The sequence below is a fragment of the Diadema setosum genome, chromosome 13, assembly GCF_964275005.1.
Source record: "Diadema setosum chromosome 13, eeDiaSeto1, whole genome shotgun sequence".
Taxonomy (NCBI): domain Eukaryota; kingdom Metazoa; phylum Echinodermata; class Echinoidea; order Diadematoida; family Diadematidae; genus Diadema; species Diadema setosum.
In genome coordinates this window covers 15865596-16008221 of record NC_092697.1, presented here as the reverse complement: position 1 = coordinate 16008221, position 142626 = coordinate 15865596, and the positions used below count along the sequence as shown (strand labels likewise).

The following is a 142626-nucleotide window of genomic DNA, read 5'->3' as shown; positions in this document are numbered from 1 at the left end:
CAGATGGCTGAATTGCAGAATTTTGTACATTTGTATTAGCTAATAAAATACATTATCATACAATCATACTTCGATTAAAATGTAAAACCATACAATCATAAAAACAACAACTACAGAATAACATATGATGAACGAAATTTCACAATCAATTCACACTTACACATATGCACTAAAAAAAAATGCTATAAAGCACCGGTGATAAGCAAATTAAACAATTTTTTCATTTCACAATTATATACATACAGTCCGACCTCTCCTATCGGGCCTCCCTTCATACGGATCTCTCAAACTCACATGAATTACATATCATTCCCATAATATATTATATATATTCACATCTAATTTTCTTATACCGCAGGAACATGGACAGAAAACTTTTCATCAAATCAGAGCATGGTATACACGTGATCGTTCATTGAGCAAATTATCAGAAAATTCTGAACGTAGATCAGCTGACGAGGACGTGACTGATGTTCACGCAAACTTGTAGCTACCATTGGGTAGGCAGCTGCGTGTATCGATAGACATTGTGTCCCCCATATCCGGCTAAATCCTTTATTCGGATGAGCGCCGGTGCCCACAAGTCCGGATAGGAGAGGTCGGACTATACATATATATATATATATATATATATATATATATATATATATATATATATATATATATATATATATATATATATATATATATACATATATACATACATATATATATATATATATATATATATATATATATATATATATATATATATATATATACTAGCAGCACCCGTGGAAATCCACGGGTCTGAGGGTTTCATTTTTTTCTCATAGATTGGAATTTGCACTTTTTTATTGATGAAATAAAAAGAAAATTTTTCTCATTCTTTCGTTACTTTTAATTGTGCTCGATCTCTTCTACCCATGACCACCCCACACACACACACATTTCCACCCCCGCAGAAAAAACAAACAAACAAACAAAAAACAAAACAAAACCCAAGAACAAACATTCAGGGAAAAATCACCAAAAACGCTTATGAGATTCACCGGAAGTTCTGCCCACAGATTCTTCCCGTCGGAATGGGGAGATACTATTGACACTATGACTTTGATACTAATTATACCACCTGCTCTTGCATCCATGCAGGCACCCGAGGGATTCCACGGCTGGTCTCAAGGCCTAGCATTTTTTTTTCATTCTTATTTCTTTTCCCACGTTATGAGAGAAAAATGTAATATTTTTGATCGTCTTCAATGGCTCCCTCCTTTTTGTTTTTAATCACCAAAACTTAGTTTGATATATCATAGAACCATCCATTTATCTGCTTCAGACTAAACATCATCATTATTATCATATTATAATTCTGATTAGGCCCCTATTGTTATATTGCTATTATAATTATTATTGTTATTTGGGGAGGGGGATCATAGTCATTAGGTTTTATAAGTATTAGGCACCCGTGGGAATCCACGGGTATCAGGGCTTCGTATTTTTCCTTTAATATTTCTTAAACCACGTTATGAGAGAAGAAATACACAAAGAAAATAATCTTCATTTGCTCCCTCATTTCTGTTTTCATAATCAAAACTTGGTTTGATGGATCTTGAACCACCCGTTTATCTCATTGATACTGTTCGGTTTTTTTTATTATCTTAATAATTAGCATTACTATTATTATTGTTATTGTTATTGTTATTGTTATTGTTATCGTTATTGTTATTATTATTATTATTTTGTGGGAGGGGAGGTCATAGTCATTCGGTTTTATTATTATTTTACATTATTCACTGACATGAGGATGAATTAAGGGAATTAAGGAAAAAAGTGTATCGGTCAAGGAGAGTGAATATCTTTTTTTCCGTCATGTCAAGGTAACTCTACGACTGATAGACGTTTCAAATAGCTTCATTATCATTGTTTTTTCATTTTAAACATCAAAAAAATCCAGTACCTGTTTGTGTCTCTTCCGCCCACTCTTTAAGTTATGGATCATAGCACCCCCTCCCCATTCATTTGCATTGGCCTATTGTATTATTATCATTATTTCAATGTATTATTGTTATTGTTATTATCATTATTATTATAATTAATATTATTATTATTATTATTTAGGGGAGAGGAGAGAGTAGAGTCATAATATAGGGATGATCAACCAAGGGAGGCGGAAATATTAATTTGTTAAGAATTATAAAAATCTGTTTCCCCCATTTTTCTGCTCTTGATAAAAAGCTTTTCTGAAGACAGTCCTGCGCAAACTGTCCAAAACTGCTTCACTGCACTAACATACGTAATCTTGTGCTGAGTAGGACTACTTCATATATAGACCCCTAGTGTTTTTGTTACTATTGTGCTGAGAGAAATGAAATATTTTCGTCTTCATTTGCTCTTTTCTTTTTGTTTTTATCACTAATCCTTGGTTTGATGGATCACAGAACCACCCGTTTATCATTATTATTATTATTATCATTATTATTATTATTATCATTATTATTATTATTATTTAGGGGAAAGGAGAGAGTAGAGTCGTAATATAGGGATGATCAACCAAGGGAGGCGGAAATGTTAATTTGTTAAGAATTGTAAAAATCTGTTCCCCCATTTTTCTGCTCTTAATAAAAAGCTTTTCTGAAGACAATCCTGCGCAAACTGTCCAAAACTGCTTCACTGCACTAACATACGTAATCTTGTGCTGAGTAGGACTACTTCATATAGACCCCTAGTGTTTTTGTTACTATTGTGCTGAGAGAAATAAAATATTTTCGTCTTCGTTTGCTCTCTTCTTTTTGTTTTTATCACCAAACCTTGGTTTAATGGATCATAGAATCACCCGTTTATCTGCTTCAGACTGTACATTTTTATTATCATTATTATCGTCGTTATTGTTGTTATTAGTATATAACTATCACTATTATTATTATTATTATTATTATTATCATTATTATCATTATCATTATTATATTATTTAATTATCATTATAATCATTATTGTTATATTTGGGGAGGGGGAGATCATAGTCATTAGGTTTAATAAGCAGGCACCCGTGGGAATCCATGGGTCTCAGGGCCTCGTATTTTTTCTGTATTTCTTTTCCCACGTTATGGGAGAAAGAAGAATATTTTTGTCGTCATTTGCTCCCTCTTTTTTATTTTTATCACTAAAACTTGGTTTGATGCACCATAGAACCACACATCTGATGTCCCCTTGTATTTGTAACTTCAAAAATTGGCGGTCAGCAAAGCGAGGGTTTCCCCCGCGTCCGCTCGTCGTATGAATATTCATGTTTACAGCAGCCATGCAGTAAACGAATGAACAGCGGCGCGTGTACTCTGATATGGAAGGGTACGATCGGCGAGGACAAAATTTAAGTGGATATTTAGCCGTCCTGAACAGTCTGAGTACAATGATACCCGACTTGAGAGTAAACTAAATAACGTACCTGAGCTGCATAGTATCCTGCAGTTGTGCAAAATACAATAAAATAACAGCATTCGTTGTTTTCATTTGGGCACGCCAACGGCGAACGTCGCTGTACGTAAGTGCCCTTGTACTAACAATGACCGCGCCGTGTATTGTTCCATATAATAATGAGTGTCCATATCACGCGCACGCAGATAGTGTTTCGTGTAACCATCGTCAATACATACACAGGCGCAGGCCACACACTGGCATACCGTACCCGAGAGTACATTGTGTGCATGCGTGCGTGTCCGCCGGAATATGACAGAGATTTCGCTGCACGCCATCATCTTTTTGACTTTAGTATCCCCACTGTCTCTGCAAGCTAAAAGATGGACGATCGAGAAAGGCAGGAGTCCAGCGCAGGATCGGTGAATATTAAAACGCTCGGCTCTGACGTCACGCACAAAAATGCATTATGCATCTATCTAATTAATTTCTCTTTGTCGTCCTCGACGTCGACACGGAGGAGGAGCGCGGACGAAACCCGGTCCAAGGCACGTAGGAGACCCTCCCGCTGCCGACGGCACCGGTCTCGGGGGCCCGTAGCCGACGGCTCGGGAGGAGATAGACAAACCAGCAACGCCGGAATAAAACAGGAAATACATATGGCCCCGATAACAACAACAACTTCGCCTTTTACTGTTATAGATATATATATATATATATATATATATATATATATATATATACATATATATATATATATACATATATATATATATATATACATATATATATATATACATATATATATATATATAATACAAACTTAAAAATGTATTAGATATAGGTAAATCATTATGCTTCCCAGGCAAACCATTCATATTACGTTTAAACTGAAAAATAAAGAGAAAAAAGATCCAGACAGTAACCACATGGGAGATATTATACATTTGTGTATAGAGACGGAGAGAGAAGAAGACAGAAATAGTAGGGAAGAGATAACAAAAGAGATAAAAAGAGATAGAAGAGAAAATTGAGAATGAGATATAAACAGATATGATAAAATGAATATATCTTTGCCATCTTATATTTATAATCAAATGTAAAGAAAAGTACATCGCTTCAATCCATTATAATCATATCATATTATTATCTCTATATTTCACCATATCATATCATCATTAATATCAAAATTATGCCCAGACGGAAGTGCATAATTATTATCCCATATACATATATATTAAAGGACTTACGTGTACATCGTACCGGAAAATTCCTTCCTCGTGGCTTTAATAGTCGACGATACATTCTGAAGATTGCTGTAAGATAATTGCAAGAGAGACTGTGTGAGAACTTTCAAAACCCTATCGATCATCTTTTCCATGATGATCAAACATGGAGGGATGGTTTGGTGTGCGTAGGCTGCCGAAATATGCACGCATATAGACCAATTCGGTTTGGGTATAGCGGGTTTTTGTTTTTTTTTTATTGTAATTTTATAACTGGGGACTTCAAGTATGCCTAACAAAAGATAATTCATGCACTGACATATCAACGCTCCTGGCTCAGTGCATAACCCATTGAAAGTGCTTTTGTTCTTCTTTCGAAGCCCCCCAGTTATGGCCGCCATAAGTTACAGTGCTCTGTAGTCGGATTCAGCCACAGACAACCGATTGGGGAAAAATTGCAAGAGGAAGTGATCTGCAGGTAATTGTTGCAATCTACCCATTGGTGTGGTCTTTTCATAGGCTGGAATTCATTCAGAGGTCATGGTACAAATTAATATATATATATACATATATATATATATATATATATATATATATATACATATATATATATATATATATACATTTTATATATATATATAATTATATATATATATTATATATTATATATATATACATATATATATACATATATATATATATACACTCAGCAAAAAAAGAAAGTAAACACTTTTTCGAGATCATGTTTTTTTATAGAAGATTTTTATGAAAATCAATGTATTATATAGCATGTTAAAGGTAATTTAATTGGCTATTAAGCTAATTAGTTTATTAGAAAGAAAGCTTTACGCATGAGTGAGTACATTCGTTTTTGTCCTCCAAGGCACATTAAAAGCTGCAAAAATTGACATGTTCTGTTTCATTTGCAAGTGCCCTTCATGAGAACATTGACAACAAAAGACCAGTTTAACACAATGACAGACATGAATGAAATATGAGAAATAAGTTTTTGTTCTCTTTATCTCTTTATAACCTCTAAGAAAAACAAAAATGGGAAACTAAAGGGGAAAATAAGAATTTTCTATCAAGTCATACTTGAAATGACATAAGGAATAATAAGCATAAAAGATGATTAAATGGGCAGAATTTCTGCATTTATTTCTTTTAATCTAGTGATTTAAGAGTCCATGTGACAATTTCAAGACCAAAAAATATTTACAATTTCCTAATTTGAAAAAAAAGCTCCTCACATTCCTACCATTTTTGTTAACTTTTACTTCTTCTCTTTTTTTAATTTGAATTTAGATTTGACATAAGATGCTTTATTTTCCTCCATTATTTTTAGCCTTCATTGATCTTTTGGGTTTAAAGATATCATAGAGATCAAAGGTTTATTTTTGCAAGTTAATTCATGTCTCTTTTGTGTGAAATTTGTTGCTTGTTCTTCACTGCTCTATGGAAAAGCACATACGCATGAATGGCAACTTGTTCAGTTTTGCAATTTTTACTTTTGTGCCCTGGAAGAGAAAAACAATAGTGTTCACTCATGCATAAAGTGTCCCTTTTTGTTGACCTACCAGGTTGATAGCCATTTAAATTACCTTTAATATGGTATATAATACATTAGCTTTCAGCCAAATATTCTATGAGAAATCCAAAATTGAAAAAGCGTTTAATTTCTTTTTTTGCTGTATATATATATATATATATATATAAGTAGATATACACACACATACACACGCACACACACACACATATAATTATATATGTATATATATTTCCCCACTATACTTCTATTAGTTCAATTTGAGTTAAGATATAGTAATTTTCGTTGAAAGGGGCATAATGATTGATCGCAAGGAAGTAGAGAAAATCACAAAAGTTAATAACACAAATAAACGCGCGCGCGCAATCGTTTTCCGCTGTTTTTGGAGAAGGTGCTAATTTTTTGTTGCTTTTCAATAAGCCAGTTCGTAGTTCCGCTTTGCGCAGTTCCACTTCGCGCATGAGCAGAAAAAAAGGGTCATTCGTACCAACAAGCATGTTGGTTTTTAAATTCACTGGGATAAGCATCTGTGATGTAATGATTATTCAAGAAATCCTTATAAATGCTGCTTGCCAGCACATCCACCTGAGAGCGAAAGTGGTAATTGGCAAAATCAATAGAAAGATATTGTTAAAATAATTAAAAGAATGCTTTCCCAAGTGTTAATCGACGGATCATTTTGGTCATCTGGTCCACACAAGTTCATTCTTTGTTTGGGATTGACAGTTGATTGATGAATCCCATGCAGATTGTTACGTACAGCTTATGCATTATGTCGCTCTGAAAACGAGTGAAGTGTCCCTCGACTTAGAGAAAAAGAAAGGTCATTCGTACCAATGTGCCTGTAAAAACTCCGAACTGGCTTATAGACGCAACAGACATAATATATACTGTTTATTTATTTTTTTTTGGTTGGAATAAAAGTCAATGAATGGCGTAGAAGTGCCAGAGTCTTCACCTTATATTGTATAATTACAATTGAATAATATCTCGTAATGGAAAGTAATGAAATGAAATAACATAATCATCTATTGCAACTGACTGACAAATTGCCCTTCATTGATGTAAATATAAGCACCAATTATTCAGTGTTTTAGTAGTTGTCATGATAACAAATCATGTGCATATATTATGTACATACTCAAGTCGGACTCAAACCAGCGATCTCCTGATTCTCAAACAGGGTCGTATCCACTAGACCACCGGTCTTTTTGCCCCACAGCCATTGATGGCTCTATTCCTTATACCACCCAGCGTGGCAGCGAGTACTTTGTATTTTTGTCAAGTTACCGTTTTTGTTGCAACTGATTGACAAGTTGGCCTTCATCGAAACAATGAAGAACAACTATTTAGTGTTTTAGTAGTCGCCATTATCAATGAGAATAATAATGATAATAATAATAATAATAATAATTATTATTATTATTATTATTATTATTATCATCATTATTACTATTATTATTATTATTATTACTATTATTATTATTATTATTATTATTATCATTATTATTATTATTATTATTATTATTATTATTATCATTATTATCATCATTATTATGACAATAAATATAATGAACAGAAGAGATCTCCCGATTACTAGACAGTCGCCGTATCCACTAAACTACCGAGCCTCCGCCCGACAGTCAGCTGTGCTGGTTCTTTTCACATAATATAGCACCGGGATACTGCGTATTAGATTTTATTCGTATTGAGTAATTCAGTCAGTTGCAATTAAAAAAACTTGAAGCAAGAGCATATCAATTTGAATATCTTATCTTTTTTGATATGTGGTGGACTTCTTTTGAAGACAGTCATTGCTTCCAGAATCAAATCAGGAAAGTATATATCATGTTCAAATAGATAATTATAGTATTCAAGTACATCAAACTATACGTTCAAATCACACGTGCAAAAAGTATGCTACAATCGCTTTCTTATAGTTGCAGTTCATTCATTTATTTATGTATTCCGTTTCATTTACACAGGGTATAGCGCTTCCAGTAAGGAACTGATTTACAAAGGGGTGGTGCATATAAAAAGATACAAAATACATGTGAATTTGTACACAAAATAGCGTATACTATAATAACAATTATGATTATCAATAGTAACTTCCAAAAGAATTAGCATGGCCCCTTTTGTCTAACAATAAACCATCAGTCTTTATATCATTTTCACTATGCGGATGTGTAGTTCAACAATCCACGAAATTCGTTTTACAAATATTCACAAATAATTTGTTGTATTTATGAATATGACAATAACAAGGTTTTTGTGAGACTTGTTTTGTAACTTTATCTATTGACTGTACGTTTGCAAAATCGGCCGATCGGTATTTCCTAAAACCAAACTGAGATTGAACAAGGGCGTCGTTAACTGTCAAAAAAAAAAACAACGAAGTTAATCTTTTATATACAATCTGTTTTCAAGACTTTTGAAATAGAGTTCAGGACTCAAATAAGGCAATATTTGTTACCTGCGTTGTATCCTCTTTTTATGTATTGGTATCACGTTTGCCATCTAAAGCAAGTACGGTCATATTCCATAATGGTCCTGAAGGCATATGGAAGATATTTTTTTTCTATATGGAGATGCAAATGAATACGTTATTTTTCTGTCTGAGTAACGTCATACTAACTCCGTAATACACAGATGAGGTCTTCGGCTGATATTAGTGAACAATATTTGCAATTTCAGTTTGAGCGGCGGCATTAAAACCATTGTTTTAGCTGTTGGACATGACAGACATTCAGAAAAATAATGATCATCACAGTGTATCTATGAAGCTAAATTAAAAAAAGAAAAAATAAATACGTTTATTTGCAGTAATAGGAATCTTTTAATTTTTGATATTTGTATCATGATAAATTTCATTTTGTGGTTTTATCATTCATTTTTAGAATATTACTTCATATCAATGTCAGCTTTTTGCAGTTTTGTCAATGATACATAACGTTAGATTGACGAATTAAGTAAGCTTATTTCAATATTGTTCGAAATTATATTTCAATATATTTGGGTTCAGAACCTATTACAGGTCTTATTGAATTTGATATTGCATAATCAAGGGGCTATCTTACGGATATCTTTAACGGCTTAGGATTTACTGAATTTATATTCTTATCACAATATTGTTTTGATTTGTTATCTTTTCACAAGCGTTGTTAACATTAATTCTTCATAAACATCAAACCATTGCTTATTCCCTAAATATCATTTAAGGCTGCTACATTTTCAATACTTTCCTTCATATTGACCATTACACTTCGTTTAATATTAGTGGTATTTTGAAATAATCGTGAAGATCTAAGAAATACTGGCAAATGATCGAATCAACAATTATGCAAAATATTACTATAATTATCTTTATCAAAAGTTTTAGTAAATGTGTTGTGAACATGTGATGAAATATATATGATGTGGCTATTCTGGTTATTGTACTGTATTGTATTCAACTGTATTGAAAAAAAAGTATAATCATAGATTATGGTGCATTCAACAAACTTTCTGTTCAAATTCATGAAATTCTTCCGTCGAGATGCTTTCATTGCAACTCATTGACAAATTACCCTGCATCGACGTATATAAGCACTGAGTTGATCAGTGTTTTAGTAGTAGCCATGATAAAAAACCATGGGCGTACATACTCGAACGGGATTCGAACCCACGACCTCCTGATCACCGGACAGGCGTCATCTCCACTAGACCACGGAGCTTTCGCCCGACAGCACAGCAAGTGTTGCTTCTAATCCTTATAGCATGCAGCGGGTACTGCGTAATTATTCAAATTCATGAAATTCTTCCGTCGAGATGCTTTCATTGCAACTGATTGACAAATTGCCCTGCATCGACGTATATAAGCACTGAATTGATCAGTGTTTTAGTAGTAGTAGTAGGTTCGAATCCCGTTCGAGTATGTACGCCCATGATTTTTTTATCATGGCTACTACTAAAACACTGATCAATTCACTGATGAACCCCTTCAGTGCCAATAACTCAAATTTTATGAGCAAATTTCGCATACATACCTACGGACAGGATATAATGTGCCACACTTAAGGTTAACCAATAGATGAGATACATTTATAAATTAATAAAGGGCCAGTGGCGTATCTGGGGAAAACGGCGCCCGGGGCAAGCACGAAAATTGCGCCCCTAATTTCTGAAAAAGTGTTCAACCCCATCCCCATCCCGGTAGGGACTTTAAGTCCACATGATGCTTTTTCAAGCACTTAAAAGGGATCTTTTGAGGGTGATTTAAATGTAATGAATTTTGATAGATTTTGGCGAGCGAGCGCAGCGAGCAAGCCGAAAATTGTTGTATTTCAGCTTACAAATATGGAATTCTTGTAATTTTTGCTTACCAAATCTTACAATTCTAATCAAGATATAGTGACGGCCTTATAGATAACGATTTATACCCAAAAACTGAGGACTTTAAAAAATACTCTAAATTAGTGCGCGCGAGTGAGCTGAAATTTGTATATGTCCTCGTCATCATCACGTGTTGTTCTTATCTTTTTTTTTTTAATAAATTTTGGCGAGCGAGCGCAGCGAGCGAGCCGAAAATTTTTGTATTTCAGCTTACAAATATGGAATTCCTGTAATTTTTTGCTTACCAAATCTTACAATTCTAATCAAGATATAGTGACGGCCTTATAGATAACGATTTATACCCAAAAACTGAGGACTTTAAAAAATACTCTAAATTAGTGCGCGCGACTGAGCTGAAATTTGTATATGTCCTCGTCATCATCACGTGTTGTTCTTCTGTTTTTAAAAAAAAATTTTGGCGAGCGAGCGCAGCGAGCGAGCCGAAAATTTTTGTATTTCAGCTTACAAAACATGGAATTCTTGTAATTTTTTTGCTTATTAAATCTCACAATTATAGTGACGACCTTATAGATAACGATTTATACCAACAGACTGAGGACTTGAAAAAATACTCTAAATTAGTACGAGCGAGTGAGCCGAAATTTGTATGTTTCTGCGTCATTATTACGTTTTTTTCTTATCTTTTTTTATTTTTTTTGCGCCCCCCTCCCACGTATGTTCGAAATCGTTGGCGTCCTCTTTTGATCCAATCGGCGATCGTTTCAGAACGAATGAAATTGCAGTCGCTGCTCCGTGTAACATTTTTCCTGCTAAATATAAAATGACATGAGTGAAAACAATAGACATTATCATTTTGTCCGCGTCATCGTCACGTTTTGTTCTTATCTTCTTCTCTTTTTTTATACAAATTTAGGCGAGCGAGCTCAGCGAGCGAGCCGAAAATTGTTGTATTTCAGCTTACAAATCATGAAACTCTTGTCATTTTTTGCTTATTAATTCTTACAATTCTAATCAAGATATAGTGTCGGCCTTATAGATAACGATTTATACCAACAAACTGAGGACTTGAAAAAAAATAATCTAAATTAGTACGAGCGAGTGAGCCGAAATTTGTATATTTCCGCGTCATCATTACGTTTTGTTATTATCTTGTTTGATTTGGGGGGGTTTTTTGCGCCCCCCCCCCTCCTGTTGGCGCCTTCTTTTGATCCAATTGGCGATCGCTTCAGAACGAAAGAAATTGTAGCCGCTGCTCCGTGAAACATTTTGCCTGCTAGATATAAAATGACATGTGTGAACACAATAGACACTGTCATTTTGTCATCATCACGTTTTGATCAACCTTCTTTTTTATATAAATTTTGGCGAGCGAGCGCTGCGAGCGAGCCGAAAATTTTTGTATTTCAGCTCACAGAACATGGAATTTTGTGTGAACACAATAAACATTGTCATTTTGTCCGCGTCATCATCATGTTTGTTTTTATCCTGTTTGATTTGGTTTTCTGCCCCCCCCCCCCCCCCACATACACACACACCATTCTCCCTCCCCCCTTCCGGGCGAGTTTTTTTTTTTTTTTTCAGTTCTTCTTCTTCTTCTTCTTCTTCTTTTTCTTCTTCTTCGTTTTTTTTTTCCTTTTTTCTTCTTCTTCTTCCTTTTTTTTTCTTTTTTTTTGCGCCCCCAAGGAGTGGCGCCCGGGGCACGTGCCCCCCTTGCCCCCCCCCCTAGATACGCCACTGTAAAGGGCTCGACCGGCGTTTAAATTTCGCTTTTCTGTCATGATCATATATGGCAGTGCATCATACGACCCAACGCAAATGAGGTTCAATCGCACAAATCACTGTACTATACAAATGAGAAAGCTTGACAATCAGAATTTGACAGCATTAGCACAGATTCCAGGTGTGTGGAGTTGTCTTAATATAATATCTAACGTTCATCGATATAGACGCTTCCCATCAAGCACATATACGGTTATACTTTTGTCGGTCCCCCTCCCCTTATAATAAGGTTTCGATCATCTCGTGAATACACAAAGATGCAGATGCCCAAATATATAGTTGATCTAAAACTTTTGTTAAAATCCGAAGCAATTTTACTCACGTTTCATTGTATGGACAGTATGGTTCTTCCTGCGCCGTCGTCCCAGCCGCGTAAAACATAACGAGGAGAAGGGAGAATCCTAAAGACATCATTGCAGAGGGCATCAAACTGTGCAGGGAAATGTGTAATCAGACAGTATGCTACTGAACTGTAACACAGCATAGCAGATGTCTGTAAGTCATAGCGAGTTTTATACACACCATAGGTAGAGATAAAATGTATTCAATGCGCACTGGTACATTATCAAAGACTGCTATGTGAACAACTGAAAGAAATCAGGTACCCTGGAGGAGATTTCTGATCACAAATTGGCGAGTTATCGCTTTGTAAACATGGCGTTGAAATGTGGTCTTATTGATTTCCTGTTGATCCATGAATTCAACCACTAAACCTTCTGTGGTGTATTTCCAGGCAATCGTATGTACCCATGCAATATCATGAATATTGCAGCGTCTGGTGATAATTAAGATGTGAACATCCGTATATCAATACTGTGTACCATTTTCAAGACTTTTAGCCGTGTTTAGTGAGATGTTTAAACATTAACAAATTGGTGCTACTGAATCACGTTCAAAGGCTTAAATTAAAAGATATTATTTGTTGTTTACTTTTAAATCGCTACCTCTTAACTCTAAACGTTTGATGCAGACTATTGGGATATCACTTTAAAGAGGGATAATTCGCTTTTAAACCAATAAGGATCTGAATAGATGGCCGCTCGCCACAATATTCTTGTTCATGTATGACCGTCAGCTTTATATAACAGCCTACTGTCATGGGGTGTATCCATTTCAAGACTCGAGACGCGCATCCCTGAATAGAAAAGACAACTGAAGTTTATTAGGAAGAATGAAAGAATGCTCTCTAAAAAACCAAAGAGCCAAAAGATTTATTCCTTACAATTACTATCGTCGAACAGTTCCGTGATACCACATAGTGACAACTTTAGATTAATTGGTACAAAATTTACGAAGATTTCAAACGCCAAACGGAACGGAAAAGCCGCTGAAACTTCGATTCGTTATAATAGTACTATATTTTGGGTGCGTATCAACCAGGTGTGTGTAACCACACAAAATAATGTGCAATGCAGCCGGTTTTTAGCTCTTAAAACGGAGGGGGAGAAAATGCTCGGAATTTAGTGCAGCATCCGTGGTGGATCAGGCTCAGGTGATGAAGCTTACCTTGTGCCATGAAAATCGCGCCATACATGTGAACATCGTCTGCACATGGTCCAGTCAAGCGGGTTTACTGCTCTCTGAGGAGAGCGGAGCTTGTTTAGCCAAGTTGCGTTCCGATGTATAATATCAAGCCGAACTTCCACCGCCTGTCAACACTTGCACGCCCGCAGCTTACGCCTTGTTCTGTTTAGAACACGGGGGAAAACAGGTAAGAAAAAAAAAACCCTGGAGTCATGTCATATTATATTCACCTGGTAAGAATGCAGTCACTGCTCATGGCACCGTAGCGGGGGCATGAAACCTGCGACTATTTGCTGTGGTAGCTTGCATGGCTTCAGTCTAATGAATCCCCAAAATAGGACGATGCTTCCTGTTTGACAATAATACGAGTATCATGTTTGGGAGAAGCTAGCGACAAATCAATCGTGACGCCAGACGAGCATTTAGGTGCCTACAGTACTTGACTTCCCAAGTCAGACTTGGGCAGTCAAAACATCGAAAAAAAAAGATTTCTCACTGTTTCTTTAATCAATTAACATTAGCGATCCTCACGATCACTCCAATCTTATTTAAAACTCGTATAGCAAGTTGTTTAAACTGCTTTACAGGACTGTTTGTGGTGTCAATTTGTGCAAGGAGCCTTTAGATCTAATCGTGTAAGATGATTTGTGTCATTTATAGTTATTATAATTACTAATCATAACCCTCCTCATTATTAACATCATGTGCTATCACAAAGTTGCAACATCAAATAAAAACATAAAACTTACGAACTACGAAGGGAGCTATAAGCAAAATGCAACGAATAAGTTTTGCGGAAACCCTGTTCGATCGTTCAGATACAACTGCTCTATGACATAATCAGGTATATTGTGACAACACGTCTATTATCTCTGACCGTATACACCCTAAAATCATGACAAACATCATTATGTACCCTGAATGAATACACATATCTGTATGTTCCAGGAGTAATGTGGCGATACAAGAGCATACATTATGATTCATATCAGTGTTAAGAGTAGGCCCCATGTGTGTTTAGTACCTTTTGTAAATGGACGCATTTATAAGAATTATTAAAGATGTGCTTACCACAAGCACATGGATAATGTGTGTGGGTTTTTAAACAATTCACTCTGCTAATTACCGCCAACAAAAGATATGTTCTTCTGAACTTCATAATCGATACAGGCGTCAGTGATCTCTTCTCCAGTCAAATTAGTTTAATTCATAAGCTACGCGAAATAATCCTTGGGCGTCCATGGATAGAAGCGTGTCGGACTAAATGGAGTGCAACGAGATCTCATATCAGATAAGACGGAAAAAGATAAATAATGCGAAAATGCCTTTTAGGCTTGAATAAATCATACGCGTAATGATAATGACGCGTTAAAGAAATGCACGCCAAAAAAGTGATATCCAGGGCAGTATCTTTTAGTGCTGTTGCTACTCAGTGTTCCGGCAGAGGAAAATGCCATCATTATTATCCCTGCATTGTCAGGAAGAGAGAATTATGCATTTAAATGGAGAGGGGCATTATGAGTTAAAAACACAACAACAAACATATCCTAGTGGGACTGGAATTCGGAAATTACATTTGAAAGTCAAGGGTATTAAAGGGATAATAATGGTTTTGGCTGATTGAGGTGGGCCTTCGGGTTTTTGAGCATTTTTTGTGAGATGATGAGAAACCTCTAGTGAAATACTTAAGAGAATACAAATAAGAGGAATTAAAAGTTCATTTGATGAAAATAGATTTTGAAATTGCCGAGGTATAAAAAAAAGAGTTCCTAATAAAAGGCGGTTGTTATAGGATCACTCTACTTTACTTTGTTTTTGGATATCGAAGTCATTTCAAAAAACAATTTTCATCTAATAAACTTTGAATTCCTCTTAGAAATGTATATGCTCTTTTATATTTCATAAGGGGTTTCTAATTATCTCGCAAAAAGTTAAAATCGGAATCCCCCATCTCAACTAAAACTATATACCATCCCTTTAAGAGGAATTCATCCCAAATTGATCTTCTGATTCAGTGAATGAAGAAATATGGGTAGAACACATCAGTGGAGTTGAGAAAATCGAACGAGTTGAAATTTGTCGAATAGTTGGAAAATAAACTAGAATGGTGCAACGTTTGCCCTAAACGTTGGATTGAGGGTCTGCAAACTTTTTGTAAGACACAGAATTCGACAAGCTTTCAATGACAAAGATAATTCCAGATATTTTTTTTCAAGAAAAATACACGTTCCCTCGTCTTGTGGTGTGCTGTTCGTTATTCCCAAGGTTCGCTATTCCGAAGATTCGTTATTCCGAAGGTTCGTTAATCCGAAACATACTAATTCCCTATACCTAGAGGTTCGTTAATCCGAACATGAAAAAGGGTTCGTTAATCCGAACATTTGTGGCGTTATTCCGAAGGTTCGTTATTCCGTAGATTTGTTAATCCGAAAATGAAATTCGGAATAACGAACCTTCGGATTAACGAATCTTCGGACTGAAGAGCCTTCGGAATAACGAACCTTCGGAATAATGAGCTGTAACCGTCTTGTGAGTTAAGTGTAACATCATTTTTTCTGCCTTCCAAAGGAGATAAGTCAAGTGCCCCTTTATTACAGATTTTCCCGGTCAATTTCATACTTTTGTCATTAAAGTTCCTATTCCGAGCATTTAGTTTCACGCATTCCACTCCTCGCAGCACTGAATCAGCAATCAAATTCAAAGTGCGGTCATTCGAATTTACTATCGGAGCATTCAAATTTAAGAGAGGAGCACGCATTTCAGCAATGAGCATTCGAATTCATGTCAAGCTGGCGACGGAATCTCGTCGGTCATTCAGATTTGTGAATAGGCAACCAAGTTCCAAATAACTGCATCAAATTTAAAAGAAGTCCTGAATTTAGTTAGTTTGGGGCCGTGTATGTTTGTCTTTTTCATTTAGCCTTGAATACACTGGGATTTATGATGAAGATTATTTTTGCAGTATAGGTCCACCTGTTCATTCTAAAATTTGAACTTGGGCTTCTCGAGAAGGAATACAGGCACTTTAGGCACTGGATAGGCCTACAGACGAACATAATAGGGAAGGTTGATTGACACCTTCGGAAAAAGCAAACAATTTCGACTACATTGAAACTGATAACATGAACATTGTACACGTAATGTTTGTTGTTTATTGCTATCTTATTGGTTTACTTTTGTGGGACTACGTGAGATCACTGTGTGTCAGACTGTCTTTTATTGATGCATTGTCATTGTGTGGTTAGTGTTTGGGGCGTTGTCAGCACGCAGTATCATCAAGGAATATGATTAGACTGTCGTTGTGTTGTTTGGATGCACTGCTGATTGGACTTTACAATTTAAAATTCTTTGAGATGAAAAAGAAAGAATACATGAACACATATCAATGTAGAACCTTTATACAGTCTCAATTACACTGCATGCAAGCCTTCATGCGTTGTGTATGCCCTTTCTTCATTCTTAAAAAAGTCTACTCCACTTTCCTCGTTAAATTGATTGCACAAAGTAGGAACTTGATGGCTTGAAGCAGGAACTTGATAGCCCGAATTTCATATATATGCAATAATTTCATATGTATATAATGTTCACGTTATCAGTTTCAATGTAGTCGAAATTGGTTTTTTTTTTCGGAAGGTGTCAATCAATTTTCCCTATCATGCTCGTCTGTAGGCCTATACCACGTGTATACAGTGCCTAATGTGCCTGTATATTCCTTTTCGTGAAGCCCGAGTTCAAATTGTAGAATGAACAGGCGGCCCAGGACCTATACTGCAAAATAAATATAGGTTTTCCCGTCCATTTTCGCACTTTTAGAATTCAATTTCAAAGATTTTTTATTCAAATTCGTCCCGAGAAACTCACAGAATGCAAATCCTAACTTCAATTTAGTCAATTGTCATTGTAATTCGTTTTTCGTCAACCATTTTCAAAGACTTCGCATTCAAAATCGTCAATTGTCATTGAAATTCGTCCCCGCCGCCCATCGACTGGAGAAGGCAAGAATCAAATTCGTCTTTGTTCGCACAATTTCATGAATTTTTCAAACAAATTCGTCGGATAACATTGGTCTTTTAGTGTGAGAGTGAACTAATTCTAGGCCTGCATTACCTCACTTTCTCCCAGTATTGCGATCATATTATTCCTCAACCGTTTGCTTGACAATAGATCTATACACACACGGGAGATTGAAGAATAAACGGCAGTCAGAGAACATTATAAACAGCAAAGACAATCTTTGATCATGTCGTGGCAACTTTTGGACTTGAGCTCTTTTACTTCCTAATTTTATGTTATTGCATGAAACAAACTTTATTAAAAATGATAAACGCAAAAAAAAAATGACGTCTTTTTTCATAATTTAAATATAGGCCCTACATCAAAATGGGCTTAAACTCTACACACAGAAATAAAATAGTCTGTAAATCGTGGATCACTGTTTTCGTTTGTTTGACAGTACATTATTATGTTTGTCTCCGTGTGTTCTGTGAGAAGGGTGTGTTTGTATATATGTGTGTGTGTGTGTGTGTGTGTGTGTGTGCATGTTTGTCTGTGTTTATTGTGTGTGGGGGTAAGGCACGTGTGTGTACGTTACTCCTAAATGTGGAAAAAGTGAACGGTTGCAGGAAAAATGAAACAACCACGAAATCACAATAGAAAAGATTTGAGACGAATTTGAAGAAAAATTTGACGAACATGATCGCTATGAAAGACGAAATTGCTTTTGCTGTTATGTGTGCAGTGAGTGTGACGGACGAATTTGAATTGTAAATGACGAAAGTGTGTCACAAATGACTAAATTGAATAGACTTTGTTCGAAAATGATCAACAGAAGACGAATTTGAAACTAGGACTGACATATTCCAGATCTCTCGGGACGAAATTGAACCACATATCTATAGGTTTTCCCATTCATTTTCAAACTTTTTTCATTCAATTTCATTAATTTTTACTTCAATTTCGTCGCGGGATGTCGGGAATAGGATAATCTTACTTTCAAACTCGTCTTTCGTCGTTCATTTTCAAATAAAGTCCATTCAATTTAGTCATTTGGCATACATTTTCATAATTTTAGTTCAAATTCGTCAGTCTCACTCGCAGCACTCAAAACAGCAGGATCGATTTCGTCTTTTGTCAATCATTTTCGTTAAATTTTCATTCATATTCTCATATCTCTATCCGGTGTGATTTCCCAGTCATTCATGTTTTTTTTTTTTCTGTAACCGTTCACATTTTACATTCAGGAGTTAACATACACACAAGTCCCCCCCCCCCATATACACACACAGAACCACAGATACAGACACACACACAAGCAATCCGAGTACACATTGATACAAACAGACGTACCGTCTCGCATACGACATTATCTCGCTAATTTGAATGAAAAATTCATGAAATTGTGTGAACAAAAACGAATTTGATCTTCACATTCTGCGATCCGTCAGCGGGAGGGATAAATTTAAATGACAATGCGATTTTGAATGCTATGTCTTCGAAAATGTTTGACGAAAAACGAATTACAATGACAATTGACGAAATTGAAGTTAGGATTTGCGTTCCACGTGCTTCTCGGGACGAAATTGAATAATAAATCTTTTAAATTGAATGACAAAAGTGCGAAAATGGATGGGAAAACCTATATTGAATTGAATGAAAAAAGTTTGAAAATGAACGGGAAAACCTATAATCTTCATCATAAATCCCAATGCATTCAAAGCTGAATGAAAAAGACAAACGTACACGGCCCCAAACTAACTAAATTCAGGAACTCTTTTAAATTCAATGCAGTTATTTGGAACTTGGTCGCCAGCTTGACATGAATTTGAATGCTCATTGATGAAATGCGTGCTCCTCTCTTAAATTTGAATGCTCCGATAGTGAATTTGAATGCTCCGATTTGCCGATGGTAAATTCGAATGACCGGATTTTGAATATGATTGCTGATTCAGTGCTGCGAGCGTGGAATGCGTGAAACTGAATGCTCGGAATAGGAACTTGAATGACATAAGTATGAAATTGACCGGGAAAACCTATAACAATATATCAAAATTAACACCGAGTATATATCTATTTAAAAAACGTAGTTTATTTCATTTTGGTTGAACGCTCTTTAATAGCTTTTACCCCTTAATATCCACAGACTATTAAGTTCATTACCCCATTTCCAAAAAGCTCTTTCGACCATTTGCGATCTTAGTTTGCAAAGAACGATTGGAAATTATGTCTGTTGCTCGGTTTCTTTCTTGCGTTGATTTGCATAATAATTTATACACATTCGTACTCATGATAGCTTAAATCCTTTGTGAATGTATATGTATGTATATATATATATATATATATATATATATATATATATATATATTATATAATGTGTATATATATATATATATATATATATATATATATATATTATATAATGTATATATATATATATATATATATATATATATATATATACATATTTCATATGTTTGTTTTCACTCTAAATGTAATATGCACTGTGCACAGGGCTTTCTTGAAAAACACGTCTGCATGGATATCAGAACTTAACGGAATGTCCCCTGTTAAGACACGTTTTATATAAATATATATATATATATATATATATATATATATGTGTGTGTGTGTGTGTGTGTGTGTGTGTGTGTGTGTGTGACTTATACATTAATAGATGAATAAGTTATGGTACAAAACTGGGGGAAAAAAAAGCTTCATTCTCCTTTACACTTTGTTAAACATTATTATCCTACTCGGAGATAAGGAGTTGTTGTGTTATTCGTCCATCCAACAACGGCACATGGATTTGACCGAAGCTTTAAAACAAAAACAAAAAAAAATCATGAGTTTTAAACCGTTCGTCCGATTTTCTTCAAATTTCCCTGATGCGTTCCGCTAGTATTTTTGCATCCACTGAGTCCACATGCATTTTATAGGTAAACTTTTCTTTAACCACTATACCATAGTGCCCCCCACCCCCCCCCCCCCCCACCATATCCTAAAGGTAGTTTTCCCCTGGATATATCAACATGCAAGGTAAGATGCGAGCCAAGATTTCCTGTTTATACAGTGTAGATGGGTTTTTTTTTTCAGATATTTACCTATGATATTTACGGAAATCAGCATTGAGAGTATCGGAAGCTGGTCAAGCAGTTGGTTCTTGCACTGAGGTACTGCCACTGAGTTTATGTTTTAAAAAAAAATAGAACAAACTTCAATAAATGAATGGCTAAAATTGACTAAACCGAAGAACTATTGTTTTAGCATCAATTGCTGATTCATGACGAGCAATAATCTTTACTCATGTAATGTGAATTACCCGATCTCTATACGCTGTTGCATTGCGCAGCTTAAAACAACGCTACACAGATCCAGAAGATACTTCGAAATGATTGAAATGAAAATCACGCTAAAAGCATACACATAAAAAGTACTCTAATGGAAGGATTTTTCTAACCCACACACGCACTCGTATATACACAATTATTATACGAGTGTGTGCAGGTGTGCGCGTATGAGTGTGTGTGCAGGAGAGAAGTGAAACATTCAGGGACCTTTCTTTTTTTCTTTTTCTTTTTTTTTAAAGATGCTCAAAATCAATGAAAGCTCTCATAAGTATGTTTACCTTTGTGACAAAGTCAATGCTCACATTCCGATTGGGTTGTTAATAGTACTTTTGCTGTTTCCATATAATAGCAGCTTCAAGTATGGGAAATTCAAAAGAAGAAAGAAAAGAAAAGTCGTCCCAAACTTCCAGAGCACATTTTGCATCTGTGCTGGTAAGAGATGATAATTATTAGTATCTAATACAACGTGGCAAAGTTTGGAGAATTATTAGGCCTACACCTGTGTTTATTTTTCACGTATCATTATCATTATTATTATTATCATTATTATTATTATTATTATTATTATTATTATTATTATTATTATTATTATTATTATCATTATTATTATTATCATTATTATTATTATTATTATCATCATCATTATTTTGGTTCATTTTCTTATAAAGCCCCCTCAAAAGTCAAACTAAATGTATTAAAATGAAGTTTAAAATCATCCCTATCTTTAGATATTAAAAAGTATTTTCGCTGCATATGTACAAAATGTTTGAGTACATAAATTGTAAATGTGTCATATTATGTATTTCAAGGGTGTGCGTGTTTGCGTGCGGTGGTGTGTGTTTTTTCGTTTGTTTGTTTGTGGTACGTTGCATTTGAAAGTTTATACCTGTGAAAATAACTTGTGTGCCTTGCAATAGGATTACTAAAGATGACAAGAATGTGTTCATGGAAAACTTTACCAAATTAGCATGATTAGACCATGACAAATGTTTCACATTGGACCGTCCGTGTATACTAGGTGCTGCGAATCCAACCAATAATCGTGCGTTTACATACCTTATCGCGAAGAAAATTTAAGCACAAGACAAGTGTCAAAATCACTATGGGAATTTCTATGGAGCAAATGGCTCCATTCCTTCTTGCTGAGTGCAACCCTGAGCAAGATACCCATGACCGGCTATGATTTAGAGCCGTAGTCAAGGTCGAAATGTTAAAGGTAGGTGATACCTTTTACAGAACTCCCAAAATGCAGCAAAACATTAAATAATATGAACCTCAGGGGACTTGTTTAGGCCACTGCTTAGAAATTTGGAAGTCAACAGTTATCTACAATTTTAATAATGCACAAAACTCAACTACTCAGTAGTTCTGTGTGTCAGCCACACTTAGGCCTTTTTGTTGCAGTCTTCTGTATTTTTTATTTATAAACACAAATCTTAAAGTATAAGAGCTGATGTAATAACATATAGAGTGTGTGGCAAGAATGTATATAGAAATGTTTGTAAGTTTTGATGAACTTTATTCACAAAATATACATGATGGACACACATGCGGTGCATGGGTCTGCAAAGGTAACCTAGTAATGTACTGGAATTTACGGTGAGCCCCGAAAAGAATTCAATGCAAAATCTAACGGTCAATAAAAATGTACTAAATGTTACCTTCCATTTTCAATACTTTATGGGAGTTTCTAAAATGATACTCTCTTCAACATACCACTGTGTTTATACAACTCTTCATTTAAGGCATGCAAATGGGATTCCCTAAATACCTTTAAGATATATCTCTGTAAGCGGTAAGATTGCCGAACATATAAACTTATTGATAATAACATAGTTTGGGGAGATTCTGAGATATGCATTTTGCTCTTTCGTAACGATATCTTGCGACTTATACAATGAATTAGCATCACCAGGTGTTGTCTGCTTTTTTTTTTTCAGTGTCAATGCCAAGGTTGAATTGCATACTTCGGCATGCGCCAGTTCCTTTCAATGTGATAGCGTGCTGCGTCTGTTGGTTTTCATTATAGGTGCCTTGAATGGTCCTCTCTCTCTCTCTCTCTCTCTCTCTCTTCATTCTGCACGACCTTGACTACAAAAGCCCCATTTTAGGATGCTTTTAGTTTACTGTCTGCTTTTGAGTCGCTTTTATTTGCACTTCTGTTACCTCATTTTAGGTGGTTGCCGATTCATTATTCCCCGCGTTTATCCCCTCGATTGAATTAAATAAAAAGATGGTATCTATATTGCTTTGTTAGGATTTCCGCAATTCATGCCTCCTCTCTAAACTTTTCGATTGTTAAGTGTTTATCTGAGCGAATAAAGCAATCAATAACCATCAAGCAACGACGGAATATCATGCATTCTGTTCGAAGTAGTATTATCTCTCGAAATGGAATGATTATGCTGATAAAAGGTATCCCATGCCCACCCTCATGTTCGGTGTATATAATAAGGCATTACAGCTTAAAACAATGACGCATCCGGAAATGAAGTTGTGTGGGGTTTTTTTTTCAGTATAATAACAAGAACAATGTGTATGTAATATATATATATATATATATATATATATATATATATATATATATATATATATATATATTTATATATATATATATATATATATGTATATATATATATATGTATATATATATATATATATATATATATATATATGTATATATATATATATGTATATATATATATATATATATATATATATATATATATAACACGAAATGATAGTTTAGAGCAAGCATTCTGTATCTCTCATGTACTTGCTGTAAGTGCGTCTCGCTGGTCACGAGAAAGAGGGACTATACATCCTGCGTTAACCACAAATAATCGGGTTCATTAAAAGTGGACGGTGGCTTTCTCGGCTCTCCCACAAGCTGAACTTTTATTGCAACTGATTGACAAATTGCCCTACATTGACGTAAAAAGACACCGAAATGATTGTTTGTTTGTTTGTTTGTTTGTTTTATTTATTTCAATACGGTTTAAAAAAAAACCCACTATCAGCCTCAGGGCTGTTTTTCAGTGAGTCCGTATATATCAACATACATGGTATAAAACAACAAAAGGAAAATACAAAACAAAAATTGCATTCACAAACACGACAAGAAACATTGACAAAACAAAAATACAGTAACAAAGTTTGATAAGGGAAAAAATGTAGATACAAAAAACAAAGGGAAAAAGTAATCTAGACAAAAAAAAAATCATACAAATCTGAAAATTACCATATTAAAACGGAGTTTGGAAAATGGTACAATTAATGTTTGACACAAATCTATTCAACTGGGTTTCACATCTGAGATTAATCGGGAGGCCGTTATAAACTTTTGACGCTACATACAATGCGCTGTTTCTCTTGAAATTTGTGTTTGGCTTTGGGAGGGAAACTTTGGATACGTTATTTCTCAGTTGGTAATGTGACAATTTTGTTGTTAATTTAGCAGAAATCTCCCTAGGAACAAGTTTGTGTAGTAGTTTGAAAACCAATATACCCAGATCTTTTTCTAACTTCACATTCAGACAGTCTATATGTAAGGTTTCATATTTTCATTAGTATCTTAGTAATAGCAATGATAAAGCATAATGCGCAAAGATACTCAGGCTAGATTCGAACCAACCAAAGAGCTATAATCAATAATAGCTCCTTGAACCAACCAATGCAATAAGGTTATAACCAGTTCCCTGGCTGTCGGGCTGAGGATCAGTGGTCCAGTGGATAAGACGCCTGTCCGGTGATCAGGAGGTCGTTGGTTCGAATCCATCCTGTGCATGTATGCCAATGATATTTCACATGGCTTTTACTAAAAACACTAATCAATTCGATGCTTATATCATATATATCGATGTAGAGCAATTTGTCAATAATCATTATTGCAATAAATACACGTCAACACAAGAATTTTTATCAATATGAATAAGCTATGACGCAAGGAAGAGAGTCGGAATTTATTGTCTAAAACATGCCTTTTTAATAATTTAACCTTACAACACATGAAGCTGATAGACAAACAAATCAATTTCTTTTTGATGAATCATTTTTAGAATATTTTCATTTAAAGCAACAAAGAAGAATCACAAAGACTTCACTGAAAATATTCGGTCTGGTTAACCGCAAAGACGTTGCATCAGTTGCGTCAAGGACTGCAGTGTTTCGTAAACACTATGGTTTGGAACAAGGTTCTTTAGAATACTACTTTGATTGTGATCTTTGATTTCAGAATCTTTGAAAAATCTTCTACGCTTCTGCGTGAAAATTACGCAGTGTAAATTCTGACTGTCAGTATTGGGCATGCTTCATTTGCCCTATGATTAGATTAGACGTAATTGTTGCATATCGACACCCACGAGTCATACAGCTCACGAGTCATACAGCTCACAAGTCATACAGCCCATGAGTTATACAGGTCACGACTCATACAGCCCATGAGTTATACAGGTCACGAGTCATACAGCCCATTAGTTCGACACTAAGCTAACAAGGCCCACAAGACCGACACATTAAGCCCAGTGTTGTATATGTCGAACTCGTGGGCTGTTTTTACCTGGCGTCGAACTCATGGGCTTTATTTGCCTTTACATTGTGTCCGACGCATGGACCTGTTTCAATGTCGAACCGTGGGCTGTATGACTCGTGGTTGTCGGTCTAGTGGGATGACCCCATCTAAATGAGATAGTAAACATGGCTAAAACATGGATGGATGACCAGAATTATACTGGAGATATAAGGTTGAGGAAAATGCGGTAATGAAGGACAAAGGTCGGGTGAAACAAATCATCGTATCATATAGGAAGGAATCATGGGCCATGCGCCACCATTTGTTGTTCGATTGCGGTACTTTTTACCACCCAAGTACCACCAGCCTATAATGAACTATATTGATTTTTTTTAATGAAAATTAAGGAAGCTGCAAAGGATACCGAAAGACTCTTAAAGTCGAGAGAGTGGAATTTCGTCATTAATACTAGGTGTTTTACGGCCCTTTCTGGTTATCATTATCCTTGCTCCTCCATGACGTAACTGAACACGACTCTAAACATGTATAAAACGATTATTTATTGCATTGGATAATAAAATTCATCCATTCATTCATCCATCCATTCATTCATTCATTCATTCATTCATCCATTCATCCATTCATCCATTCATCCATTCATCCATTCATCCATTCATTCATCCATTCATTCATCCATTCATTCATTCATTCATCCATCCATTTATTCATCCATTCATTCATTCATCCATCCATTCATTCATTCATTCATCCATTCATTCATTCATTCAGCCATTCATTCATTCATTCATTCATTCATTCATCCATCCATTCATTCATTCATTCATCCATTCATTCATTCATTCATCCATTCATTCATCCATCCATTCATTCATTCATTCATTCATTCATCCATCCATTCATTCATCCATTCACTCATTCATTCATCCATCCATTCATTCATCCATTCATTCATCCATTCATTCATCCATCCATTCATTCATTCATCCATACATTCATTCATTCATCCCTTCATCCATTCATTCATTCATTCATTCATTCAACCATTCATTCATCCATCCATTCATTCATTCATTCATTCATCCATTCATTCAGCCATCCATTCATTCATCCATTCATCCAGCCATCCATTCATTCATTCATCCATTCATTCATCCATCCATTCATTCATTCATCCATTCATTCATCCATCCATTCATTCATTCATCCATTCATTCATTCATTCAGCCATCCATTCATTCATTCATCCATTCATTCATCCATCCATTCATTCATTCATCCATTCATTCATTCATTCAGCCATCCATTCATTCATTCATCCATTCATTCATCCATTCATTCATTCATTCATTCATTCATTCATCCATTCATTCATTCATCCATTCATTCATTCATCCATCCATTCATTCGTTCATTCATTCATTCATTCACTCATTCATTCAAATGGATATTTTGCAGATCTCATATGAGAAAGGAGGACATCGAGCAATGTTTGCTAAGATTTCAAAATTGCTACTTACGGTCTTGGCCAGAAAATGGCAATAAGACACGTCAGGTACATGGCCATTAATAATAATAATGGCAGTTATAAAGTCTTGGCAATAATACCAAGGAGGTTCGAGAAATGGAGTCACAACAGTCCTTTTTTTTTTCTTTATCCTCCTTCGAGGGACTTTATTTCATTTCAAATGTCTAAAAAAGTTCACAGAAGAGAACAAGATATACGAACATAGAACAATAAATTGTCAAAATCATAATCATCACATGAATTTCGGTTCCTCTGGAAATTATATACTTCAAATATATCCAAAATACTTCATAAGTGTGACATTACCTCAACATATTAATTTCCGCATCCACAGTTAATTAAATATCATTTATGTGATTCAACTTCTGCTCTAATTCATGAAGTTGCCTTTTCGTGAAATCAAGTAATTTTTTTTTAACTAAAGATTTTAAATTCATATTGAGCTCTGTTCTAAAGTTGGTCAATAATGCATATACATTCGTTGCTTTTGCGGTATAATTGCTAAGTATATACAAACGAAAAATCGTATATTGGGCAAAAACTAATATCAAATTTAACAACATCAAAGATTTATCTCTTATATCTATTCCTGTTAATATCGTTCGTTCATTTACAGTGATATCAATATGAAAATAAGCACATATAAAATTTGATATTTTTTCCCAATATAACTTCGTATCTGGGCAATGTAACAAGACATGCCAAATCGATTCAACTTCGTTGCATTTCTTACAAATCATATCAGACATAATTCTCCATTTCACTAAATTTTCTTTAAATGGTAAAAATGGTAATAACTTAAAACTATATTGCTTTATTTTATTATTAAATAATTTTCCAAACTTGAAATCAAACAACACCTTCCAATCAAATTCTGGAGGTATATATAATGTTTTTGTCCAAAAATATATTACACTTAGCTCGGATTGCTTTTCATCCAGCAGTAACGAATAAAACTGTTTTGTCTTTAAAACTATCAATTCAATTATATCCCCAGTATTTATTTGAAACAATTCTTTATCAAACAAAACATCTCTGGTACATTGCCTTTTACACAAATAATTAAACCACACCTGTGGCAGTGCCTTTTTAATTCTTTCATATTGAAACAATATTAATGAGGAAGTCAAATTCATTGTCTCATATATTTGTTCATGATTTTTCCATGATTCATTTTCTATCAACTGTTTAACATAAATGATACCTTTTTCAACCCAGTATCTGTTAAATAAAATTTCATTCATATACTTGATGTTCGTATTATTCCAAATAATTTTATTTGATATATCAGTCACCTGCAATATATTTTTATAATGTGTTTTTGCCCATGTAGAAAGAAGATCAGAATAAAATACCGGTTAACTTATACCTTTTACACAATAACATCATTATCTGTTGCTGAACAATTATAATGCAAACATAAATAAACCCCTCCGATTTTATTTAACCAAAATTTACATATATATTTCCAGGATTTATCACTAGTATCTAATAATTTCGGCAACCAAGAAAGCCTAAGTGAATTCATTTTTGCATCTAAGTCAATCATTCCTAACCCACCTTGTAAAACACCATTCATTACAACCGCTCTTTTAACTTTATCTCTTTTAGAATTCCACAGAAATGAAAATAGTATCTTATTCAGCTGTTTTACATATTTCTGAGGAATTCTATAACAAGATGAAAGATAAATCAACTGAGATACAAGTAAAGATTTAATAATAACTACTTTCCCATAATACGTTAAGTTTCTCATTCTCCACATTGTTATTATTCGCTGAATGTTTTCAATTTTTACTAACCAATTCAAACAATTAAATTCATTTTCTGTCTGACACAAAACAACACCAAGATATGTAACCGGCTCTTCTGTCCATTCTAAATTTTCTAAACAATTTACTTCATTAATATCAATATTCAATGGTAATATTTTTGTTTTTTGAAAGTTTAACTTTAACCCCGCATATTCACCAAAAATTTATACCTCTTTCATTGCAATATTACCTGACAACAGTCCTATTCGCTTTGATCCCATGCTCGAAGCCGCCACTCAAAAATGTTTGAAGTATGTGTCAAACTGGATCTGCCGCTCAGATGCGAAGACAATTGACTCGTGTCTCATTGCATAATCACCAGCCACTTCCAAGGAAGATATGTCTTGTGATGGTACATGTAATTACTTTTCGCTATCCCTACTTACAAACGATGGGCGGTAGACAATGGTAAAGGCACAGGGGTGCGCGAATAGAAATTACTCAAATATTGCTGAAATAGATATCAAAATTACTCGACTGTACGTGTCTGTACGCTAATCTGACATATTAATTTATAAAGAACTATACTTGAAGATGATACCATATTAGTTTCATTTGGCTGAAAAAAGGAGAAAAGTGATAAAACCGGCTTTCCATGAGGGTAAAATTTCTAACACTTTCACAAAATACAGCTCAGATTTACACTTTTGCACAAAGTTTCGAACGAAATTGACTTTTGTTTTATATGCTCTATCATTAAGTGAAATTTCATTGCATTTGATAAGTAAACGAGCAGCATAATCCCCGATATTATGTTAGCGTTAAAACTGAATCTTCATATTGCTCAGAAAGATGGCGGCTTCAAGCATCGAACATCAAAGGCACAAATGCACCTGTGGAATTCTTTTGTACATCCATAGAAAACTGACAGCCTGTTGAATAATTATAGTCAGTCGTAACTCCATCTCTCGAACCTCCTTGATAATACTTAGGTTTTTGAATTTTATACACCCGAATGTTTGAACAACATTTGACACATCTGCTTTCGAAGTACTCAAACACACAATCAAACATACAAAACCAAACATGCATGATTGCTATATTGCTATAAGAAAAGGTATAAGCTATCGTGGTTTGTAAACTACATTCCACTATGTTAAGTCATTCAAAATCTTACACAACCACTAATATTGTATTATACAAATGTATTGGTTTATACAACTTAACACAAGCTTACCTGAAAATTACTGATCTTCACTGGATGTGCCATATTCAACAACAACTTTTGATAATACAGTATGTCCCAAAAATAATTACAACGGGGGCCTCCGCAATGATATCTTTAAAAATAGTGAATCAATCTAAATACAAATTCAGGGTATGAAGCTATAACTCATTGCCCACATCTTACAGAAAACCCCACTCGATTTGCTTCAGTGGTCAAAGAAAAATACGGAATTTTGTAGAGGATGTCGGGAATCTCTTTTGTCCAAGTTCTGCCTATTATTGACACACAAGATCATCAAAATGCTAAACTCCGAAGAATCCGATTCATGACATGCTTTACAACAATCCACATTTCTCTGTGACCGCTTAGTCAAATCGAATGGGGATTTCTGCAAAATAGAGCTAAAATGTGACATTTTAAGACCCTGAAGTAGCATTTAGAAATTTTATCATATTGGGCGTTATCAATGAAAAAATCTGATTGTAATTTTTTTTTTTTTTTTTGGGGGGGGGGGGACATACTGCAGTAAGTCGCCCAAAAAATTACAATCAGATTTTCGAATTGATAGCACCCAATGTGATCAACCTGTCTAAGTGCTACTTCAGGGTCTTAAAATATAACATCTTAGCTCTATTTTGCAGAAAACCCCAATCAATTTGGTTAAGCGGTCACAGAGATATGTGGATTGTTCTAAAGCATGTCATGAGTCTCATTCTTCCAATTTTAGCAATTCAATGCTCTTGTGTGTGAATAATAGACAGAATTTGGACAGAAGAGATTCCCGACATCCTCTACAAAATTCCTCATTTCTCTTTGACCACTGAAGCAAATCGAATGGGATTTTCTGTAAGATGTGGGCAATGAGTTATAGTTTCATACCCTGAATTTGTATTTAGATTGATTCACTCTTTTTAAAGATAACATTGGGGAGGGCCCCGTTGTAATTTTTTTTGGGACATACTGTACATGCATAGCTGTAGTTCCAATAGTATATTTTCCTTTATTTCTAATTTCAACATTTTTGTCATCATCACTTTTGTGTGTGCGTGTGTGTGCGCGCGCATGCGTACGTGTGTAATGCAGTCTGTGGATTGCTGTCTACATCACGTTTGTGTCATGGCAATGAGCTTTCAAAAGGCCTTTGTTTGCATTTGACAAACAGAAAAACAAGTTCCTGATTCATGTTGAGTTGTCTTGCCCCACATAATTCTGTTACCAATCATATATAAATAGAAAAATGGAAGGGCTGTTGGCAAATCTTTCCAACAGAAAAAAAGGCAAAAGAATTAAAAGGAAACCCAGAGGGGTACAAACTTACACCCACAACAAAGGTGTCGAACTGTGGGCAATCAAATATTGACTTTACATTCACCTTTGGAGCTTCGGGTATAGACCTCACTATTGAAGATATATAGGTCTACCTAGTTAATTAGTACATGTATACCAAGTTTATCATTTCTGCTTATACGAGTGCTTTATGTGAATTGCACACTTCAACAGCAGTCCACTGCAGTCATTCCTTTGCAATTGTTTTGTAACTTTAGAATTTTTCGTGTGCTTTGCCCGGGACATAGAAGCACGTAGTTTACAAAGTATAAGTACTTCTTACTGTCTTACCGACTTAGAAACGTTGTTTATACCCTAAAATTTTTGCATAATTTTTCATTTCCATGAACGATTCAAAACATGTGTGTCAGTGTGTGATTACTAGAAACTAGAACCTAGGTCAAATGAATATAGTCTCTTTAGTGTAGTACATGTAATGGACCTATATAAGCTTAAAATCAAAACTACAGCATACTTTAAAGAAAGATATGATTTCATCAGAAAAGCTGTCATACACGAAGCTGAATGGATAAAGGTATTCATTATCATATGTATTAAGCTGCATTCCACGATATGCTTTGTTTTTTTATGGGTAAAATTGGATTATCTGTGACACACACACACACACTCACACACACAAATAATAACTACATCCTCAGCCAATTATACAGTTACCATAGCTACACAGACACAAACAGAAAAGGACAATAGTATATATACAAAAGATATAATTTAATTCATTAACAAGAAATATATTCACTGACAAATGAACTTTGTTGAAGTCAATGGCAAACATGTTTTGTTTTTGTTTCTTCAACACAGGGTATTATTACAGACAAATAACCAAACCACTCAAGATATTTTGCCGATGGAAAATTATTTGTGGCATTTAACCTTGGTGTCAAAAACAGATGATTGCATATACTGTGATTCTTTTAAGCTATGTCTGTGAAAGAAAAAGAATTAATATAGGTACTCAGTAGACCTTGTCCCATTTGCCCACATTTTGTGTTTACAGATTGAAGGGCTAAATGATCTCCAACAGGCATTTAGAAGCTTCTTTTTTTTTTTCTTGCTGCTGTAACAATACTTGCAGTATGTTCACTGTCCTCTGCTGATTGGACCAGTGCAAGGAGTATCCAGAATGACAAAATTTAGTATGATTTTCTCATTACAGGGTGCTCCCGCTACAACGAACATGGCTTTAATAAAATTTTGTTGAGATAAAGTAAAACTTCAGGTGCATTCACTGAAAAGGATTTTACAATCATATTGTTTACATTATTTGATGGCAAACACAGAGTATACGTTTCATTTTTGCTAGGGATGACTAAATCTGGGTAGATACCAAATTTTTTAAGTGAAGACCTGAATGCCCAATCAGGCTAGTGAAAAGAAGGAAACTTTTGAACATTTCATACAAAATGCACAATCAAACATTTGGAAGAAATCACAGAGAGTTTGGAAAGACTGTCACTGGGCGGAAAAAAAAATTCTTGTATTTGAATTAATCACACAGGATAGGTCCATTCTCAGTGATAACTCAAGACATCATTCATAAGGAATGTTGGCAGAGGCTGAGACTTCTTCAGAGTCATCCTATCTGGTCAATTTGGTTTTAAATTCAGCAGACACATGTGCTAAAAATGCTGAATCTTGATGTTCTCATTAAATCCAATATCACTATCATCAGGTCACGGACTTGACCCTCAACACAAGAATTGTCTGGAATCAGAAGAGTATGAAAGAGACCACAAGTTTTTAAACCAACTGTAAGAAAAGTTTACTCTCGCTTGACACCTTTCATCATTCAGGTGCGAGTTTCTTCACTTTGTCTCCCTCTACAAATAAAATTAGCTAAGATCGCAACTGCTGATCTGTAAATTAAAGGACAAGTTCACCTTCATTAACATAAGGATTGAGAGAATGTAGCAATATTAGTAGAATACATCATTGAAAGTTTGAGGAAAATTGGACAATCCGTTCCAAAGTTATGAAGTTTGTGCAGTCACCACTGGATGAGAAGACTACTGCAGTGTATGATGTCACATGCGTACAACAATATAAGGAAAATATAAAGAGAATTTCACAAAATTTCATCTTTTGAAAAAAGTACACATTCCCTTGACTCGTTACTGACATATATGTTATGGGTAATATTATTCCCATTGCCTTTAGAAAGAGGCAAGTCAAGTGCTCTTTTATTATGCGAAAAAAGTTAAAATATGTTGAATTTTCTTTACATTTTCTTTATACTGTTGTACTCATATGACATCACAAGCCTCAGTAGTCTCCTCATCCAGCGGTTCCAACACAAAAATTTTAAAAATTCATGACTTTTGCATCGATTGTCCAATTTTCCTTAAACTTTCACTGATGTGTTTTACTAATATTGCTGCATTCTCTCAATCCTTATGTCTATGAAGGTGAACTTGTCCTTTAATAATAATGTCGGATAAAAAGGAACCATTCATTGTATTCTACTCTATTTCTGCCTTATATAGGTTATGGAATCCTGGCATGGGGAAACTGCTGTACAAATAGACTCAATTCTTTATTACTGATACAGAAAAGAGCTATACGGATAATTAACTTCGCCACATTTTTGGAACACACTAATGTCTTATTCTTTTCCAGTAGAACACTTATGATCCAGGATTTATATCATTTCAATATCGGGTCATTTATGTATCAGTTAAACTCAGGTGGTCTCCCTGATGTGTTTTCTTCGATGTTCGTCAAAAATACTGAAGTTCATTCTTACCCTACTAGACAAAAAGATTCTTTTCATCTTTCTCCTGTACGGACCGTATCTGCTTTAAAAACAACAAGGAAAAGTAGAATTTACGCGGTGCGTAATATATGTCCCTGCCGGAAGTAGCATTTTGTAGCAAAATGTACAATACAGGTCACAAATCAAGGTCAAAGGTCAAAGAAATCAAAGGTCAAAATTCTGTGTAGCAGTTTTGAAGCCCTCACCTGCTGCCATCACATAAAGCAAACGGAATCGAAATCGGGTTAGAAATGGCGAAGGAGTAGCATTTTGTAGCCATTGTACAATATAGGTAAAAAATCAAGGTCAAAGGTCAAAGAAGTCAAAGGTCAAAATTCTGTGTAGAAGTTTTGAAGCCCTCACCTAGTGCCATCACATAAAGCAAACGGAATCGAAATCGGGTTAGAAATGGCGAAGGAGTAGCATTTTGTAGCAAAATGTACAATACAGGTCAAAAATCAAGGTCAAAGGTCAAAGAAGTCAAAGGTCAAAATTCTATGAAGAAGTTTTGAAGCCCTTACGTATCGCCATCACATAAAGCAAACAGAATCAAAATCGGGTTAGAAATGGTGAAGGAGTAGCATTTTGTAGCCAATGTACAATATAGGTCAAAAATCAAGGTCAAAGGTCAAAGAAGTCAAAGGTCAAAATTCTGTGTAGAAGTTTTGAAGCCCTCACCTAGTGCCATCACATAAAGCGAGCGGAATCGAAATCGGGTTAGAAATGGCGAAGGAGTAGCATTTTGTAGCAAAATGTACAATACAGGTCAAAAAAATCAAGGTCAAAGGTCAAAGAAGTCAAAGGTCAAAATTCTGTGTAGAAGTTTTGAAGCCCTCATCTAGTGCCATCACATAAAGCAAACGGAATCGAAATCGGGTTAGAAATGGCGAAGGAGTAGCATTTTGTAGCAAAATGGACAATATAGGTCAAAGGTCAAGGTCAAAGGTCACAACTGAAATTCTGTGTAGAAGTTTCAAAGCTCCCACATAGTGCTATCATATAAAGCAAACAGAATCAAAATTGGCTCATAAATGACAGAGAAGTAGCAAATTGAAGATTTTGATCACACACGGACGCACACACGGACACACGGACGCACGGACACACGGACGGACACACACACGGACACACACACGTACGGAGCCCGTTTCATAGTCCCCTGCTCGAACTCGTTCGGCGGGGACAATAACCACTACAGGACCTGAATTTTGGAATGAGTTGGATAGAGAAATAATCCAATCCCAGTCTCTCTATTCATTTAAGCATAAACTTAAACTAGTTTTTCTGAATTCATATTTATAGCTATTCTTCAATCCTCCTCGACATTCTCTGATCATACTTCACATTACTGACATTATCGATTATGTAACATGTGCCTCGCTCGTGAATTCTGTATTATCTCCTGAACTTCCTTGGTACACATTTGGTATCTCTGCTATTGTACACTGCATCTGACTTGTACCTCGCTCGGGTGATCATGCAACTCTCAAGAAGTCTTGTGCCGCGGACATTGTTTTCTTTGTTTTTTCTTTTTCTTTTTACTTTTTGGCGTTTATATTTCTCCAATTCACAAATTGTCATTCCTTTAATTACATATACAAAGTAAGAAATAATCTCACATCCGAATCTGGGAATCTACACCCTACAAGCAATGCTTCTATGTAGATTCCTCATATTTCACATGTTTTATTGTCTTATAAGCTGTACTTGACAATTCATCCAGGCTTTTGTATTGTGATGTCTATGTTTTATGTATTTCTTGAAATGTGGAATATGGAACGATAAAAAACAAAAAAACAAAACAAAACCAGTGGGACTCAAAAATGTCATCTACTGCTTTCTGGGCAGTGACACTACCACCAGGCTGTCCCTGGTTGCCGGCAGTGACATGTTGAACATGGAACAAATACCCAAGCTCCGAAATTCCGACATTGTTATGTTCAGTAGTCCAAGGCAGACAAGGCATATTAAATGAAAGAAAAAAATAATTAATTTACAGATGAGCAGTTGTTTAATTTCATTTGTAGAGGGAGACAAAGTGAAGAAACTGGCACCTGAACCTTCACCCCTCTGAATATCTTGCTTTCATCTTTCATCATTCTCTGTTTTCTTCCATCTTAACACAAGAATAGAAATCGTTCAATGATTTCTTGATTTCTGTGTCACCTGCTCACTACAAATACCTACATCAGGTCACACACACACACACACACAAAACAGATTTTTGAATTGATTTCAAGAGTTGATGATCACAGGAGAATCAATCATTGCATACTGTCTTTCCTATCAAAGAGCAAAGGTACATGGAGTCAAGACAGTATACTCATAAAGAGTGCACCAGTATACACATCTCTTTGTCCGGAGCTCTTGATGTACGACCTCCTCAAACCCTTGGCAAGTACTGGCAGAACCTCAGAGCTCCTGGCTCATGGGTCCTTTGGTAAGATCTTCAAGGATATAAGATGTTTCACCTCCTCTCCAGTTAAAGGAGCTGTCAACTCGCTGACTTTCCTCCAAAACTTGGCACTGCCTGGTCCTCAGACCACACCTACTAATTGACCCTTATGCATATAATGCCACTGAATAGAGCCAGAGGGTGGAGTACATCTATGCCACTCCCTCTGGAAGACAAGTGGTTGTGAAACTTCCCAGACCCTCCAAATGACACAATACATGTTCAGGGGCTCCTGCCCCATCTCCTCTTGCCACTGTGCTAGTTGATGAAGAGGTTGAAGGCTATCTGGAGGTGGAGGTGGAATCGGGGATTGGATGGTGGAGCACATCTATGCCACGCCCGCCAGGGCACAAGCAGCGACACTTCCCACTCCCTTCATATGACGCAGTACGTGTGCAGGAGCTCTCGCGCCATCTCCACGTTGCCGCTCTGCCGGTAGATGAGGGAGAGGTTGAAGGCGATCTGGGGCTGGAGGTTGAATCGGGGGTCTGCAGGGATGATGGGGGGCAGAGTGAGGGCCTTGTGGTAGTAGTGTACTGCAAGGTAGTTCAGGGCTGCAGAAATAAACATTAAAACATGGTATCGTAAAGGGTTGAGGTGGCCGTCTCAGACCCAGTGTCCACACCAATTTAATGGCCATCCTTGAAATATTTCGGTGGCAAGTTTACGAGAACTAGTTCATCTATCAGAACAAGTTGTGTACCTCACTGGAGTGCTAAAGAAAAGTAAGTTATAGCAATCCACATGCTTCCGATTGCTATTTAAAATGTAGTGTATCTAATTCACAACAGAAACTTTGGTGTACTTTGGCTGGGCTCAATATTAGCGGTGGCCCGGTGGCCCAGGGCCACTAAGAATTAATGTCGGGCTGCCAAATTTCCAAAAAGGCTATCTTTCGGTGGCCTGATCAGGCAGCTAAAATTAAAAATTAATTTTTACATTTGCTTTTATTTCAGGCCACTGAATTCATTTTAGGGCCCCAAAATTTCAAATTCAAAAGATTTCAGTAGAATGAATGGACCATCAGAGAAAAAAAAAAGGTTAGTGTCAAGCCATGTCAGGGGAGTGATCATGACAAAATCAATACAATCATAAAAGGCAGATTCAGATTTCAACCAATGAAACAAAGAGAATGACGATCAACATGGTTCAAGTTGAGTGCCTCTAGCCGAAGTGTGATGCCGGGAAAACACTGACATGAAACTAACGTGTTGGTAGAATTGAGAAGACAAACAGCATCTCCACGGTCTCCTGCATTTATGCAGACTAGGACAAGGATATCTAATGCTTAAGTGAACTTGGTCGCCTCTCATCACATCTCACTCACTCCAGCGGTGCAGAAAGTAATTGATACATTATGCCTAAAACAACTGCAAGCGGCTACTTCATAGGAACCAACCATGCACATGGCAGATAAAAGCATTTGTGGTGGCACTGTTGGTGGCTTTTGTTTTTTTGTTCCATGCTCAACAGGTTGTGGTGTGTCAAACAAATGAAGCCTATTAATTAGTCTTGACATGAAACGTAATACTGAGTAGGTTACGGTAGTCACACTTTTCTCATGCATGCTACATGTATATGGAGGTACTGGCAGTCACTGCGCATTGTAGAATGAGTAGCGAATATCCTGCGATCTCATTAATCGAGAGCTGTGTTACGTGCACTAAGCAAGCGTTTGCCCATTCAGTGAGAGATGCCTATTGGCTGGAAAAAACGTGCATACAGTAATTACTGAACTCATGGTTTACATCTATGGCAAGCCAAAAGGAAATGCATCCAGTAAATTTGTCATCAGGTACCATGATAAAAAATGGATTTCTGGCAAAAAAAATTGTCCCCCATTCCACAAAACATATGACACACGTGTCTTTTTGTGAGTCAGTAGGAAAAGTGTGCATGCGGTAACGATGGATTTTGGCTTAAACCCACTCAGCTTCCCCTCATGGGCTAAGAATTCCATAGTTAACTTATGCACACAATTCTGACTGATGCAACAGTGTGACGCACTCAGACCTGTGCGCATTTGTTTAAAGGACAATTTCACCTTCATAAACATAAGGATTGAGAGAGTGTAGTCAATATTAGTAGAACACATCATTGAAAGCTTGAGGAAAATCTGACAATCCGTTCAAAAGTTATGAATTTTCCAAGTTTTTGTGCAGTAACCGCTGGATGAGAAGACTACTGCAGTGTATGATGTCACATGCGTACATCAATATAAAGAAAATATAAAGAGAATTTCACAAAATTTCATCTTTTGAAAAAAAAAAATACACATTCCTTTGACTCGTTACCAACATATGTTATGGGTAATATTATTCCCCCTGTCTTTAGAAAGAGGCAAGTCACATGCTCTTTTATTATGCGAAAAAAGTGAAAAAATGTTGAATTTTCTTTACATTTTCTTTATACTGTTGTATATGACATCACAAGCTGTAGTAGTCTCCTCATCTAGCGGTTCCAACACATAAATTTTAAAAATTCATAACTTTTGCATCAATTGTCCAATTTTCCTCAAACTTTCACTGATGTGTTCTACTAATATTGCTGCATTCTCTCAACCTTATGTTTATGAAGGTGAACTTGTCCTTTAAGTAAGCCCAGGGGCACACCATGGAGCTACACCATACAAAGCACAGTTGCACTCCTTCATGTTGTTAATAAATGAGGGAACTCATCAAAACACTGGATGTTGTTGTGACTTTATGATTCACTGAAGAACTTCAGTGAGATTTACTAAATCTCACCAGCACAGTGTAACCTCATTATAAACAGGTCAAGTACAACTGTACCATATGTCCCCCCCCCCCAAAAAAAAAAAAAAAAAAAAAATTACAAGGGGACCCTCCGCAATGATAACTTTAAAAATAATGAATCAATCCAAATACAAAGTCAGGGTATGAAACTATAACTGATTGCCCACATCTTACAGAAAACCCCATTCAATTTGCTTCAATGGTCAAAGAGAAATTAGGAATTTTGTAGAGGATGTCAAGAATCTCTTCCCTCCAAGTTCTGTCTACTGTATTCACACACAAAAGCATCGAAGTGCTAAACTTGGAAAAAATCAGACTCATGACATGCTTTACAACTTTCTACATTTCTCTGTGACTGCTTAACCAAACTGAATGGGGTTTTCTGCAAAATAGAGCTAAGATGTTATATTTTAAGACCCTGAAGTAGCATTTAGACAGTTTAATCATATTGGGTATTATCAATGCAAAAATTTGATTGTAATTTTTTTGGGACATACTGTATAACAAAACCCTTGTTGAATAAGGCCATTTCACAGGTCCGATCTTTCTATGTCGAGTTTGTACTTTTTCCAGTATGTTATTTCTTCCAAACCCCCCCCCCAAAAAAAAAAAACAACAAACTATTTCAAAACAATTTGAAATGATATGATACGATAGGAGTATTTATTGTCTGTTCATTCATGGAAACAGATTATTTTTCACTAGTAACGTATAGACAAGGAAAATACATTACTCAAATATAATAATTAAAACTTACAATAATATTACATTACATACACATATACATACATACATACATGCAATTACCATAATGCCCAATTTCTTAAATCACCTCCTTCAAAATACCTGACACATAAATATCTACAATTAGAATTAAAAAATTATCATTACACACAAATTTTGTGGATGTGTGTGTGTCTTTTGTGCTTGTAAATGTAGAATGTAGGTGTAGAATATAAGTTGCCAGTGTATGTAGACTTTATATATATTTATTCATAAATTGCTTCTCGTCCTCTGATTGGTCGAGAGCATTGAAAACGACAAAACATATTTCCACCATACAAATCCGCATCTCGCTATTCTCCCTAGGGAAATAGTAAAAAAAACTGTATCAGCCTGGTGAATTTCGCGCCTTTTTTGCTTTTCGTCGTGACGTGAAATATTTCATGTGTAAATGAATGGGTATCGCAGCACCTGCGCTTCACGAGAGATTTCATATACAAATGAATGGTATCGCGCCACCTTCACTTAACAAGAACCACACAGTCAATTTTCACGTACAAATGAATGAGTATGGCACACCGTAGACAATACACTCAATACGTGTAACGTTAGAAAAATAAGACTCACCCAGAGAGACTTATAATGCTCTCTTTGTACCTAAAAAGATGCCCATGGCATTGTGGAATAGAATATTACGTTACAACAGAGTAGGCGTTATCGTAGATCTATAGCAAACATGGGCTCTACTAACGTTAGATTCTAGAGATCTTAGATCTTGGCCTCATAAAGACCCCCTAGAGAGAGATATTTGAAGGTCGTTCCAAAGTTTTGGGGCCATGTATGAGAAAGTATGATCCCCTAACTACGGTATGCTAGATTGTAAGTCTCTAACACTATGCCTATCCCGGTGTAGGACTGCCTGTAAATTTGGGGAGTTCATGCTTCGCCACTTGAAATTCGGTCTCGCAGTTCATAAACTCGAGCGACCCACCCAAAAGATGTTGACAATAATGTAGTAGACAGATTTAGGTTTCTACAGGCCTGCTAAACTATTTCTCGTGTAAGTTAAATTCTAGGCTAATTGACAGTTAGAGTCTGAGACGTTAGAACACGAATCACACGAATTTACGATGGCACTTGGGGCCAGATCTAACGTTAGACTTGCCGTTACTGAATGTTCTACCCAAATTTACAATGTACGCTGTATACTTGCATTTTCCCTCAAAGGATAGTCCATATTCATGTATAGACAGCTAGAAAACGCTAGAAAGACAATAGAAAACATAACAACATCTGCAGCTCACATAGTTGATCAGCTGGAGCACACCAACGTACTTGACACGGGGCAGGGATAACCGGATAGGCATATTGCATGCATGAAGCACGTACTGAATTTGCAGTTTGCGCATGTTTACCAGTACGTTGTACAGCAGTGCACTGCGGCTGAGCGCGCAGTTGTCTCTTCATAATACGCGTACGCGCTGCCCTCCTGCTGCTTTCCCAAGGATGATTGACCTGTGAATCTTCTCGAAAAGAGTGAGTCAAGGATGCTCTAAAAAGGGTAAATTACAGAATACCAGCAGTCAATTACTCTATTCATTGGGAGGGATATAAAACAATATACCAGGCCATTGACCGGTTGAAACTATGTGCATTCAGTGACTTCAATAAGCACTATTTTCTGAGGGGCGCAGCCCCTCAGAAAATAGTGCTTATTGAAGTCACCTCATGCACATAGTTTCAACCAGAGCCTCTCAGGCCTGGTATATTTGTATACTGTACGAGCTGAAATTTTCGCGTACAGATATTTTCGCGAATTGCTGCTTTGAGGACATTTTCGCGTGTTGTTAATTTCGCGGTTGCGAGGGTAACTGAACTTAGCTATTCACGCGTTGTTATTTTCGCGTGTTATTATTTTCGCGGGTCAAAGGCGATTCGCGAAATTCGCGAAAATAAAACCACCGCGAAAATTTCAGCTCGTACAGTATTATATATATATATATCTATCACTGGGGCGACAAGACCTCCTATCTACAAAATGTCAAATGCGCCCCTCAGAAAACAGTGCTTATTCAAGTCACCTCATGCACATAGTTTCAACCAGAGCCTCTCAGGCCTGGTATATTTGTATATTATTTATATATATGTATATATCGCTGGGTGACAAGACCTCCTATCTACAAAATGTCAAATGTTCAGGAGAGCAAAAAAACATGGCAGCCATAGCAATGTATCAAATGGAAGAACCTTTCATTTGACATGCTGTGCGAGTGCGACCGATTGAGTGCGACCGATCTAAGGTTGACCTATTATACCTATCAGAGCAATTAGAGTCGTTTTGTAAAACAGCGGCTCATTGTCCCATTCAAATCTTTTTAATCGCAAATAAAAGGTTTAAGGTGCGGAATGTCTCTTCATGGTATGTAACTGCTATCGGTTGGAAAGACCAGGAGTCTGCTGTCTGGCAACGGCCCAACCCTCTGCTATAGTTATCCCAACGACTATAGCTTTATACTCCATAATACAGAAAACAATAGCGGTTGCTGCCCAACACCTACGGTATAATAGCCTTTAAACAAGGCGACTCGCTCTGCGTGCCCCACAGTAAGAGTTCTGTGGCGTGCCCCCGTATAGCGCGTTTACCCCACAAACCTGTTGGCCGGCGAGTGGAGCGAGCCGCCTTTATCCACTCGTTCAGGGATGTGTACGCAGAAAATGCACACGGCACCAAGGCAAGCCGCGCGCGCTTGCTAACAAATTTATATTCTTTGACAAATTTGCGTACAAATTTGTTAGCAAGCGCGCGCGGCTTGCCTTGGTGCCGTGTGTATTTTCTGCGTCAAATTTGTACGCAAATTTGTCAAAGAATATAAAGCAACAACAACGACAAAAGTACACATCCCTGAACGAGTGGCTAAAGGCGGCTCGCTCCACTCGCCGGCCAACAGGTTTGTGGGGTAAACGCGCTATATATATACGGGGGCACGCAGAGCGAGTCGCCTTGTTTAAAGGCTAACGGTATAATGGAATCAGCTCCTCTAGAGTATCCTGAAGGCACTATCTCTGACAGTTTTCCAAAAGTCCCTAAAGACTTTTCTCTTCAATAACTGATCAATAAATAAATTATCCATTCTTGCCCCCATAATGCAAGTTAGATATTTACCTCCGCCAAGGGAGGAGGTTATGTTTTCGTTACCATTTGTTTGTTTGTCCGTGTGCAAATTAACTCAAAAAGTTGAGAACGGATTTGGATGAAAGTTGCAGAAAAGGTTAACAATGACACAAGGAAAAGATGATTAAATTTTGGTGGTGATCCAGAAACTTTTATGGATTTTATGAAGGATTTTCCATATTTTGGCAGGTAGGGTCAATGAACTTGGGAGTTTACGTTGTGCATTTTTGAGGTTTTCATATGCGCACTAAAGTGCGTGCTCTACTGCGAGGTACGCCGCCCAGCTGAGGGTTGATGATGCAACAAAAGGCTTCTTTATTGAGAATTCGGATGATTTTTAGCATGCATACGTATGGGTGGAAATCTCTGTGGAAGAATAAGATTATTGGTTGAAATTAGCTGATTGGTGGAGGTCTGCGCTCTCAGGGTGCTTCTCTAGTTTTCTTTTTCTTTTTCTTTTTTCTTTTTTTTTTTGGTAAAATGCTGTGATACACGTTCACTTTATATCAAGAGCACTACATAAATACCAATATTGCATTGTGTTATCTTGTATTGTGTGGTGATGTACATGTATGCCTGACAGAACTTTTGACAGAAGGACTCGCAGTCTAACCTCTCTAGCTACTGTTTGAAGTTACAAAACAGATCTAAAAATTTACCTATGACAATTGTTTTTATGCTTGGCACTTTTCCTCATCCACTTTGGCATGCATTAATGCACCCAGATGATCCTATTTCTGCCAAAAGCATGAGGAGAGATAACTATCAAAATGGCTCTTGTGCCCAAGACAGGAAGATATCTATCAATGGTGCTTGGTTCAAACCTAGCTATGGGGTACACAGATTTTGAGAACTTGCATGGTCAAGCTCTTAAAACATAGATTCCTTTTATCTGCAGATATGTCCAGCTAAGATACTCAGCTTTCCAGACAAACACACAAAATGATGGTCAGCTGAATGCTAGAGTCATACCACATTGAAACATCAATCAACCTGCTCTTAACCTAGTGAACAAAAAAAAAAAAAGAAAAAGAAAGATAGTCAACAGAGTGAATATCTGACTTAATAACTGCAGTGACACTGGCAAATCTTTTGGCTCATCCGTTCACACTGGCAGCCAAACTCCACAAAGTTTCAGATCTTGAAAATTGGTGCACGTGTATAACATAGAAGATAGCACGTGCGACATAACAATGCACGTAGGTACATCCCAATGAACGCGTAGTTTGGATGCTCTGGAATGGACTGGTCGAGTGACAAACTTTGTGAAAATCAGTTGTGTGCATCCAGACTGCACAAACTTTGAAAAGATTTGAGGGGGGGGGGGTTCAGAAAATATCCCTAGTTTAAGTGGAAAGTTTGGAGAGAAGCTTTTCGAGAAGTTTGCGGTCACACCAACAAAACTTCGAGAACTTAAACTTCACACAGCTTTGTCAATGTGACCATGGCTACTGCCACTCCTCACACCTGCATCTGAAAGCTTGAACACCTTACCACAGTACCCATATTCCCAAGATGAAACAAAGATAAAGAGAGTGTGGATAATTACACAAACAGAATACCTCATGCAGAATTTTTGAAAGTCAATAGGGAGCCATTATCTTCTCATACTTCTCAAACTTTTGCTGTCTCTTGTATAACTTCTTCACTGATCGTGGCATCTTCTATAAAGTCCCTTTTTCACATTTGTGTGTCATTTTCCACCATACGTTCTTGTACTGCCTACATGTACATGAGTCATACCATTACCCTGTAAACAAACCGTGAGAAGACATTTTGAAAACTACCAAATATCCCAACCGGATTTGTGTTTACACACGGCTCGGGCCATGGTAACACGTCTGGGATGCATGACACGATGTCTCCTGTTGTTCTTGTTTCATTCTTCTTTGTTCCCCCCTCCCACTTCACCTCAACACAACAGCATTTAATGTGTACAGTTTCATTCCGCTGATTTCTATATAGACGTCAACATTGAATGCTTGGCTCTCACAAAGGGATCGTTGCAGATTAAAAGCAAGTGCCGACGAGGAGACAATTGTGTGCAGAGCACAGATCGGGCCAAGGGTGCGACAGAAACAGGCTTCTTTGTACAGGCTGCGGAAAGAACACGGGTCATTGGAGAGATGACATACAGTTCAGAGCAAATAACTTAATGATGACGGCCTAAAAGCTCGTTGGCAGAAAGTGCTATCTTCCTGTGTCAATCATTAATTCACGGCAACAAAAAAAATATTAATCCCCTTTATTCTGTCAACAACAAAAAAGAGAGAGATATATGCATTGCCTCGAGGCATGCATTCTCTGTAAGTGGCAATTGACAGTGAGCTAGTGTGAGCAGGCGACACAAAGTTTAAAGGAGGATGACACCCAAAGGATTGAGAGAATCCCACAAAATTTAATTTCTTGATGAAAAGAACACAGTCCCTTGACTTGTAACTGACATTTAGTTAAGGGTAATCAATTCCCCCCTCCCTTTTTGAAAGGCCTGAGTCAAGGGCTCTTTCATTACACTACTAGAAGAGTGAAATTACATTGAATTTTTTTGTTTCTATTTTCTTCACATCATTGTCCATGTGTGAGGTCGCAAAACGTTGCACTCTTTTCAATCACGCAACAGTGGTACCAAAACTTTAAGAATTTATGACTTTTCAATTGACTGTCCACATTTTCTAAAACATCGCTAATGTGTTTTTGCCGCATTCCCTCGATCCACATATTTGGATTTCATCTTAGTCCTTTAAAAGGAAGGTGTGGGAGTCAAGGACACAGCTGTATCACTCGCGTCGGCGGAGATGGCCTCCATTCCCGGAGCTGTCGCTCACGCAGCCGTACCGTCACAATCCCCACCAAAGTCTGGGCTCCGCCTCTCAACTGCTTGCTTCACACACACACACACCAGGTGTACAGATGCTATAATATGCCCCCGGCCTGATGAAGACAAGTCAACAAGCTTTTCTATGCTACATTGTATGCCCATTATCCTCTTTGACCTCATCCAAATATTTAGAATGTTTTCACACAAACCGCATTGTGGTACTTGTGGTGCTGCCTTGTCATTTTGCAAAAACTCAAAACCCCCAGTTCAATTTTTTCTTGGGAGGAGGGCATGGCCTATTTTTGCTGTTGTTGTTTTCGTTTGAGAGTGTGCAGGGGGAAAAAAAACACTTTTTGCCTTTCACGAAGAAAACAAAATAGGCAGACATGGTATAGAATGGAGTTAGTTTGGATACCCTGACATGCTTTCATAAGCAGCAGATTTTGCCCCTGGCATCTCGGGTAGGCATGCATATCATCCTACCTCCATTTAGACTTTATAGTGCAGAAATATTTGTCTATGCTGACACACTGTCTAATATCAGCAACCCATGGCTTCTTGCAGTTGCCACAGAACATTGGCTTTGTGCTTGAGCAAATGCAGCTTAACCCACTGAGAATGAGCTGATCTTACTTTAACATGCATTTACCATAGACACCTGCCAGTGTTTACTCGGGACTAGTCTTTAACAGGTTAAATGCTTCATGATTTATCCAGCTCCCCTTTGGAAAAGATGTTCTAAACCAAATTAAGCTAGATTAGACTGTATAAATAAACTGCATTGACAACACTTGTTGAACTTGTTGAAAGTTGAAATGAATGAATTCCTTTGTGAAGAAGTTTTTATTGCGACTGATTGACCTCTATCCACATACCAATTACCAATGTTTTAGTAGAGGCCATGATAAATAATCATGGGCAAACCTCATTGTCAAGACAGGGAGATCTCCCGCCAAAAGCAAAAGAGTTGAGTCTTTCTGGACGCTACGGTAGCAACAAGTCAGAAGGACAGTTTCTCTCTAGGCTTACCAATGTAATTTGCCACTGCCATTATTACTGTAGACTATGTCATATATTTCGAGAGTGTAATATTCTGCGCATTGGGACTTGAAAGAATATTTCGCAAATGGTTGAATTCCAGATCATGAGCTACATTGATGGAGTGAGAATGAAGTGTTACCCCCTTTACAAAAAGAGAAAAGCTGGCAATGTTCCACCCTTGGGGAGATGAAATACTACACTGTACATGTATCCACCTATATTTTATACAAGAGGTAATATTTTTTCATAAGTTGTGGAGTTTCACACATATATGTGAGTCAGTCAACTCGCAAAAAATAGAAACACTGCAAGATATACAGCATATAAAGAGTTTCATTATGTTGCAGCAAATATTCCCTGGAAATTATAACACAGTTTTCTCTCAGGCCTTTGGCCTGTGAGTGATGCACAATGCGTGCAAAAAATAGAACCTACCAATAGTAATGCATCTGCAAATTGAGTTGTGCAGCTAAACACACAGAGCTAAACCATAAAACAAAACAAAAAAAACAAAAAATCACTAATAAGCACTTGCAGGAGGTCACTGGCATATCACTAACTTTTCTTCTGCTTTTGTGACCCTCTGAATCAAATACGACGACAACGGAACAACTGAATAACCAATATGGAGCTCACAGTACACACATTTTGTTACGGCTCAAATGTGGCGAGTTTTCCTGTCAAAATGTGTAAACTAAAAAAGGGGAAAAATAACCGCACTGGCTTCTGGTACCTCTGAAGGACTCATCAACAAAAAGAACGTACTAATAGCACGATGAAAGATTTACAATCAACTTTATCTTATGTTTTCACCCTCCCATTCCACCGAATATCCAGCGGCATTTCTTCGTCAAAGGCATTCGACCCTGAAGGCAGCTAAATATTTTGAATGGTGCATTTTACTCAGTCAGAGCACAGACAAGTTGAGTAGGTGTCTCGATTGATACTAACAGAGTCAAATAACAACAAATAATTCATGATGAAAACATATTCATCACAGAAGATGTGCCATCTGATGAATTTGTTTTATGTCACTGAGTAGAATATGATATTATTGTGGTTGGTTACTGCAATGTTCCCCCGATTCCGTCTCCCATGCATGACTGCAAATACACATTTATCACCTCAACCATTCCACAAACTAGTGGGCGACACTGATTTCTCCCTCTTTTCTTAAAATGTTCACACTCGAAATATTCTAAAAGAGCATGTTGACAATGATGGTGCTGCAAAATCAAGATCTAACAAGGGTTATTTGTCTGTAGCAAGCAAGGCTGAAATGCAAAACAGGAAATTTAAAAAATATATATATACTCTAAATGAATTGAGTAGCGTACATCTTCAGAGACAAAGAAGCAGAGCAGCTTGATAGTCACATTCTATCCATCATCATTAGTTGCATTCAGCTAGACAAAATAACGCGACAATGACTGCGATCCACATACCAAGATACTTTGTGCATGTTCAGACAGACAGAAATATCCTGTTCGTGACCGATCGCAATATTTGTCTACTGAACTGCGCATGTCCGATATCTACCAGAGGGGTGACCCTCATCCTTGTGTTCATGCACTGCTCCGTCATGCATGTTTTCAATGATGAGATTTAAAAAAAAAAAAGAAGAAATCTCAAGATTTTTTTGCTCCAGCATTCACACAATCACCGCAGTGCCAATTGTCATGCTATTTCTCAAATCATTGTGATTATTCCAAAATAACTGCAAGATTTCGGACTGACTCTATACTTATCAGACACTGACAAGATTTGCGACTGGAAATGCCGCCCAATGGCGAACTAAGATCTGAGCTTACATGTAGCTCCTTCATCCGATGATCTCACCTCATCTGATCATACCCGACATGTCTGAAACTGACCTGATAGTCGACCAACACAAGTCAGACTCATCAAGACTGCGATCCGATACACTTCTGTCGGTGGTGGGAACCAAAAAAGTTTTGTTCCGACAAGTGACCTACGGGAAAAAAAAAATTCCATGTGGAATGGGGGTATTAGCTTGAGAATTCTCCTGCCTGAACCCCCAAGCACACTAAAGACTCTGATTACCCAAACATGCGTGAAGTGAAGTTGGGCTGCAGAAAGCACAATTTTGTACACAAGAAAATACGTCAAAAGGGGCCCTGAAATCCAAATGCAAACTTGGTCACTAACTTTCTTACTTTAGTTTGAATTTCTCCCATACTGGCCAGGTTTTCACCATTTAAAGGGGCCCTGAAATCAAAATGCATTTTGATTTGTGTTGATTTATGATACCCTCAACATCACTTTTGCGGTAAAATGAATATCTAGAAACATTCCATATATTTTGAACGATTTTTTCTTCTCTTTTTCTTCAGATTACTTTGTCTTTTGTTAGTCACATTAAAGGGAAGATAAACCCAAAGAGCAATGTGGATTGAGTGAAAGCAGCAACATTAATAAAACACATCAGTGAAAGTTTGAAGAAAATCGGACAATCATTGCAAAAGTTATGAATTTTTAAAGTTTTAGTGTTGGAACCACTGGATGAGGAGACTACTAGAGGTTATGACGTATGAGAGGACAACAATACTAAGAAAATATAAAGGAAATTCACCAAAAATTCATTTTTCTAGCATTATGAAAGAACACTTGACTAACCGCTTTCAGAAAGCAGGGGGAATAATTGCTACCCTTCACATATGTCAGTATCAAGTTGATGGAATTTGTAATTTTCATGAAAAATTGATTTTTGTAGCATTTTCTTTATATTTTCTTTGTATTGTTGTCCACTCATACGTCATAACTTCTAGTAGTCTCCTCATCCAGCGGTTCCAACACCAAAACTTTAAAAATTCATAACTTTTGCAGCGATTGTCCGATTTTCTTCAAACTTTCACTGATGCGTTCTACTAATGTTGCTGCTTTCACTCAATCCACATTGCTCTTAGGGTTTATCTTCCCTTTAATATCACAGAAACATGCAAGTTATGCTGAGTCGAGAGGAATGTGCATTCCAATGTCTTTTGTTACACATTTCAGTACTTTGGCAATGATTGACAGAGATGTCATCTCAAGAATATTGGTTTGAAAGGATTTTTTGTGGGTGTTCCCAAGTAATCTGAACAAAAATAGAAGAAAAAATCATTGAAAATATATGGAATGTTTCTAGATATTCATTTCACCGCAAAAGTGATGTTGAGGGTATCATAAATCATCACAGATCAACATGCATTTGGATTTCAGGGCCCCTTTAAGTGGTGAAAACCTGGCCAGCATGGGAGAAATTCAAACTGAAGTAAGAAAGTTAGTGACCAAGTTTGGTCACTAACTGTACCTGCCACTGAACACCACATGTATTTAGCTGTAGTATTTTCAGTGTTTCCCTGTTTTCCGTGCAGCAACTGTCCCATAAAGCTTGCCAATGACTTTGCACTCACAAAAAAGACAACATTTTGCCTCACATTTCGAGAGGCCTGGTGTGCAAGCGATGTGATGCCCTGGGGGCAGGGGGAAGGGGAGCTACATCATTCACTAATGCACCTCATGCTGAAACACAGAAACACTGCACAAACTAAACACACACACATACTCACATACATACACAAACAAATAACACACAGGGAATTTACCTTGCCTAATTCGAGGAAGCTCTTTTTTGCCTCCCAATTTTGATCTTGATCGGGATTTAGATGTGGAATTTTTCTCTCCCCAGCAGGTGCTGAAACGCTCGGATGTCTTTAGGAATGATGACGACAACAAAGAGAATCGTTCAAGAACATGCTGAGAGGTTGCCGAATAAATGCGTATTTACTAAACTTGTCTGCACCCTGGTAGACGCCAGGTTTCAGCAAAGGTCATGATCCCTGGCTATCAATAGGTGACAGTTTCTCTTCATGTTAATTTAGAATCCCATCAATCTTTGCTTTCAGCAGCAAATATAATACTTAGCAACGTGATTAAACTCAAATATTGTCACATCTCCCACCGAGTCCTTTAAAATCTCCTGTGCAGAAAGAAAAAAAAAATACATGCAGTTCATAAATCTTTGACTTCTATTCACCCTTTCAAGACCAGCAGAGCATCAAAGCCTGCAGGATACATTCAATTATGGAATATGTCCAAAAAAGACATGAAAGAAAATAAATGTACAGCCACTAGAAATGCTTCCGTCCTTTGCATTATAGCCAGCCTCGAGTGTGGCTCAATAGAATCTTACAATGTTTTTAGTGCCCTCAGAAATTCCCAATTTTGGAGACAATGATTCAACCTCAATAGCGTTTAATGTTTGAGGAAATCCCTGCGGTTAAGCAGTCATTCTCCTAAACTTAAAGTGAAAACATTGTTCTCAGAACTGTGCATTTTTGCTCTAAAAAAAAATGTATGCATATGCATACAAAATATGTGAAATATTGCTGTTATAACACAATTTCAGCTGGGTAAGGATGAAAATGTGAAATATTAGCCATAAGGGGTTCACTGGAAGCACTACAATTTCAGAGCCTATCCGATCATGGGTGCAAAGTATTTTTTTTTTTTTTATAATTCATTTTTCATCATCAACAAATCAGGCCACAGTAATATCTACTGATTTTCTGCACTACATTGAATTAAACTGTATGTACAGGTGCGTGGAAAATATGTTTGCTAGGGTACAATTAATCATCATGTAACATTCTACCTGCCTACTACAAAAGCAAATGTTTTTATACCGCATTCCAAACCACACAAGATCAATGTTACACATGCCAAGCACTTTTTAGAGACCTTGTCTGCATTTTCTTAATTTCATTGCAAGCAAATTCTTTCACTGCTAATCATTCTACACTCTAACTAAAAAAATAAAGACAAAATTCAAAGGCAAAGCATGTTGTTGTTTTTTGTTTTTTTAAGTGCTGAGTGATACTCTATCCAGAATTTTTCAGCATATTCATCCAGATCCAGATCCAGAAGTGAACAAGATTCCCACTACAAAGCTTAGGCAGCAATAGAAAAATAAAGAAGAAGACAATCTGTCACGGGGAAATTACTCTTCCCTCAAAGGCATAATTTCCCATTTGCAGATGAGACAAAAACCCACATACTTAAAAAGAGTTCTAAAATGTGAGTTAGGGATAGAAACAACCACTGCAAAAGTTTGAATCCCTATAACCATTGTTAAGTATTGTTAAATACTCAAAATATGAACAATAGTTACATTAACAAGGAAAAGTAGAAATTACGCGGTGCGTAATATATGTCCCCGCCGGAAGTAGCATTTAGTAGCAAAATGTACAATATAGGTAAAAAGATCAAGGTCAAAGGTCAAAGAAGTCAAAGGTCAAAATTCTATGTAGAAGTTTTGAAGCCCTCACCTAGTGCCATCACATAAAGCAAACGGAATCGAAATCGGGTTAGAAATGGCGAAGGAGTAGCATTTTGTAGCCAATGTACAATATAGGTAAAAAATCAAGGTCAAAGGTCAAAGAAGTCAAAGGTCAAAATTCTATGTAGAAGTTTTGAAGCCCTCACCTAGTGCCATCACATAAAGCAAACGGAATCGAAATCGGGTTAGAAATGGCGAAGGAGTAGCATTTTGTAGCCAATGTACAATACAGGTCAAAAATCAAGGTCAGAGGTCAAAGAAGTCAAAGGTCAAAATTCTGTGTAGAAGTTTTGAAGCCCTCACCAAGTGCCATCACTTAAAGCAAACGGAATTGAAATCGGGTTACAAATGGCGAAGGAGTAGCATTTTGTAGCAAAATGTACAATTTAGGTCAAAAATCAAGGTCAAAGGTCAAAGAAGTCAAAGGTCAAAATTCTGTGTAGAAGTTTTGAAGCCCTCACCTAGTGCCATCATATAAAGCAAACGGAATCGAAATCGGGTTAGAAATGGCGAAGGAGTAGCATTTTGTAGCCAATGTACAATATAGGCAAAAAATCAAGGTCAAAGGTCAAAGAAGTCAAAGGTCAAAATTCTGTGTAGAAGTTTTGAAGCCCTCACCTAGTGCCATCATATAAAGCAAACGGAATCAAAATCGGGTTAGAAATGGCGAAGGAGTAGCATTTTGAAGCAAAATGTACAATATAGGTCAAAGGTCAAGGTCAAAGGTCACAACTGAAATTCTTTATAGAAGTTTCAGAGCTCCCATGTAGTGCTATCATATAAAGCAAACAGAATCAAAATCGGGTTAGAAATGGCGAAGGAGTAGCATTTTGAACATTTTGATCACACACGGACGCACGGACGGACACACGGACACACGGACGCACGGACGCACGGACGGACACACGGACACACACACGTACGGAGCCCGTTTCATAGTCCCCTGCTCGAACTCGTTCGGCGGGGACAAAAATGTTTCCAGACTAAACCGTCTACAGTTATGGTTTATTGAGAAAAATACTGCTATTTCCTTATATGTGTCATGCTTCATTGCAAAAATTATATATGGTGGAATGTTTTGTGATACAACAGACCTACACATTTGCATCAAATGTGATATCTTGAAAAAAATTGAAATCACTGCTCCCAAAGGTGAACAGGACCTTTAAGAAACCAGGTTAAACTGACTGTGAAAATTTGAGTTACACGTTTCCTCATCATTCATGCAGCACAAGAGGGAGTAACATGAATGTGAGCCTTGGTGAATGTCTTTCATTTGTTAATGTTTTCTCCCTCACAAACAAAAGATGGAACTGGGATAACAACAGCAGAAGTCACTCCCAATCATGAGGTATTTCAATACACACCAAAGAATTCCATCATACAAGACAAAGCATCTTTACAATGTGTGGGATCCAACTGAAATAAAATCTTTCTTTCACAACAGACTCCTCCATTCACCGTTTACTCCATTTCTGCTTGTCTTCTTTTTCTAGGCTATACAGTTCATCAGCCCTTCCTGACAATGATATTAGAGTCTAGATGTAATTAGGTTTTGCCGCTTTGCTGCCAACAAGCCATGCATGCCCTGCATTGGAATAACTTAAAGGGGTGCGATACCCAAATAGATGTTGATTGAGTGAATGCAGAGGCATACAAGTAGAACTCATCAGCGAAGTTTGGGGAATATCTGACAATCTGCTCAAAAGTTATGAATTTTTACAGTTCCGTTGATGCCATCACTGGATGAGGAGACTAAAACAGTTTGTGACATCATTCCAGGACAGTGACATAGTACATACATTGGAGAGAATTCAACATAGGCCTATTTTCCTGAGCACTTGACTGACCTCTTTCTTAAAAAACAGGTATTTTGGGTACTGTTCGCCCTCATTCAACATGTGTGATTTCATTAACAAGGAATGAAGAGCAAAAGCCAAAGAAAGTCACCAAATAGTGTAAAACACAATATTTTCATGAATTGGAGCCAACAGCCTTTTTCCCGGCATGAAATTTCCGAGAGTTGCCTCTAACATTCACTGTGTATAGTGTAGACAAGAACTTTCATGTGCATTTTAATTTTGAGAATCTTGGCTCTTGTGAATTTTGCAAATTTAAAATGCACACAAACATTCCTCATTTTATAGTACTGATTTCTCGATCAGGACATTTATTAATTTGTAGTCCATTCTTTCCTTTTTCATGATTTGTCCCATTCTATTCCAGAGACATACAACTGAAACATTAAACCCCCCCCCTCTAAAAAAAGAAAAAGAAAGAAGTTATCATACACTTATTCACTTATTTCAGAAAAGTAGTTTCTCCGCAATTAATAGGCTATTACTGAAAACAACAGAGCAAGTCAAAACAGCTGCATAAACACGCTAACAGTGTATTTACGAGCCAAAAAGTCCTTAATTCTGAAAGATTTAGACCCAAACTGTTTGAAACCTGAAGCTGGTATCTCACTGAGCGGCGAACGTTTGCGAACGAAGCGAATATGAGATTCGCCAACTTTTCTGACGAATGTTTGCGAAAAATCAAGGTTCGCTTCTGCCATTAGCAACAGTTCGCGACTTTTTGCGATGTTTAGTGACAATTAGCAACACTTCAGCGAATGTTTGCCAAAGTATTTGCGAAACACAGGTGGCGACTATTAGCGACTGTTAGCAAATGTTAGCGACAATTTTGCAAATGTTAGCGACAGTTTTGCGAATATTAGCGACTGTTTGCAAATCCTTTGCGACAATTTGCGAATGTTCTGGGACCTAGAAAAGTACCAGGCGATTGTGTATAGTGAGACCCATAAAACGAACGTACAACCTTCCACTGAATTCAGATCTCTTGTGACAACCGTTCAAGATGGATTTCCAGTATATGGAAATACATTTCTGCCAAGAAGAGGCTCAACGTGCTGTTATCCTTGAAGGGCTGCTTTGCCAGGCTGCTGCTACACTATCGTACAGCATAATAGAAAGAAGATAAAGAAAAACAAAAAAGGAAGAAGAAAAGAAAGACTGTTTGGGTCAGAGAGTGGTTGTTGCAGAGGACAGACTTTGGTCAATATGAAAAGTTTTTGCAGCAATTACATGATGGAGATGTCAAGAGCTTCAAGAACTTTCTTAGAGTGGAACCTTGCCTGTTTCAGGAGCTTTTATATAGGAACCATATGGGTACTTGTTCGCTAGCAGTGGCGAATCAAATAAAAATGTTAGCAACATCGTATTACGACCGTTTGCGAATTCTTACGAGTCTTTTGCGAATGTTTGCAACTGTAAGCGAAAATACAAATTCGCAAAGGTTCGCAAAGAAATTTTGAACATGTTCAAAATTTCTTTGCAACAAGAAAAACTGTTTGCGACAATAAAAACCGTTTGCGAACTTTCTTACAACTGTTAACGAACCTTTTGCAACCCTTTACAAACCCCGGGCGAAATCCCAAATTCGCTACGTTCGCAAACGTTCGCCGCTCAGTGAGATAACCCCTTGAGAGGCAGATGGCGAAAAATTGAACCCCCCTCACTGCCCCCCAGTATTGGCTGACACTACTCTTTAATGACATAGAGGAATGTTAATGAGCATAAATGTGGATAACGAAAACATTTTCATACACGACACAGCAAATTTTGAGGTCAATAGTGAATGATAATGATCTGTTAAAGCAAGCGTGGTGTAGCATGGAAGAACACTTCTCAGAAGGTACAATGTTGGTATCCAGATGATAATAGATGGATTCTATGAACAGCCACATTTGTTTCTTGTCTCTTTCATTACCTACAGTCCCTTTTCTTTTTGTGCAGCTGAGGAGTTTGTCTGTAATATCCCCCAAGAGGCACAGACAGTCACTGACTATAGAATCCTGAAACTATTTGTTCTTTTGTCTGGTACGCGTTTGTGATTAGAAGGGGAAAAAAAAAGAAAGAAAAATCTAAAACTTGTGGGTTTTGATGGTATTGGGATTATTTCATAACCTCTGGACCAAAATATGACAAAGGGCTTGGTATTTCAAAACAGAAGCCACACAAGAAGTGTACAGTGTACTAATAAGGTCTCACAATATTAGCATAGATGGAAAAGATCAAGCCATGATATAACAGTATGGTTAAGTAGGCCGAGAGGCTGGTGAATAGGGATTGCATTTATGCTATGCAGGACTAAGCAACCAGATGACATATTAAGTTTTGAAAGCAGATATAGTGTGGGCAGGATGATATACATGTACAATAGTGTCTCATGCCCACTGCTTGAATACATGATCTACTAGTAATTTATGGAGATTTTGGTGTTAGCTGTATAACAGTTGAATATACTTTAAAATCAGTTTAAGAAAAAAATGAAATCATAGTCACACAAGTACCAGACATTACATTACAAATTTGAAATACTAGGCCTGAATCATTACATTTGTACCAGCAACTTGTAATTGCTACCTAGTGTATGATCACTCAATTTTCAATGTTGGCATTGAAATCAAGATACCATCTTTGATGTTTTGCACTCAGTGCAGATTACATTTAACTGTGGTGAACTAAATGTAATGGGAATATCAAAGGAAATAGCATTTCAATATTCAGAACAAACCCCACCCTGCATACCCTTTGGCAAAAGGGCAGAAACAGAAATACAACAGCACTGTTGCTCACAAAGAATTTAATGGTTTTTCCTTTGAAATGTGACAACAAGTTGATACTATTAGGTATATGACCTTTTTAACAATCTTATGCCATACACTGGTTGAATGCATTGAAGAATACTCAATTCACACACAGTTTTATCACATTTTGGATCACTATTTGACCCAAAATAAATGATCCCATCAACATTGCTGATGATTATAAATCATAGACTGTGCAGCACTGAAAGGGGGCCAAAGGGGGTAGGGAACTGGGGGGGGGGGGGGGGGGCAATTTCCAAAATGAAGGCCAGGATACAATCCTTACATCTTTTCACCATACTCTCTAAATACTACTGTTAATGTGGAAATATTCATGGTACGTAAAATTTTGCATACATTGTAACTTGTGCTACTTTTGACTAGCATGAATTCTATAGCCAGAAAATTATCTTTCCTGCACATTTTGAACAGGGTGAATCATTTACCTCCTTGGCGCTTCCTTGGTACAAGTAGTGGCAGATTCAGGTGGGGGCACAGCGGCCCCCCCCCCTCCTTTTATTTTTTTTTTTGTTAAAACAAAAGAAATAAAAAGAAAAAAATGGGGGTGCGTGCACCCTCCTTTTCCAGAATTCCTGGATCCACCCCTGACATGTGTGTGTGTGTGTGTGTGTGTGTGTGTGTGTGTGTGTGTGCGTGCGTGCGTGCATATGCCCTAGTACGAGTACTATTAGTAGTATTCATTTGAAATTTAGGGATATTTGTATACAAAGCAGTATGAAGATCAGTGACTTATCTTTTGCTGAGCTTTCAGCTTTGACGTCAGGATTCTTTCAGATATATTGTGGGGGTATCATTGTGGGATAACTTTCCTTTTTGAAATTCATTCAATCACAGAAAAATGAATTTCGCATGAAATGTGTTTAATATGTAGTTGGAGCATGAAAAATTAGAGAAAAGAAATATAAGAACTGAAACAGGTCAACCAATCTTAAGCCTTAAGCGGCAGACAGATGTACTGTATCATTGTGTTCATAAAGTGATGATGAATTAGATAAGCATGTTACACTGAACACTGATAAACAGATTAAGTTTTTATGGGCCATCCATTGTTAAATCTTACCAAAGCAGACTGCTGATATGAAATGAAATAAAAATAGATACAAAAATATGACCTGTGAAACTGAGAGTGTCAACAGCAAGATCACAATATCACAAAAATAGTCCAATTATTTGGATCCGTCGAATCAGATGAAATGGCCCTGAATTTTTACGATCTATGACCATAATTCTTCCAAAACCTATTGATGTACTAGTGACACACGTATCATCAATACTACTATAATCCTATTGACTCTCCCAGCATAGATTTATAATGCTACCACATGTACTGTTATGATGATAGTATAGTGCTGCTACATGAACTACTACTACTACTACTTCTACTACTACTACTACTACTACTACTACTACTACTACTACTACTACTACTACTACTACTACAACTATTACTGCTACTACTTACTACTACAACTACTAACTACTACTACTACTACTACTACTACTACTACTACTACTACTACTACTACTACTACTACGACTACTACGACTACTACGACTACAACTCCTACTACTACTACTGCTACTACTGCTATTACTACTGCTACTACTACTGCTACTACTACTACCAATGATCGACTCTAACAGGACTTGCTATCTTATTTTTCAGATCAGAAAGGCAATTTACTACATCATTTCACCTCCTTTTGCACAGCATCATAAAAAGTTTATAGTTCAGTTATATTCAATATTCTGATTTGTACATAGTCATCCAACCAGCTACATTGTATGCAATTGTACAAGTACCAAGATCACTAAATTTGAAATAGGGTGGAAAATTATTTCAGAACTTTTGAAAGAAGACCTGTTTATTGTTGTTGATGTTTCATGAATTGCTTTGTATGCTGGCACCAGTCAAGCAATAGACAGATTTGTGAATAATGAGTGGACCAGGAATGAAGGGAAGGCCTCAAGTGTTAGGTTTGAATGAAAAACTTCAAGCATCATTTAAAACATGATGAACCATACCTTGACCATTAAAGTTGCATTCTCATTTCCCTTCTCCAAACAACAGAAAGCATGTGCAATTTATCAACGAAATTGTGCATGCACCAGGGAATGAAACAAACAAACAAACAAACAAACAAACCAAACAAAAAGCAAAACTCCAAAAGAATTAATCTGCTGCAAAGTTCTTATTTTGGCTTCGGAATCAAAGATGCAGGGTGTTAATCACTTTGAAATTCCAGACATACCAAATTGATTGGAAAATCTCTGAAAAAAAAAAGACACAGCTACCATAAGAAAATTAGGTATAAACATAAACAGAAGGAAAAAAATGCATGACCCATTACATAGCACTATATGCAATGTTTGTGTAATTCAACATCTACATATTTTCCAATCTCCATTATTCTATTCATTCCTTTCAACTGAGTTCATTTACCTATCTTCCATCACAATTCAAGGAACATTCACTACAATGGGTGTGGGAAGATTAAACATGCCTTTTGTACATCATTACAAGAATCAGATGCACGAGTCAATTTAGATCATTCTGTTCCAATGGATCGCTGGCATATTTCAAAAAGACCTCAAACAATTCTCACCTAGCAGGAAGAGGAAGAAAAGCCACAGAAATGCTATACAGTAAGTTGAGCAGCAAACTCTAACACACGGCACAAAAGAGCAATAGTGCAAATAAACATCTCCCTTCTTTTCTCTTTGCGTGACCATTTGCATCCATGCTTCATAGAACCTAGCTCGACGGAAGGTTAATTAGATGGGAGGGGCCTAGGACAAATAGTTGCACTACTTTCATGTCAATGCTACAAACAGGTTCTAGACAGGTATGTATCTTATTGTTTGAATGGCCTTGACCTTGATGTGTTTCAAGCTTGCCGAAAACTATCAAGTTTCCTGACAGATGAAGGGCTTTCACACTCGCAAAGAAACTCGCTTGCAAATGAGTTTCTATTAGATTTGAAGCTAATTTGTAGGTGTGTGAGTGTGTGTATGTAATGGTTTTCAAACCTAATACTTCTTCAATTAATCTCCTTCTTCTTCTTCCTGCTGTCTGCTGCCTTTGGCTTCTCCTTCTCTTTCTTAATCTTTTAGTTTTCCTTTTTTTTCATTCTTCTGGGGGCAATCTGCCTCTTTCAATCATGAAGATTCTTGCAGATATAAGCCTTTATTTGCTCGTTTTGTTTGTTTGACCATTTCACCGGGAATTCAATCTGCTCATTATTCAATTCAATTCAATTCAATTCATTTATTTTTCATTCTTCTTTTTTCCAACAAAACATAACACATAATAAATTTGGAATTACATCATAAACATAAACATTCGACTTTGCAAAAGATAAATGATACAGATAAACGAAAGAACACATACTGGAAAAAAAGTACAAAGTTATGCTTTAGTTGAGAAAAAAAAGAACTGAGAGGTCCACTAAAAAGCAAGCTTGTATGTTGTGAACCACTCAAAAAATGAACAAACTTATGAATTACTTATTTACAAATACTTATCACACTACGACAGAACAGAACAGAGAGAAGTGAAATGAGAGAAGTGAAATTATGAGAGAAGTGAAATGAGTTCTTTCACATGGATAGGGTATACCTCTCCTGTAACATGGGACTGACTGCTGTAAGTCTCTTCTGTATAAAGACTTGACAACAAGGATAAAGTGCCATGCCCACGGGCAACGCTGCACACTGGCACTGGTCCGACAGTGATTTTTATTGGTCAGGGACCGTCGTAACTTTTTTCCGCAATGGACAGGTAAAAAATTGAAAAACTGGGTACCTACTGGTCCAACAGAAAGGTCTGACCAGTAGAAAAAAAAATGGGTTAGTGTGCAGCCCTGCAATGGGCACTATTGCAGGGCTGAGGAGGATTCCAACCACCTCATACGTGAATGGAATCAATAAACCATTCAATCAAAATGAATTCCACGATCTTATCCACACGGTCTTAAAACAGCTCAGATAGTGATAGTTATTTTGCTCAGTTTTGGACTATTTGGAACAATTTATGTGCCTGCAAAGTCAGCTCTTTTAAACACGTGCAGAAACATGCTCACTGGTAAATGTGAAACTTGCACAATCATTCCACATTGTTACCATCCTGTCGGCATATTACTGATCTCAATTATCTCTCAATAGGAAGCGCACCAGAACCGAGTTTGTGAGCGCTGTACACGTATTTGCAATCTTGGTGTATTCATCAAATTATATAAAGAGTATATCAAGAAGAGGGAGTGAGTGGGAGTGAGTACATAAAGTATTATGAGCTAATGCCGCAACTGCATACAGCAGCCACGTAACTAATCAATCAGTTGTCTTCTTGTGCACACACAGCCTATTTTCAAGGCCACAGCCATTTTTCAATCATATTCATGGCGTAATAAAGAGCTTTTCGCAGGTTAGGCAACGTGATCTGGTCACAATGGCACATCCAAATCAAAATGGCACTCTCTGTTTGAACAGCGAAGATGGCTCCATCAACAGGGTGTGTCAAGCTGGTACAATATGGCGCATGGGAAAGAATTCTGAAGAAAAAGCATGCCCAAAAACTGGCTATCAAAGATGACTAACAAATTGCGGTGTATGCATAATAAAAGATGTGTTCAATCATTACACCAGCAGATGAACAGACTGCTTCACAGTACAGCTAAACTGTCCCAGAAGAAGACTGACAACGTTCATCCTCAGTTCACCATACAATGTTATGCTGTTTGATTGCTCATAAACTTTGAGTGGAAGTTGTCATATCCTGTATTTCGTTTTGCAAAATTCCGTCACATCCCTTGAAATTCAATTGATTATCATCTGTTTGTTGACAGGACAAAACATCATGTGGAAGTGATGATATGACATTTATTGTTAGGATACTTTGGCACTGATGGCATAGAATCCTCCTCCAAAATGCTGACATACTTCATCACTTTTCTTTTCTACGCAGCAAATCCACATACAACACAATTCTTGCTATTACGTACAAGTGGAAAAACTCACACAGTGGCATCGCTATCTAATTTCTGTAACAATGAGTTGACAAAGCTATGCCGGTGCACAGCGCGAGCTCTTTTTGATAATACACAGAAAAACGCACAGCACTATCTCTATCTCAAAACTAAACATAGTTTTGTAGATTTTCTTAGCAGCTGTTGCATGTTGAAAACAGAAATATAAAATGTAAGCTCTGAAAATGCATTTTCCCCTTTTGTGAAGAGACAACATTTTAGCAATGATAAAAAGGGAAAAATTAGATGTGATTACTGTAATATATACTCATGATGTATAATATATACATGCCTGCTGCACAGTAACTCCACAGAACCAGAAGTGCGTAAGTGAACCCCAAAAGTGTGACCCTGCTTGACCTTCGTGTGTTGAGAACGGGTGCGTAAGATCATCTCATTCATCTGCAAACAGCGTACAGCCAGTGTACAGACCCGACTGCTAGCAACCAAATGTTTACATTTATATTCATGTGATCCACTGAATTCAAATATGATGCAAAAAAAAAAAAAAAAAATTTGAGATGTTGATCATTTGCTACCAAATCAATGATGCCATTTCTGGCACTATTCTCTCCCTCCACGATATCATGAATTCTAATTTTCCTCCAAAGCATTGCAGTGTCTATCAAAACATCTTCAAAATGTTTCCACTTTTAATTAAAATAATAGAGAGACTCTTACAAAGTGCTCATTCTACCTAAAAAGATACTCATGGCGCTGTAGAACAGAGTACATAATGTATCACGTTAAAACAGAGTATCACAGAAGATATTAAGAACAATAAACAAACCAAAAATATATGTACATATTACTGGGTAAACAATTGTCAATTTAAATTGAAAAGGTAGGTCTTGATGTTCTTTTTAAAAGCATCAATAGAAGGTGCTTGTTGAAGAGTTTTTGGAAGGCTATTCCAAAGTTTTGGGCCCATGTAAGAGATAGCACGATCCCCCCCCCCCCCCCATATTCAATGTATGCTTGATTCGAGGTACCTGTAATTTTTGTGCGTTCGATGAACAGAGATTTTGAGGTGGTTGGTGAAGATGAAGAGTATTTTGAAGGCAGGCAGGGGAAAATTTGTGCAATGTACAGTAGACAAGAAGAAGAATTGCATTGCAACTGATTGACAAATTGCCCAACAAGGATTGCATTTCCTCTTTATGTCAATCTTCACCTTGTCGCCTCAACAAAACATGAAGAAAACATTGACCTCCATTGTGACACAATAACAGTATGCTGGTGAAAAGCTTACATCAATGAACTCTTTCGCTGTTGAGATTTTGTGACCAACACTACATCATCAATCATCTTTTGGCACTATTTGCTGGAGTCCTTTTTCTCTTACCTCCTCCCCCCCCCCCCCCATTTGCCTGTTTCTCTCTTCAATGGCTATGACTGCCTTTGACGACATATCAGTCTATAACTGATGATCTATCATGTGGTTTCAAGTCAGATAAATGAACATTACACTTCTGCAGAGACCTAGAGTGATTTCAGACAATGCATTTCTCATTTTCATTACTATTTTTTTTTAGAGATTAAGGTGAAGTTGGAATTTCAAAATTGCTGTATAGCTGCATAAAAAATGCTTGGATCTCTTCAATACAGACGCATTTCTAACTAAGGCAGCAAATTGGGTAAGGTAAGCTTTGAGAAACAAGGTAAACTGGTATTGAATAACATGAAAATTTCAACATTTTCTGAAGACCAAAAGAGTGTTCAGTGTATACACAAACTCTAAATAAACTATACGACAATGGTTTCTTCGATACTTTATGACCTTTCCAACACTTGCATAACACATATCTTCCTCATAGCAGTGACTGTTCAAAATGACCTGCATTGGCATCAGGCTGGGTTGTGTTTGTCATTATTCACTGATGGCTCTACATCGGTCACTTCACAATCTTCACCGCCTTCATGACTTCATTACACAAATGGTGAATGCTCACACGTGCGATGGTGAAAATTTCACAAGACGCAAGGTACAGGCATTCTACTCAACGAGGCGAAGCCAAGTTGAATAGTGCACCTCATATTTTGCTGAGCTGATCATTAGTTTAACATGGGAGTTCATGTTAAGTGGTGATGTCAGCTGAGTTGAATAGTGGGCCTCACCTTTCACTGAGTGCAAAATCTTGTCCCATCGCACGAGTAAAGAACATGCACTATTTGTTTTATACAACACCACAGATATCAGGAGATATGGTCCACACAGGTTGTTGAATGTAGTACAGAAATGATTATTATTATTATTTTTTTTGTGTGTGTGTGTGTGTGTGAAAGGCAAATGAGTGGCACAGTCACAGCCAGTCATACGCGAAGCTGATTGGTGGAAGTTGTTGTTGACAGGAAAATGAGTGACTGAATGCCTGCTTGTAACTGACCGAGAGCACACAACAAATGTTTGTTTATAGTGACATCACAGCCATGAAACTGAACAAAATCTACAAGCTGATCGCGAGTTTAACAGAGTGAATGTTAATTGGTGAAATCAGCCATGCGATCTATTTTTGCTCAAACAGAATTGCACAGCTCAACAGCGACTGCGTGCACTGGAAATTTTAAAGGGGATGGCTAGTAACTGATCAGTGGAAATCAGTGGGAATGCTGGGGGATGACTGTTCCAATCCTTGTGGGATTCATTTAAGAGTACATTATATATCTATTGTTGCGTGCAAATTATTTGCTTCAGATTGGTCTCATATTCAAGAAATGTGCAGTTCAATGTTTACAGGTTAGCATGCCTGTACAGTGTCGGGGCGATCGTTATCGGCCCGACAAATAATGTCCACACAACAAATGATTATATAATAAATGTTGAGTTGACATGAGAGGAGAAGTTCACACAAGAAGCATCATGCAACACAGCACACACACATACATAGCTCAGAGTTAAGAGGGGGACTTCACATCTATACAGAGAATGAGGACTTGGCCTCTGCCAAAAGACCCTCCTGCTGTAGCGATTGCAAGAGGAGCAAGTAGAGAGTCTACGTGCAAGACTAGTCAAAGCCATCAGTGAGAGACAATACCCAGCAAGAGGGCCTTTGGAAGATCTGCCTGAATACTTTAACCCATTCATAACTGAACCGCCCAAAACTGCCCATCAGATTATATCTTAATGTCACCTGAAATGTCATCTGCTTTTCAATAGTTTTATGCTGAACTATTTCTATCGATTTCATATAGAATAATTATATAATTACGTAATCTGAAAGAGGTCAAATGTCAACAAAAGTATGTAAGAATTATTTCAGTGACACAAGAATCTCTTGGTGAAGTCTTAATGGGCTTTCAAATAAACATAACTCATAATAGACAAAAATAATCATGCAGTGATCTCTTTTACATGATTTAAAACGTTGTCGAAATGACAGTAATATTGTTGTACCTTCCAGGGAACAGTATGTACGGAATCTTCAGTTGCTAAAGGGCTAACTTTCCATTTTGAATCACTGAATGTTGTTGCCAGCATTTGATGGCAAAGATATTCACTTCCATTCAGGAGAGAACAGTCTTAAAGGTACTAGCCCACATTTGCAAACCCACGAAAATCAAAACTGCATAAAACAGGTCCAATATGACTTCAAGTACAAGTTATAACAGTAACATACCTCACCTGTCGCTCTTTGTCTATACCATTCGATAAAAGAGAGAAAATCATCGTTTTAAAATCAATTTTCAAACCAGGTCAACCCGACCCAAAATCCAATTACGAGCGCGGGCTATAGCTACGTACATTGTACATGTAACACGTATGTGGACCAGAGCTAGCGAGCGTTATACGCATGCATACGGATTACGGTGCATTTTCATTTATTTTTATAAAAGTAATGGACTAATTGGAACGAAATTTTGCACAGGTGTTACTGCAATCATACCCAAACTCCATGCTAACTATGAGACCAATTGCTGCAGGTTTACAAATGTGGGCTAATACCTTTAAAGAAGTTCTTACAAGTTTGTGCATGTATGCTTAGAACTAATGACTGATGGACAAATCAAGTCCTTTCATTGGAGGAGATGCTTTTCCTGGTTTATTCAGTGACGGACTAATGCAACAGGAGTGGTGCAAGATGTAGTCTTTCTCCTGATCATGAATAATAAATCACAATCACACATCCCAAAAGGTCGCTGACACACTCGGCTTTGGCTCTCTAGCACTTCACTCACAATGGCTAGTGCTAAAAAAAAAAAGCTTGTGGGAGTTTGACAAAGGCTAATGATGAGTATGAACCACTGATTTCTAAAGGAGGTATCCGGATATCTCACTGGCCCATTCGCACTGTACAGACTAGTGAAGCCGCCATGCCGCCATCTTTAATAGCATGCACACTCTATGCCAGGATTTGCACACATTTTCGAACAATTACTGTCACCAAGATCATGTGATGTCCTCAGTGCCGTAAACAAAATGTATGGGCAACTTGCTTGGTAAGATGGCGGCGGGATTGCTTCGAAGCGACTGGCCAATGAGATATCCAGATAGATCCTTTGTAGATCAGTGGTGTGAACTTACCAACTTGCTGCAGGGCCCTCCCTATGTTGTAGTTGGTCTCCTGGGTGTCTCCTCGCAGTCTTTGGTATTGTCGCAGACAGCTGAAGCCCTGGATTAAATGGAATGCATTGCAAATCATGACATCACAGTCACCCTCATGAATATGCATCTAATAGGAAGATCATTAATGTGCAATGCTGAAGCCCTGGGTCAAATGGAATGCATCATGAATCATGACATCACAGTCACCATCATGAATATGCATTAGGAAGATCACCTATACACAAAGACCCAATTCCCACATCTGGTATTTAAAAGGCACTGAGTATGAACAAGTGGATGGGACAGCTTGTTTTGAGGTCTTGGTGGAAAACTATTTGTACGGTATAGTCCCGGTAGTGTAGAGGGCGCTGTTAATGATACTGCCGATCACCGTTAGCATTGATACGATGATTGCCGAAGTTGAGCTGTATTCAAGAGTAAAATGCGTAGACGTTGCTGAGTAATGTTGTCTTCGTTGTCTTCTCTGCGCATCACGCAGTCTGTAGTGATGCCAGCTCAGGGTGCGTGCATATGTGCTTCATACTATGACATCACAAAAGAAGTTTGCGAAAGCTGCCATCCCCCTCAGCCGAATCATGAGCCAAACTGTGATCGGACCACTGACTACAGTGGATCGGACTTCTTCGGACTCGGGGAAATGGGTCACAGCATAAGCGCCAAAGAGGAGTTGTAGCGTAGGTCTCTATAGGAAACTTGCGCTGTGCGCCCGCGTACGCATTTGACTAAACCACCGGGACCATGTGCCTTTAAAATGGCCTGTCCCATGAAAGTAGTATGCATGAGCATAACATATTGTACATCATATTGTTGGTATGACTAGACCGGTTTACTAACATATTCAAATTTATGGATCTTTCTTCTGCCTTGATGTACTGACAAGCTATTAACTCGTAACTCGAAAACACTTACCAATATTTGGAATCAAGTTTACATACATTAGTTGTTGCTACGTTGGGTTAAACATTGGGCAAATTTTCAGATCATCAGGAACCATCGTCAGAAAGGCATGAATAAAACTTGAATATCTTGGTAATCTGGCTCTATTACACCATGATCCCAGAAACTGCATAACAGTTATGAAAAATTGCATCTTTGTTTCACACATTTAAGAGCTTATGACTTACAAAATATGCTAGGCAATATCATCTCATTATCATCATCATTTTCACCTATTTGAACAACCTCAAATCCTTTCCCCCTTGGGATGCTACCAGCCAGGTTTGGTGAAAATGTGCCTTCGGGTTTTCAAAAAGAAGATAAAAATGTAAAAAGGTTTAACGCATGCTGGACGAGGCACAACGGACCACGCACAGTGTAAGACGGATGACAGATAACGGATGCCAGACGATGAATGATCGCAACTGCTCACTTGAGCCTACGGCTCAGGTGAGCTGAAAGAGCAATATAACTGCGTAGTATTGCCTTCTCCCTGCACAGCGCTGCTCACCTGGGCTATGATGGAATCCTTGTTGAGGGTAAACCTGCGGCTGGCCAGAGCAAAGAGGCAGATTCCAAGGCAGAGCGAGAGGAAAGGGTCCGATGGGTCGTGATGGTAGGCTCGGGCATACTCTCCTGTCAAGATATTCAGAGCAGAGTCCACTTGAAATTGTTATGCTATTTGCACTGCCTGATGTAAAACTACACAATGCATTTTATCGTTCATATGTTTGTTTGGGATCAGATAAATGGCTGGATCTTCTGTTCTTGCTGCTGCCGTCAGACAGACTGAGAAAAAAAAATTGTTAATTCTTCACAATATTAGAATAATTCATCTAATGCTCAAAACAAATGTTCAGTTGGATAGTGTGACCATGTTCTTGAACATGTTTCATATGAACAACATGAAACTGCTCAGAATCATAAAATTTATGCTAAGGAAGCAAAGCTTGAAATCTGAAAACTCATCCGACACATTGAATGAAAAGAGAAACAGATAAAAATGAGTGGGAGGCATTCCTTGGATATATGCAAAAATAGATGTACAGTTCATTGCTGGAAAATGACCTATGGACAAGTCACAAGATGTCTCCCCCCCCCCCCCCCCCATTGCTGACGACAGTAGAAAGAATGCAGGAAAGGGAGAGAAAGATACAGCTATACAGAACGAAATGAGAAGCATTACGAATAGGTCAAGGTCAAACAAGATGAATCACATTAAAGGTCTTATGCAATGCCAAGGAATGTTGATTTGTGATACCCTGATCAAGAGGCACAAAAAAAACCAAACATTTATTTACATGATAATATTTAAAGGACAAGTTCACCTTCATAAACATAAGGATTGAGAGAATGCAGCAATATTAGTAGAACACATCAGTGAAAGTTTGAGGAAAATTGGACAATCGATGCAAAAGTTATGAATTTTTAACATTTTTGTGTTGGAACTGCTGGATGAGGAGACTACTTAGGCTCATGATGTCATATGAGTACAACAGCATAAAGAAAATGTAAAGAAAATTCAACATATTTTCACTTTTTTCGCATATTAAAAGATCACTAGACTTGCCTCTTTCTAAAGGCAATAGGAATAATATTACCCATAACATATGTCAGTAACGAGTCAAGGGAATGTGTACTTTTTTCAAAAGATGAAATTTTGTGAAATTCTTTTTATATTTTCCTTATATTGTTGTACTCATATGACATCATACGCTGCAGTAGTCTTCTCATCCAGCGGTTACTGCACAAAAACTTCAAAAATTCATAACTTTTGTGAACAGATTGTCCGATTTCCCTCAAACTTTCAATGATGTGTTCTACTAAAATTGCTACATTCTCTCAATCCTTATGTTAATGAAGGTGAACTTGTCCTTTAATAATTTTTTCCGCCATTTTTCTTCAGGTTGCTCAGATACCGGTACCCATCCAAAAATCTTTGAAACCAAGATTCTGTCGATGACATCATGACTGAAAAGAGAAACATCACCATGGAATGAGAAATTATTAACAGAGAGGGAAGATTTTCGGGAAATATGTGGAGAAGCTAACCCAGATGAGGGAGGCCAAAGGAGATAGTGAAATTTCCCTCAAAGTTTGATGTCATCGGGGACAAGTGCTATAACCTGGAGGAGGAGATGGTGGGGTAAACAAAAGCAGCACATGCATCATTTCTGTGACAACAGACAATAATCAAGCTATACCACCACCAAAAGTTTAGGAAAAATCTACAAAAACCAAAGTTCTTTATTCTTAAGCACTATGCGTAAGGTCTCCTCGTCTGGCAATTTTTCCATCTAGATGGGTTTTTCGGAACCAATTCATAGATTTAAGAAGTAGCATACAAGCATATTCATATTCAACGAAGGCATGACTTTAATATCGGTCGTGCTGGTGAGTAATCACTTACCAATGGCATGTTTGTAGCTGCTGGTGTGAAGAGCATTGTGTCCGTTGATCACAGAAAGGGCTTGACTGTCTGAGTAAAGCTGCCGTGGAAGATCAAGACAATTCCACATTATCTCTTGGCCTGATATACAATCACATAACTACTGCTACAAATGGAAATGCCATGCAATGGATGTCAGATTGAAGATTTTGGAAATTACAAGTCTCGTTCACAAATAGCATTACATGATATCTGGACCTTGATTTCTTTTTGGGGAGGGGAGGGGAGGTTGGAGGTGGGGGAGCCATTTCGTGGGGCTCCCTCATTAAAGGTACACAAGATGGCAGCTACATTAGAACTGGGATAGCTTGTGTAAAGCTGGAGATTTTAAATATGTCTGTTAACATTCTGTGAATTAATTTTCAATATGACAAAATAGTCCATTCATGTTCCATGTATTCCTGAGTGTCTGTCTGCTAAATGGCAATATTGACTTCATATGGGATGCACAGGTCAATCTCCAAGCATGCACTCATCCCTGGGCACCGTTTCGTGAAAGTTGTCAGCCCTACAAGTTGTCAGTCGCTGACAATTTCAGTAAAAAAAAACTTTGGTTTTCATTGGTTGAGAAGCTCTGGTTACTGACTGATGCTATGGTAGTTGTCAGTGCGGACAACTTTCATGAAATGGTGCCCTGGTTTCTTCCTGTCTGGTATTTGTGGATGTTACTTTACAAAACAAGGTAAATCATCTCTTAACATGTTGAATACTTGGGCAGGTGTCTATGGAAATTGCATGTCATAGAAATATCTACTCATCCTAGACGGGTTAAACTTGATTCGAACTGATCGGACTTGACTCACCCTAATCGTGAGTCTCAGACAAAATCTGTGATGTCTGGTGCCGACACTGTTGGTGACGATCAAGCTGAACAAATTCATCAGGTTCGTCTTATCCCCACCCTGGGAAGGGAATCATGAAAACAATACATAACGAAACCCCAAAATATTATATAATGCCACATAGACAGTGTCTTGAAAGTAGGTCTCTAGTATTTGTTCTGAAATCACAAGGCTCAGCCACACAACTTTCGAATTGTTAGTAGCAGCAGTAGAATTATCATTAGTTCATTATCATTATCAATATCATTGCTATAATTGAAAGCAAGAGAAAATTAAGTAGAGGGGGGGGGGAGGTTGTAGATGACAGGTTCAAGTCCTGTGGTTCCCTCTTCTCCAACATGTTTGTTAAATTACGGATCAGCAGTTGCGATCTTACAAATTTAATTTGTTAGGAGACATAATTAAAGAAAATCCATCATTGTTATTATTGTCATAATTATTATCATTATCATGATTAGTAGTAGTAGTAGTAGCAGCAGCAGCAGCAGTAGTAGTAATAGTACATTACTAGTACTCCTATTACTATCATCAAATAAAAACATGAGACAAGGTTAGAAAAAAAAAATCTTTTGGCATGTGGAAAATCATACAAAATTAAGGGGAATCAGACACTAGAAGAGATGGTTGCTGTGCAGATGGTGATTAAGCTAATCCGGCAATTATTCCTTACAGAAAATTCTGTGCTATCTCAAAATGGGCTCTCCTTTGTAAAAATGATTATCCCCACAAGGTCATAATTCATTTTTTTTTTTTATTGGATAAGACGAGAGCCAGGTAAACTCTTGGTTCTTGGTTTCCATAGGCCTAGTATACCATCTCATACCACCACCTCACAACTGATATATTTGGAACAACAAAAGTCAAGGAAGAGGAAGTGTAGACTATTAAAGGACAAGTCCACCTTTATATATATGGATCGAGTGAATGCAGCAATATCAGTAGAAGACATCAGTGAGAGTTTGGGGAAAATCAGACAGTCCGTTCAAAAGTTATAAATTTTTAAAGTATCTGCGCAGTCACTGCTGGATGAGAAGACTACTACAGTGCATGATGTCACATGGGGAGAACGACATGGGGAAACTATGAAGAGAATTTCACAAAATTTTACTGGTATTTTTATTCTAGGTAAGTGCACATTTCCTCGACTTGTCACTGATGTGTGTTAAGGGTTATATTATTCCCAATGCCTTCTGAAAGAGGCAAGTCAAGTGTTCTTTTATTATGCGAGAAAAATGAAAATATGTTGATTTTTCTTTGTAATTTTTTGATCAAAATGTGAAGGAATCTTTTTTTAAGGACATTTAAAAGACAATTTCTCACCTTAGTGACAAAGTCCCTGATGTTGTTGAAGGCTTTGTCATAGTTACCATTGAGGAATGCTGCGCAGATGAGCATAAATTTCAGTTTCTGAAAAGATTAGATTGGGGGGAAAATATACAATATACATGATACGTGATATATAATATATAATTCATAGTATAAAACAAAATAACAAAAATAATAATAGGAAAAAGAATAATTATCACTCATACCTCCCTTGGTGAAACATGGATTATTAGGAGATTGCCACCATAACAATATTTACTTACTTCTGTTCAATGTTCTGATGGCCTTCAAGTTAAATACAACTACAGTTCAAATTGACTACATTGAACAATATCACTGCTTTGTGAAAACATTCAATTACACACATTAAATTTCCATGACTTTCTTCCTTTTTCTTTTTTTTTTTCTTTTTTTTTTTTGGGGGGGGGTCTGATTTTGATGAACTTCTGATATTTCCTTGTTTTATTTCTCTATCACAGCCATCTTCAATACGAAATGGAACTACTCCTTGGATGAACGAGCTTCCACCCACCTTTTGTTTGTCGCCCTCTTTCTCAAAGAGGTTGGAGTCCAGAGTTTTGCTGATGATGTCCTGGGCATCTCCGCATCTCTTCGCTGCACCAAGAGAGTGGCACAGCTTCTGGATCAGGCCGAACCACTCGGACTTGGACACCACGCTGAAGTTGGCGTAATCTGACCAAAGCAGAGGAACAGACAAATCGGAATTGTACCTCTCCGAACTGCTCTTAGAAACACCCCTTGCATAATATGTGTCTCTTTGTGCGTGTGTCAGAGTTATCAGCGGTATTGAAAAAAAAAAATAACATACAGACTGATAGATGGGACCAGAACGCAGTAGGTGAGTTGGAGAGATTGTTTGCAATATCTAAAATACATATTCGTTTTGGGGTAAAACAGTCGTCTTCATGAAGATGAAACACAACACCAACGGAAAATGGAAGTACAGCACTTCCCCTCCTTTTTCTGGAAAACAAACTAAAACTGACAAACCATTAATACCAGAATCATTTATGGGAGGGGGGGGGTATCTTCCTGATTCCTCCCCAATCATGAGGCCGGGGGTTACTGTATACTTCAAAAATTTCGTGAGTCAGGTGCTGTTTGCGGATATAACAACATGCCAAATGATTCACTCTGATCTCAACATGGATGCAAAGTGCACACATACATTTCTCTCTTCACAACAGTACTCCACAATCACATACTCAACTACTCGCAAAATTGTCCAAAGTCTTGATTCACAAAAAAAAATTACATCCACTATCTATAATATATGTCTTTAATATACAGTCGGCCCCTTAACTAACCTAGACCAGCTAAAAAATAATAGTAATAATAATGACAATTTTTTAGAAATAGCCAAGATGGCTAAGTAGCCAAACTCAGTCTACCTTCCTGGTCCTTCTGTAGGTACTTGGAGATCAGGTTGAGGCCCTTCTCCAGGAACTCCCTGTCGTGGCCCTGGGTGTGGAGCAGGGTGCTCTGCCGGAACAGGAGCTGGACGTCCTGCCTGGACAGGGCCTGGTCTTCTTGGTACTCGGTCTGGTCTGGGGATGGACACAGAACATCGGGACAGACTCAGAGGGTCAATCAATCTATCAGTAGTGTGAACAGTGGTCACTTTATCCACAATTATACAACACCTAAAAAGAATGCAGCTATCCGATTGGTTGATTGCCCATCACATAACATTCAGTGAAAAGTTCCATCACACGCTGTGGCTGTCAGCTGTGCAATTTTGTTTGAGGAAAAATGGATAGTGCATGGCTGACGTCGCTAATTTCCACTGACTCCCTTGTTAAACTCACGATTGACTTGAAGTTTTTGTTCCATTGCACGGCTCTGATGTCAAATAGAATTAACATTTGCCATGCGCATTCCACAATTACAAGCGCGCTTATGAGTGCATACTTTTGTCATTCATTTTTATTTGTAAACAACTTCAACCAACCGATTGGTTTCGAATACATACGTACATGGCTGACTCTGACTGTGCAGCTACTGATTCACCTTTCTCAGAAAATGGTTGCCTTTTCTGTGATAGATTAAAAAATCTGTATGGACCACATCTGTTGACATTCAAGGTGTTTAATAAAACAAATAGGGTAGGTCTTTCCTCATGCAACAGAACAAGATTTGATTCGCATTCAGTGAAAGATGAGGCGCACTATTCGACTCGGCTTTGCCTCATGGAATAGAGCGCCTCTATCTTTCACCTCGTGCAAAATCTTGTACTATCGCACCCGTGACCATTCACTATTTGTGTGACATTTCATTACTTCCATCAAACATTTGCCAGAGACACAGTAATGCTTATCAGACCAGCACATGTAAATTTTTTGCTAAAACAACAGCTTCACATGTGATGATTTGCAAGCATCTGAAAAGGTTTAAACTGAGCCTTCTCCTTTACCAACTGTGCAAACATTGTTTGAAACCTTAAACAGGCAGAGCCTCCCGTTCTCCACTCCCCACGATACAAACAAAATATATAAAAGATGAAACGTGTCGTGAAAACACCACCTATCAATTTCTGGTTCAAATTACACACTACGCACATCATGGCAATCTGAGATAAAACCTTCTCTCATTTCCTGTATCTTTCTTGAAAACTAATGGCATCCTCTAACCACCTAAGGCTGGTCATTCATATTCCTTCCACTTCAGCTGTGTTAAAAGCTTCCTTCATCATATATCCTCTGTGTGCCACATTGATTTCCTGTGCGGCAAAACTCATCTTCATGTCCCGCAGGCGGGATCATGTCACCCCCTTGCTGAAGCAGCTACATTGGCTACCAGTCGCACAGCGCATTGCTTTCAAGATCTTGACAATTGTGTACAAGTGTCTTCAAGGGAAAGCTCCTACTTATCTTAGATCTCTAATCATTCCATACTGTTCTGCTCAACCTGGACTATGTTCAAGAGTGCATATAAAACCTTACTCCATGTACCCAAAACCAACAGTAGAGCGGGGGACAATGCTTTTGTGATGGCTGCACCGCGATTGTGGAACGATCTACCTCGGTTCGTCCGCATTTCCCCATCCCTTGATGTCTTCAAGAAGAATCTTATTAAAGACTTTCCTTTTTGATGCTAATCTGTGACTGAATTTTGTTGTAAAGTGCTGTGAAACCTGTCATTGACTGTGTGAGAGCGCTATATAAATGATCCAATTGTATTGTAATGTATTGTCCATAGATATGTTTGTAAAATTTGTGCACATTTGACTTGTTGACACAGAAAGGGTTAGATACATTTTGTACTATGCCGGAGAAATGTGATGCAATGTGATGCAATGATGTTTCATCCACAACATATGCTAGCTTTGCGGTTCACCATGTGTGAGTCCTGAAAAGGACTGTTGGAATGAAAGAGGAAATGAGATGATATGAGAGGAAGAAGCGAGAGTATTCTTTCTAGAGTGTGTGTATAGTCCTAAAAAGGACTGTGAATCCAGAGAAGAGTGTGGAGCAAGGAGAAGGACTCCATGTTTCATCCACAAAAGTCATTAATGAACCCTTTTCTGACTCAAATTCTCTCTGACAAAACAGATGCCCCCTTCCCTTTTCACTGTTTTTTTTTTTTTTTTGTAGTTGTTGTTGATGAAATCCTGCGACATTCTACCACGAAAGGCATGCAAGGCAACCTCACCTAGCGTCAAGGCTTGCAGAGCTGACTCCCCTCGTCCCAGCTGCTGCTCGATGGCGGCCAAGGCCAGTCGGGCGTCCAGGTGTCTGGGCACCTGTTTCAGCACCTCCTTGTATGCTTGACTGGACTCGGCCAGCTCGCCCATGGAGTTCAGACACTCAGCATAACGCAGCCATACCGCAGGCTAGGGGCAGAAGCGGCATGCATGACATTACGTAGCTTAACTTTATGACACAATTTTTTACAAAGGGGAATTCCAGACCAGTTTAACGTTGGTCTGAAAAGAAAGCGTAAAATTTGATCACAATTGGATACAAATCAAGAAAGTTAGGAAATTGTGAAGCTTTGCTAATTTTTTCAAAACAGTTCTCCAACAATTAATGTGATACGCAAATGAGAGAGCTGAAGATATCATCATCTCAAAATTTTCCACTGATCATGAAAAAAAAAAACTGACACAATTCAGTTTTCTGCAATAAAAGTGGCAAATATGTTATTCCTGTCCTTTTCCGTGGTGCATGCATTACAATTAAATTAAATTTGTACATACCAGCACTATATCTATGTTTGCAAGCTAGTTACAAAACATGTTTCCCTTTTCTATCTCTAGAAGGTTTGTGATTTGTGGGTGCTTAGATGCTTCCACTTACCAAGTTGTAGTTCTTTGCTTCTAATAAAGCTGCAAGGATGGGTTTAGCTTCCTTGTAGTGATCTGCAAGGAAAAACATATTTAAAATATCAAATGAAATTCCATTTCACAACACTATTCTCATCTTCCAGATCATATTGAAGTTTGAATACATCTTTTCATATATGTCTGTTTTGATTAAGTATTTATCATATAAAAAGACCAAAAATATCACAGCTGCCAAATATGTCTTCTTGTAATGAAAACATATTACAGTTGAACCTCTCGTATCCGGACAAGTCGGGACCGGGGCTCATCCGGATAAGGGATTTGGCCGGATACGTGAGACTCAATGCTTTATACATGTACATATACATAAACATGTAGGTCCTACTGATGTAGCCCATTGTAGTACCACATGTAGTAATGTGTATACTGCAACCTTTTCATTGTTACACTCAGTAACAGACCCCAAAATAGAGGTGTATGTTAATGTTGGAAGTAATATGTAATTCATGTGTGTTTGTGTAGGAGTTCTCAAGGAGTTGGAAAGCCCCCTTTCCTCCTGTAATTATTAAAAAAAAAAAAAAAAAAAAAAAAAAATCACGGCGAGATTGCGTCCGTATAATAGAGAGATCCGGATAAAGGGAGGCCGGATAAGAGAGGTTCAACTGTACTTGTTTTTTTAATTGTAAAGAACAAGTTCTTTCTTTTTTCACAGGGTTTGCCTGTTCCAGCAAGCATATTTAACTAAAAGGATAAGTCCACCTCCATAGATACGAGGATTGACTGAATGCAGAATATTAGTAGAAGACATCAGTGCGAGTTTAAGGAAAATTGGACAATCCAATCAAAAGTTATGAATTTTTGAAATTTCTGCTTAGTGACTGCTGGATGAGAAGACTACTACAGATTGTGATGTCACAAGAGCAGACCGATACAAAGAAAATATAAAAGAAATTCAACATATTGTAACTTTTCTTGCATAATAAAAGAACACTTGACTTGCCTCTTTTGGAAGGCAGGGGGAATATTACCCTTAACCATTAAAGACGAGTCCTGAGAATACTCGGGCAGGTGTCTATGGGAAATGCGTGCTATAGCAAAATCAGTCCATCCTCAATGGATTAACATATGTGACATGTCAAGGAAATGTTCCTTTTTTTAAATTTGTGAAATTCTCTTTATATTTTCCTTATATCATTCTATGCATGTGACATCATACACCCTAGTAGTCTTCTCATCCAGCAGTGATTGTGGAGATACTTCATAATAATTCACAACTTTAGAACGGATTGTCCGGTTTTCCCTAAACTTTCACTGATGTGTTCTACTTATATTGCTGCAATCACTCAATCCACATGTGTATGAAGGTGGACTTGTCCTTTAAACATTATGAAAATGAAACTCCACTGAATGTGACAACTGGGGAAACAGAAGCAAAGAAGGAGGTCAAGCTCCTTTGTTCACTATTAATGAAGTCAAACTTAAAAAAACAAACAAACAAACAGAAAAACACTGCATGTAAAACTAGAGAAGCACTCTGAGAGCGCAGACCTCCACCAAGCATGCAGCTATTTCCACCACTGATCTTGTTCTTCCATAGATATATCAGTGATTTCCACTCACTTATATAGCATTGTGTGCTGAAAGTCACCCGATTTCCCAATATAGACGCCTTTGTTACGTCACAAAACCCTCATCTGCACGGCGCGCCTCGCCCTAGCAGAAACTAGAGCATGCACTTTAGTGCGCGCATGCAAACCTCAAATATGCGCAGCCTGAACTCCCAAGTTCATTGACTCTACCTGCCAAAATATCAAAAATCCTTCATAAATTCCCCCAAAATTCTCGGATCACTACCAAAAGTTAATTGTTTGTTACTTGTGTCATTCTCAACCTTTCCTGCAAGTTTCATCCCAATCCGTTAACTACTTTTTGAGTTATTTTGCACACGGACAAACTAACTAACTAACGAACGAACAAACAAACCAACAGTAACGAAAACATAACCTCCTCCCTTGGCAGAGGTAATAATGAGGAGAGTTCAGGACACTCACTGATGTCAACGTAGGCCTCAGCCACGTCCAGGTACAGGTCGCCCATCAGCTCGGGCGATTCGCTAAAGAGGGGCGCCGTCACCGCGGCGACGGACAGCAGGTGTCTGGAGTGGATGAGGCAAATGGCCAGCTTGATCCTGAGGTCGATGGGGAGGCCGTCGGGGATGTCCACCTCCAGATCTTCAGGTTCTAACCTGACCAGAGAAATGAGAAGTCTGAGGTTCTAATGCTGGAAAATAGTATGCGGCAAAAATAGGGATTTTTCATTCATCTCTCATACATCACTATTAGCAAATGTTCACATTTACAGGAATACAACTGTGAAGAATGTTTCTTCTATAGACCTGCTCAGTTTGGGAACTATATGTTTATGCCAATGTCTTTTTCAGCCATAACGGGGGGCTTCAGTATGCTTAACAACAGTTGATTTATGCACTGGCATAGTGATGCACCTGACTCATTGCATTACCCAATGAACCAATTTTTTCTTCTTATTTTGGAAGCCCCCTCGCCATCCCGTTATAGCTGACATGAATTGCACTATCTTTTAAAAATATGAGAATATCTGAATTGAAAACTAGGAACATATCTATGAAATATGAATAGTTAGCAGGCATGCCATATTCAGGAATGCACACCAGCAACAGAACAATGCCAAGAGATTTGTATAACATTTAGCAAACAAACATACAATGACTCACTGAAACTCTGTGAAAATTCAAACAGATTTTAGAAATGTTGTGGTGTGGGCACGGGGACGAATTTGACTATTTCCACAAGCACACGTCTTACCCTTCTAGGAAGGCGGCTTCAAGGTTGGCGACTTTGAGGCCGACCCCGCAGTGGTCACACATGACCTGTATGGCTCGCTGGTACTGTCGGCTGCAGATGTACAACTCGGCCAGATTGTTGACATCTATGGGGAAAGGGGGAGTGGACAGTGATTGAGTTGGGACGATGAAACAATCTTGTTACAATGCGATGCATACTTTTTTCATCACTTTTATCATTACAGGACCAGCACACTTTATACCCAATTGATAACCTTTATTGTTCTGGATGTACTGATACTTCAAAGAAAAGAGGAAGAAACACAATGAAAGGAGCATGCTAAGTAGATTCTTCACTGCCAACCAGCAAAACAGTTCCAGTGCAATATATACAGTAGTATACAGTTTTGGTCACTTTTTAAAAGTGAAAGTAATTATAATGACTTAAAGAGAAGAAGAATTCGCCCTTGATATAATACATCTCATTTAATGTCACTGACATGCAGAAATTTGAATGTCAGTAACATCAGACTTCCACCACCACAAAGATTCTTGGCATTACAAACTCTCATTATGACAAAGTAATTCTTCTGAATCTCTGAGAGACAGTGTGAGCAGGTGGTTTATACACTGCAAAAACTGGGGCCTTTACCTTCTGAGTGGATGAGATCAGGATGCTTGCTGAAAATCATCTCCAGCGTCTCTATCGCCATGGTGGTATCCCCAAAGCCGTGGCAGGCCTGCAGAGGGCAAGGCATAGACACGCTATCAAAGCTACAATGGAGATTTCAAGCCCATCAACACCCATCATTTGTTTGGTTATCTACAAGGAGCATTGAAATTAGGCATTATTATGTACATTTGCATCTGTGCTCACTCTTTGCTGGAGAGGGGGACAGGCAAAATTTGAAGTGCTCCCTCTTCCCATGACACAAAACAAGTAAATCATTGTGGTTCTTTCATTATTTGATATCACTTGATATTAGGTGTTTATTATATACTGTCATGTCTGTAGCCCCCCGAGGACAGATGGAACATGACTTCTGAATATTCTTTATCAGATTCTGCGTACATGGAAGCAGTGAAATTTAATATTCCATATGTCAGTTCACGTAGAGACAGGAAAAAATGTAATTGTGAGAATTTCTGCCCAAGTAAATGCTAGAATTACAGTGAATGTTCATATGAAGTTGCAAAGGAGAGAGAAGAATCCATGAACCGACAAAGTTTGTAGCATAAAGAAGCCATTAACTATCTGATGGCTATTGAATATAAAAAGATTTTACACTCTGATTAACCTTGCTATTGAAGTTGCCCAAACGGTACAGGTAATCTATCAATTCAGCTTTTCTACTGGCCATGAATAAGGTGATGAGCATTAAATATTATACCATAATTGATCTTGTCAAATCTTGCTAGAGTTGCACACAACTTGTTTCCTTTGCGGAGTTTGGACCACAGGCAACATGTGACAAAGAGGTGTGCATTTGTATATTTTTCAGTTGCAAATGATTGCAGTTAGTGTGGCAGCAGCTGGGAAACCCATACTGAGCGGTTAGAATTTGAAGTTCTTACTCCAGTGAAAGCAATTCTTGCAGCTCACAGTAACTGCAGATAATTCTACAAAACTGGACCAAGATCAGTAAATAAGATATTTAATTTTAGCATTTTGGTCATTCATTTTGTGAGTGTGTCTGTGTCATTATCATTGTTACCTTTTTTCCTTTTGTGAGTTTCAGTTAGTTTAGCCTGCTGGTGAAAAAAAAAAAGAGTCAATTCCTAACCAACCTTCACAATGTCCCTAGCGAGCTGGAGACACTTGTGGGACTCGTCCGGAGGTAGGGCCTTCACAATGTTCTGGTAGGACTCCATGGCTTTCTTGTTCTCCCCCAGCTTGGTGTAGAGGCTGGCACGGGCATGAAGGAGTGGGACGCTGTTCTTGGCAAATCTCAGGGCTGATGGGGACATGTGACAAGACAGTTCTATTACCTTCACTAGAACTTACCACAGTCGAGTTTTAGAGGGACTGTACAGTACTGGTTGAGGTGAGGATTCAAGTTTATAACATTCCTAAGTGAGATAATGAGAAACCTCTTATGAAATATGAAAGTGCATGCAATTTTTAAGGATTCAACATTCATTTGATGAAAATTGGTTTTCAAATGGCTGAGATATCCAAAAAAGTGATAATGATAAAAGGCGACAGGCCACAATTATTTTTAGGATCTCTTTGTTTCATCTTGTTTTGGGATATCTCAGCCACTTCAAAACTGATTTTCATCAAATAAACTTTTTATTCCCCTTAGAATTGTATGCTCTTTAACATCTCATAGAGTGGTTTCTGAATATCTCGCAAACGTTAAAAGTTAAATCCTCACCTCAACCAGAACTGTACAGTCCCTTTAAAGATCAAGGAGGCTATATTTCAAAACTAGGCTTATTGCCTTAACAAAAAATAAATAAATAAATAAATAAATAAAATGTTGCAATATAGGAGATGCTGGCTTATTCTCAAAATACCAGAATCTAACGGAACTGCTCCTGAATGACAGTGTATATGTGTGTCAAAACATTTCAATATGTGGGGTCTTCTGTCCCGACATATTGAAATTAATAAACACACCTTGTCTTAATGTGAATATGCCAGCATGTTTCAAATGTTGTCTCTTGTTTCTGGACCTTTACTTTTCTTGCCAGGGATCAAATTCTTGAGCTTTTCCCTGGAGTGGACTATCAAGTTGCCTACTCACAATTGGATTGAGACAGAAATAGGCAGATAAATAGAGAGAAAGGTATTATCCCAATAATCCTTTGAATGTACAAACAACTAACCTACTCATTATTGTATAAACATAGGGGCACCATTGCTAGAATGATGGATGAATATACAAAAAAATACATACATACAGATAGATGGATGAATAGACAGATGGATAGATAGATAGATAGATAGATAGACAGACAAATAGATAGAGAGATAGAGAGATACAGAGATAGAAATATAGATACTGATAAGACAGATAGATACAAGGGCATATATATTAATATTGAGAGCTAAACACACCTTGCATATTGGGTTGCTAAGCAGAGCTCAAGACATGTCAGTGTAAGATTCAATCATGTGTGAATTGTCAATGCACCTCAATGTCTGAATACTGTATACGCCATATATTTCGCGAGTCTAAATTTTCTGCGAATCGGGAATTCCCGACGATTTTGCGAGTGGTTAAATTCGCGATCGTGGAGTCCCGTAATGAACGGAGAAGTGTACATGCGTACGTAACATTCACAAAGGGATCAGAGTCAATATTTTTGTGCGTCTTTAATTTCGCGAATAGCACCTGACTAGCGAAATTCGCGAAAACAAAAACCTCGCAAAATATTTGGCATATACTGTAATGGCAAAAAATAAAGGACGGACATATTAGTGCCACGCCCACCTTTTGTGTAACAGTAGACGGCTTTCCTCAGATCCCCTTGCTCCACACAAGTTTCTGCCAGCTGCTGCCACTGTTCCACGTCCCGAGGGGAGACGTGTGCACCAATGAGCTGGAACTGTTGGGGAGGGGGGGGGGGAGGGGGGAGGGGGGGGAGGGGGAGATGAACCATGAGAATAAACACCACTCTTTGTCAACTAAAAATGAAAAATAGTTCTACCAGTTCTACTCGTTCAACACAGGCGCGGTGGAGCACCCCAATTTGCATCTCATTATCGCCCCGTTCTATTTGAATTTCCAACGGGCATCCACGGCTGCCCAAAACTGTGTGCATGAAAAAGTCAAATCTTTACGTTCTCCTTGTGCCGCTATGCGTGCCGCTAGTAAACTCAAACTTCCCACACTATCTAAGTTTTTAAAAACCTTCCTTTTGATGAAAAAATTATGAAATTTGCTGCACTAGAACTTGAGATATTAAAACGTTTTGAAAATCACCTCTCGCAAAACATGCTCTCTGTTTTTTTCCGACTGGACTATTAGTCAAGGCGCTAATTCCTGTAAGAGGCTTAATTAAGGAGTTCGTTCAACCCTCCCCGCAGAAAAGGTTTGACCAGACAAGGTGGTAGATGGGACCTCTATGAACATCCCCAGGTAGTATGTGGTTCCAAATTGTGGTGTCAGTAGAATTTTACTGGCCACTTTTCATCATGATTTGTTGGAACAAACGTAAAAGAGTCTGCGCACGCCAAGACTATTACACGCATCACTAGCACTGCTACAGGCGCCAGTGCCAGTGCTGCGTGTAGTAGTCTTAGCGCGCATATACTTTTTCTTCGATAAACAAGGGTTTTGCCTGCAAACTAACTTTTCACGCCAAGCTGGATTCGGTGTAGTGTAGTTTCTAGCCGTTTTTATTTCATCTTTATTTCAAGAGTTCAAGCAAGCCGAGTGAGAGCGCATACCCGGTGATTGTGACGACCGAATCGCAATCACTGGGTGTGTGCTCCCACTCCACTTAGCGCAATATATACAGCGGGCTTCTGCATAATACACAAGCTGCAACTCAGAGAAATACAGACGAAAAAACGGCTAGAAATTAAGACTAGGGTCGGTAAACGCTTGTCGCTATTTGGGGCACTGAAAACGACAAACTCACACAGTTTTTGCATTTATTTCATGAAGAATTCATCAAAACTGCATAAAACTATATGTTGCTAGAGATGTCATCCATACAGTGGGATTCATTGTAAGTTATAATATTGTGCATGGTTACCATGGTAACCGGATGCCTAAAGGTGACTGGTAACCCCCAAAATGCCTCCTGCTGCTGCAAACATTGTTTTGTTTTTTTTATATTATAGATGCAATAAAAAACACACACAATTTTTTATTGATTTTCGTTAAAAAGTTTTCCCTGTTGCCATGGCAACCAGTATTATCCAATCAGTATTTAGTTGTCAATAACTCGAAAACTAAAGCCCATAATTTCAAAAAACTCAATAAGCATGTCCTTCCTTCTGCATAAAGTGTACGACATCAGGTATATGTGAAGAATATTTTGAAGCATTCTCAAGTTACAGCAAAATTTGTAAGCAAAGGCATAATAAACGGCCATTGAAAGAAAGATATCATTTTCGAATAGTAAAATGCATGAAACAGTTGCATCCGTCGTAATTTCAACACAAATTTGACTTCAAAGCATAGGCAAATGTATATAGTTTTTAATAATGTGTGGACACAAATTTCCCTAAAAAATAAGATGAATACAGAAAGCAAAGCCAATATTCTTTTGTAGCTCTTTCGAGTATTTACAGAGCGATGGTTATTCAAAACAATCATGGAAGAGAGCAGAGGAAAGCAATTGATTGTTTATGTTCTTGAAGGAAGTTTATTCAAGAATACCGATAAATTCCTTTCTAAAGAAGGAATATACACGTGCGCTGGATTATCCATCAAAGAATTAAGCGTACTTTTGTGTTCGTTAACTATTGTAATATATATATATATATATATATATATATAGAATAAAATGAAATATCATGATATGTAAATTTTATTCAAAACGTGCAGTAATGAATTAAAGGGATGGTACAGTATTGGTAGAGATGAGAATCGAGCTTTTAACTTTTTGCGAGATACAAAGAAAACGCTTTGATGATATAGTACAGAACATACCATTTTAAGAGGAATTCAAAGTTTATTTGATAAAAATCGGGTTTGGAATGACTGAAACATCCAAAAACAAAGTAAAGCAAAGCAATCGTAATAAAGTGTGGGTCCCACACTTTATTAAAATCGCTCTTTTTGGATATCTCAGCCATTTCAAAACCAATTTTCATCAAATAAACGTTGAATTCCTCATAGAATTACATGCTCTTTCATATTTCATAAGAGGTTTCTCATTATCTCACCAAAAAATGTTAGAAACCTGAAATTAGGTCTCAACCAAAACTATACGATCCCTTTAATGCTGAGGAGAGAATGAGGGAAAAATCTTGGGCGTCTTTTCCCTTTTTATCCAGACTAATTTTACAGTGTAGAGCTCATCTACAATGAGTGATGTGCACGAAAGGCAAAAGAAACAAACCTGTCTAAATTCCAGATATTTTTGGGAGTTACCAATCACCTGTAGGCATCCGGTTACCATGGTAACCATGCACGATATTATACCTTACAATGTATCCCATTGTATTGCTGACATCTCTAGCAACATGCACATATATAGTTTTAAGGCGTTTCGATGAATCCTTCGTGAAATAAATGCAAAAACTGTGATAATTTTGTCATTTTCAGTGCCCCAATAGCGACAAGCGTTACCGACCCTAGTCTTAATTTCTAGCTGTTTTTATTTCGCCTTTATTTCTCTGAGTTACAGCTTGTGTATTGTGCGGAAGCCCGCTGTATTGCGCTAAGCCGAGTGAGGGTGCATGCTCAATGATTGCCACAAAAAACGGTTCGGGCGTCACAATCGCTGGGTATGCACTCTCACTTGGCTTGCTTCAACTCGGAGAAATAAAGACGAAATAAAAACGTCTGGAAACTACACTACACCGACCCCAGCTTAGCGTGAAAAGCTAGTTTGTAGGCAAAAACCGATGTTTGTCGCGGAAAAAGTCTTTGTACGCTAAGACTATAACACGCACCACTGGCATTGGCGCCTGTAGCAGTGCTAGTGGTACGTGTAGTAGTCTTAGTGTGCGCAGACGCTTCCTCGAAGAATATGGTCATGTCGCAACTAAAATGGCCTGTAAAATTTCATTGATACCACAATTTGATATCACATACTACCTAGGGGTGTTCCAGAGGGTCCAACCGACCACCCCATGCAGTCAAACCTTTTCTGCGGGGTGGGTTGAACGAAGTCATTTTTTCTGGGTCGCTGCGCCTGGACTATATGGCCGGGCTCCAATGTGTCCGAAATTGGCAACATAAGTTCATCAGGCCTCAATCCATATATGGTGAAAGTTTTCACTTGGTTCCACATGTACTTTTTGATGATCACCTCTCGCAAAACATGCTCTCTGTTTTTTTCCAACTGGACTATGGCCGGGCTCCAATGTGTCCGAAATTGGCAACATAAGTTCATCAGGCCTCAATCCATATATGATGAAAGTTTTCGCTTGGTTCCACATGTACTTTTTGAGAAATCAACTTGTTTCTACAGGGTTTGGAATAGAAAATTGTAGTCAGCCAAACATTTGAAAATGACGTCATTTCTTTTCCCGTAATATTGGGCATGCGTGGTACGTGAGATTCAGGATTTCGTGCTTATTGTTGGTTTGCATGTGACGCAGTCAATTTTGCTGAGTGTCGCACGGCGGTGACTGCTGAGCTGCTGCCGCGCACGCTGCATGCAGCAATGCATTGTGTGTGCTGTGACATGCAACGCTACAGTGACACACTGTATGCAGCAATGCGTTGTGTGTGCTGTGACATGCAACGCTACAGTGACACGCTGCATGCAGCAATGTGTTGTGTGTGCTGTGACATGCAACGCTACAGTGACATGCAACGCTACAGTGACGCAATTATACATACATGGGACCCACCTGTACGCTTTGCGTTCGTGTCATTTTTGACATCACCTTCTGTTTTTTCCGACACAACCATGGCCGGGAATATTACGGTATGAAATTTAAAATGCAAGCAGATAAATAAATTTCGGTGTACTTTGTTCGAATGGCGCTTTGGTTCCGCAATCACACTTAGTGAATTTTAGGATGATTTTCGAGGCATATTTTTGGTAATTTTGCTCGCCAGGTTTTCACTAAAATTTCACATTTTATTATTGTCAAATCCTTTAATATGTTATATGTGCATATTCGGACATGTTTTCAAATTCAAACTAACTAAATTTTAATCCGAAAATAGGTTTCCTTAAATTGTTATTAGCTTGAGAAGTTGTTTACTTTTTCTCAACTACGCGAATACATGTTGTTTACTTTATGCAAATGAGGCTCGGCTGCCGATGGATTTCTGCGAGATAATTGGGGTGCTCCACCGCGCCTGAGCAGGTGACTTTGTGGATTATTAACCAACAATTTATGGTTCATAACTACACTATTATGCCAAGACATTCTCCTGTAACTGAAATTCACATGACATTCGATTTCATCCTCTATCCAACATAAACAGAGCATAATCGAATAAGTTATATTGTAACCAACATAAGTGATTCCTACATAATTCTGTGTAACTTACCGAGAGATATAGATTCAAAGTCATAATTTATTTCTCAAAACCTTTCTAGTTTTCTCATTTTGTTTTTAAAAAAAAAAAAGAGTATTATTGCTACATTGTTGGACATCCGCCTGTCAAACAGTGTGGATAATTTTGTTATATGCCACTCATCGGTTACACATGTCATCATATACTCTACTGTCAACATGCATGAAAGTAAGTTAATGACTTTACAGTGTTAGTGAACTTGGTCAACTCTAATGCCACTGTGCCTATCTTACTTCCAAATATGGGATATCCCTACAAGTCATCAGAACAGCCACTATTCTGAAATTCGCAACAGCTTAGATCTAAAATGAACTGTTGGATATTTCTCAAATTTGTTTCTACCTAATATCTTTATTCCTCCCTTGTCATTTCAATTCTAATACATACAACTGCATGTAACTTGATAGGTTCCTTTGTGCCTTAGAATAGGTCACTCGATTGATGGCGCACAACAAGTGCTGTATTTGTTATTTATTATCATATTGTAAAACGAGGAATGTTCGTGTGCATTTTAATTTCACTAATTTTGGGAGATCCAAGATTTGCAAAATTAAAATGCATGTGAGAGTTTTCTACAATATATGCATTGAATATTAGAGGCATCTCGCGAAAATTTCATGCCGCGAAAAAGTCGTCGGCTCTAATTCGTGAAAATTTTATGCCATAAAAATATTGCGTTTTACAATAACTGAATGGTGGACTCTGATCTGTACAGGACCTCACAGCACCTGTATGGACTTTTCCATGTCTCCGAGATCCTCGTAGATCATGCCCAGGAGCTGGAAGGGTTCGACGCTGCGCGGGGCCTGCCGGATAATCTCCATGCACATCTTGGTGGCCTGCTCGTGGTCCTTGCGGGCGAAGCACAGGTGGGCCTCCCCCATGAGGCCCCGCAGGGACTTGGGCACCTTGGAGTACCGCCGACGCTCATTGGAAGGCCGCCCCCCATTGGAAGGCCGCCCCCGTTTTGTACCACCTTTCTTGCGGCGTGATTCTCGCAGCAGCTGCAGCTCAACGCTCATGGCATAGTCACCTACAGAATTTGACATGGAAAATGACACTTTTCTGAAAATACCACAAGACTACACCCTTGCAATTTTTGCATTTATGCTACCAATTCTGCATGAAATTAATGACCATTAAAATTATCATAATCTTCTTTTTCATGTTTTCTTTCAGGCACTTCAAAATTCTTCTGATCTACAACAGAAGCTAAATTGGCACAATTCATTCAGCTGTGAAATGCAGACAGAAATGGAACATTTTTGGAAGTACATATGTGACCGTGCATCACAAAACAAACAAAAAGTCGCACCTCTTGATTTTACGTGAGGACTCAAAACAGTTGAAATGGGTCAACTAAGTCAATCTTGAGTTTGTCATATTTTCTGAAAGAGCTATCTTTCTTCTACATCATTCTTTAGTTTGCAATCATAACACGAATGGGAAAGCGTGTTTTCCGCAGTTTTTCTACAACCCTTTTTTGGGGAGAGTAGAATGATCAGGTGTGTATTAGAAGCCCCTTTTCATTTCTTGAAATCCTTTGTACACTCTTCATTTTTAAGTCTAATAAAATTTGAAAGGATAATGCTACTGCTTTGAAAGTTGGCATTGATCATGGACAGAATGTGTTGATAGAATATGCTCAATTTCAGCTTTATCTGATAATCCCTTCATTGTTGTTGCTCCGGTGGTTGACATCCTGTGTTTTGTCCTTTTCATTGCACAGCTAGTGCGGCTTGGTGAAAGATTAAGGGCTTGAATAGACACTGTACTTCAGAGCCTCTTTTCTCAGTTCACACTTTTCCAGAGTGTGTGCTTTCTTTCCAGTATTTAGGTAGGTTAGGGGAGTCCATCTGAATTGAGTTATATCATTTCTCATTTTTAAAGCTTAGAGTCTGCTCATTCAGAATCTGTCCTTAACTAAAAATCCATGTCTGGCAACTTTTTGTTGGTTTTGTGATGCAGGGTCACATATATTTATTACTTTCAAAGGGGTGTACAGAAATTAATTTTTTAAATCAATTTTACAGGATAACTAGTGCTTCAATTATTGCTTTTTCTTGTTTTGTTTGTATTATTACTCATAATATTAATGAAAGAGAGGTATCTTCATACAACACAGATATAAATCTGTGCCGAGTAGAAAGTTCTACAAAGAGTTACTGTACATGTATAAACGCATGCACAATTAGCGACATGTCCACTAACATGTGTCTATGCATGCATCTGTATGCTTAAATCTCAGTATTAGGTAACTAACTCACCTGGCATCTCAGTAAAAGCAGCTAAATCTAGCATTTTCCCAAGATCTTCAGCATCATCACCTTTTGAATCACTTGATGGCGCTGCTGTACACAGAAAGACAAAAATAAATAAAGTTTTAATCATATCAGCGCGTAATACAATGACAGGAGAGAAACAAGTCTTTTAATGTGAAAATTACTTTTATATTTAGATCTACAAGCAACTACAACTGTGGCATTTTGTGATCACGAGCAATTCTGTTTTCATTTCCATGGATTCTTTTCTCAACAATTTATTATCCATGTTTATGGCACATAATTATGTACAAATGACACACAAACTTCTGTTATTCAAGACATTATTGCAATCCATTACCCCAGTGAGGTTCCTCAAAATTCAGAGCGGACCCCCCCCCCCCCCCCATACGTACAGGAAGGCACATTTATTAAAAAAAAACAAGGAAAGTGCCAAAATGTGTCTCGCCCATTCGCGTAGAAGAAATAATGTTTTTGTAACTCCCAGAAGTTCATTGATCCCGCCTATGACCCTTGACCTTGTGGTGACCTTCAACTCCCCAAGGGTCATTTATAGACCAGTCAAGTTTGGTCACAAACGGACATAGGGATCAAAAGTTATGAGCCATAATTGAAATGCGCCGTAAAAACTTAACATTGGGCCCTAAAAGTTGTTGACCCCTGTCTATGACCTTTGACCTTGTGATGACCATCATCTCCCCAAGGGACATCTACTATCCAAGTCTGGTCACAAACAGACATAGGGATCAAAAGTTACATGATCAAAACATTCCGTAAAAACTTAACGCTGGGCCCTAAAAGTTTGTTAACCTGTCTGTGACCTTTGACCTTGTAGTGACCTTCAACTCCCCAATGGACATCTACTAGTACCATCCAAGTTGGTAAGAAATGGACATATACATCAAAAGTTATGAGCCATAATCGAAACGCGCCGTAAATACTTAACATTGGGCCCTAAAGTTCATTGACCCCTGACTGTGACCTTTGACCTTGAGGTGACCTTCATGTTTGGTAAAATGTGTAACTTTGAATATCCACTCTTCCCTCCAAGTTTGATTGAAATTGAAGTCCTTAATAAGAGTTATTCAAGTTTTTGTATAGTGTTATGGACGGACAACAGATGGACGGACAACGGACTGACGAGGACGCGGGACGACAGACGGACAGACGCAACAGGCGATCCCTTAGTCTTCCCCTCACCTCCGCTGGGCTCGACAAAAAAATGTATGCAGCTCAGGGTTATACCTAGATCTACATGACTATGTTTGAACTGTAAAACCTTTAGTGAGTAAATTCAAAAAGGCAACATAATCTGCATTTTGCATTTACCATATTTGTACAAAACAAACACAAGAATATTAGAACGCATAGAATGAGTACAAATCATGTATTTTGATAGCAATGAAGGCAATATCTGTGCTCCTGACATACCAGTACTCGTACTGGGTTCCGACATTTCTTTTACGTTTCCGTCATTATCATTCCCAACGTCTTCCTCTCTCTTCTCTTCCTCCTCCTCTTCCTCTTCCTCCTCTTCTTTCCTCCTCCTCAGCAAGATTTGAGGAAGTGCTCTCCAGTTTTACAGCATCAAGATTAAACTCCTTCTGCTCAAAATTCTACCACACAAACAAACAAACAAACAAACAAAGAATTAGATGAGATTGAATTGGTCACAAATGCATAAATTGATACTTGCAAATGGTAGTTAATCCCAACAAATAGATGAATCGTATGTAAACCATAATTTATAGGCGTATGTCTATGTTATACATATATCAGTTTCACTGGCACTTAACGAACGTTTGGTGAGGGTTTGGATAAAGGTTAGAGTAGAAAGATTTATGACATTTTTTTTTTCTTTTAGACTCTAGGAGTCTAGACAAACTATTAAATCTACTACTGTACCCCCCCCCCCCCCCCCCCGCCCCCCTCGCACTATTCCAGAGTGGAACCTACTACCAGATAGTGTGAAGAAGGCCCACAACCTTGACAAGTTTAAAGCAGACCTATCCAATATAGATGTGTTTAACATAACCCAAAAAGCTCACTTCAAAATTTAATTATTGCTGCTGCAAATGTCCTTGACCACTGTACCGTGATAGCCCACCAGGGCGTTGTGTGCAGAACCAGAACCAGAACCAGAACAAAAAAAAAATTTAATTATAATGAAATATTTGTATCCTCTGAATAAAATCATCTTCTTATCAGCTACATGTACGTTTCAAAATCATCATCATCATCATCACAATCATCATCATTGCAGCAGCAGCATCATCATCATCATCATCATCATCGTAATTCAAGCCTCCAGGCATTTCTTACTCGACCCCCACCCCTCCCCCCAAAAGCATACTTTCTTTTGAAGTTGGGAAAAGAAAGGTGCTAAAATTTAATAGTAGTAAAAATGCCAGATTGTGAGGAGGGTTCTCATTATACATGAATTCGTAAAATATAAGAAACAGGAAAAAATGGAGCTGGAATTTCACTTCAAATTCGCACACAAGGTAGCATTTATAAGCGGTAAATATACACAGGCCTTCTTTTGAAGTTGGGAAAAGAAAGGTGCTAAAATTTAATATAGTAAAAATGCCAGATTGTGAGGAGGGTTCTCATTATACATGAATTCGTAAAATATAAGAAACAGGAAAAAAATGGAGCTGGAATTTCACTTCAAATTCGCACACAAGGTAGCATTTATAAGCGGTAAATATACACAGCCTTCTTTTGAAGTTGGGAAAAGAAAGGTGCTAAAATTTAATAGTAGTAAAAATTCCAGATTGTGAGGAGGGTTCTCATTATACATGAATTCGTAAAATATAAGAAACAGGAAAAAATGGAGCTGGAATTTCACTTCAAATTCGCACACAAGTAGCATTTATAAGCGGTAATATACACAGCCTTCTTTTGAAGTTGGGAAAAGAAAGGTGCTAAAATTTAATAGTAGTAAAAATGCCAGATTGTGAGGAGGGTTCTCATTATACATGAATTCGTAAAATATAAGAAACAGGAAAAAAATGGAGCTGGAATTTCACTTCAAATTCGCACACAAGGTAGCATTTATAAGCGGTAAATATACACAGCCTTCTTTTGAAGTTGGGAAAAGAAAGTGCTAAAATTTAATAGTAGTAAAAATGCCAGATTGTGAGAGGGTTCTCATTATACATGAATTCGTAAAATATAAGAAACAGGAAAAAAAATGGAGCTGGAATTTCACTTCAAATTCGCACACAAGTAGCAGTTATAAGCGGTAAATATACACAGCCCTGTCGTTGCTTGTCACCTCCCCGCAAGCTAGTCGCGACAGGCGAGCCAGCGGACACCGTGCTTCTTGCACCGGGTCTGGTCGGCTACATTTTCCGGTTGTGACCGGCAATGACTACAGCACAAAGCAATACATAACTGTCATAAGACAAGTTCGCATCATACTTTTACCTGATCTCCTTGGATCCATTGCTCGAACGAATTTCTCCTCGAAGATATCGGAGCAGTTGTTCTTTCTCGATATCAGAACTCTCCATTTTTTTGCTCTTTTTTTACCTGAACTAATCAGCCTCAGCTCACGCTTAGAACCCTTGATAAAGTTTCTGTCTCTTTCCGCAAGAGGGCGCTGCGCGTTTCATGCTATACGCAAAGAGATTTTTCTCCTCCCCACCACTGGGGAAAATCTCTTTGGTTTACGGCACTGCATGTTTTTATTTGGTTCAGGACTAAGTTCAAGTTCAAGTTCAAGTTTATTCAAAGTTTCCACAATACAAAGAACACAAAAGAGCGTATAAGTGCACCTTTATACTCTTTGGACTAAACCACAGTAAAATCTCTGTGCTGTTAAAAAATAAATAAATAAATAAAAAATAAAAAAAATAAATATTTCTGTGGCTCTGCCTTTGACTTTGTTTTGTTTGTTTTTTGTTTCTCACGCATGGACTTCGCAGTCATATTCTGCGAGGGCGAATGCACATCTTTCGGTCTGGTGGGCTGGGAAATCCACATTCATCATACTCTCTGACAATTGAATGACAAACGCAAACAGAAAAAATGACCAGAATGAATAGTATCTATTTGTGGAAAATGAATAATATTCATTCTGGTCAGTTTTTCTGTTTGCGTTTGTTATTCAGTTGTCAGAATTGAATAACAATAACCTTACCCACCCCCTCAAAAAACAACAACAACAACAACAACAACAACAACCTATCAATCATAGAGAAACGTTATGATGACTGAATCCATGATTCATTTTTTTTTTAAGTTTGTCCATGACTTCCATTGGGTGATAACTAGTGACTGAGAGAAGTGTTTGAAGGAATCTTAAATTAAATATGTCCCATATCTATTAGCATAACTTGTGTTATTGTTTGTCATGATTCTTTTCAATCGTTTTTTTTTTTCCTTCAGATTTTCGTATTTATGTTACTAAACGATGATTGTCTAAACTTTGTTCTGGGTATCACAAGAGTAAAATAATTAAACACACAAACACACACACACACACACACACACACACACACATACATACATACACAGAGAGAGGGAGAGAGGGAGTAATAACAGCAATGGTAACTATGACCAACCATGATCAGTAAAATGCGTTAAAGAAAAAAAAAATTATACAAACACAAAATAGACAGTGATAACATAACAGTAAATGTTACTGTATCATACTGTCATAGACCATATTTATTCATACTTCAAGCAGTCAAATGGATTAGCATTTTCACATCTTGGTGTAAAAACATCGGACATAAATATAAGATATAAAATGATAGGGCCTACCTGATGATATCTTGTTCTCATTCTTAATACAAGGGTACATTGCCTAGACTGCACGCATTTATGCTCTCTTTTTCTTTACGTCCCACTCCTTGCCTTCAAAGATTTTGTTTTTAGGTTGTTTTAGTAGTTCCTCCACATTTCATGTTCGTAAAGTTGTCTTCTCCTTACGACGTTATGTCTTGTCTTATGTTCTATCAATTGTATCATAACATTTTTGTTTGGGGTATAGAACAATAAAATCAAATAATTATTATATGTTTGTTGGAAATCAGTATGTTTTAGTCAGCAATACACTACTGTGAATCTATCTGGATAAAGTGATAGTATGCTCTCATTTACCCAGAGCATGGACCTACGTCCATGCCCAGAGTAACCACTCAGCCTGCCTCCCCACTCCCTCTCTCCCCCTCTCTCTCTCCCTCCCCTCTCTATCCACACTCCCTTTCCACTTTGCCTCTTATCCTCTCTGTACTCTTTTACTCTTCTCCCTCGGACTCACCGTCAGGGTGCCCGGCCCTGCATTTTTAACTTGTAATGAATGGGGGGGGGGGGGGGGCAGTTACTGATTTGTTTATATCTTTGGTGCCACTTCTTACTCAGCTGACAGGGGAAAAAGCCTTTAAAACTGCGACTTTCTCGCAACACTTCTGGGGTTAATCAACCGACAAGTAAATAACAAAAGCAAAAAAAAAAAAAAAAAAGGGGGGAGTTTCTGGTGCCACTTCCGGGTTTAATCGGCTGATAAACAAAACAAAAAAGGCTTAACTGCACTTTTCTTGTGCCACTTCCGAGATTTGAAAAAAAAAAAATGTCACAGGGGGCGGACCAAGTTCTTAGACCCTATGCAAATATGTATTCATATGTATTATGCAAAAATAAAAGTGGGGCCAGAACACCCCCCCCCCCTTCCCGGATGCACCGGCCCTGCTCACTTTTCACCCTCCCTCTCTCTCCATGCTTACCTTATCATTGGAGCTATACAACACAAGACCATGATTATTCATTCCTGTATTCTCCAATCAATCTGCTTTCCTCTCAACTCTACCTTATTACCTCACTCATCCCTCTCTCTACTAGTATCCACAATCCCTTTGTACTTTCCACTCTCCGTTTGATATTCTTCACTCATGCGCAGCCTCAGTCTCCACACTGCCTTCAATTCCTCATTACTAAATTAAATTCAAATATCAGTGAGAAGGGACGTGAAGGATGTTCATAACAGGGAGGGTGAAAGATATCTCTCGTTCCACGTTCCTGTTATAAGCTATCATTGATAATCCGTATGTGAGTTGGCGTTCCACTAAAATTTCTCCCATGTAGGCTGCCCCTCTCCTCTATAAAGTTTGTAACTTCTTTTTAAATTATATTTTGTTCATTGAAAATAATAATCAGCGCCGAAGTGAAACATATAAGTAAGGTAAAACCTGATACCCCGAACCAGTGATGTTGATTAGGACAAGGACATCCCCGTGCGCTCCGAGCCTCCGAACCAATAGTCCGCGCGCTGGGTCAATGCATGCTACCAATGGGCGTGGTTTTCCAACTAAAATTTGTACTTAACGCCACCATATCATTCATGCCGTCAACACTGCATTGTCTGGCAACATGGCTGAGTCTCTGGAAGAAATTCTCCAGATAGTGGAGCGTGTTGGTGAAATAAAGTCTGACGAGGTGGCAAATTGGCTTGAAAAAGATCATCAGCAAGTTGTCGGGGCCATCAAAAGCATCCAGTCGCTTGGAAATGTGAGTATAAACTTCATTTTTTAAGGCAAACAGCTGTAGGCTGCTGCGGAGTCCGAGTGGAACGAGTGTGCTATACTTACGCCAATAGCCACTTGTGGGACCGTGATAATTGCCCATATTTCGATGTCTACTGATTGCATCATCATAATGGAAAGTCCAGCTCATTTCAGTACTGTTATTGTATGATTCAGTTTTTATGGTACAAGTTGTGTTTTTACACTATGGAGAGTCATTTTACATTGTTTCAAGTACTGTAAACAGTGGTAAAAGTGGATATTTTTCGCGCAGCAGCCTTCAGAGTATCAAAAACAAAGTGGCAACACTACAAGCCCTGATTGAAAAAGAACACCCTGACGTAATATTTGGAACAGAGACATGCATGGCTTGATGACTCTGTCTTCTCTCATGAAATTTTTTCAACTGAATACCAAGTGTACAGAAAAGACAGCGGCACACTAGGTGGCGGAGTCCTGCTGGCCATTAAATCTGAACTGATTGCATGTGAAGAACCACACCTTACAGCACAGTGTGAATCGGTCTGGGCGAGTATACACACAAGTCAAAGGGACACCAAACTATGTACCTGGGTGTGTTTTACAGACCTGATACAGGTTGTAAAACAAAAGACATGGACTGTATTGATCAACTTGATTCAATCCTGAGCAAAATTCCTCGCAACGGTCACATCTGGTTATGTGGCGACCTAAATCTTCCAGACATTAACTGGTCCAACAACACTTTTTTACCTGGAGGCAAATGTCCCTCGGTCAGCAGAAAGCTCCTGGACATGGCCCTTGATTATAACCTCACTCAAGTTGTTACATCCCCTACTAGAGATGGAAATGTCCTTGATTTAGTATTCACAAACACTCCCTCCTTCATTCAAGACGTTACTATAATACCTGGCTTGAGTGACCACGACGCCGTCCTCACTGATATCGCGTTGTCTAGACAAAAAGTGAAATGCCCATGTCGAAAGGTATACCTGTACAAAAAGGGTAACTTTGATAAAATTAACGAAGATATTAGGTTATTTGGTGAATCTCTCACAGAAGATGTCATCAAACAATCCAGTGTGAATGAATTATGGTGTTGTTTTAAAGACACAATTTTTTCTTCAACAGAGAAACATATACCCACTGGTTTATCTAGGAAATGCTCTCAGGCACCATGGATTCATCGTTCCCACATCAGAGGGATTAGACGCAAACAACGTTTGTACAACAAAGCTAAAAAGTTCCAGACTACTGTTACCAATACAGAATTTAGGAAATATCGCCGTGAATTAGACAGGAGTATTCGCAAATCCAGGTCTCAGTTTCTGTCAGACATCGGGCATAGTTTAGAACTTGGAAATGTAAAACCTTTCTGGCGTTACATCAAGAACTCTCGACAAAATTTTTCAGGCATTGCACCCTTAAAAAAGGTAAATGGATTTGCAACAACAGCCTTAGAGAAAGCTTCGTTACTCAACAAGCACTTTCAGTCTATCTTCACAAAGGAAGACACCATGAATGCTCCTCCAATATCCACAAATAGTGGAGACTCTCCAGCTATGGCACCTATCACAGTCACTGTAGAAGGAGTTGAAAAGCTCTTGAAAAACTTGGACCCCCAGAAATCTCCAGGCCCAGATGGAATCTCAGCTAGGGTTTTGAAAGAATGTGCATCCAGTGTAGCACCTGTCCTAACAACAATTTTCCAGAAATCTCTTTCTACTGGAGATGTCCCAGAAGACTGGCTCCAAGCCAACATTACGCCCTTGTATAAAAAGGGAAATCGTTCAGATGTCAGTAATTATCGTCCCATTTCGTTAACCTCAATAACGTGCAAGGTTCTTGAACACATTATACACACGAACATCATGTCTTTCATCGAATACCATAGCATCTTGAACGAAAACCAGCACGGTTTTCGGAAGAAGCATTCCTGCGAGACACAGTTGGCTCTTCTCATTGATGACCTCACCAAAATTTTAGACAACAAAGGGCAAGTAGATTTAATAATTATGGATTTCAGCAAAGCATTTGACTTAGTTCCTCATGAACGACTCCTCTACAAGCTCCACAACATTGGAATTCGGGGTGCCCTCTTGACATGGATCAGAAATTTCCTCACAAAACGAACCCAACAAGTAATAATTGAAGGTGTCGCATCTACGTCAGTACCAGTTCTGTCCGGAGTTCCACAGGGTACTGTTCTCGGACCGCTCTTCTTTCTTCTCTATATAAACGACATCTCAAATGACTCTACTTCAATAATTCGTTTATTAGCAGACGACTGTATTATGTACAAGGAGATTCACACTACACAAGATAGTCAGGCCCTTCAAACAGATCTTGATCGTCTGAGAACGTGGGAACAACAATGGCAGATGAGATTCAATAAAACAAAATGCTTCGTTATGCACATTTCACATAAAAAGAACCTAATTAAGGCAACTTATCATATTGGAGAAACTATCTTGGAGGCTGTTACAGATCACACTTACTTAGGGATCCAATTAAACAATAAATTGAACTGGGCAAATCACATTCGAGGTGTATCTTCAAAAGGAAACCAAATCCTTGGCCTCCTGCGAAGAAATCTCTTCAGTTGCTCGTCAAAAGTCAAATCCATTGCCTACAAAACCCTCGTACGACCCAGACTAGAGTACTGCGCATCAGTTTGGGACCCATACCAGAAAGAATATATAACTCAACTGGAAGCCATTCAACGACGATCTGCCAGATTTGTCCTCAACATCCACCAAAAAACCTCCAGTGTCACTGACATGCTTAGACGCCTTGAGTGGAAACCACTTGAACATCGTAGGGCTGCCCTTAGACTGACATTACTCTATAAATCGGTCTACAATTTTAATGCTCTGGATACGTCCCATCTGCAATCAAGTCCACTGGAAAACAGCAGGACGACAAGGCAACAACAGTCTATTTTCTTCAGAAAGTTCAAAACATCTAAAGATTGTTATAAGTATTCTTTATTCCCGAGAACCTGTGCTGAATGGAATCTCCTTCCACCGGATATCAGAGAAGCTCCCAGTCTAAACTCATTCAAACGGAAGTTACACTTATTTGACTTGGGGAAAATTATCCAAAAAGCACATTACAAAATATAAACACTCCGCTCACTCGACCACGCCTGCACGTTTATATCCCTGATGTGGAGTTTGTGCAGTATCTCACCAGATCCAGATCCAGAGTAATTTTTCGCGCTCGGGTGGGTAAGAATAAGATGGATTTCGCATGTTTTTGATTCCGCGGAATCGGGACATTTGTTAAGTGTTAACTGTTAAGTGTTAGGCCTAATACTGGAACGTATGATGGCATGCAAAAATATTTGTGTGCTTTTATTTTCGCGCTAGCGTCTGGTTGTGCGAAATGTGCGAAAAGTTCCACGCCGCAAAGATTTCCACCTTACAGTAGTTTAGAGAAGAAGCATTGCACTGGCACTGAATTTGAAATCTTAAATGGATTAGGTCTAATCACCCAGACACCTAGCCCCGGAGACCACGCCACAAGGCGCGGTTCTGGCGGCTACCTCGCAGCTGAGCTGAGAGACTTGCTGCTATCCATTAGTACGCATCTACGCATGCGTGAACAATGACGTCAACGTTACGGACGCTCAAGGATATGAATGATGCACCATCGCACGGTGCATATATTAAGGTGAAATGAATATGCATCATGTAGCCAGCAATACAGCTGTCAATGCACTGCACTGCTTGCATGCTGTGCGCATGTGCAAGTGATTGTGAGTTTTATTGAGCATCGGTGAGCTGAAGATATTCGCCTTATAAGACAACATTTTCTGCATCATAAGCAATGAAATGCATCAAACAGTCACCGAAATGAATCATTTAGGTTTAATCGATCCATGTAAGTATTCCTAGTAGTTTTTGTTGAAAAATAAAGGAAATATAGCGCCGAAACGGCACCGTTTTGTACAACTCCTTGATCTGAATGCGAAAACGGCGCAGCCCCAACGCTGCACGTTGGGGCTGGTCGCAGTTACCAGACACCCTAACCCCGGCACGGTGTGCTGTAACCGACTCGGTGCGGGACGCCCCTGCAGTAAACAGTGTCACAGTTTAGATCTGCATTGCCTTGTGTGGAGACTGGAGAATATCAAAATCAAACATTCATAAGGCAAGCTGTCCATAATTCGACCATAACACTGTCCAAAATGCGACCACCAACCAAATGTGACCCGCTACAACAAAAGGATCCGAAAGTTGGGGAAGGACGATTTTCTGAAAATGGCATGACATTATTCCCTTTCTACTATAATTTCATATATAGCACATCTCATAAAAGTACTCGGTTGCGGAGATATTGATGATTTTATAAGCACATGTCAAGTTGTTGAGGAAATCAGAGTTTCGAGAAAAACGCCTTCAAAGTTTTCCTTCTGACGCTATCATGATCAAGGGTAGGCGAGACAATTTTCACCGCTTGACAATAAAAGGCATGCTCCTAGCAACCTCCGTGATGTTCATTCAAGCTTAGCGCCAGCGGTCTACGCACGACCAATCAGTAATCAGGATGCCACGCATTGACCAATAAGATCACTCCCTCGTTGCTAGGGGTGGAGTCTAGCTCCGGCGCTAAATCCAAATCTTCGGACACGTTTCAGTTAGTATGAAAGTCGGAAAATCATTGCCCAGAAAAACTCTGATTTCTTGCCTTTCCTTTGATCATTTGGTTTCAAAATTTCGGCAGGTGAAAGCCAAAACATTAGACTACAAAATTATGCCCAAAACGGAAATCTGATTGTTTTGACCAATTTTGATGATGTGACTTCAAACTCGATTTTCTCAGCTCAGCCGTCAGCGACTTTAGGATCCTTTTGTTGTAGCGGGTCACAAATGTAAAACCTATGCTTTTACACACAGTCTAATTTTGAAATGTAAGGTCGAGCCTTGGTGCAGGTTTTTTGTTTATTTCTGTGTGCAGTGTGCACTGAGCAGACCTTTTTAGATGCACATCCTTTCATGCTGACAAGACCAATGATGTATCCATCTATATTCACAGCTGATCGAATGTGAGCAGCAGACCTCCAAACACTGGGAGCTGACTTCTGAGGGTTCACAAGTCGTCAACAATGGCAGCCATGAGGCTGTGGTGTTCCATGCCATACCCCCAGAAGGGATATCTCAGGCAGAGCTCATGGTAAGAGATAAGTGGTCCGGCATCAAGACTCTGCTGTTATTGTTGTTGTTGCATTAAAGAAGCACATCAAAACAAGGTAAAAAACAAACAAACAAACAAACAAAATCACTATTGGCTTTACCAAGATATTTGAACACCGTGTTTCTTGGAAAAGAAATAAAACAGCTCGTGGAATAGCGCATATTGCTATCTTTTTCCCCTCTAATGTATGGAAGAGGAGTGCGTCCTACCACCTACAAAAGTGTAAAAGGCACTTTATGATATCAATAGGATTTTAGCTCTTACATTTTTTTTTAAAAACACTACCAGATATTTCCAGCTTTCCAAGTTGTGCCCTTTGCAAGTTTGGTACATGCATAGTACTTACAGATGTGTAATGCATTTCTCTCTATCACAGAAATCTGTGCCCAATGCCAAGATCGGATTCAGCAAGGCGATGTCGGCGGGATGGCTTGAGGTCAACAAAAAGTGTGAAGGTGGACCTCGTGTGCAGAAAAAGGTAGGCATCCTTTCTGTCATAAAAGCATATTAAGATTTGTTGCCATCTGAAGCTATTGAAAGCACAGTATCAGTAGGTTTAAACGTTTTTGAGCCACCAGTATAAAAACATGTAAACATGTTTTTCCATTTGACTGATAGAGGTAATCAATGCATTCTAGGAAGACGTAGTGTGTATACAAATGATGATAATTATATAACTGATTATTGTTACATTCATAAGAAGGTAAGACCAGTATGAACACAATAGTTGTATTCATCTTCAACAGTTGTCCTTTGTTCAGGCAACAGCTCTAATATTTCCTACTTGGCCAAACAATGATATGCTATATGTCATGGGATACTTATAAACTCATCTTACTATGTCAAAATTCAAATTTATGTATACCTTGTTACCCTGTCCTGACCAATCCAGTGATTTCCACTTTTCTGGGCTTTTATTAAAGGTGTCGTCAATTGAGGATAAAGTGCAGTCTCAACTTCAGGCCATCAGCCGAGGGGACTTGGCTGGCTGCACGGACAAAGAGCTGGCGGAACTCAAGAAAAGAAAACTCATCTCAGAAGTGTGAGTTGCCTGGCTTCCTGAGAAGCAGCACTTTCCCTTGTCTGAAACTGAGCTTACACCATTTTGTTGATATGTGACCCTGTATCATAAAACCAACAAAAAGTCACTAGACATAGATTTCAGTTAAGAGCAGATTCTGAAAAAGCATACTTTATGTTTTAAAATGATGTATGTATCAATTCAAATGGACTCTCCCAACCTATCATAATGTTGGAAAGAAAGCACACACGCTGGAAAGTGTGAACTGAGAAAAGAGGTTTTGACCCCTTTCACCTATTTTCAGTCCTCGCACAAAATCAGTGCCTGCGACTTTTTGTTCGTTTTGTGATGCACGGTCACATATATATATAGTGTAGAAAGTTTAGGTTAGATGTTTTGATGCTTTTCTCTTTAATTAAAAAAGGAAAATTATCATTGGAAAAAAAAGATAGTTAAACAGCATATTCAGCAACAATAGCCAAAAGGAACAAATTGTCATGTTTCAGGAAGACCTGCCATGGACAGACTATGAAATTTCCTACTTTTCACTGACAATAAAATTAGTGTACTTTCTTGGAGTGTTTGGAAAGAAAGATACTTGTTATTATGATGTAAATTGCTCCCTTTCAACTTGTCATCGATAAGATTTTGTTGTTGTTGTTGTTATTCCTGCAGACGTGAAAGTGTCTCAGAAGTGAAGATGTTCTATTTCAAGTGACTTTGTACATTATCGTGTAGAAGAAATATATATCTGTTTTTGACAATGATTTTAATGACTTGATTTTCATCTCCATTTGACAGCACAAAGAATGTGTTCCTCATCAGGAGAGGAGCAGAATTCAGCACCAAGATACAGAAGCCAGAAACAGATCTGACACCAGATATGATATTGAAGTAAGTAGGCATGAATATTATTCTTGTATTTTGTATGAAAAAAAAAATATATACTCGCATACCATATAAGTTGTTTGTAATTTTTGCCTGTGGAGAGTAAAGTTGACTTTATCAGTGAGCATTTGTGAGCACTGTTCAATATTGCATCATGTTGCATCATGTGACAACTACTGAGAATGGCTGCTGTAGCAAGTATGCCTCTAGACCTTGTCTCCTTGTTAACAGCATTGCATTGATCACCCCAAAGATTGTTGATTATTAAAGATAATTAAATATAGATAAGAGATTAAAGATATATGATTTAAGATCATGACGATTTATATATTATTCAAAAGGGTTGGATCAAGAGATTAACATCATTCTTTGTCAGTTTTGTAAATGTTGGTCCACAGTTCCTATCCATGGTTTGATCTTGGTTAGCATCCTTCAGGAATCTAGGAAGAGGACTAATAGTGTGAGATTGGAATCAAAACGACGGAGATGCAGTAGTAGATTGCTGTTGAAGCATTGTCAGGAAGACAGTTGACAAGCCGTCTTCATTTGACATACATAGATATGAGAGATGAAGTCACACATAAACCACAGTCATGTTTCCTTTGTACTGTTTGTGTTGGCACTGCTTTTGCATCATTTCACTGTTTTGGGGCTAGACAAACTAGTGAAGAGGACAGCATCACTATGAGCAACATCTTGCCATCAGATGATAAGGTACATACACTAAATCAGTTTAGTCTTTATTGTAAACAAGAAAGAAAGAAAACAAAACAAAATAAGACCCCCCCAAAAAAGTATTTTTATCCAATTAGACAGTTTATCACCCCTCCCCCCCCCCCCCAAGAGCAAAAGCCAGCATCAAATTGACGAGAAATGTACTCTCATAGAAGGTTTATCTGATGGCTCACATTGGGGAGGTGGGAAGAGATCCCACCTCCCTGCTCACATACAATATCTTTCTCTGTTGTGTTTGCCTAAAACAGGGGGACATGGAAAGACCACAAGTTCAAGGACTACAACTTTGATGCTCTTGGTGTGATGCCCCCATCCGGCCACCTTCACCCTCTACTCAAGGTCAGGGCAGAGTTCAGGAAGATCTTCTTGGAGATGGGGTATGTGATGAGAAATCCGTGTTTCCAGTCATTTTTTTCACAACGTGCAACTTGATAATTTTTGGTGATCTTGAACCTGTGTGGCTGAGTTGCTTCCATATACACTGATATTCTATCTAGCAGTGACACAAAATCACTGGCCATTGTATGTGGAAGATTAGCTGCCAGTGGGAACATACATTATATTTATAATAGAGTGGAAGCAAACAGAAATGATCAGAAGTGTTTTATGTGTTTAATATGTCTAAGTGTAGTATGTCATATTACTTTTCTTTTAGGTGAAAGAAAAAGAATTTATATAACCTGTGTACAAATGCAGCTTGTGCAATACTACACAACTGTTCTCTGCCTATCGAATGTATATGAAAAGGTCATATCAAATTTTTGGTACAGTTTTGTGAGTGTACAGATGAGTCATGGATAAAGAATAGTCTCTAGACTTTGTTTACATATTTTTCAAAATTAGATCCTGTCAAAAGTTCATGACTTCATGCTCTATGTTAAGTCAATGTTCTACTCCACTTTGTAACACTCTGAGAAGTATCATACAAAATTAGTTTGTTTGACAACAGCCATTCTTTGATCATCACCATTACCTACTGCTGTACATGCCCACTCTTCACTGTAACCAGTGAGACAACTATCACGAAGTTATCTTGCATTGTAGGATATCATTTTTTTTTGGACCCCCAACACCATCCCGGTAGAAGATTCCCAAGACTGAAGTAACTACTGGTAATCTGATTTCAATGAGACAAGCATACTATCATTTGTTATCATTTTATTGCTTACAGATTCACAGAGATGCCCACCAATAACTTCATTGAGAGCTCCTTCTGGAATTTTGATGCCCTGTTCCAGCCTCAGCAGCATCCAGCCAGGGACAGCCACGATACCTTCTTCATCAAAGGTCAGTGGACTGCACTTTGCTTTTTCTGTATCAACTTGTTTATTGGAAATTTCAACTGAAAAAAACAAACAAACAAACAAACAAACAGACAAGCAAACAAACTCAGGTGATACAAAATGACTAAACTTATTACAGCTGAGAAAATGCTAGCATTGTGTCAAAGTTAGGAAGTGGCATCAATTACAGACACTTCAGGAGTACCTGACGTGAGCTTAAGGAAAGGCTGCAAGCATTGTTGACTTCATGAGTGGCTATTAACCATTTGATGTTTGTCACACAAAGCCACTGAAAACTCTAGAAAAGTGAAAGAATTTAAAAAATATAATAACTTCAGGGTTTGGTAAGGCTGTATTGAGAAATCAGCAAAGACTTACACGTGGTAAGCTCAGGAAATGACTTACTCAACATTTGAGGGAAGGCCATGGAATACTGCTAAATGTAGAAATGGCCATTAGTTTCTGGAACCAATTGGAATGGTTCATATCATCATGGAGGTAGAAATCTTGCCTGCAACGTATTCATTCCGCTTCGTAAGAAATAGAATGTTGGTATCTACCTCCATGATATCATCAAGAAAATTTCGAGTGGACTCCGCCATTGTAAGGGATTGGTGTTGCCTCGTGAATTTTGGCAACTGCAACTATTTTCAGAGAATATGTTGAGAGGAAGGAAAATTTAATGAAGAGACATCATTTTGACATTTAATTCTCATCTTACGTTAGAAGTGAAAAATGCAAGAGCCAGGGGCACACAATTGTAATAATATCGTCTAAATCACTAACTGGCTACTTTGGTATATATGTATAGAAAAGTGTGTTTAAATGCCAAATCTATGCATGTTAGCAAGCTGTGTCATGTCATATTTTAAACAATACTGTTCAAAAAGAAATGGAGCAAGACTAATGAATAGAAGAGCTCTACCTATAATTGAAAGACAAAATAAGCAGCCCTCATGTCTACATTTATTTAATGTTGGTGATTACATAGCTCTGTAAATGTGATTTTGAAATGTATTTGCAATAATCTTTCAAAATTTAGAATAGTCAATTAGCATGAATGGAAGTAATATTACTTTTTCTGTGATGTTTTGATGAATATAGACAGAGAATGATGCGCACATGAAAATGTTTACTTGGTTGGTTAATGAATATCATGTTTTCTTTTGTTATGTGTTTTGTCCTGCATCGCCGAACAGATCCAGCCAATGCTCATGAATTTCCCATGGACTACTTAGAGAGGGTGAAGAAGGTTCATTCCAAAGGTGGCTATGGATCACAAGGGTGAGGGCGCCCTTTAGATTTTTGTGAGCTGGTCAATGATAGCAACAGGTGTTTTACTGTGTACTTTATTACGCTGTATTTGTGTGAAGGTATTTATTTCAACGATATTTTTGTTGAGACTCACTCAACAAATCTCCATATTAAAGTAAAGACTATAAAACCAGAAATTTTTACATACATGAAACTTCACCAAATTATGTGAGGATGCAACAAAAAGGTCTATTGGCTCCAAATTGCGACAGTTTCATGCCATGAATGTTACTGGTTTTACAGTATATACTTTTGCAAGTGTCCAGTACAGCTCTGCTTGTAAAACAGTATTTGGAGATCTGCAAAGCGTAATTATTCTGTCATGACTGCAGTTCTTTTGGTTCATTTTTGTAATTATTATTCTGAAAACCCCAAACAGATACCAGTACGAGTGGAAGATCGAGGAGGCGAGGAAGAATATTCTGAGGACCCACACCACAGCTGTCAGTGCACGCATGCTGTACAAACTTGCCCAACAGGTATGACACAAAAATTTGTCATCTACAGATAGATTAACCCGACGAGGACCGGCTGATTTTGCTACAACACGCATTTCCCATAGGCACTTGCCCGAGTATACGCTGGACTTGTCCTCAACAGGTTAATTGCCTACTACAATGTACACATGTATGTTTGCCTTATACAATTCGACATGCAGGGCCAGCATTCTTGGTTGCTTTGATCAAACTTGTCCTTTTCACTTATCGAACAAAATGCTGGAGTAATTGTAGATGTTACTGGCAAGGGTCACTCGTCATGATTTGTGTGTGTTTTCTGTGTGTTTTATCCAGAAGTAAGTGTATTAAAAGTTTGTCTGTGGTTACCGTTTTAGAATTACAATGAGGCCTTAGAATAGCCAACATCTTGTTGTTTGTTTTCTTCCGGGAGGAGGGGGAGGGTTGTAACTTTTTGGTCTCCAATGGAATAGAAAGTGATAGTAAAAATATGCATCTATGCAATGTCACACTCGTCTTGTTCACTTCAATGAAGATTGAATATTGAATATGCAGTAGAATATATTTCTATATAAGCTGTTATTTTTGCGAGGGTTTAATAATTTTCATGAATTTCACGAATCACAGCTGCATCGTGAATTTAACAGCACATGAAAATATCGCCATGTGTTATTCAGGTATTAGAGCATTTATGCAAGCGTCATAATCAATTCATGAAAACGACATCTTGCAAAAGTGTGTGTGATCTCCTCATTCGCGAAAATATCTTTATGCGAAAATAATAGTGTATACAGTAGTCTCATCATAAGGGGATGCATATCTCTTGCTATTCCATGTGATTATGTGATTTTATTTATTTGTTTGTTTTTTCCTCTTCTCTACATTTTCAGGAGAAGTTCACCCCAGTCAAGTACTTTTCCATCGACAGGGTGTTCAGAAACGAGACCCTGGACGCCACTCACCTGGCTGAGTTCCACCAGATAGAGGGCCTGGTAGCAGACTACAACTTGACCCTCGGTGACCTCATCGGCACACTCTATGCCTTCTACAAGAAGCTAGGTAAATTCAGCAAAGATATCGCCATGACAGCTCTTGTTTTGATTTGGAAAGATTAACACAGACATGCACATTTTAGTTTTGCTGCTAACTCTTTGCAAGCTTTTAGGGCAAGTTGTATCCTAAAATGTACACTCTGTGTACATCAAATGATTCTTAAATTATGCAGACATAAACATTCTATGAAACAGATAGATGTTGAATAATTTTCAGTGATCAAGAGCAAGGCTTCCATCAAGTTACTGGATAAAATATTCCTAAAACTTTTTGTAGTCTTGAAATTCTCAATTACAAATAATTTTAAGAAGATAAGTCAGTTATGTAGATATTACTATGAACCTAAGGGCACTTTTGACACAGTAACTTCCCATTGGGCATACATCAGAGAAGATAATTGATTGTAAATGATTACAGTATGTGCATTGTTTAGTTATGTGCATTGTTTATGTTATGAAATTACTGTGGTGCTTTGGTACAATATGATGATTGTTTTACTCAGGGGCTGTGATTTGATTATAATGGTACTTTTGCGAGACAATACAGTGGGAACTAGATATAAAGAGTTCGGACATAACAAAGTACCTGATATAGCAAACTAATTTCTCCAGTCCTGATGAATTTATTTCCTTTGTTTTGTATTGTTTATTGACTACTGATATAACAAAATAATGACACTTACTTGTATACATTTATATAGGCTATCATATTTGTGCAAGACTAGTATTTAGGCCCCGTGTATTCACTGTTACACAAATTAATATCACTTTCCTGCTGTCGTCACCTGAAATGAGATATTATGTCTCATTTGTCCCATCTTCCCGTAGGAATTGAGAAGCTTCGCTTCAAGCCAGCCTACAACCCTTACACCGAGCCCAGCATGGAGGTCTTCAGCTACCACGAGGGGCTCCAGAAGTGGGTGGAGGTGGGCAACTCGGGCGTCTTCCGGCCCGAGATGCTCCTCCCAATGGGTCTGCCGGAGGATGTGGTCGTCATCGCTTGGGGCTTGTCCCTTGAAAGGTGAGATGATGACTTCTTTTAACCCGTTCTGTGTGGATGAGCCAAATGCGCACAAATTTTACACGCAAGCCTATGCACAGGAAATAAATGTGGCTTACAGAGGGTTAATCTGCCAGTGCCCATGCTAACAACGTTGGTAGTGCACTGGCACTACCACTTAAGGATAGATGATAATGATTGTGATAATAATTATGATCTTGATCACTGTGATTGTAATCACTACTGATGCAGAATTGCACCAAAAAAGACGAATTATGAAATGGCTAATGATAGAAACACTGATGATAGAAATGATTAAATGATGATTATGACTGTGATGATGATGATTGAATGAGTTTCTGCAGGTTTACCATGGGCAGGCTACCCAACTAGATGCTAATCATGCAAGTCATATCTTCTTTTTATGTAACACCTTGTGTAGGTACAATGTATTTGAATGTGACAAACATGTCAATAGTGTATTTCAATGTAAAAGGGGACTTTTCAGCAGAGATGTGGAAACAGATTGTTATGAAATGGATAGCATTAGAGAGCGAGGTTTCATGACCATTCGTAGTTATCTGCCAAAGCTCTTGCTTTCTTTTGATACTTACTACCACTGAAACTGCAGAGATCTGCAAGCAACACGAGAATGTGATCATGTGAATGGCTTATTATTTCTGTGGCAGTTTGTCATCTCGTTGTATGCAACTTCAAAACACAAACAGCTTCAACACAATGCGATTTGTCTTTTCTTTTTTCACTCCTTCTCACTATGCGCTACAGACCGACCATGATCAAGTACGGCATCGACAACATCCGAGACCTCTTTGGGCCAAGGGTCAACCTCCAGATGGTCTACGATAATCCTATATGCAGATTAGATAAATGAGAGTCTACCAATATTTGCAATATTGCCATATGTCATTGATTATAGGGACATCTTGTTCTGAACAGTTATTCATCTGTACACATCTCCACTGGATGAAACATTCTGTGAATATGAATCTCCTCATCCCATCATCCCTTTGCCTCACTGGAACTGGGTAGTTCCTGGAAAAAAAGTCTATTGCCTTTCAGAATCTCTTAACCCATTGAGGACGAGTCCCGAGTATACTCGGGCAAGGGTCTATGGGAAATGTGCGTTGTAGCAAAATCAGCCCATCCTCAACTGGTTAAAGGGGTGGTATACTTTTGGTTGAGATGGGGGATTCAGATTTTAACTCTTTGCGGCATGATTAGAAACCACTTATGAAATATTAAAGGGCATACAATTCTAAGAGGAATTCAAAATTTATTTAATGAAAATCGTTTTTTTTAATGGCTGAGATATTAAAAAACATATCAAAACAAAGTGGTTCTAATTAAAGGTGGGTCCCACCTTTTATAGGGACCCCTTGTTTTTGGATATCTTGGCCATTCTAAAACCAATTTTCATCAAGTAGACTTTGAATTCCCCTTAGAATTGTGTGCTCCGTCTTATTTCTTTAGAGGTTTCTCATCATCTCACAAAAAAGTCTGAAGCCTGAAGCCCCATTTCAACAGAAACCATACCACATCCCTTTAAAGGCAGGGTGAGAGCATGTTCTGTTTTCTTTCTTTGTTTTGTTTTGTTTTGTTTTTTTTTGTTATGGGCCAATCAAACATGTTTCATAATGTATTCAAATTCATAGATTTACCCCTTTCCATGCCATATGATGGGCCTTTGATTTTACTTGCAGCATGTATGACCAATTCTCTTGTTCAAGTTCTGCTGTGTAAGTCAAAATTCATGCAAGTGGAAGGATTTTCTACAGTTCCGTGGGATTCGACATAGACGAGGTTGACTGGATAACAAATGAGATGGATAACTGAATGATGATACACTTTTTGAGTATTTCTTGAAGAAAATTCTGTCAAAACAAACGTTCTTCACATTCCACGTTTTTCAAGTGCCAATCCCAGGTTATAGAGAACAAGAGCCATTTGGCATACTGTATACGATGTCATTTTTGCACACAGATATTTTCGCGAGTGAGGTCTTAGACATTTTCTCAAGACGTTGTTTTCGTGAATTGACGCCAGGGCTAACGGAAATGCACTATTACCCTAGAGCATGGATACATGTTTGTGTGATGTTAAATTCACATTCCAACTGTGATTCACGAAATTCGCAAAAATTAAACCCTCGCAAAAATAACAGCTGTACAGTTAGTGTACAGCAATGCCAAAATAATGAGGCTGCACAACTGTGTCTTATACAGTGGAACCTGGTAATGAGAAGATTAGATATAGCAAGACAGCTGATGTTACAAGGTCGTTTTGCGGGTCCGATTCCTTTTGTACAGTGTATTCTCGTTTTTTATTCGTGATATACAAGATCCCTGATATTATGAGGAAATCTCTGTCGTCCCAAGCAACTCGGTATAATGAGGTTCCCCAGCCCTGTTTTTATCAGAATCATTTGAGATCAAAGCTGCTAATCTTGTTTGCAGAAAATCTGAATGAGGACTGTTACGGGACATTTCATGTTTCCATTAATATCAATTACTGTAAAACATGTTATATCTCGACATGAAATTTTCGCTAATTGGAGACGACAGGCCTTGTATGTGGCATTGGCATTCAGTGTATATAGTGAAGGCAAAAACTTTAACATGCATTTTTATTTTTTATTTTGCAAATCATGGTTCTCGGGAAATTCGCAAAATGAAAATACATGCGAGCATTTCTTGTTTTACAATTTCAAGAGAATATGTTTATATGAACTGCAGTAAAAGTAACACAGAGTGCTGCTTCTGGTCAAAGCTCTAATGTGCAGTTGGTAGATGCACCACTTTGATGCACTACAATGTGTTGGGTAATCTGTGTATGTCGGGGCTTCATGATTTCTCATTCTTTTCCAAATCTGCTCTCCACATTACATGCAAGCCAGGGTGCTGTAATGTTGTACAGCTGTAATTGCCGTGAATGGGTTGGTTCTCCTTTTTGTACCTTTCTGTTCTTGTTTTGTTTTGTTTTGTTTTTGGTGGGTTGAGGGATTTGGGGATTGAAGATGAATACAACACAAATGTATTTTCAATGTGATCTGTCGAAATACACACTGTACTAAAAGCCAAATACTGTATTTTGTCATTCAGTTCTTTATTCTCTATATTTGACACCAGAAACATGAATTCATGTTATAAATAAGAAAAGTAAACATGGATCAACAGATGACTTTTATCTCAAAATTCTCCATCAACAGTACCACATAAATTTTCACAAGAGAATCAAAAACTATAATCATTACACACGTAATTGTATTCAGTTGATTTCAACACCCCTGTACAAAGAGCCTAATATCCTTAGCATGCTCGGAATGATGATAAACCCACATACCATCATTTTGTCATATATAATGATTGCCTAGGAATGATTGCCTAGGACTTTCTTAACTCCCTCATCACTATTCACTGCATCAGATAAGTTATATGATAACTTGATCAGTTTGACGACTGCCATCAAATAGGCCTTGAATTCCTCTTAGACTCGTATGTTTGTAAGTGGTTTCTAATTACATTGTACAATGTATCTCTCAAAAAGTTAAAGTCTGAATCCTCCACCACAACCAACACTATATCAGCCCTTACAATACAAACTGTAAGGAGAACAAATCTCCAAATGGAGAAATGGAAAACAAACAGATGGACATACAGAATTGGATACCCATGTAACAGGCCAGTGGCAGGACTTGTGGATTTCTGTGTGACTGCTTTACAAATACTTTACACTACAAAGGCAAAGTTGACACCGGCAGTTGAATGGATACAGTGTAGTATGACAAATAATAAAAGAAGTGTATAATGTACGTACATGGTGGCGGAGTGCTTGTGGCAAAAACTAAACCAAAATTGAAAATATTCTACACTTCAGGCCACCGCACAGTATATGACTTTTGGTCACACGACTGACCGACTTTGGATCTGAAATGAATCACAATAGCCTCGGAATGAACACACTTGTTTATTTCAGATCCAAAGTCGGTCAATCCTGCAACTGAAAGTCGTACAGTGTGCGGTGGCCTTCAGATGCTCAAGTCCCTCTAGCAACCTCCAAAGATCTTATGGGATTAAGATATGAACATAAAATTACCGGTACACACTCCTTAGTAATGAGAAGTGAAGTGATGATACCAACACATTGTTGGTGTCCCAAGTTGGGAAAAATAATGACATTATAGCGGGAGTATATTGCACATTATGAAAGAGATACACGCAAATTCTATGATATTCTGCTACACGTACAATGTACATGATTAAAAATCCACATGTACAATGTGACCATGCATCCTAACCATTCACTCCATGTATGCCTATGTTTGTTTGTTTTCTTAAATGTACAGTGCACACCCGTTATAATGACCATGGTTATAACAAAATTCTGGTTATAACGAAGTAAAAATTCAGGCCGTAACATTATCCACTTTATGTATTTTTATTGTTTATTTGTTCGGTTATAAACGAAAGAAAACTGCCGGTCCTGAGGGCTTCATTATATTGGGAGTCCACTGTACACTGATTTCCCCTCTTCTCACAAAACAAAAACACTGAAAATTCAACACAAAATACCAATAACATGCACCACTATGCAGATAAACAAAATGATAGCAATCTTGAAGCTCATGTTTGGAATAGTAACAGACTCGACATGAACATTTGCTACTGTATGACTTGGCCTGTCTACAATGGTCTATAGCAAAACAAACAAGGTAAATAGAAGTTGAATGAGCAGTAAACAATTCATGTAAAGAAAATCATGTTCAGAATGCAACTATACTCTGATTACAGGATCAACAACACCGCTCTCCGAACATCGATGGTGTAAGGCCAGATAATTATCTTCAGGTTGCAGTGGAACTGTAAATATGCATGTTTTTAGTACAACTTGACGCATGAATATCTAAAGAATTCAACTAAAAAATATGTGGCTCATTCTTTGCTTCGTAGTATTTCATGACACAAAAAGGTTTTAAATGTCATCAGTAACAACGTAAGAAAACAGCTGGAAGCAATTTCACAGTTCTCGAACTTCAAAATCAGAATTCACCTTGTTGCTCATGCCATCAACACTTCTATCTATCTGCCAAGTTGAATTTACTGCCATACGTTCATAAAACATTTCCCTACAAACCAAACACAGTCAACTTGATTCCTGTGAAACAGGTATTCTGTTGACCCCTCCCTACCATAGCACCAGATCACACCACAAAGGTGGTAGTCCTTATTTGTGAACCACTGAGAGATGTTCCAGTCAGATGTAGCACGATTGATTCACAAGGTAAAAATCTGTGACAACATTGCAATATGCAGAATGCAATATGAAGAAAAACAAACTGTCACAAGAGTGGCAAAGGCATAAGCCTCAAAACATAGGGCCTATAAAACAAATATCTCATACACTACAGTACCAATCAGTGGTATGAGCTGAACTTTGACACTGGTATAGGAGTCTGACCCTAGAAGACTTCAAAGTGTAGCAAATACTGAAGAAGAGCAAAGTAAGCTGTGTGACATCACAATCACACACAAACAAACTTACATATACACACACACCTATTGACCGATTCTGTGACGCGCTATGTGTATTTTTGGCATGGGCAGCGCCATTACGCGGTGTCTCAGCCGACCCCCCCTTCCCACTCCCCACCCCTCTCCCTACATTAGCACGCGCGCAGAATGAAAAACTGATGCATGGTTGCTTTAGCCAATGGGCGTCTCGTACTGAGTGCGCGAATGCTTGCTTAGTGTGCGAACCTTTGTTACAAGTGCGCGATAAACATGTTGCCCTGGGTGGGAGAGAGCAGGGGGGGTCGGCTGAGACACCGCAATTTGAGCTCATGGCTGCGCCCAATGCCATAAAATGTCTGCTGCCCTAAACGAACCCGAATAGGTCAATACACACACACACAGACACAAACATATATAACACAAATAAAAGTGTGCACATTATCATGCACACCATGACATGAGTGGGATAGGAATACAGTGTGCGTTGTTTATACATGGCCTAATACAGGATGTCCAACTTGTTTTAATTCTGAAATACACCTACTGCCATTAATTAATACAGAGCCTGGATTTAAGCAACACACACATCACACAAACATGCACACACCACACACGTACGCAAGCATACACACACAACCTAGAAGACGCCCTCTTAGTTGTACAACATATGCTGTCATATTCATGCATTCTTCTCAACCTCCAGTTGATTGAGGCTGACAGCAGCTAAGTGGGAATATTCTGCTATGCTTGTGACGCTGGTGGGTGGGCAGCTGTTCCTACAGGCTTGGGAGGGACGTCGGCTTGTTTTGTTGTATGGTGGACCACAGGTGCCGTAGTTGTGGTGGGGTCAGGACCATGGTGAACGGTGTGGAAAAAGTACATCTGATGAAGCAATGATAAATCAAGCAATTAAACATGACTACATCAGACTCGAGCTATAAACATCCACAGCAACAACATCAAAACAAATTACTGCAGGCATCAACTCAAACCAGAACATTGCTTGCCCGATGAAAACATTGGTTGGCATTAGTAAACTGCTTGATTGTTATCAATGGGAAATCGGTTATCATCCTCCAGTGACTTGGCACATGGTTACACATTTCAGTATTATAAAATTCTTCATATCAACCCCAGATTTGACAATTTTAATAGAACACATCAAGGATGAAAAGAAAACTCACTGTAAAAGTTAAAAAAGAAGTGTCCTCATAATTTCCTTCATGCACAAACAGCAAATGCAAAATATTGACTACAGATAGATTGTTAAGAATTTAGGCAAACAGCAATAATAGCCAAATAGTACATCTGATTTGATGCAAGAGGCTTGCCAAGGTAAAAGGACCATTTAAAATTTGGGGTTATGAAAATGTGACATTAGACATCTTGTGATTAATAATAATTGATTGACTTGGTTTCTATCACGTGAACCTGAACAATTGTTTTACAGTAATCTGTTTTTTTATTTTATGATTTGAAACAATTTTGCTCTTTTCTGCAAACGATTTTGAGCTGTATGATGTGTCTTTCTGCAATACTGACACAAAACTGACAGAAATGTAGTCTCAATTCCTTTACAGGACTGGGAGAAGGGGACAGAAGGTCCACAACATAGCAAACAGGGCACAAAAGCAGTATGTAGGAGCAGAAGCATGGTCTTCCAAATAGGATAGGAGCAATTATACAACACCTATTTAGAATGTACCTATCCGATTGGTCAAATGCCCATCACGTGACATTTAGTGAAAAGTTCCATCGCACGCTCTGGCTGTCAGCCGTGCAATTTTATTTGAACCAAAATGGACAGCGCATGGCCGATGTCACCCATTTCCATTGACTCCCGTGTTAAACTCAAGATTGACTCGAAGTTTTTGTTCCATCGCATGGCTCTGATGTCACAATTAACAAACATTTACCGCGCGCACTCATTAATTACAAGAGCACTTACAAGCGCGTACTTTTGTCACTCATTTTTTTAAACAACTTCATTTCAGATACGTACGTACACAGTGACTGCGACTGTGCGGCTACTCATTCGTCTTTCATGGAAAATGGTTGCCATTTCTGTGCTAAATTCAAGAATCTGTGTGGACCAAATCTGTTGACGTTTAAGGTGTTGTATAAAACAAATAGTGTATGGTCTTTACCCATGCAATGGAACAAGATTTCGCACTCGGTGAAAGATGAGGCGCACTATTCAACTTGGCTTCGCCTAGTTGAATAGACCGCCTCTATCTTTCACCTCGTGCGAAATCTTGTGCCATTGCACTCGTGACCATTCACTATTTGTATATTGTCTAAGAGTGCTACCAACCTTGAATCCTATAGCGAGGCCAGCGTGGAAGGCGAAGACCAGAAAGAGAGCGATGGCGGCAAACTTCTTGTCGTCGCCCTTGACCGAGGGCCAGAGGGCCAGCAGGAGGACGGCACTGGACAGGACCAGTCCAAGCAGGACCAGAACCCAACGCAGCCATTCGTAGTCAATCATCCACAGCATCTGCGGACGAGAATCACAAACATTAACAGTAATGTGGTTCCTGAGCACAGTCAGTATTACTGCATCAAAAAAAAAGTAATGTCGCTCCTTAAAACAATATAATAAAATACATGCACTGACACACAACCTAAAATACACAACAAACCATGTACCATACACAATGCAGTTGCTTACACAGTTCATTTATTTAAAGGCAAAGGTGCATGTGATCAGAAGCTGTTACAATGACATACGTACAAGAAATGATACTTTGCAGTTATCATTTCACCTCATTCTTCATTGATGTCCACATACATGTATAAGCCATGCAAACATCATTCTATTTTTGTTATCCACATTTGCAATGTTAGAAGTGAATGATTTAAGGTGTCACAATGACCTTTTGTAATCTGTAATCAATGTAGCACGTTATCCCTAGATTTTCCTTTTATTTCCACTTCCTTTTTATTTTGGGCAATACTATTACAATAATCCATGACCTGTGTTTTGTTCAACTCTTAGAAAAGGCAGCCATTTTTTTTTTCACACATTCCCTGTCACAAGCAAGGAAGAAGAATTTCACATGGTAATCATTCACACTCATATGCATCATGGATGTGGTTTGACATGCATACACAAAATTGAAATAATATCTGAATGTTGATGTTATTAAAAGGTGAAACATGTAGTTCTCTATCTGTAAGTGAGCTTTTATCTTTTGTTTTTCCAGTCACAAAACACAGAATAAATTCATTACACGGCTCAACCATCTCACTGGAGTCACAGCTAGTTCCAGAACGTTCATAAAAAGACTCAGAAACTCACCGAAATTGGAATGTAAATGGTGAGCGAGTAGCCATAGAGGCAGACAAGTTCCAGGAAGGTGTAGCCAGCCTGGTTGCCACGGTGATGGAGGAATGCATACAGACAAGTGGGGATGATCCACGCATATGCAAAGATGACAACTGCAGCTATGGTGACTTCAAAATACAAAATAAGAAACAGAAAGATTATAAGAACAATCTTCACAAGGTAACTGTGACTATCACTGCAGCTATGGTGACTTCAAAGAACAATGACAACAAAGAAAAAATAATGTCAAAACTCAGGAGGCAGCATTAACTATGAAATAATCCCTTACTCATCTTCTAAATTCAACCATATTGCACTGATAGAAGTAATTACTTAATATCATCACAAGCTCAGATCTTAAGTTGTGGCTAAGATATGAGCTAGCAAGTTACACCATTTGTACATCATGTTCCTAAAGCAGGATGAGCCAACTGCTATCATCCACAGTAAACCAAATCTGTAAAATGAAAGTTGTGCTGGAAAAAAAAAATGTCAGAAGCGATGACCTCTTGTTGCTTAAAAGTATCCCTTTTCCTTTCATGTGCATAACTGCAAACAGACTACAATATAGAGTGTTTATTGTGATTATTACATTGTTCTTTGGAAATGCCAAATGAATAATAAGATGAATGATAATAATATAGAATTGTGTAATGCAAGAGTGGTTCTAAAATTTGTTTGTTATGTACTGCAATTGCTTGATAGTACTAAGTTACTGATCATGACTGGCAATCGCACATCAAATCCAAGTACAGTTTACATTTCTTGATTTTAGTGATACTGAGCTGTTGTTGTTGCTGATTTTCATGGAACATGCAAAAGAATCCCCCCCCCCCAAAAAAAAAAAACAACAAACAAACAAATATTGAATTGGAAAATGCAAGCACTACCATTGGAGAAGTGTGCATGCCAGGAGTACTGTGTTGAGTAGCGGTTAGCGATGTAGTCGGCCATGTCTCCGCTGATGGCGATAGTGAAGATGAGAGTGATACACACCCACAAGGGACCTGCAGATAGAACAAGATCAAATGTAGTGTCTCAAAAATTCTGCATCACTTTATAGCTGTGATTCAATTCAATTCTGTTATATAGTGGACTCATAGGCGCCGGAAGTGGGGGGGCAGGGGGGGCGGCCGCCCCCCCAATCCAAAAAGTGGGGGGGCAAAACGCATTTTTGCCCCCCCAAAAAGCCCCCCTCCAAAAAAAAAATATGAATAAATAAACAAATAAATAAAAATAGATAAAATAAGGAAGATATGTATATAAATGAATAAACGCGAAAAAAACAAAGCTACAAACGGCAGTTTTTGGACTGTAAAATGTCAAAATTTCCAAGCTCGCTCGCTCCGCTCGCTCGCATTCAATCGCTATGCCATTCTCCTGATGTTGCTGCCAGTAATTACCAGCAGTTGCGCCTGGGCCGCCCCCCCCCCCTTAATTTCCAAAGCGAAAAAACAAATATAGCTACAAACGGCAGTTTGGGGACTGTAAAATGTCAAAATTATCGTCAAATTTATTCGTTATGCCATTTTCCTAACGTTGCAGCCAGTAATTGCCAGCAGTTGAGGCCGGTGCGCCTCCCCCTTAATTTCCAAAGCGAAAAACATAGCTACAACGGCAGTTTTTGGACTGTAGAATGTCAAAATTTTCAAGCTCGCTCGCTTCGCTTGCTCGCATTGAATCATTATGCCATTCTCCTAATGTTGCTGCCAGTAATTGCCGGCAGTTGCACCCGATGCGCCCCCATTAATTTCCAAAGCGAAAGATATAGCTACAAACGCCAGTTTTGGGACTGTAGAATGTCAAAATTTTCAAGCTCGCTCGCTTCGCTTGCTCGCATTGAATCATTATGCCATCCTCCTAATGTTGCTGCCAGTAATTGCCGGCAGTTGCGCCCGATGCGCCCCCCATTAATTTCCAAAGCGAAAGATATAGCTACAAACGGCAGTTTTGGGACTGTAGAATGTCAAAATTTTCAAGCTCGCTCGCTTCGCTCGCTCGCATTGAATGGTTATGCCATTCTCCTAATGTTGCTGCCAGTAATTGCCAGCAGTCGCGCCCGATGCACCCCCATTAATTTCTAAAGCGAAAGTTATAGATACAAACGCCAGTTTTGGGACTGTAGAATGTCAAAATTTTCAAGCTCGCTTGCTTCGCCTGCTCGCATTGAATCATAATGCCATTCTCCTAATGTTGCTGCCAGTAATTGCCGGCAGTTGCGCCCGATGCGCCCCCCATTAATTTCCAAAGCGAAAGATATAGCTATAAACGGCAGTTTTGGGACTGTAGAATCAAAATTTTCAAGCTCGCTCGCTTCGCTCGCTCGCATTGAATGGTTATGCCATTCTCCTAATGTTGCTGCCAGTAATTGCCAGCAGTTGCGCCCGATGCACCCCCATTAATTTCTAAAGCGAAAGTTATAGATACAAACGCCAGTTTGGGGACTGTAGAATGTCAAAATTTTCAAGCTCGCTCGCTTCGCTTGCTCGCATTGAATCATTATGCCATTCTCCTAATGTTGCTGCCAGTAATTGCCGGCAGTTGCACCCGATGCGCCCCCATTAATTTCCAAAGCGAAAGATATAGCTACAAACGCCAGTTTTGGGACTGTAGAATGTCAAAATTTTCAAGCTCGCTCGCTTCGCTTGCTCGCATTGAATCATTATGCCATCCTCCTAATGTTGCTGCCAGTAATTGCCGGCAGTTGCGCCCGATGCGCCCCCCATTAATTTCCAAAGCGAAAGATATAGCTACAAACGGCAGTTTTGGGACTGTAGAATGTCAAAATTTTCAAGCTCGCTCGCTTCGCTCGCTCGCATTGAATGGTTATGCCATTCTCCTAATGTTGCTGCCAGTAATTGCCAGCAGTCGCGCCCGATGCACCCCCATTAATTTCTAAAGCGAAAGTTATAGATACAAACGCCAGTTTTGGGACTGTAGAATGTCAAAATTTTCAAGCTCGCTTGCTTCGCCTGCTCGCATTGAATCATAATGCCATTCTCCTAATGTTGCTGCCAGTAATTGCCGGCAGTTGCGCCCGATGCGCCCCCCATTAATTTCCAAAGCGAAAGATATAGCTATAAACGGCAGTTTTGGGACTGTAGAATGTCAAAATTTTCAAGCTCGCTCGCTTCGCTCGCTCGCATTGAATGGTTATGCCATTCTCCTAATGTTGCTGCCAGTAATTGCCAGCAGTTGCGCCCGATGCACCCCCATTAATTTCTAAAGCGAAAGTTATAGATACAAACGCCAGTTTGGGGACTGTAGAATGTCAAAATTTTCAAGCTCGCTCGCTTCGCTCGCTCGCATTGAATGGTTATATAATTCTCCTAATGTTGCCGCCAGTAATTGCCAGCAGTTGCGCCCGATACCCCCCCCCCCCTTAATTTCCAAAGCGAAAGATATAGCTACAAACGGCAGTTTTTGGACTGTAAAATGTCAAAATTTTCAAGCTCTCTCGCTCCGCTCGCTCGCATTTTATTGTTATGCAATTCTCCTGATGTTGCTAACAGTATATAAGTTGTGGTTTCACACCGTCATTCCATAATCCATGTAAGGAAAACTTACAATGTTCCTCAATGACTGCGTTGTTGAATGTATCACACTCCGTAATGTATTGTAGTCCCATTATTGCGCACGCACACACGCACAAGCATACACACCGTCAAAATTACTTTTCCACAAGGTGCCCACCCCCAATGTTTCGACCCATCGTACGCCACTTTATATGCATACACACACACACACACACACACACACATATATATATATATATATATATATATATATATATATATATAGATGTGTGTGTGTGTGTGTGTGTGTGTGTGTATGTGTATATTGTGTAACATATGTATGGTCGATAGTGAGCCCCCTCCAATATTTGCCCCCCCAATCCAAAACTGCTTCCGGCGCGCCTGAGTGGACTCCCGTTATAACAAAGTCCTCGGAACCGGCAATTTTCATTTTTTATTTCGAAATTTCGTTATAACCGAATGAATAAACAATAAAAATACATAGAGTTGATAATGTTGCTGCCCTAAGTTTTACTTCGTTGTAACCGGAATTTTGTTATAACTGTGTTCGTTATAATGGGAGTGCACTGTACTTTATTTCCCCCCAACAAAAAGTAACATATATTGCAAAGTACACTGTATGCACTTGCCAAATTATATTGCATTACAATTTGTAAGAAGAACAAGTCATACAGTATGATGGTGTATACATTGTATATGTAAATGAATGTAACAAGTAATGAGAGAAACAATGCATACTTTGCAATGATGACAAAAGTAAATATAGCTATGGAAAAGAGTGATTGACTGAAAAAAAGGGGCTTGTAAAAGGTGGATCACTCAAAAAACAATATGTCAAAACTATGAATCCAAAATTTATCTATGTACAGTTAGAGCATCTGATGCCTGATGTGATGCAGGTAATAGTGCTAATGATGGCCTCGTTTCTTTTAAATGTACCACATCTCCAGTTCATATTTCAGATCAGACTTCATCAGGGTTGGCTTTGAGAATATAATATTCCCCCACATTCATTTCGTCTTCTGGAGCTGCTTGCTCTGTCTTCTTGTCACATTAGAGGAGCCCATTCTTTCTTTCTTTCTTTTCAAGTAAATGTCAGCTTTACCACGAGTTCAAGTTGTGATACATTTACCGTACAGGTCATTATCTTGGGGACCTTTCGCAGGATCCCATCAATGGTCTTCAAATGGAACACTTCCTTTAAAAGATCTTACATAAAGCACAAAGGATATCCAAACAGTAGAAATATCGACAAAGAGTGGTCATGCAATTTTGTAATGCAATGGACACATTGTGTCCTCAAAGTTCATGCAACACCTATAAAGTACACAAACAATTTTCATAAGGTGGGATACATCCATAGGGGATGTCTGTAATTAATCATTTTAAAAAACAAACACCGAGTTTATACAGTCAGAGAAAATGATCTTCAAAGTACACTTTGAACCGAACTATGTTGGACATGACTGGAACACAGATACAAGGAGTATGCATTTGTCTTGAAGTATTACTTTGGAGAGCATGTGATGAAAAAAGAAAAACAAAATATCCACTGAGAAAAAAACTTCTACAGTGATAATGCAATCTGCAAAAAAAAAAAAAAAAAAAACCTCATTATAAACCAATACACTTGCAGACAGAATTTGGGTTCTAGCTAAGTACTCTCCACAGATAAAAAATGCAGATTCATCTTCGAATGAACGGGACACTGAATCGTTACCATACAGATCTGGAGAAGGTCTTATGTGAGAGTCCAGGAAGCTCTTGGTGGGATTTGGAATGAAGGAACCGAGCAGTCTCCTCCCAACCTGCTGGGTGTCCACATCAAAAAACTGCTGGTAGTACTCAAAGGTCCAGAATGACGGTTTCTTCTTCTGACCAGACAGAAGCTGAAAGGGTGCAAAGGACATATCAATCAATAGAGATACACATTGCTTGTGATACACAATTTTGTGGTGGTCCAGTGAATCATACAAATAACTTTCCTTTTTTTTTTCAATTGTTAAACTTTTTGTTTCTTTCACAATCACGTAATTGGAAAGAAAGACAGAGTTTCATATTTCTCGAGGAATTACCAAAGTTTTTTTCCTTTCTTTAAATATTCTGTGAAAATAACAAATATCAGAGTAGAGAACACGCTAGATATAACAAATCTGAAGAAAAAATAAACTGAGGATGTGCTCCCAACTGTGTTACATAATTATCACTAATAGCACTTGATAAATTATTACCAATAACTCTTGATAGCTTGAAAGTTGTCATTTATTGTCATAAATTTCAGGAACTATCACCTAGTCCCATCTTTTCTTTAATACTGTGATGTGAAGTGAATAACTCCCTTTGTTAAAGAGTGGAGCAGTGTAGGAAAAACACAGGTATTGATTGACCTGTGATAACTACACAGATAGAGAGAGAGAGAGAAAAAAAGGATATGTTCGCCAAAACCTAGCAGTAACAATATAAACAAATTTGTTCAACGTGTATTTCATTAACAATACTAATAAGCTTTGCTTGCACAGCTAGAAATGCATTTTGTTCTCAGGATCTTCATATGCAGGCATTAACATAAACATTGTTTGGTTACTAATCTTTTGGTTAGAAATACAAAAACTGTAAAACAAAACAAAAACAAAACAAAAAATACACATCCTGTGAATACTATTCCAAATGCAAGCAAAGATAGCCGATGATCGTTCAACTGAGGAACCAGAAAGATCTAAGGGAGAAGATTAAATCAGAGGGTAAGAAGGCAACATTTCCCAACAGAGGATCCTTTCATGAGTCTGGTGGGACAACCCCAACACAAGTTGTGGAGGTAAGATATATGTCATTGCACTGAATGCCTTTTAAATTCTCCTGCAATACATGGAAGCCAACAATTATCACCATGCAAGCACATATTAACCTACTGAGGATGAGTCCCGAGTATACTCGGGCAGGTGTCTATGGGAAATGTGTGTTGTGGCAAAATCACTCCATCCTCAACAGGCTAAGCTGTCCTTTCTATGGAGGAATTTCTCTCACCTCTGTATCTCCATCATCATCAAGCATGTCATCATCATTTTGGTTGTCATGGAATGTGCTGACTTGAGCTGGTTGGGTGGGTGTGTCCTTTAGATCTTGTAGGAGTGCAGTATCACCAAAGTCTGTAATAAACCACAAAGATGAATAACATAGCATATTGGTATCGGAGTTAATACACTGTATGATCAGCTCATACACCAAACCTCCAATCCCCCCCCCCAAAAAAAAAAAAAAAAAATACCAATGAAACAACAACAAAATGTCCTGTCCCCAACCAGAGATACCCCTATGAAGCAGATCAGAACCTTTACAGAACTTACATGGAACCAAAGAGGATCAACAGACCTACAATATATAACTGTCTGTGTGGAAGGGTAATTTCCGATGGCTCAACATGTACAGCATAAAATAGCCTGAGAACCCGGACAAAAACAGTTGATGGCATGTTCATCACAGGCACAGACTCTGGTTCTACAACAATATAATGATTGGTACCAACATGTCTCAGGTTCTACATGTAGTATACACAAGGTACACATACATTTGAATTGACATAGCTATAGATGTAATACATTTGGTCAGTTATGAATGAGTTTCTCAATTTATCATTATCTCTCCATGACTTTGTAAATAAAGGCATAATATGCAAACCCGGCAATCTGCATTTGGTTGATAGCTAACCTCAAATCAATGTGATGTACATTGTAATATACAAGACTGGAAGACATATACTTGCATCTAATATCTGAACTGCACAGAATGCCTGAAGAAAGGGAAATTCTGATGGCCAAAATTACTAAACCAGAAGTGCAGATTGAGTAAAATATGACAGGTGTCACAAAAACCAACTCATCTAAATATGTTTTACTTGCCTTGAAAGTTGAGTTCCACATCAGAATGGTCATCATCCTGTTGGTAAAAAGGGGAAAAAAGTAGATCTATGCACAGAACCAGAACAGGATGGCATCACTGCTTTGTATATATGTAATCAAGGACAATAAAAACATGTTGGTGATTCATTGGTAAAAAGAAATACAGATATAAACCAAACCAAACCAAATTACACAGAAGGGCCTGGACGATTATCCGTTCTACTATTAACACTCAACAGTATTGATCCTAGTTACATTCATTATGATGATTTTCATTAAAGTAATTTTTAGTCTTTTAAATCAACACATACATGTTCATTGTAAATCATTTGAATGATTGTCATTAATTTGATGTCATAATTCCATGTAAATTTTAAAAAATGGTTAATGTTTCATAACGGCTTTGCCATTAGCATGTGAGCTTCATCTTCACCATTTCAAAATTTTCAAAATGTTGACACTGTCACTGTATTCCGTCAATCAAGGTAGTCGTGATTGTGCAAGCAAAATTATCGCCCATTCTAGGGAAGGTAACGAATGAACTTGTAGACATGTAGTACAGGGTAGTAAAATCAAGACTAAGATTAAAAGGTTAATCTCTTTCAATCAGAGAGCAGCAGTAAATTCTTTGAAAAGTCTTGTGCTGATACTGTCCATTATAGCCTTACATCTTCGCTCGAGTCTAAAACAAACTCAATGACCACTGCACTGGTAACTTGGCTGGAATTTAACAGCCTCTAAGCTCTATACAATTGTAAGTCAAACATTGTCAGAAGCATCAGCTATGTAGTGATTTTAGACGCCATCATCAGATGTGATTGCGTAAATTGACCACCCACCCTGGGCGTAAATTTAAATGTGTAAAATCCTACATTTGTCATTGCTTAAATTAGATAGAACCGAACCTTCCACTCAAGGCTCGACCGGGCCGGCTCAGGTCCAGGATTGGATATGCTGAATCATGATCATGGCCCTCTATAATCTTTGACCATGTTGACTTACTGGGTGTCTTGTGTTATAGGTAATTCACCTCTGGTAGATCTAGATTTAATTCAAGTTTGTAAAGTTAGGGCCAAGCTAGGCTAGGCTAGCTAGCTAGCCAACTTGTGCACAATAATGCAATCAATGTACGAATCATGTCAACTACTTAAAATGTCAATATATGGGACTATTACCTTATCGACGTCCACGATCAACCCGGTAGTTTCTGCCATTCTGGAGCAAAATTCACTTTACGCCGAGACGATTCGATTGCAAATATATCGAAAATACGAAAGGTACAAGAAAGATGAATTTTCTGGGCACGAAAGACCCAGCAGAGAACCAGAAAAGGTAAACGCTGTTGCCTCCCAGCTCAGTGGAGGACACGTACGCATCAATCGACGATAAGGTCAGATGCCGGTTGTTTTTGTTGTTTGCACGTTATCTCGGGTTTAGAGGCCCTCTACGTTTACCGTGTACATCTGCAGCAGACACAAAATAGATCATCATCTTTCACCTGCCACCAAATGGAATAGGAAACAAACTGATTTTTTTTTTCTTTTTCCCACCGACAAGAATACTAAGTAAAATATTGTATCTATGTATCAATAAAGTTACTGCTGTGAGTCAGATATCTACTGACGACTGATAGTTGCAACCCGTACCTAGTCAGTATCAAAGGCAATTTAACATTTTGTCTGTTATTCATAATGGAATATATTTCTCTCCCCCTCTCTTTCTGCTTATCTGAATTTGTATGATATATGCATTACTTATCAAATTCAATTATCCCCATTCGATCTTCCGATCCGTCCCTACCCTTTTGACAAAGGCCTGTCAGGTAAAGCCGTTCATCACATAAATGACTGACTGAAATACTATTATGAGCTGTCTCGCATTATGATTTTCAATGCCCTCCTGCTCATTTTTTATTAAACTGTTTCTGTTGAGATTAAGTGGGGATGATGCTGATAAGGGTATAATGAATTACTTTAATACGGTACCTGTAATAAGAAAACAAAGAAGAAGAAAGGGGAAATAACAGAGGAAGAAATATATTAAGAATATTAAAAAGAAGAAGGAGCCAAAAATTAGAAGAGGACAAACTGAAGAGGAGTACCGAGGAAGAAAGACTATAATCTTGAGGAAAGGGGGTGGGTGTGGCGCGATAAGGGAAGTTTATGCTGATACATGGCACTGCCGGCGCCACGTTTTCATAAGTGGGAGCCACTTCCGGGTTTCATGACCTAACAAGCAAAAAAAAAAAAAGAAAAAAAAAAAGGGGGGGGGGGCTTTCAGCGCAACTTCTGGTGCCACTTCAGGGTTTCTTCAACTGAGAAGCAAAAAGGTCTTCAGCTCATTGTAGTATCCAGTACTTGGTCAATGATAATGTTATGACTGATTTATATATCATTTACATATCTGGCTTTCCATAACAGCCATGTGGCTCTCTGGCTTTCATAAATACTACACTCATCTTTCTGATTGTTCTGATTGACAAAAATAGACAGACCAGATATCCAATGTCGGTCGCCACAGAGCGGCGCCCTCTCCTGGCATATTACTGCCTTGTTTCTTCAGCTGACAAGTGAAAAAAAAAAAAAGAAGAAAAATGTCTTCAGCTCATCTTTCCACTTAAACGCACTTCCGGGGTAAAAAAAAAAAAAAAAAAGAAAAAAGAAAAAAAAAAGTGGGGGCCCAAAGTGGTGACACCTTATGTATTCATAATAATGCCCCCCCCCCCCTCCTCCCCCGGTTCCGCCGGCCCTGCATGGAGGGGAGAAGGGGCATACGTGATATATGAACGAAACAACTAAACGAAAACAGAAACAAACGCAAAAAATAAACAACAACAACAACAACAAAAACCACCAGTGACGATAATAAACGACCGGTGGCCCTGACTCCACAATCGCCTCGTCGTGGTCGCATGCGATGTTTTATTTCGCCTTGTAGTTCACTTTATTCTTATGCAAATAAACAGATGTGATTAGAATATTCATGGAGGTGGTTAAGTCTCTAGTACAGGAATCCTATAGTATCCTCCATGGGTAGGCTAATTCAATATTGATATCCCTTTTTTTTCTTTCTTTCTTTTTTTTTTATACTATGCTCCGGGCTGCGTATATTACCGTTCTCTTCTTTCCTCCATCTCACTATAGACCATCAGTAGGCCTACTGTTAATTTTTGTAATCGTCAGACTACAACAAGAACAAGAACAAGAACAAGAACAACTATACTACTACTACTACCACTACTACTACTACTACTACTACTACTACTACTACTACTACTACTACTATTACTACTACTAACACTATACTACTACTACATACTACTACTACTACTACTACTACTACTACTACTACTACTACTACTACTATTACTAATACTAACACTATACTACTACATACTACTACTACTACTACTACTACTACTACTACTACTACTACTACTACTACTACTACTACTACTATTACTAATACTAACACTATACTACTACTACATACTACTACTACTACTACTACTACTACTACTACTACTACTACTACTACTACTTAATACTACTACTTAAACTACTACTACTACTACTATAATAGTAGGCCTATACTTATTCCCTCCTCTATCATTTTGGATCAAAAATTTATCCGCTATAGTGCGCTTATATGTGTATTTTTGACTATTTTATTTCAAAATAATTTCTCTCACTCTGTACAGCTGCTTAACGGTCCGTGACGGCAGGATCCCTCTGATATCCACTACATCACATCCACCACTTTTCACCTCATTATCCACTTCTTTTGTTTAATTTTTTAAACACTAAAACAAATATAATAAACTCTGCCTAGTTTCGAGTTTCTGTGGTTTAGATCTCGGTGCACTATATCAGAGACTCCAACCCCAAGTACCTTCTGATCTGGAGATTCTCCCGCCTGAAACTCCTAGCAAACGGGAGACCCAAGTTTATGTGTGCGAAGCACGAAGTTCCTAGGATTATAGATGCTCTCTGGTGCTATCTAAGGCTTATTTTTGCAACATATGATAGCAATAAGTAACAAATCCTTTCCAACGGGGGGCATTGAGCCAGGGCGGGAGAAATTAAATCTCAAACGGGAGAACGGGAGATTTTTCAAAAATGGATTTTCGGCGGGAGATCTCCCGTCGAAAACGGGAGAGTTGGAGTCCCTGCTATATTTTTAGAATGTCAGTGTTTACCGTATAACTCGGTGCCTCAAAGAGTACGTTTGGGCTGCACCCCAGTATCATGAATCAGTGAATACTCTTTAAATTCTTGGAAATGAGATGAGGGATTAATCCAGAGAAATTTAGCAATCAATATTTTTCTACATCTAATTTGGGATTTGGGTCCATCATCACGGTCTTATAGATTGATTTCCAATCTACGGAATTTAGAGAGTATACGGGTAGGCCTAAGGAGCCATCTCTGCCCATAGTTTTAGCCAGGGACTCTGTCAAGGCAAAGTAGGCCATTTTTTTTATTCATTCATTCATGTTTGTTTGCTTTTTTTTTTTTTTATTTCCAATCAATATACATAGGTAATACAAACTCAAATGATAACATATCTTGTAACATACATCTTGTTTCATAAAGGACTTGGTGGAAATGAAAATTGAGGGGCTGCTAAAGGGCGAACTTGTATAGTGCAGTCCCCTCACTTACTCACGCAGTATACAATACATTAATACATAGCTTACAAAACTACAATACAATGTACCGTACTTAATCATTGGAAGTATACAATTTTCATTACATCGATGGTAACACGAGGCATATTAAATATACAATCAATAAAAGTGAGTTACAAGAGTCACACGTGCTGCTCAATAGACTGGCTGCTTACAAATTAAGTTATTGGCATTTGATTCAATCATAACAAAGATTGTTCTTGAGAGCCAGAAACTCCCTGACGTTTGCCTATAACCATAAACATAATAATATTCAAATAACCTCATGTTCATTGATTTGTCATTTTCACCTTTGTAATGTGCGACTGCGAGTCGAGTACCTACTCTATGATATAAGTTTCTGTCTATTCATTGCAAAACTGCGTCACGTGTACATCCCACCTCAAAATTTCATTTATTTATTTTCATTTCATTTATTTTTTTTCCATTTCCAACAGAACTTGTAAATACATTTTTCCTTCCACTAGAATATAAGTACATAGTGAATATTACAAAACATGATAAGTGGAATTTATAGATATACAAATGACAAGGTGAAAAAGAAAAAAGCACCAAAAAAAAAAAACATTCTGAAATTACGAAAATGCAGGAGATGGGGAGGAATGCTGAAGAAGCAAAGCTTGTAGGGTGCATTCCCCCCAAACATATAGTAACATCTTATACCATTGATCTTCTACTTAACACATGAGACTAAATTACAAAGAGAATTACACAAACTACAGATAAAAACCTAACTACCCCTAGACAAACACCCAGACAAATCCACTAAGTCGCTGTCATACAGAAACGCAGAAACTAGAACAGGAAAAGTAAGACAGAAAGATGAAGAAGGACTGATAACATGCGTGGAAAATAGGAAGAAAAAACAATGTCGAATGAGAAGACGAAAAGTGATGAGTGAACGGAGCCGCTAAGTCATACGCAAAAAGTGAAAGTCAATATATTTTTAATGATGACGTTCGAATGAATTCTTATAATTGTCTAAAAAGAAATTCTTCAACTTAACTTTAAAACAGTTCAAACTTGGGTTCGTTTTTATATTATCACTAAGGTTATTCCAGAATTTTGGTCCAACAAAAGTAAATGTGGATTGAGTGAATATGGCAAATGAAATTCATTAGAATGACGAGTTGGGTATCTGTGGAAAGAATTCTTCACAAACGGGAGGTAATGAATTATTGCTAAATTTATACATAAATTGACCAAGATAACAATCATAAAGATCACTTACTTTTAAAATCTTATTTTCAAAAAATAAAACGTCAGTATGGGATCTCCAGGATACATTGCAAATTATACGAAGGGCTTTTTTCTGGAGACGTAGCAGTCTATCAAGATGCATTGAATGAGTGTTACCCCAAGCTATAATACCGTAATTAAGATAAGGCAAAATCAAAGTTGAGTATAACATAAGGAGGGTGGGAATGGGAAAGTAAAACTTTACTTTGTTTATAACACCAATATTACAAGATATTATGTGACACATATTTTTAATATGTGTCTTCCACGAAAGTTTATTATCAATAGTATTGTCAATCCTAAAAACTTCATTGAAGAAACTACATCTATAACAGTATCATCTAATACAATATTATTGGGAAGACTATCCAAAGAATTACTTAAACGGGTGCTGTTCGTTATTCCGAAGGTTCGCTATTCCGAAGGTTCGTTATTCCGAAGGTTCATTAATCCGAACACGCAAATTCCCTATACCTAGAGGTTCATTAATCCGAAAATGAAAAAGGGTTCGTTAATCCGAACATTTGTGGCGTTATTTCGAAGGTTCGTTATTCCGAAGATTCGTTAATCCGAAAATGAAATTCGGAACAACGAACCTTCGGAATAACGAATCTTCGGAATAACGAACCTTCGGAATAACGAACCTTCGGAATAACGAGCTGTAACCTGCTAAACAACATATGGTTCAAAGACAATTTGTTGGATCTTATCCAATAAAACAAATTTTTAAGTTCTGAATTTAAGGTATCCACCAAAATGTGGGGATCCGAATGTGAAAATAATACATTTGAATCGTCTACGAACAACAGAAAAGATAAAACACGAGAAACATTTATCATATCGTTTATATACGTTATAAACAAAACAGGTCCCAATAAACTTCCTTGAGGAACACCGCAAGTAACAAATTTCTTTGTGGAACTGTGACCGGATAAAGATACAAATTGTTTGCGATCAGTAAGGTAGCTCCTGAACCACTCCAAGGCCTTCCAACAGATACCATAGTGACATAATTTATAAAGAAGTATTTCGTGATCGATGGTATCGAAGGCCTTGGAGAAGTCCAGGAAAACTCCCACTGTATATAAATTTTTTGATTTGCATAATATTATATCTCACTTTCAATTTGGATTTCGTAAAGAGCACGACACATCTCATGCTATTCCCTCCTTTGTTGAAAAAGTTGCTAAAGCCGTAGACCAACATTCATGTTGGTCTACGGCTTTAGCAACTTTTTGTTTATAACGTATATAAACGATATGATAAATGGTTTCTCGTGTTTTATCTTTTCTGTTGTTCGCAGACGATTCAAATGATTTTTTTTTCACATCCGGATCCCCACATTTTGGTGGACACCTTATGGTAATGTTGGTCTACGGCTTTAGCAACTTTTTCAACAAAGGAGAGAATAGCATGAGATGTGTCGTGCTCTTTACGAAATCCAAATTGAAAGTTAGATATAATATTATGCAAATCAAAAAATTTAAGGAGTCTAGAATGTACAATTTTTTTTTCGAACAATTTAGAACTCGAAGACAACAGAGAAATTGGTCTGTACTTACAAATATCTTCTTTATTACCTTTCTTATAGATTGGAATTACTTTAGCGATTTTCATTTCCAATGGAACAACACCATTACTTAATGATAAATTAAAAATATGAGTTAATGGTTCGACAACACTCTCACTAATTTTCTTTAAAATAATATTATCAATACCATCCGGTCCAGAGCTTTTATATTTTCCAAATTCATAATAATGTCTTTTATTTCTAAAGTAGTGACAGGATAAAAAAAAAAGTGAGTTGAAATTGGGTAATACAAGAAATTCATGGAAATTCGTTTGAGATGTGGGGATATTTTTAGCGAGGTCATATCCAATTAACCTGGGAAAAATAATGATAATGTATCCGCTATCAACACAGAGTCTCTTGTTTCAACATCATCCAATTTAATTCTTGTTACTCGGGGTTTATCATTATTTTTTATAAATGGCGCTGTTTATCAATTTCCAGGTCTTATTTACATCATGGTTGAAAAGGTATATCTGGTCCATATAATACTTCCTTTTTTCATTACGCAATAATCTTGTGAGAATATTTTTATACATAGTGTATTTACGATGAGATTGTTCAGTGCGTTTAATTATGTCCGGGTATATAATATAAATCATTTTTTCGATTTATGGATCGTAAAAGAGATTTTGTTATCCATGGAAGTCTGGGATGTTTTTAATAACCAGACTGTTTAATTTTCGCCAATGGAACATGCTTATCTAAATGAGATTTCAAAATTGCCATGAATACATCAAACGATAAATCAGTATCTTGAGAATTATACACTTCAGTCAAATTTTCTTCTTGTAAACTATTCTTCAAACTTTGTAAATTTTCAGGTGTTGTTTTCCTAAATGTTTCTTTAATAGAACTAATAATGGGTTTAGGTATAACCGGGACAACAGTAAAAATTGGGAAATGATCTGATATATCAGACAAAATAATATTTGATTTAGGAGTAGGCATAATATTACAAAATATATTATCACTTAAAGAAGCTGTGTTATTTGTAACCCGAGTTGGTTTAGTTATAAGTGGCAAGAAAGAAGCAGAGAGCATAATATCAAGAAATTCCTGTGGGGCATTTAACGTATGACATTTGGAGATGTCTATGTTAAAGTCCCCAATTATAAGACAATCTTTATTAATGAAAATTGGATTATGAGTTAAATCCTGCAAATACTCTAAAAACAAATTACTGTTGGAATTAGGAGGTCTATAGGAATCAAAATATTCCTGGAATCTGGGATATTTATTTCAATGATAAAAGATTCAATAATATCATTCATAGATTTAAGTTCAGTATGAACAAAATAGTCCAGACCATGTTTGATATAAAAAGCTACCCTCCTCCTACCTTATTGATTCTATTATTTGTGATATCATCATACCAGGAAGCGCAAAAGAATTTGAGGAACTTTGAGTAAGCCATGTCTCAGTAAGCCCGATAACAGAAAATGAAGACTGGGTAGAATTATCTAATAAAAATTGTAAATTGTCAAAATTACTATTCAAACTTCTGATATTCAAATGCATCAATGAAAAACTATTATTCAAACTCTTCTAATGATTGAAATTGATTAAATAAATGAATAAGTGCACAGTGCCATGAAATAAATAAATAAACAAATAAGTGCACAGTGCCATGAAAAAAAAGAAGAAAAGAAGACAAAGATGAAGAAGAAGAAGAAGAAGGAGGAGGAGGAGAAGAAGTAGAAAAATGAAGAAAAAAAAAGAAAAAAGGAATTCCCTGAAAATATCCAATAGCAATTTAGTGGGCAATTTTCTTCCTGCCTTATTAGGCCTTTTAAAGACTGTTCCCTGTTAGTATCGCCACGAATAAAGTGTTATGGCTCAGCTGCAGTAATGGTGAAATACGTCAGAGGTGGGTAGAGAAGACTCGGAAATATTCGCACATGAAAACCTTCGCAAATAGTGAAAGACAGTCTACACTTAATTATCATTACATTTGAATGCATTATTGGTCCCAAAAAATCCCCCCCCCCCCAAAAAAAAAAAAAATAAAAAAATAAATAGATAAATAAACAAACAAAAAAAATCTAGTGCAGTGTATAAGTAGCTAGAATACAGGATGCGCAAGTAGCGGAGAGCAAAAATAAATAATGCCAGCGCAGTGCAGGGTGGGGCAGCAATCAAACACCAAACTCCCCTCGCAAGCGCCCGCCAGCCCGCCGTGTGGGCAGCGCTCTGTTGATGCGGATTGCAGACGGTAACAACGGCGGTGTCACATCCAGTAGCGCAATGCAATTAAATAGCTGGCTACATGTAGCTGCGGAGCTCCACCGGAACTGGAGGTTGAGGTGTAACGTTAGTTGTAACTTCATCCACTATGCGCCAGCAACATCCCTCCTGTCATTGTTTTGAAATTATTTGTCAGTGGTTAAGTGGCATGGAATCAGCAGGGCTATGAAAATCAGCAAAAACCGAACTTAAACTGTAGGTCTATGCCCGAGAAAAGGGACAGTTTATGTTGCAGTCACCATAACCAGTCGGTCGCGAGCGAGCGCAAGCGTATTCTTCTGGCTTCGTACACCTGCACCTTGGCTACATCAGGGAGGTGGGAAGACCTCGGGCACATTGGATGATACCAGTGGCATCAGTTTGTACAGCATCCATCTGTATTCTGTAGATGGTACAGTGCTACTCAGGCAGTATCGCCGCGGACTTGCGATGTCTCATCACTATCACCGTACGTACAAAGGGTCTGTTCATCTCACTTTCGACGAGGGTAAGGCTTCATTTCATATAGCCCGACCAGACGCTGTTGTGTATAGACGCAAATAGTTACATTTCATAGAAGTTTTACGTATGAATAGAACGTACGGACTCACAAATCTCACTTGGTTTATCTATGGTAGATCTAACGACAGTTACATGTAAACTATATTATATTTTGGATCAAAAATTTGTCTTCCATTGATTGGTTAAAAGAGCTTCACGTGATTTTTTAGGTATTTTGAACTATTTTAGAATGTTGGTGTGTTTGACACTCCATGAAGTACTAAAACTTCTTCTTCTTCTTCCAAGTGAGTGCAGTCCACCATCTGGTGTATTTTCGCTCTGTTTGGCGGGTCTGGTGCGGTGTATGTTACACGTTAGATCTATTTGCAAAATGACGTCACTTTTATGACGACATTTTGCAAATAGTATACTATTTGCAAAATGATGTCACAATCACCCTTCTTTACTATCAAGTGTACCCGTCCGGTCCCGAATTCTGTTAAGTGTCCAGGTTTGCAGCGGCCATACGATCGCATGGATACATGTGACGCTACTGACGGGCAACTCTAGCGGTGTCACGGCTACTGCGTTTTTCAATTTCCGATCTCTCGCACTGTTGCGTATTGAAGGCGCTGTGCTGCCGCCACAGTGCGGCTAAGCCTATCTATAATACATGTAATTTTCACTTTTTATTCAAAGTTTTGAACCAAAATATAAAACAAATATACTTTGCCTGGTTCCGAGTTTTTACTGTTCACTTCGGGGCTGCGCCCCTCAGTGAACAGTACTATTTTGGAGTCACCTCTGCCCATAGTTTTAACAAGAAACTCTCAAGGCCAAGTATATTTGTATACTATAGTATTCATCTAACTGCAATTGAAAGACAGAGCCTTATGTTGATGATATTGTACGATTCTCTATGGATTCTATTGATATAAACATTGATAAAAGGGATTGTAAAGTTTTGGTTGAGACCTAATTTCAGGTTTCTAACAATTTTTGGTGAGATAATGAGAAACCTCTTATGAAATATGAGAGAGCATGTAATTCCATGAGGAATTCAACGTTTGTTTGATGAAAATTAGTTTGAAATGGCTGAGATATCCAAAACAGAGCTATTCTAAAAAAGTGTGGGACCCACATTGGCAATTTGGCACATAACACATTTCATTTTTAATACGATCTCTTTGTTTTACTTTGTTTTTGGATGTTTCAGTCATTCCAAACCCGATTTTCATCAAATAAACTTTAAATTCCTCTTAAAATGGTATGCTCTGTACTATTCAGGGGTCGCACTTAACTTCTTTTTTTTTTAACTAGCCAGGCGGACTACTTAGAATCAATTTTGATACTGAAGCAATATTTTGGCTAGCCAAACGGACTAGTTACTACAGAATTTTATGATTTTTAGCTAGTCCGACGTGATTTTGGGTGGCCAATGGCCAGCGGACCATCGCCAATTTCGAACCCTGCTATTTCATAAGTATTTTCTTGGTATCTCGCAAAAACTTACTAAAGCCCAATTCTCATCTCCATCAATACTCTACCATCCCTTTATTAACAATTACAGCACAGTTAAAGTTTGTATGACTGACACTAGATCCAGACTGAGTCACTGAGATTTAGGGAGTATTAAATAGTATTATTAGTAGATCTATTAAAAGACAAGTATCCAGGAAGCTTTTAAAGGAGACCCCCGGATGATTTTAAGACTTTTAGTTTTACATTTGAACAACTATAAATCAGTAACCAGTACTGGTATACCAAATACAGAGTTTCAGAATGTATGCTAAAATTGGGTTGAGGAATAAGAATCAATTCCTGAATGTTTTTAAAATTTACAACAGATTGCAATGTCAATGAACAAGGATAAACAAGGCAGCCTCACCATACGAATGCATGAGTTGGCGTGGTTTTGGGGCTCAAGGAAGCTAAACAAAAGATTTTATGCATTATACATTCTATTCTACACAGGTGAACTTGTTAAGCAAGTGGAATTGTTATGGAATTACACTGCTACATTTCTGAAATTATATGTGAGGCTTCTACTATACATGTATGTCCTATGTCATCAACACTATTCAGTGTAATTTAAGATTTTTCAGAGTATTGTTTCTCTGCTTAGCTTAGGACTACAACAAATTCCACAAATCTATACATGGAGCTTATGTACTGTACTACATGATGTGAAATTATGAAAATCGTCTGGAATGCCCCTTTAAGGTCTTTACTTGAACTTTTCCAGAAGGATGGTACGGTATAGGACAGGGCCTGTTCATCAATCAGGATTTGCAAATATCATCTGCTGTTTATTCTTCTGTAGCCTGCGCTGATCTCATACATTGTGAAGTAAAGTGCAATCCTAAAATTACGGAATGAACATACGCATGGGAGGGAGGGGTGTAAGCTGCTTGAGACCAAAACATGTAATGTAATTACTCATGTTTTTTATAGTGAAATGCAACAACCTTTCAGTGCTCATCTTAGCTTAATATTCTTAAAGGCATTAACACAGAACACGTATACACAGCCCAGTCGCTGTAAGAATGCGACGCCGTGCTCTGCATGGAGTCTGGATTTACCTAGTTTCTGGACCATGTATAATGTGAAGATGTTTGTACTGATTATATGCAATCAATCCCAGTATTAAATTTTACTCTATACACTGTTGACAGTGAAGTGGTCTATAATAACCTTTCAATGAATCACAAGTCTTCATTTAAGAAACAAGGATTTAGAGTGGGCACTGAAGAGCAGCTAGGATTTAGACACCATTTACCATTTTTCTTGAAATGACTGGTTCCCTAAATGTCAAAGATATGAATGCAGATCTTGATTGAGTCCTTGAGAACTGTGTGCATAAATGGAACTTCAGGCCCAAGGGAGCAAATGTAACAAAAGCAGAAAAAAAAAAATGGAGTTCTAAAAGTTTTACAAGATGCAATAACCATTGAGCTACTGCTTCCGGATCTCCTTGCTATGCCAGCTTGTTGTAAAGAGAGTGTTATCATGTCAACAACATTGGAACAATGCCACAAAATTGGAGCGTTTGATAGCCAGTCAAACTGCAAAGATTTTTTACCCATTCTCCGGATAACAACGAATTCACTTTGGAAGCTAGCACATTATTTTTCTGTGTTTGAAGGCATAATTTACCATTTGCAGATGAAACAAAAACCCAGCATTGGTGCTTTAAAATAGTTCTGAAGTGTGAGTTTAGGATAGAAACAACCACTGTGAAATTTGAATCCTTAAAATCAATATTAAGTATTGTTAAAATACAAAATGTGAACAACAATAGAAATGCTTCCAGACTAAACCATCTACAGTTGCAGATTATTTTAGAGAAAAATACAGTCTCCTGATAGGCTTTTTTTTTTTTTTTTGGCAAAAATTCTATATGATAGGATGTTTTGTGGTGTACAGCAGACCTACACATGCATTAAATGTCTTGAAAATCTTGAAAATTGTGTAAATCACTGTTCCCAAAGATAAACAGGACCTTTAACTTGGGGTAGACACTGGAAATATGCTGATGGAGTAGTCTTTCCATCAAAATCAAGTCAGTTTGACAAGTCACAGAATATTTAGTTGTTGTTGTTGTTATTTGCTGCAGTCAAGTTGCTTTGGCCTAATCCAGATTCCCATTACTGTATACGCCATATATTTTGTGAGTCTAAATTTTTGTGACTCGGGAATTCTCGACAATTATGCGAGTGGTTAAATTCACGATCATGGAGTCCTGTACTGAACGGAAAAATGTTTACACGTACGTCACATCCACATCGGGATCAGAGTCAATATTTTTGTGTGTCTTTAATTTCGTGAATAGCACCTGACTCGCGAAATTCGAGAAAATAAAAACATTGCGAAATATTCGGTGTATACATTGTCTTGCATTTTTGTTGTCCATTCAGATTAGGTTAATATTGGCAAGATGCAGATATTTTCCCCCTTCTCTTTCCCCTCCCTCTTTTCTTTTCAAAATCAAATGGAGTATTTAGCAAATTTTGGAGTTGCATTTTTGTAAAATTTAATGTATGGTCCATAATTTTCCTCGTAAATACTCCTTTCTTTTTTTTATCAGTGTGATTTGTTGAAGAGCAGAATACAAGATTTAGAATCTTTATTCTCTTATTTATGTCTATTTAAATCACTAGTGAATATAAAACATATCCAGAATCCTTCCTCTTCTTATATCAGCTTGAATCAAGATTTTCCCCTTTATTTCTTCCTAGTACTCACTGCTGTCTTCCTATGACAGAATCAAGTAGATTTGTCAGGAACACATAGTTTCCTTTCATTATAGTATTTAACTCTAAGAACTTCATTTCTGTCAAACTTTGGTACATGGCTCTTTACAGATTCTACTTGGGGTCTGTTTTTGTTTTCTACTTGTACAATAACAATTATCCAGACTTTTCAGGCTTTTTTTTTTTTCAATGGGTGCTCATCATAAAAAAGGACAGATTATTTTCAGAGTTTGTGAAGGCAGTTTCTTTGACTTGTCTGCGTTACTCTGATTCTAAATGCTGATAATTGGGGGATACTGCCTGCAAAACGGGTATCAAATGCCCAGTTAGCAAGGACCAAGATCTCCCCTTAGAATCATATAAAGAAAATACATGTATAAAGAGAATTTTACAAAATTTCATGTTTTGATAAAAGTACACATGTATTCCCTTGACTGGTCACTGACATTTTTTAATTTAATATTATTTCCCCTGCCTTCTGAAAGAGGCAAGTCAAGTGCTTTTTTATTAGGCAAGAAGGTGAAAATATGTTGAATTTTCCTTATATTTCTTTATCATTCTACACAAGTTTGTATGTGACATCACAAGTTATAGTTAGTCTTCTCATCCAGCAGTGACTGCACAAAAACTTTTGAGCGATACATCATACATAACCTTTGATTGGATTGTCTGATTTTCCTTAAACTTTTACTGATCTGTTTTACAGGAGTATTTTAAATATTGCTGCATTCTTTCAATTTACATTTGATAGGAAGGTGAACTTGCCCTTTAAGTGTTAAAGGCATTTCAGAACCTGAAACCTCCATGTCTTCAAATCAAATACAGTGCTTCACAGCCAGTGGGCTGTAATATCTCCGTGAAATAAAAATGGAGGAAAAGAAAATTGTTTTTGACACATGTACAGTGTAACTGTTCAAAAAACATAAGGATCAAAGGACCCCCCCCCCCAAAAAAAAAAAAGTGGGCCTCAGGTTTTTTTTTTTTTTTTTCTTTCTTTCTTTTTTGAAGTTGAGAAGCATGGTTCTAATGCATCAATTTGTTGTTTATTTACTAGGGCACTGCCATGTAAAAATGATGTATTGCTGTTAACTGAAATGAAGATTGAATTACATTATCAAAATACATAATTTAAGGCTTAGATTCTGGTGACTGTATCGGCATGTACATGCTCAAACAGGCTTACGGTATTTGCCAAATAAAGCACAGTATGTCTCCAGGAATGAGTATTTCTGATTGTCTGTCTGAAAGCAGTGCACAATATACTGTATACGCCATTATTTTCGTGTACAGATATTTTCGCGAATGATGAGGTCATAGACATTTTCACGAGATGTTGTTTTCGCGAATCGACGCGACACTTATGTTAATGCTCTATTAACAAAGCGCATGGAGACAATTTCGCGTGTTGTTAGATTCGCGATCAACTGCAATTCGCGAAATTCACGAAAATTAAACCCTAGCGAAAATAACAGCGTATACAGTATAGATGATGACTGGCGGGGGAGGGAACATACCGAATGTTCCACCCGAAGGGTTTTGAAATGCTATTGAGGGAGGTTGTATGTCTTGAGACGAAGTCGAGGGACTTATAGCCTCCCGAAATAGCATTTCAAACCTTGAGGGTGGAAGGTAATTGGTACATGTTCCCGACAACAAAAGTCATCATCTGTTTAAATTATATGGGTTAGTCAAATACGTCAAATATGTCAATGTCAACCACCAGCACAACGCACTCAATCGCTCGCTCGCGCAGAGCCAAAATCACTGTGCGCGCGCGGTCCTAGGCCTTCTTTCATTTGTTACATGAAAATGTTTTCCCATGGGAGAACATTACAAAAATGTTCGCCCATGGGCGAACATAACGAATATTCCTCCATCACGTGACTGTGTTTAGCCAATCACTAACCGGTATTTGACAACCGGTAACCCATTTAATATTGAACAATGTGATGACTAGAGTCTATTCATAGCAAACTGTACAATACACAATAAAGATTGCCCCCTGCATAGACATGCACATAATGCCAGAATGTCAGCATAATCATATGTAGAGCTTGGATTCAGTCAGAGTTCAGTGAGGCACTTTTTTCAACAAATGTTGGGCTGCCAGCATATTCCCCGCTTGCTGTTGCTTATTCCCCCTCAAGATGGTCGCTTAGCAACCATACAACAAATATCGTGCAGTACATAGGCAAGGGAATTCCCCTCCAGTGTTCCCAGCCAAGCCAGGCTAATATTGATTGTCTCGTCCTCAAGGCTCATTGTACCTGCTGGGTGTAAGAAACCAATTTGAGCCAGTGGAGGGGCCACTGAGACAAATATCAACACTTCCTCATTTTGGACACTACTACACCTTCACGTAATATACACATTGTAGTGTATCACCCTTTGATATCTTCATTTCAAATAAATTTTGAGATTCAAGCA

General features: G+C 37.9%; 3 protein-coding genes across 3 annotated transcripts; 1 reads left to right on the top strand and 2 right to left on the bottom strand.

Annotated features, from left to right (window-relative positions):
• Positions 1 to 36610: 36610 nt before the first annotated feature.
• On the bottom strand, positions 36611 to 93494 carry LOC140236440 (general transcription factor 3C polypeptide 3-like). Its single transcript, XM_072316364.1, is given in 21 exon segments — positions 36611 to 37289; positions 66808 to 66895; positions 68297 to 68421; positions 70196 to 70274; positions 71038 to 71136; positions 72397 to 72483; positions 72935 to 73095; positions 73815 to 73970; positions 76075 to 76255; positions 76722 to 76783; positions 78760 to 78956; positions 79564 to 79675; positions 80182 to 80269; positions 81318 to 81484; positions 82970 to 83084; positions 88423 to 88727; positions 89962 to 90045; positions 91408 to 91520; positions 93234 to 93352; positions 93409 to 93437; positions 93440 to 93494. Coding segments are annotated over 21 exon segments (2601 nt in total). The 3' UTR covers positions 36611 to 37110.
• A 2849-nt stretch (positions 93495 to 96343) lies between these two features.
• LOC140236881 (phenylalanine--tRNA ligase alpha subunit-like) lies at positions 96344 to 110711 on the top strand. Its single transcript, XM_072316818.1, has 12 exons — positions 96344 to 96492; positions 101526 to 101663; positions 102061 to 102162; positions 102608 to 102726; positions 103507 to 103599; positions 104577 to 104705; positions 105500 to 105615; positions 106811 to 106895; positions 107305 to 107404; positions 108271 to 108439; positions 109261 to 109453; positions 110219 to 110711. Exons 1-12 carry the CDS (start codon positions 96355 to 96357, stop codon positions 110322 to 110324), a joined length of 1488 nt encoding a protein of 495 aa, XP_072172919.1. The 5' UTR covers positions 96344 to 96354; the 3' UTR covers positions 110325 to 110711.
• A 4380-nt stretch (positions 110712 to 115091) lies between these two features.
• LOC140236999 (protein YIPF1-like) lies at positions 115092 to 127018 on the bottom strand. Its single transcript, XM_072316946.1, has 8 exons — positions 126896 to 127018; positions 125721 to 125757; positions 124849 to 124970; positions 123545 to 123713; positions 119179 to 119295; positions 118262 to 118416; positions 117275 to 117457; positions 115092 to 115842 (listed from the first exon to the last, which is right to left on the bottom strand). Exons 1-8 carry the CDS (start codon positions 126932 to 126934, stop codon positions 115702 to 115704), a joined length of 963 nt encoding a protein of 320 aa, XP_072173047.1. The 5' UTR covers positions 126935 to 127018; the 3' UTR covers positions 115092 to 115701.
• Positions 127019 to 142626: the final 15608 nt, after the last annotated feature.

What these genes read in the sequence shown, in the direction of transcription:
- LOC140236999 (XM_072316946.1), bottom strand. Translation starts at nt 126,934, where the DNA reads ATGGCAGAAACTACCGGGTTGATCGTGGACGTCGATAAG. An exon ending in TGATCGTGGACGTCGATAAG is followed by an intron (nt 125,758 to 126,895) that starts GTAATAGTCCCA and finishes TTTTACCAACAG; the next exon opens with GATGATGACCATTCTGATGT. An exon ending in ACCTTCTCCAGATCTGTATG is followed by an intron (nt 119,296 to 123,544) that starts GTAACGATTCAG and finishes TTCTATCTGCAG; the next exon opens with GTCCCTTGTGGGTGTGTATC.
- LOC140236881 (XM_072316818.1), top strand. Translation starts at nt 96,355, where the DNA reads ATGGCTGAGTCTCTGGAAGAAATTCTCCAGATAGTGGAGCGTGTTGGT. An exon ending in CGATACCTTCTTCATCAAAG is followed by an intron (nt 105,616 to 106,810) that starts GTCAGTGGACTG and finishes ATCGCCGAACAG; the next exon opens with ATCCAGCCAATGCTCATGAA. An exon ending in GGTGGCTATGGATCACAAGG is followed by an intron (nt 106,896 to 107,304) that starts GTGAGGGCGCCC and finishes AACCCCAAACAG; the next exon opens with ATACCAGTACGAGTGGAAGA.